Source organism: Eucalyptus grandis, chromosome 11, assembly GCF_016545825.1.
Source record: "Eucalyptus grandis isolate ANBG69807.140 chromosome 11, ASM1654582v1, whole genome shotgun sequence".
NCBI classification, from domain to species: domain Eukaryota; kingdom Viridiplantae; phylum Streptophyta; class Magnoliopsida; order Myrtales; family Myrtaceae; genus Eucalyptus; species Eucalyptus grandis.
The window spans coordinates 38,225,349-38,369,527 of NC_052622.1; the positions used below are offsets into that span (position 1 = coordinate 38,225,349).

General features: G+C 38.5%; 6 protein-coding genes, 1 long non-coding RNA gene and 2 pseudogenes across 21 annotated transcripts in view; 2 read left to right on the forward strand and 7 right to left on the reverse strand.

Moving 5' to 3' along the window:
- Positions 1–3,158: 3,158 nt before the first annotated feature.
- On the reverse strand, positions 3,159–12,626 carry LOC120289928 (annotated as a pseudogene).
- A 1,226-nt stretch (positions 12,627–13,852) lies between these two features.
- On the reverse strand, positions 13,853–15,217 carry LOC120289929 (annotated as a pseudogene).
- An 11,174-nt stretch (positions 15,218–26,391) lies between these two features.
- LOC120289407 lies at positions 26,392–29,867 on the reverse strand. The gene is made up of 3 exons (XR_005547371.1): positions 29,667–29,867; positions 28,271–28,797; positions 26,392–26,856 (listed from the first exon to the last, which is right to left on the reverse strand). It is a non-coding gene; the product is annotated as an uncharacterized LOC120289407 (long non-coding RNA).
- Positions 29,868–40,233: 10,366 nt separating this feature from the next.
- On the forward strand, positions 40,234–44,824 carry LOC120289997 (argininosuccinate lyase, chloroplastic-like). 2 transcript variants are annotated; one of them, XM_039305550.1, is made up of 6 exons: positions 40,234–40,694; positions 41,492–41,872; positions 42,195–42,343; positions 42,921–43,212; positions 43,644–43,808; positions 44,210–44,824. In XM_039305550.1, the coding sequence occupies exons 1-6, from the start codon at positions 40,335–40,337 to the stop codon at positions 44,462–44,464; spliced, it is 1,602 nt and encodes a 533-aa protein (XP_039161484.1). In that variant the 5' UTR covers positions 40,234–40,334; the 3' UTR covers positions 44,465–44,824. The 2 variants fall into 2 exon arrangements, with proteins under 2 accessions (XP_039161484.1, XP_039161485.1); XM_039305551.1 differs by lacking the exon at positions 43,644–43,808.
- Positions 44,825–55,995: 11,171 nt separating this feature from the next.
- LOC104449185 (kinesin-like protein KIN-4C) lies at positions 55,996–62,757 on the reverse strand. The gene is made up of 12 exons (XM_010063249.3): positions 62,498–62,757; positions 61,638–61,751; positions 61,418–61,534; positions 61,255–61,335; positions 60,633–60,704; positions 60,466–60,559; positions 60,351–60,382; positions 59,648–59,721; positions 57,725–57,787; positions 57,439–57,580; positions 56,670–57,257; positions 55,996–56,491 (listed from the first exon to the last, which is right to left on the reverse strand). The coding sequence occupies exons 1-12, from the start codon at positions 62,681–62,683 to the stop codon at positions 56,429–56,431; spliced, it is 1,626 nt and encodes a 541-aa protein (XP_010061551.2). The 5' UTR covers positions 62,684–62,757; the 3' UTR covers positions 55,996–56,428.
- Positions 62,758–73,112: 10,355 nt separating this feature from the next.
- On the forward strand, positions 73,113–80,208 carry LOC104449184 (mechanosensitive ion channel protein 3, chloroplastic). Its single transcript, XM_010063247.3, is given in 15 exon segments — positions 73,113–73,417; positions 74,204–74,416; positions 74,506–74,565; positions 74,881–75,038; positions 75,532–75,655; positions 75,749–75,846; positions 75,942–76,055; positions 76,340–76,400; positions 76,655–76,804; positions 76,927–77,037; positions 77,162–77,329; positions 77,417–77,530; positions 78,149–78,205; positions 79,177–79,678; positions 79,681–80,208. Coding segments are annotated over 14 exon segments (2,109 nt in total). The 5' UTR covers positions 73,113–73,417; positions 74,204–74,335; the 3' UTR covers positions 79,992–80,208.
- A 1,319-nt stretch (positions 80,209–81,527) lies between these two features.
- On the reverse strand, positions 81,528–87,252 carry LOC104449182 (O-fucosyltransferase 31). The gene is made up of 10 exons (XM_010063243.3): positions 86,840–87,252; positions 86,310–86,372; positions 86,119–86,200; positions 85,899–85,969; positions 85,656–85,744; positions 85,364–85,567; positions 83,690–83,960; positions 82,502–82,729; positions 82,161–82,358; positions 81,528–81,957 (listed from the first exon to the last, which is right to left on the reverse strand). Exons 1-10 carry the CDS (start codon positions 86,975–86,977, stop codon positions 81,748–81,750), a joined length of 1,554 nt encoding a protein of 517 aa, XP_010061545.2. The 5' UTR covers positions 86,978–87,252; the 3' UTR covers positions 81,528–81,747.
- Positions 87,253–99,132: 11,880 nt separating this feature from the next.
- LOC104449180 (probable ubiquitin-like-specific protease 2B) lies at positions 99,133–114,969 on the reverse strand. Of its 6 annotated transcripts, none has more exons than XM_010063239.3 (16): positions 114,577–114,968; positions 113,296–113,516; positions 113,131–113,218; positions 112,972–113,021; positions 111,450–111,647; positions 111,297–111,366; positions 110,852–110,960; positions 109,033–109,089; positions 108,024–108,155; positions 107,518–107,718; positions 107,376–107,431; positions 107,140–107,233; positions 104,391–104,481; positions 102,474–102,593; positions 101,200–101,610; positions 99,133–100,193 (listed from the first exon to the last, which is right to left on the reverse strand). In XM_010063239.3, the coding sequence occupies exons 1-16, from the start codon at positions 114,719–114,721 to the stop codon at positions 99,477–99,479; spliced, it is 2,760 nt and encodes a 919-aa protein (XP_010061541.2). In that variant the 5' UTR covers positions 114,722–114,968; the 3' UTR covers positions 99,133–99,476. The 6 variants fall into 6 exon arrangements, with proteins under 6 accessions (XP_010061541.2, XP_010061542.2, XP_010061539.2 ...); XM_010063240.3 differs by having other exon boundaries at positions 113,416–113,630; XM_010063237.3 differs by having other exon boundaries at positions 113,296–113,630.
- A 27,764-nt stretch (positions 114,970–142,733) lies between these two features.
- The window catches only part of LOC104449179 (MADS-box protein SVP), a 4,761-nt gene continuing 3,315 nt past the window's right edge, over positions 142,734–144,179 (reverse strand). For 4 of the 9 annotated variants that reach the window (XM_018876310.2, XM_039304295.1, XM_039304297.1 and 1 more), the window contains exons 6-9: positions 144,160–144,179; positions 143,895–143,936; positions 143,608–143,767; positions 142,734–143,100 (exon numbers count right to left, since the gene is read on the reverse strand). The exon at positions 144,160–144,179 is cut by the window's right edge. In XM_018876310.2, the coding sequence (XP_018731855.1) occupies positions 143,609–143,767; positions 143,895–143,936; positions 144,160–144,179 (221 nt within the window). In that variant the 3' untranslated portion in view covers positions 142,734–143,100; position 143,608. Of the gene's footprint in view, positions 143,101–143,260; positions 143,388–143,607; positions 143,768–143,894; positions 143,937–144,159 lie in introns of those variants that run through there. The other 5 variants (XM_039304300.1, XM_039304299.1, XM_039304302.1 and 2 more) reach the window with 3 other exon arrangements.

Sequence of the window (144,179 nt, forward strand, 5' to 3'; positions counted from 1 at the left end):
GAACCCCATAGGAGTGGGCCTAGAATAGGGCCATTTTGGAGAAGCTTGATAAAGAAACTAGGCTACCCCAGCCTTTTTGATCATCTACATGTGGTAATGAAAAGAAATAGTCCAGGACTAGGAGGGACCTTTTGATATATATATATATATATATGTTTGCTTGTGTATAGGGATTGCTTACAATTCGCTTTTGCATGTGCTTAATCAAAGATAAAAGATTTTTCAGAATTTAATGTGTCCGGGACGTTGATGTTAACCCGCCCGAGTCATGCAACCAAGTCTTTTAATTTTTTTCAGAAGTGGGCACTGTACTAACAAAATAGCCATTTTACTATCCTCAAATATAGGACCCAGAAGAGATTACCGAGTGCTTTAAAATTTTACAATTGGACCCATCAAGTATTAGTATATTACCAGGTACGTTAAAATTTTACAAGGGGACCCTGTCAATTGATTACTAACTTATCAACAAAATAATATATGAGCTTAGTTAAATCTACTATCTATTAATAAATACCAAAAATTGTAAAAAAAAATTACATATTACCGATGGAAAGATTTATTTTAGCGCCCTACATCTAGTAGCAAATAGCCAGGCACTCTAAAATTTTACAAGTGGGCAAGTAAAGTAGGTATCAACCGAGCTCGCTTTCGAAGTAACGGCTCTATCATTGTGGATCTAGTATAAATAAATAACGTCTAGTAGATAACTACGGAGTGGTTAAAATTTTACAGGAGGGTAACTTGCTACACAACGAGTTTAGGCTCGTGAGTTATTAATTTCCCCAGTAAGATTTCGCTTGCAATGTCAAAAAAATGAATAGGTCAATAACTTACTATTGAATTAGACGTTAGTTTGACCAAAAAAAAAAAAAAATAGACGTTAGTAATTTCCTTGCTTCGTTATTTCCCTTGAAGCAAGCATTCATTTGCAGATTACTTATTTCACTTGTAAAAAGACCCTATAAGTGGGTTATTAAATGGGTTGAAAGTAGGTCCGTTACAAATCCACAGTCAACCCATTTGTTTCCGGCTTCCATATTTAAAATTCATTTTGACCTATGTTTTGAATTTAAGGTGGCTCATATATAATCAACTTCACTATATTTGGATTAAAATATGGGATTGTCACCCATTTTATCAGTCTTACTTGTAAGTCACTAACTTCGATGGTGAGATTTTTATTTTCCAGATGGTAATTTGCTATGCAGCTTGACAACTTATTACTGAATTGGCTGTTGCTAAATTCCTTACTTGGTCAGTAGTTTTGCTACCCCCAAAAGTGAGCCTACACTAGTACATGATAAGTAACTTATTTCTGTGGCATGTTACTAGTTACAATTGCAAGATTCTATATTATATGGGACATTTTTTAAACAGCTTGATAACTTGCTGTCGAAGTTGGCGTTCATATGTTATTCGAACCGTGGGTAATTTGCTACAGCTTAAACGAGCCTACTTTGGTGAGTTACTTAAGTCAATATTGAGTTATTAATTTATAGTTTATTTCAAACGGTTAGTTCCCACTTTGTTGGTGACTCGCTAACTTGTAATTGGGCCTACAATTACATCGATAAGTTATTAATTTCACCAGTAAGATTTTTGTTTTAAGTAGTAAAATTTATACTTAAGTAGATAACTTACATTAATATTCGTATGCTTCTCCCAGTGATTTACAGCATTAAAAGTGGATTATATTGATAAATCGAAAATATTAACGATAACTTACTATTTTCATTTTAAAGTTTACGTTTTCAGTGGTATATTTCTTGAGAAGTCGATGACTTACTATGGATTTGACGTGTCGGGACATGATTCGGTTTTTCAGTTCCCTGTTGTACGTGCTGTTTTTTCTCTTAGGAAGCAAACCATGAAGTCGACTCCAGTCCGAGAGAACTACTTCCTTCATAGGCATCGTCGTCTTTGTTGTCCTAAGAAACTGCTCATGGTGTTGGACTCCGCAGAAAGCATGTCAAAATTGACCAAAATCACAACCGACATTTTCATCATGATCGTGCTTTTGGTAGCTTTCATTGAAAGACATTCCTCTCATATGTATGGCCACTTAGAAAGGAACGAGTGTTGGATAGATTGCACCACAAGTCACACTCTCACCATTCTGATCAAAAAAAAGTTCATCGTTTTGCAGTTTAACCCACCAAAACTGCTCTCGATCCGGATCTCGAAATCGACCGTCGAGGCGTCGAAATGGAAAAACTCGACATTCCAATCTAAACGTGAAGTCAAACGTCTCATATTTCACGTCAATAACTTTTCCTAACATCAATTTATCCTCAAATTCCTTCACCTAGCTAAACAGATTCGACAGAGGTAAGAAATCTCAAATGGGCAGTAAATGATCGTCTCTTTTTAAATGTTCGATACAGTAAGTTCTAAGACACCACCATACCCTAACTAAATAATCAGGTCAATAGATAGCAAAAATAGAACGGCCAAAATGTGTACGACTCTCAACATGCCTATCATCTAAAAACTGGATCAAGATCCTGCATCAAGGTCTGCACCTGCAAAACAAAGAAAGGAGCAAAACATGTTTCAGTGGTCAAGAGCTTCACAGAGGCAAGAAGGACTCCTGTGCAGTCTGACTTCTTAACTTGACGAGGAAGTTCTATGCGAAGCTCAGTCGAATGGACCATGGAATGCCTTCGCTTTTTGAATGAAATGACAATGCAAATGCAGGATATGTCCAGGACTTTTGTATGGCAAGGATGAAATTATTCTTTCTGTTTAGTTGAGAAAGATATTGTTGATGACATCGATTCCAGGACTAATGATTCTAAAAATAGGAACATGGCAATTTGATTGCTAATGAGATATCCCCTGTACAATACATTATACAGAGATGAACACAAATAGTGATTTGCAGTCTGAAGATAGATGACTGCTTTCACGTTAGAAGCTCCGACATTGATCCTAGCATACCATAACTAAATAATGGATGTTCAAAAACTACAGCATAGCGACTGATTGCAAATGCTGAGCATGAAATGCCGGATCTCAGCTCTACAATATCCAATCTCTCTCCTATTTACGTTGGTTGGGGCTCATTAGTGTAATTCTAGCGTGCGAGCGTTGATGCAGTGAAATAAACCAATGTTTGCTTGCAAGCAGGGGAAACAGAAGTTCACCTTGCATCATCAGCCGAAGATGTGTCCGACATCCTTTCTTTTGACTCTTTTGCTTTTGATAAACTGCTGATTTCGATGACACTTCCAAAGCACTTGTAATTCTGACTCGGTTTTGCCGTCAAAAGAGCAGCTTAATTGTAGCCAGCACAAGACGAAGAGAGTTTGAGCAGAACAGCATCTTTCCTGAAATCAGATCGCCGCACTTTTTAATCAACCAGCATATTGACATCTAATCATCACTCTCAAGAGGTAACGATTCGAAAGCGATGAAGATGTTGAACTTATACTACTGGAAAAAGGAACAAGATAAACAAAAAGATAGAGGGCCGATCTTACCCGGAGTCGCTAAAGTTACTCAAAAATGGGGGCAAAAGCAATCTAAACTTCTTTCAAACTATCTACTTTTAACAATCAGCAGATAAGACATCACTCACAGTAACATGTCTGATGAGTAAATGTGATAACGACACAACATGACCATGAGCATGTCTAACGCGAAATTGAATCAGAGTTCAGAACTTTACTACCATAAAACCAGCAACAGGATAGATAATGTGGCTGCATTATAAACATCGGCATTCAAAAGCCAAAATGAATCATCATTCAAAAACCAGGAACATGTCAAACTCACCACGCCCGAAGAAACGGACAAGTAACCAGTGGAAGAGCTCGTGCTCGTGGAAGCTGGTGTTGTTGCGGCCAGCGGTGGGGATCCAGATTTCGAGGGAATCGTCCCATTCCCACCGGCATCGCTGCATCCGTTCAGGACGATTGCACATGCTGGCGTATATGCTGGCGTCCTATCGGGCTTGAACAACCCGTAATTCCTCTCCGACGTCGGCCCGGGCTTCATGTTCTCATTGAACAGGGCAAACACGTAGACGTTCAAATCTCCATTCGGCCTCATCGGCGTCCCCTTCTTCTGCGCCATGATCTTCATCAGATTCCCATTATACTTCCTGGCATTCTCCGGGGTGGCGCCACCCTCATCCGCATCGCCTCGCGACGGCCACCCGGTCTCCGAGATGTGCAGCGTCAGGTTCCGAAACCCCAGCGAGGCCAGGGCCGAGTGAACCGCGTCAATCTGAGCGAACAGCATGTTGTCGTAATGCAGCCCCGTGGAGGGATCGACTCGCCGGGGTTCGACTCGAAGAGCACGAAATCGAGCAGGACCTGCCGGGGTTCGCCTTGTAGGCGAAGAACGGGTAGGCGTTGATCAGGAACGGCGAGCCCACCTTGGCCTGGAACTTCAGGATCTCCGTCAGGGGTGCGGCGAGGTCTTGCCGTGGAACGCCCCGGCGGACGGCGGGTACGAGGTCTCGAGGACGGCGAGCGAGTGGGGGTCGTGACTGTGACCTGGTCGTCGAGGCCGAGCTTGGCGAGCGCGCCCTGGAGGCCCTGCATCGCCGGGAGGACGTCCGCGTCAGGGACGTGTCGTTGAGGGTCAGCACCTCGTTGCCGACGGTGATGCAGGTGATCTTCGTGGAGGGAGGTAAGGCTGGATGTTGGACTTGAGCCAGGCGAGGGCCTGGGCCGGGTCCCCATCCGGGCCAGGTACTCGTTCCCGAGGCCGACGGTGAACTCGACGCCGGTGCCGGCGAAGGCGCGGAGGACGCCGGGTCGGCATCGTAGAGCTTGAGGCGGGTGGCGCCGACGGACTTGACAAGGGGACGACGTCGTCCGGCGACGGGAGGTTGTTGGCGATCTGGCCGTAGTTGATACCGATGGAGGACGACGCCGTCGCAAGGCGGGCCCTGCGGCGGAGAACGGACAGAGAAAAGAAGGAAGAAAATTCGTGACGGAACAACGAAAAAAACGGAAGCTTTACCGAGAAAATGTCTCATTTTCCTGCTGAACTTTTTAAAGTAACCGCATTTTAACAAAGATGGTATTCTCGGGAGCTCATTGGGTACCTGAAAGGAGAATCAGAAGCAAGAAGCAGCGGAGGAACCGGTCCGACGCCATGACGGGGACCTGCGCCGGAGAAATGCAATGTCGGACGGAGGAGCGGCGAGGGATAGCGGAAAGCAGTCGAGCTAACGATCTATAAATGAAGCTGCAAAAGATGGCGGGTAGTCGAGCATTGTGCCTTTTGGCTGCGTACCATGTGAGGTTAGTTATTGATTGGTTTGAATCAGGTGACGGAAGAGTTAAAAATGGACACCTGTCCAATCCGTTGAGAAGTTAACCTCTGAGTGGATTGCGGACCTTCGAATCAGCACTAATGATTAGAATAATCAAATATTAAATTACGCATCCATTTAAAAATTTAAATTTTTTTAATAGTTAACAATAATCTCACAGAATTTAACATGATATCAAAACCTAGATTCCGATTTCGAATCTTTCTAGATCCCATTTACCTCTCTAATTAAATATATCAATGCATTCATCTAATAACTTAAACTAATAGAATAATAAATGATGAGGAGCAGTGATAACTCCATTTTCCTTATGAACAGTGTGATCTTATGGAAAAACCTTGTAAGGGGCCTCTGGCGCACTAATCTTCTTTTTCTCTCACCATTTCTCTAATGCAAAAGAAATCAGATTCTTTGAGAGCAAAAAAAAAAAAAACTCAACCGTGCTTTGAAGATTATAATAAGAGAGTGTTTTGATCCGCGCTTCTGATTTTTTTTAACCCTTTTGCGTTTTCACTTTCTAACTTTCAATAGCACGAGTATTCAAAACTTTTAGTGCCCGACCTGGCATTTGCATCGGTTCGATACTATGCACTTGTGATAACGCACGGACATCCTTTTGTTTCATCGGGTGTGAGAATCATTTCAAGGGGGATGGATGCTGCTTAACGAGGCGAGGCAATCATGATTTGATTTTGAGACTCGGCCCTTCAAGAAAACGAATAGGTTCCTTGACTTAATTTCTTTCAGCGGTGAAAAACATGGCGCTTTTTGACGTTGGTTTTTTGTTCTTTGCGTTCCTTTTCAAGGTGGAGGTGGCCCCAAAACGTGGTTGTTTTTCTTTGCGACTCCGTCACATGGTAGCCGTTCCCAATGAGATGGCGGGTAGGCGGTGGGGTTGTATGCTTGAGTAGAGGGGGGCTTTAAGGTAGGTGAGCATTGGTCTAGATCAACTCCTGATCGACCTGGGAATCGCCCAACTCTCGTCGATCCCGATCTATTCAAGGGATTGGGTCGGCCCCCGATTCGTTTCTGACACCTAAATTTTGCCAATCTCGTTTATTCATTTATCGTATTAAAAATTAGCGATTAATTTTAACCCATAAAAAAATATTAGTTAATTAATTAATTGCATAGCATATAGATTTAGGTGCATTTGCATTTTTTGCATTTATTGGACCGGCGGATGTGTTTGAATTAGTGGTTCTAAGCTTTAAATTGGTGAGGTGAGAGCCCACGTGTCGGCAAATGGCCCGCACTCTTTTTTTTTTTTATAATAAAAAAATCTCGTGAAAATAGAAATTTGAAATTTTTCCAGGATATGATGAATTTTTGGATAAGCGAGATGTGAAAAGCAAATATTGCGTTTGAAAAAGAATCTTGTGGATATAAATTTGGAAAATTAAAACTCTATCCTCGTCTATAAATAGGTTGTTTGCAGAGGTTGGGGGAGGCCACATATGGGAGAACACCCGGCCACACAAAGAAGAGAGCGATATACGTGAGGGGTAGCCCGGGGAGAAAGATGGCGAGAGCTCAAAAAGATGGCGAGAGCCCTTCATATCCGAAGATGGTGATACAAATGGTGACATTGGTGGCCGTTCTCGTGAGTGTGGTTTGCCGATCTCAGTCGACACCCACTCACCGTCAAGTTCAACTAATTGAAGCTTTTCCCGGCCATAATACGAAGGAAAAGCCAAAAGGAGGCTACGGATTTCAAGTCAAGAGAAAGAAAGGCAACCGAGCCTTTCTTCGTGCTTGACCCGCAATCAAGTCCGAGAATCCTCATCCGCATCTCCGAGAGCTCATCCCCATCGCGCAACTTGGCGAGCTTACCCTGGTTCCTGGCCCCACTCTAGATCCGACAGCCGATTCAATCATCACGGAGCGGTCCATCTAGCGACGCGGCCCCCACGCCTTATGGGTCGCTGAGCTCAAGGCCTATAGCACTATTACAAAGAGTGAAACTTTCTCAATTTCCTTGCAATATCAATTTTGCTCTTGACAATTACAAGTTATCTCATAAAGTTTGATGTTTTCTTTTGGGCCAGCCAATGAGCTTTCACGACAGTGGTCATGTTTATACAATGTTGTACCATCTGCGTGCGCATTTTTGGTGAAAAATACAGCAGCTTCTCGGTAGCCTCGCTTAGTTATCGTGAGGTCCAAGAATGCAAACAACTTCCGCACCTCGTCTTTATTACAAATTGTGGTGGTCCAGCCTCTGCTCGACGACGGGCAACGGCAAAATTGTCAGGCCTCAACGTGTTCCACCGCCGACTCGCAATTTAGATTTTGGCAAGTTTTGTTTCTTTTGTTTCCCACGGCAGCTACGTAATCTCACAATCAGTCCGCACATCCCCGGCTATCTACAAACCTGCAATTGAGATATCGTTGGCAACGCACGTCTTGGACGGCCAAGGGAGGATATGATGAGGTCTCAAGAGATTGAGTGGAGCTTGAGACTTGGTCAAACAAAGACACCAAATTGCGAGTGAAAGAATAGTGGGCGCACAATGTGAACTTGCAAAAGGTGAAGCTTGATAGCAAAGTGAAAAGAAGCTGAAGTTCTCAAACAATTTAAATACTTAACTTGTGGAACACGTCCGACGACACGAGCAAACAGTGCATGCTACCGATGTTGGCCTTCCTCACCGTGATTTCCGTGACCCATCATCCATCAAATTTGGAGATGTCACTCCGCGTGACATCGTGAATTAGGTAAGACTCTTCGATCAATTTGATTTTCATATATCTTGCCGCTTAATTGCAATATCGCAATCTTTCTTTGAATGTTTGATCGATATTGCCATATCCAAAAGATCTCTTGATCCCTCATGAAATAGAATTTTTCCTAATTTCGCAACGTGCGTATGATTGATAGTCCACCGCTTGTCAAATACGACTTCCAATCGCACCGCCAATAACTCCGATCTCACAGCTCGAGATACAGTGTAATTTATTTGAAATTGGCCAATCCGATCTCATGCGAGATACGATTCATCAATTTATTTCCAAAATGGGTAATATATTGCCTAATTTGTTGCCGTGTTGTTCTTGATGTCTTATTTTGATTTATCAGTAAAAAGAAAGGAAAAATCCAAAAAAATCTAAGTTAGATTAGGTTCGTTTTTTAGGGTTATCTTGCATGTTTAGAATAGGAAATTTATTTATTTCGAATTTTTGAAAAATGAAAAATCTAAAGAAATGCATTAGTTTAGGATGTTAGTTTTTCTTTTAATTTAAGTTGCATGTGGCAATTTTTAATTTCGAAATAAAAAAAAAAAAACACAACAAAAAATCATCATGCATATGTCATGTAGAATTAGGGCATCCTTTGCACTGTTCATTGCATATTAGGATAAAATTGCATGTTTCATTTTAAGTTTAAATTAATTTTTTTTAGATAAAGCGCATCTTACTAATATTTTGGTTTAAATTAAGGTTTAGCCTGACCTAATCCTTAATATAAGTTGGATATAATCTTTAATCTAGCTAGATAATTTTTACATTTTTTTCTAATTTCGAATTTCATGAAAAATACAAAAAAATGTCTTAGGATAAATTAGTTTCAATCTCAGATAGATTGCATGTTTTTTTAAGGAAAATAAAAAATGCGTCATGTATGTCATAGAATTAGATTCATGATATCATTTAGTGAATGTTGCTAGGTCATTTAATTTGGAAATTACCTGTCATTAGAACTAGGTCATTTAGTTATATTGCATTGCATAAAGCATGATTCTCATTAATTAAGTGAAAACAAAAAAAAAACAAAAAAGTGCGTGTTAATTCAAATCATATCTAAGGACTATTGATGTGAATATGATCTAACAATGCAGATACTTTCACGTATGAGGTAAGTCTTGCAATTTATTCATTTGCTTTCTTGAGTGTTAAATTGATGGATTGCGCTTAATTCAGTTACTTGCCAAAAATTTCAAAATAAAAGAGAAAGGTACCAAAAGGGCGCTAGAAAATCTAGCATAAAAGTCCCCGTACTCCAAATCTCTAGGTCAGGAAGTAAAAGTAAATCTCCAGTTACTTTACTTTGGGTTTCTAATCGACTCCACCAAAAATAGATTAGTGGCGACTCCTAATTGAAAATCAATTGCATGTTAGCTAACTTAAACCTAAATCGCGACTGGTATGGGCTTGGGAGAGCCCGAGTTAAGTCTACTAACAATCCATTAGTCAAATCCCAGATGGTTCACACCTGAAATTCCTGGGTCGCGACAACCGAGATTCCAGACCAAAGATGTACGCATCGGGTAGCGTACTTCGCCCTTTGTCTCAGAGTTTATAGTCGATCCAACTGACCAACTCGACTTTTTATTATATATCTAATATATCTAATATATTATTTATAATTTTTTTATACAATGTTTGACTTCACATAGATTAAACGGCTCCTGCCCAGAGTCCAAGTAATTTTACACTGTTCTTTAGTCCTCGACCTGGCATTTGCATCGGTTCGATATTATGCACTTGTGATAACGCAAGTATATCCTTTCGTTTCATTGGGTGCGAGAATCATTTCAAGAGGGGATGGATGCTGCTTTTAACGAGGAAATCAAGATTTGAATTTTAGACTCGGCCCCCTTCAAGGAGTCGAATAGGTTCTTTGACTTTATTTTCTTTCGGCGGTGAAAAATATGGCGCGTTTGACGTTGGTTTTTTGTTCTTTGCGCCTTTTCAAGGTGGAGGGTGGGCCCAAAGGTGGTTCATTTTCAAGGCTTGCCACGGTATGAGACCACGAGGTTCAAATCTGCTAGGAATCAACGTGAAATCAGCCCCAGCAATGATCATATGGGCAAGAGGCACCGTCGCAACCTAATCTTGAGTGAACCCATACCCATTTTTCAAGACTAAACCTAAATTTAACTCGCTCTCCCAAACCCATATCAATTTACGATTTAAAGCTTTAAATTTTTATATATAAATGATTTTAATTGAAGTCAGCCACTAATCTATTTTGGTGGAAATACCGAAATCCAAAGAAGAGATTTACTTTACTACGTGAACCGAGAGAATTGGTAACTTGATTACATTGCATTCTACAAAGTCTTCAGACATTTCTTCTTTATTTCGAAAAAATGTTTTCATGAACTTGAATTAATTTTTAATTTACTTCCTAACATGTGAGGTAATCATGTGGTGCACAAACCACCAATTTAAAAGCAATAAATAAATTATGGGACTTACCTAATAGTAAGAAAATTATTTGCAATGTTATATCGGAAATTCACATCAACAATTCTATATATAATTTCTAATTAACACGCAATCACTTAATTTTTATTTTCACTTGTTTAATGGGAATCATGTTTTATGCATTTTCACTTGTTTAATGAGAATCATGATTTATGCAACGCATATTACTAATCTAACATGAACGACATGACATAACAATATGACCTAAACTACATAACACAAGTATAGTATTTTTTTGTGTTTTCTTAATAAGCATGCAATCTATCCTAGAGAAAGAAATTAATTTATTCTTAAGACAATGGTTTTTTTTTGGTATTTTACATAAAATTGGAAAATTGAAAAATAGCCAAAATTGTCTATCTAGATTAAGATATTATCCAACTTATATTAGGAATTAGATTAGGCCAAACTCTAATTTAAACTAGAATGTTATCTTAACTAAGTAATCCATAACCTAAAATGCAATATATCTAGGAAAAAATAATCTAAACTTATTATTAATTTAAAAATTAGATAGAATTAAATTAAACATGCAATTTTATCCTAATATGGAATGACTAGATAACGTGCAAATAATGCCATAATTCTAGGTTTTTTTCCTTTATAAAATTCGAAATTAAAATTGTCCAATAATTAAATGTGTAATATAAATTAATGAAAAGAAAATCTAACATCCTAAATTAATGGTTTTTGGTACTTTTTATTTAAAAAATTCAAACGAATAAATTTTAACCTTAAACATGCAAACTACCCTAAAATAAGCAATATTCTAACATGAACATAATCTAACTCAAATATATTATTTTGGATTTTTCTTTTACGAAGATAAAATCGATTCAAACAATACAACAACAAATTAGGCAAAGATATTATTGATATCTATCAAATACATTGATGAATCGTATTTGCGCATGAGATTGATTGGTCAATTTTAACAAAACGCGAATCACATTCGAGCGTAGATCAAATTACATTTTTCCGTAAGTGCATTGGAGTCATATTTCGGCGTGAAATCAAACTAATAATCGTACGCGCGTTATTAAATTATAACATTTCCCAATTTATAAGGCTCTTCGAGATTACACATATGTTAGCATATCGGAAATTTCAATCATGTGTATCGATGAATATTTCAAATAAGAAAACGGAATTTCGAAAATCAAAATAGATGTTCTTTCACCTAATTCAAATATTGCCAATTCGATCCTCAACGGCTACTTGCGCCTTGGTGGTGGTGCTACGAGCGAGCTCACGGGATGGCTACTCGCTAGGGCTTCGTGCATCCTCTTGATTTACTTACTGCCTCATGATTCATTGTGTCTCATTTTATCACAACTCTTTCTAGCGTGACTACTCTTTAGTATCTGTGAAGTGAATCTTGGTAGTACGTTTACTTGTTTGAATGAAACGTGGTGGTTGTTGGATAAATCCTAGAACTATTATGCTCACCAAAAAAATGTAATTTGTTAGCAGTGTATCTAGACTTCTCTGCCTGTGCCACAATTTTGAGCTGCCTGGCTTTGACTTTTCTACACCAAGTTCTGTAGTTGGTTTTGTTTGTATAAATCTGCAGATTAAACATGTTTTTTTTCCTTTTTTCCTTTAAGCAGGAGCAACACCAAATGGTACCCTTTGGTAACTCTACACAACTCCAAGTGCTGCTGCTGAATCTCCTTTCCCTGGGAACATTGCTGGGCTGGCCCACCATCAAACTCAGCAAATTTCACAGCAAGATCTTCTTCAGTGCAATCTTTAAGTATTGCACCAAAGTCTAGGTTCCCCCGAAAAAAGCATCGCCAAAAGCTGATATGAGTCCCGATTCTATGGGAATAAAAGCTGCAGCAGTTGCTGCAGGGGCTCGCATTGCAACCCTTCAGATGCTGCTTCGCTTCTGAAGGCTGCCCAGGCAAAAAATGCTGTACACATAATTCCTTCCGGTTCTTTAATTAAACCTCTTCTATTCCTGGTGGCAGTGCCACCCAATCCAGGCCCCCATCCTGGTGTAAACTTTAGAAGTACTGGGCCTCGCTGTTACATCCAGCCATGCAGGCTCTGCTGCTGAGAAAGAATCGATTTCTGCAACCGCCAGCATTCCATCTGCTCCTGCTAAAGAACCAGCCATCTCCTTACAGAAGAGTAATATTTCAGTGTGGCCACTGAGCCTCCATTGAATCAAGAGGCCAAAAATGATGAGAAGATGGTTGATTCTGTACCGAACAATGTGATGAAGGAGCCGACCAAAGAAGATGGAACTTGCTTTAGACGATGCTGCAAAGCAGGTTACTGAAGATGACAAGGTTCTGGTAAAACCAGAAGTAGAGCAAGGAAATGAAACACCAGTTGAGAAGTCTAATGTGGCACCGGAATGCACCAGTGGCTGTAAGTGATCAAAGTGCTGTGGTGAGCACCCGGCTGAGGGTGGAAATGACAATCGTGACAAGAACTGTGAGAACGGAAGTTTGCAGGTCGACGCGGCAGGCGTGGTATCTATAGAACATAGCAAAGAAGTAGACGGCACAAGCTAGTTTGGATGGATTTAGATGATCTAGTAGATTAGAGATTGTTATGCAGGTTGAAACAAAAAAAAATTTACATGACCTTTGCTTCCAACTTATTATTTTTGAACTTCCAGCATTTGGTGCTCGCTGAGCTTTGTAATATTTCTCAGAATATAGCAAATGAAAAAGCAAATGATAGTTGTCCATCGGTGTTGTTTTGTCTGTCTGTCTTTTAGTCTATTTTTTCTATCTGAATAGATGGACCTATAATCTGTAAGCGAAGCGGTGCTCTGGACGCTTACCGTATGAGGTTGACATATAGTTTCAGGCCGCTCTTTGTATCATTTTATCGTTGAAAGATCATGTATATCAGTGGGCTTCATTTCTTCAAAAAACAGAACTAATCCACCGATTTTCCATACATATCAGACTTTAGTAAGTTCTCCGTGGAGATACCTCAGACCGCATATGCATGCCTCGTTTTTATTTTTTCATTTTTTTTTTAATTCCCTGGTTATGCGTGTATGTTTCTTAAATTTGTGCATGATTCATCCGGAAAATAAGGCCACAGAATTACTGGCCTCTAATCTCTTGTCAACTCGACAGGAAAAAAGCAGAAGCTGCCGGTTTGATTCCCGGAAATTGTGCTTTCTAGTGAAGAAAACGCATGAACACTTAGGTTCATGCAATGACGTCCGCAAGATATCAGCAACTTGCATCAGCGGAAATATAACTGCGGTCCATTCATTCTGCACAATATTCTATGCTATCACAACCCAACATTAAGAATTCGAAAACAGATCATGTACATGTACAATTCAAACAAGTATGAAGGCTCGAGGAATCAAAGCTAAGTAGGCAATGCACCGCCTCCGAGGTCGCTGTCCTTCTGCATCGCAGGACTCACGCATGCAAAGATCGATGGCTGCTTCTGCTTCTTCAGCTTGACCCCGAACAAGAAGGACCTCAAGGGTATTCTTGACCTGGGGGGGTGATGGCTTTTTGATGCCGAAATTCCGAGATACTCATCTAGTCTTGCGATGGTTGTCTCAATCTCGGCCTTCAGCTTTACCCGGTCCAGACCGGCATTCAGTTCGTCGGCACCCTGTTGTTCTCTTTTGCTTCATGTTCAGGACCTCGCTCCTGGAACTTCGCAGCTTGATACTCACCAGAGAGGGATTCTAGCAGCAGACCCCGGGTCAGAAACTCGTTATCTCGTCCTGTAACCGGCACAAGGCAGAAAATCGACTCTCCAATTCATCCTTCAATAGCGCATTTTGCTCCAACCACAACTTGAGTTCGGTCTGTATCTCTCAAGTGTCTGTATATCGGACGAGCTTCAGACTTCAAAGATTGGTGCTTAAAGCTTGAATCTTGTTTCTTGTCATCGAACAACTTTGATAACTCAACTTGTAGATCACGGAAACTTGTTTGGAAAGTCTGGCACTGATGGATCGACGTGCTGAATCTCAACCAGAATTCAATGTTTTTCCTCTAGGAGCTCGTCAATCTCCACTGGAACTCTCTTCCATGGTAGTAACAGCTGGAGCTCTACTTACTCTGGTGTCTACCTCTAGTAGAAGGACTTCTTCATGAAGCCTTGAAATTATGTTGAAGCAGCAGTTTGTAGAGCGGCTGTTTTTTCTTCGCAGCGATGATGGACTCAATTCTTGAGAGCTAGATCCGACCGATGCTCTCTTTGGGGATTTTCTTGATTCGTAGCCTTATCTTCTGATGCAGCAACGCCTTCAGCACCATCCGGCTTCCCATTCGGCGTGCCTAATTTTTTGCGAAGAGCCATGATCTCCTCGTCCTTTGAAGCATTCTCATTTCGTAATTCCCTGATCTGCATCGCCAATTCAAAGAGGCCATCCCTGTTATCCTTCTCCACGTCGCTTAGCTTCTTCCTCACGTCCTTGTAACTCCTGAGAACCGAAGTGTACTCCCTAGTAAAAATTTCTCTGTCCTCTACGCCAGTCAAGAACATCTGCCTCCAGTCGGGATGATCTTCGCTGTCATCCTGTGAGTCCTGAGTCTCGGTAAACAGATCATGGTTCTCTTCCTTCGTGCTGCACCGATTCTTGGGGTCTCTCAGACATAACATCAAACTCGCTAGCAGGGCCAGATCCCACATACATCTCTTCCTCCGCAGCTTTGATGGGATCATCGAAAGTAGGAACACTGTCCTTATTCTCCTCTCGCTTTGCCTCCGCATCTCTTTTTGTCGTCAGAGACGTGCTGCACTTCATTCTCTTCAATCTCCTTTTCCTTGTTTAGCGTTCGTACCAGCGGTTTTCGTTTCATGGAATAATGTTCCGCCGTTCTCATCCTCCTCATCCAGCTTCACATTCTGCAACTTCTCTGAGAGATGGTCGAGGTTCGAGTTGGCTTCTGTAAATGAGAGATGAGGTTCTGGTTTTGGTCCTTGACATTCTGCTTCAGGGTCTTGATCCGGTGCATTTCCTTCTCCAGCTCTTTGCCTGCTGTTCATGTTGTCCGAACTTTTCCATCAGAGTTTCCTTTTCATTTCGAGGGTCCGATGTGCGTGTGCAGGCCATCCGTCTCCAATTTCAATCTACTTACAAGAGGTCTGGGAAGAAACCGCGGTTTCCAAATTGATAACCTTGTCGACCAGTTCATCAACTCTCTGCTAATTCCGACATGGTGAGTGCCGCTTTCGGAATCAGAATTGAGAACTTCCTCCGTCTTCTGACCATCCCAGCTCGACTCATCGTCTTGTTGGACCGAACTCCTTGATTTTGGACTGGTAATGACCGAATTTTCTTCCTCTACATTGTCCTTAGTGGTTCTCTCTTCAGAAAGAAATTCGCCTTTTGAGAGATTTGAGCTTGTACTTTCTTGATTCTTTCCTGTTCCTCTTTCGCCTCTTCGGCTGATTGTTCCTGTTGCTCCTGCATTCTGGACAAGGCCTTCTTGCAAGACTTCAAAGCTATCGTGGTCATTAGAGTCCGAGCCTCGTTGTCCTCGATGATGGTACTGATTCCAAATTCATCCTGCAGGCTGCATACTGTGCCTTGCATTTCCATTACCTGGTTTTCTATTTCCCAGTATCTCTCGCGCCCACGCTCAAACGAGCTCTTCACGAACTCCTTCTCGGTCTGCAGTGCTAAAATTCCTTTCTGAAGCTTGTCGATCTCCCCTAGAGCCTCGTCTTTGGTCAAACCGGAAGCGGGAGTGACGGAAGTCTTGACGCCGCTCAAGTTCTTCTTCAGCTTTGTTTTCCTCGAGCTCAACATTGACGGGCTGCTGAACTCTTTCGCAGGGAGCTTCGGCACTCTAGGAATGCGCCGTTTTGCAGCGTCAGGAAGATCTCTGCCGGACGGCTTCTCAGAGAAGCTGCCGCGAAGCTTTGCTCGTCATCGTCGTCAAATTGACTTCATCGGGAAAAGCCGTGGCTATTTTGCGGTTGGCGCCTTGAAGCTCTCTGGATAAGAGGTCATATCTCTCGGCTAGAGCTCGGTATGCCCGGTAGGTATCTTCCACTAAGCCCTTGAGCTCCGGCCTCTTCTGTAGTACATTTCGGGCTTCAAGAAAAAGAGTCGCCATCGCCATCAATAATCTTCAGCGTGCTCTGACCTTGTCTTCAATATCTGCAGTTGAACCTCTGCATATCAGTGCTTTTGGATTTTCTCACACAGATACATCGACTCAATCATGTCGCGACCGTAAGATTCACAACTACGACGCCCGTTAGGTTGGCTCTTTTGGTTCATTCGATACTAAACTTCTGTATACCTCATCGTACTGCATCCTGTAAACTCTGTTCATGATGTACTTCAACTCTTTTTTTTTTTTTTGGGGGGTGGTAAATCTAACATATATGTATGCAGAAAATATCACAACATCAAAAGTAACTAAGAAAGTCATGAGTTTTTTTCGTCTGCAGAAATGTTGAATTAGTTTTTGAAATGGCATTTTCTACAAACGCGCACATCATGCAGGTAAGAAGGCTAGGATTACATAAAATGTCTGCAGGTTTCATGCCGATTTCAATTTGAGACTGGTTTAGGTTTTATGAACCTCAATCGTGGTTTCTGTCGTCGATCTTATGTTATTTGAGATATAAGAGATCTCTTGCCCCGTCTATGAAGATCGTCCATGGACTGATCAAAAGATTCAAAACCTGTGGTAGGAATAAATAAAAATCTTTATTCCACCTAGCAAAATCGCGAACTTCATCTATTCGAATCCTATCGTAACACTAATGATCCCCGCTCTCTCATTCCGCATCTGGAAACCCGGAACTGCAAAATAGGCCTCGGCTCCATCCTAGAAATCAATCATTTGAATTATACTCCCTCCTCTCTAAACCACCACATTCATTCACTATTGTTTCAGGTCCAACATTTTTCTTCCACATAAACCAAAAGATCTACAAAACTATGATTGCCACAAAGCACGAGTTTCTAAAAAGATAAACAAAATGATGGAGGAATTGGATTGGAAGCACCACCTTGGAGGCTCTGCTCAAGCCATTTTGATTGCTTGGTCCTGATGTGGCTTGCCCACCACCATGAATATGCATTACTTGCTGCTCTCTGCAACATCCTCTCCCTCTACTCTCCTCTATCAAGGCATAAAATTTGGGAAACGATCAAGCAAAGCAAGATTGAAGTGCAAAGTTTAAGCCATTACAGAGAAGCCAGGAAGATGACGGACAGAGACAGGTCTCATGCAAGGGAGAGAGGACAATGGAATGAAACCTTCGTCCCATCCAACGTTGCCTAAACATGGAGCGGAGGATCCGCATTACTTGTCAAATCCTTTGACATCCTCTAATTATTATTTATTTATTTATATACCCAAAAGGGTCAAAAGGCCAAAAAAGAAAAGGTCAAGAAAAAAAAATGCCCACGAAGCAATGCTGAGATCTGTCATTTTTGGACAGAGGATGAAGGAAACAGTAAGACAGAAAAAGAAAATGCGTGACGTTCTTAATTTAGACATTTGCTCGCCCAAACACATCTGGAGTTTTTTACCTTGATGTCTATCCTTGTCAACTCTAGAATTTTTATTGCAAAAAAAAAAAGAAGATTTTTTATCGAGAATAATGTTGAAGAAGTAGATCCCGAGCATCTGAATTGGTTTATTTATTTTAACGAAATTATACTCGTGTACACTATCCAAATCGATTAGAGAGTATTGTGTATATGTTACTTTCAAATAATTCGTTTTAATGGAAAGAATATCTTGACCCACATCATGACCAGCACGACACATATGATACTGGTCCTCTGCTCTGAGATCTGGTTTTAGCGAAAATTGGTGATCACGTTGTCAAAAGAACTTGGTATTTATATGGATTAATGTCGTGACATTTTGGAAGTAGAGAAATCAGTTCTTGTTGGTGAAATGGGAAAAAAAAAAAAAAAAGGAGGAAAAAGAGAGGTCTTGTCCTGAGTTGTCAGTGACAAGCTTGCATAAGCGCCAGCTTTCCATTCTATATTAGACTTGCCGGAAACAGAATTTAGAATTTTCGATTAACTTGGCAAAATATTCCATGGCTATAATTGGACTAGAGATCAACAACAACATATACTGAAAATGGATATTCTGATGCTTGCTCTTAATCTAATTAGCATGCTATAGATAGATTTCACAGTTCTAGAATAACTTAACAAAAAAAATTCTACATTCACGCATGAATAGACTGCCACCATTTACTAAAAGTATCTTTGATATGACATTTTCGAGTTTGAGATATATATTCAATTCATACCATTTCTATTACTTTGAAACCAAATGAATTGCTTGATTATTATTGGTTTCACTAATACCAGCTATGGTAAAGAGGAAGATATGACATGTGACAAATAAAAACAAAGACAACCATAAAAACTGTTCAGAAGGAGTTATGGTTATTTTTTATTTATTTAATTCCTCCAACGGTTATCTTAGAATTCATATATGTTCAGACATAACTTCTTAATCCTTGAAAGATTGTGTCTGTTTGGATATAACTTATTGTTTTTACTATAAATTACTGAACGTGTCTGTTCAATAAAGATCTTCTTCTTTCTTTTTTCATTTTCTTTCTAAAGAATATATAATATTCTCATTTGAGACTTTATTGTATTTTGGAGGAAATTTGCTAGTGACCATTAACACATTATGAGATAAATAAATTCTTAAAAAATGATATCACACCTCAAAATCTTACTTGATTACTCTAATGATCCAATTTCATTGTTTTACCCAATTTAATGCAATATTTTTCCAACAATCTTAAGGATTTAATTTGCAACGATGGAGTCGTCTTCTTCCAATGCCTTCATCTTTCATCTTTGACATCAGTTACAAAGGCTTCCTTCCACGACAATGGGCGCCCAAACCGAGACCAAGAGTACATGAAAATCAAGGAATCGCAACCTGAAGTGCCAAGCCTAATTTGATTTTTACTCGAGAAACGTCATGGCCTACTTGCCTGTCTCCGGGGTGCCAAGATGCTCACGCGCTGAAAAAAACGCTTATTAAATAATCATGGAGTTCCGAGAGGCCACATTCTTATCCAGCATCAGATCACACCAGCAACGACATGCACTAGTCAGCGACGATCTCCACAGTGAATAGCCACGACGCTTCGCCATACTCACGCCATTGCTACTAGAGGGCACGACCAAACAATAAATCAAGCGTACAGTTTGGCATTGCCTGAGACAGGGTGAGATGAGGAGAGCACGAGATCTCCATTCCGTCGTCTCTGTCTCCATCTTCCTGATCCGGGTGTCATTGGTCGATTCATTCGAAGAAGGAGAAGGAGAAGGAGAAAGAAATGGAGATGGTGGTGATCTGCCAGTACGTTGTGGGGACCTTCCTCGCATCTCTCTGGTGGGCCTCGTCCTCCCACAGTCCTGCACCGGAGGAATGGTGATCTGAGAGCGAAGGTCCCGAGGGAGGACGAAGGTTACGTCACTACCCGTGACGCGTCACCGTGTGATAATTGCGAACGGCGATTGCTTGTCGGAGAATGACTTCGATGCTACCAATGTAATCATATCAGCATCAGAGTTGCCGATTGCGCTCTTGTGCACACCCTCACCAAGGTGTGTGATTTCATTGTTTGAAATTTGGGAAGAATATGATCATATTGACTGTGATAATATTCTCGATTATTTGCTTCATTCTATTTTTTATTTCGTTGGTCTGGAGTTGGACCTTTGCCAAGTTGAATTGGACTGAGTCGCTCACCATTGTTGAATGTTTCTAATCCCACCGATATCGTCGAGTTTGATGTGGTCGATTAAATAAAATTCAGATTGGTTGTGGGCCAAGCAAGCAAATGGCCACCAAAGCTTCCTCCAATGCAGGTTCTTGTTTCTAACCGAATTGAAGTTCATAGTGTTTCATGCAATGATTAGCCAGTGGTGACACCCTGGGTATGTTTCTTTTATTGAAACATTCGTCTGCATGTGTTTATGTTCTTGCTTCTCTATAGCAAGATCTTTGTTGTGGATGGAATTTATGTATGTATAGGGAATGAATCAATTGATCAGAGTAAATTGAAGGGTCTATCTCCCATATATCATTTGCACCATGGGATTTTTATTTCTGCATATAACAATTTCTAACCTTTATTAGCAAAGGAAAATCGATACTTTAAAATGCAGAACTTTGCTATTGTGTGAGTGAACGGTACATTTGGTCTTGATTCATTTCGTGCTTGAGTATATTTTAAGCCATGCATTCAAGCACAAAATTAATTGGAATTGGCCCAATTGCTTGATGTCCCACATTGATATGTACATGAATGTGTATGTCATTATGGGCTTGTGCAAGCACATAAACAATGGCATGAAAAAAAAAAGAGGAAGAAGAAGTAAGCCGAATAAGCATCTATTTGTGGTTTCTTTCGAGCCATGATTAATGATGATATGCTTATTTTTTGAACCAATATGACTAGAGTCATTGAGACTAAAAAGTATTTAACTTTCATTTTTAAAATGAGAGATTTGGATGAAGTGGATACTATCTTGAGTATTAAAGTTAAAACACAAGTAAGTTATTTTTGAGCCAAAGTGATTACATGGAGAAAATGTTAAATAAATTTTAAATATCTTGGTTTCAAATAAATGAGTAATTCATTTGATTTCAATGTCAAAATTTAATTATAATACTAGTAGAGTAATAGCACAACTTGAATATGTGAGTGCTATAGGGTTTTTAAAGTATGCGATGCATTTTACTAGACCCAATATTACTTATTCCATGAATAATTTGAGTAGATATATTAGTTATCCAAGTGTAGAACATTGGGTTATCTTAAGAAGACTACAAATTTGGAATTGTTTTATAATAATTATTCAGTTGTATTAGAAGGATACACCGATGCTAGTTGGATTATAAGTGTGGGTGGGTGGATTTTCATATTATGTGAATGCGTTGTTTCTTGGACGAGTAAGGAACAAATGTATATAATTCACTCAACTATGAAATTTGAATCGTTGCATTAATAGCAACTGGGAAGAGGCTAAATGGATTTGGAATTTATTGTTGGATATCAAATTATGGTCTAGTCTTATGCCTCATTTTTCTTTCCATTGCGATAGACCATTTAGCAAGATCTGATAGTAGCACCTATAATGGTAAATCTAGACATATTAATCTAAGACTTGAATATGTAAGACAATTGAATAAAGATAATATCATAACAATTGTTTACGCGAGATCAAGTAATAATCTAACCAATCCCTTGACAAAAGCTTTACCATGAGACATGATAATAATGACATCACAAGAAATAGGACTGAAACCCTTTAATTAAAGTCATCAGTAATGGTAACTCGGCATTTTTCTATAACATCACTAGTTACAAGGTTTAAAGATCTAATAGTAGCAGCTATAATGGTAAATCTAGACATATTAGTCTAAGACTTGAATATGTGAGACAATTGAATAAAGATAATATCGTAACAATTGTCTACCCGAGATCAAATAATAATCTAACCAATCCTTTGACAAAAGCTTTACCAGGAGACATGATAATACTGACCTCACAAGAAATAGGGCTGAAACCCTTTAATTAAAGTCATCAGTAATGGTAACTCGACATTTTTCTATAACATCACTAGTTACAAGGTTTAATGAGTAAGAACAATTTACCGAATGTTGATACTAACGCTAGCCCTAATATGAAAAATCACTATCATTTGTTACGTTTTATAGGTTGAATTGAATTCTTAATGAATTATAATATAAATTTGTAATGTGTTAATAGTAACATAAACGCATGGTAGATACTTCACTTATATGAGCTTAGAAGTGGTGTCGCTTCTTACGAAAGTTAATGTTGCTTTCTAGAGAGCTTATGAAATAGGATCAAGCATAAGACCATAATAGTGCGGAGTAATATATAATTTCGTTAAAATAAGATGTTAGGATATGTGTGGTATGTCCGATTCTATTATTTAAAAGTACAAGTTTAAAGCCGAGCTATTTGTCATTTTGATAGAGTTTTGAGATACTTACACTAAGTAAATGTTTAACTCGAAAAAGATCTTTATGTATGTATATTAATCTCATGGAAATTTTGGCCGTATATATATATATATATATATATATATATATATATATATATATATTTTTTTTTTTTTTTTTACATTTTATTTTTGTATCTTTGTTTTTACAAACAAAAGTAGGAGATTGTTGGTAGTTTGTTTTTAAAACAAATTAAGATGTGTCTTATTTCACATTGAAGAAAATGTGAGTGCACACGTGTAAGAGTTTTGGCACTAACCAACGATTATTATTTTTATTTATTGAAATATAATTTATTTTATAAAAAATTAACCATCCTTTGAAATAGTGTGACCGTTTAGAATGAGTTATGGTTATTTTTTATTTATTTAATTCCAACTTTTGTTATTTCTTTCAACGGTTATCTTAGAGTTCGTACTTATTCATACATAACTTCTTAATTCTTGGAAAGTTGTGTCTGTTTGGATATAAATTCTTTTTTTGCTATAAATGACTAAACATGTTTGTTCAATACTAGAGAGATCCTGGAAAAATAATTGTTTTTACTTATTCAGATCTTCTTTCTTTCTTTTTCCATTTTCTTTCGAAAGAATATACAACAATTGTTTCCAATTGTTTCCTAGGGAGATCCTGGAGAAATACTAGAATTATTATCTAGTATTATTATCTAATATTCTTATTTGAGACTTTATTATATTGTGGAGGAAATTTGCTGGTGACTATTAGCAATATTGCGAGGCAAATAAATCCTTAAAAAGTAATATCATACTTCAAAGTACGATTTGATTGCTCTAAAGATTCGACTTTATTATTCTACTCAATTTAAAGCCATATTTTCCCAACATTGCCTATTGAGTGACGCTCGTTCATTGTTTATTTCATGCGAAACTGGAGTCCTTGATCTATCCCGCTATGTTCCTTCGTCCATTCTCCCCCGTTGCCGTTATTCACCACCACCTTCCGTTGCCTTGTACGCGGCGGTCCACCGAGCCACCACCAACTACTCTCTCCCCCGCCCCCTCCTCAGTGTCACGGAAGGTGGAGCAAGTCATCCACGTAGTCGCCGGCGACCGCTGAATGATGAATCCCTTGAATTTGAGGTCGTCGATGTTGTGGACGGCTTGCAAGACCTAGATCCCAGGATAGAGCAGAGGGAGATGGAGGTCTTGGCGATCTCGGTGGCGAGAGGGGTGGTGGCGGCTTCGAAGCCGCAGCTGCAGAGCATGAGTTATAATCGTGTGTACAAATCCATATTTATTTCCACAATTCAGCAATTAAAACTAAAACCCCGTACTAAATTATAAAACAAAACAAACATATGTAAAACAATATTTTAATCAGGACGTGGGGTGGAGGTCAGCGTATACATACGTACGTACATGTATATATCGCTTTAATTTGACACTATAGAAGAAAATCAACACCACATAATCTATTGAGGTGGGGAAAATTTTCCAATCAGCTATAAATCTATTATAAAGATGTCAATTTACTAGTAAACTTCTTTCAATTTTGTTAATTTAATCTTAAAATTTCGTGCGAAATTCCATTGTAATCTTTCTGACCAATTATTATTGGAAATCGCTAAAAAAGCACCACGTCACACATAGTATGGTGCCGATAACCTGGATTATCGCATCAATGATTTCTGGTAAAAATTAATCGAAAAGACTACATTAAAATATCACACTAAGATTTAGAATTAAATGAATAAAATTGAAAAGTTTACTATTGAAGTGACATCTATGAAATAAATTTAGAACTGATTAAATGATTTTTGGGGCCGTGTCAACCAAATTTGTCCTCGGTTCATTTTCATCACCCCTTCCAAATAGCTAAAGAACTCGAGCCTATTTGGAGTGTGGAATTCACATGTAGACTAGGGCCCATCACACTGCTAACTATGCAAAAAGTCGAAAGTGGGCTTTTCATGTAACTAAGAAAGAGGAGCATCTGCTGTTGCAGGCAGAGTAAGGACCGCCGGGCATGGTTTGGAGAATGGACTTATATTTAGGACGTGACTGATAATTATTTTATTATAAAAATTAATTTATATTTCAAAATAGAATTTTCTATTATTTCCTAGATGAGTTTTTGAGAAAAATACGGGTTTGATAATGATACAAAACTTTTTCTCTCGAATAGTGGTGACGGATTAAGTGGCGGCTGAAGGGCAGTGGTGGGCGATGACTGGCAAGATGCTTCGATGTGGACGGCAATCGGTGGCGGCAAATGGTGGGCGACTACAGGTGGGCGGGCGACTTCTCATTTCTATTCTAAAATAGAGAAATATATAAAAATTTTGCTTCTCATTTTTGTTCTAAACCTATTTTTGAACTAAAAATTTGTTCCGGAAATAGCAAAATGAAATTACATTACCAAACAAATTGTTGTTCCAAACATATTCCTGAGATCAGAAAAATAGTTATTGCAAAAAGTAGAACAGTTATCATATGTGCCTTAATGGTCAAAAAAATCTCACTAGCGGCATGGATCATCGGATGAGGCAAGAGCCACTAAGGGTGGATGTGCGGCGAGGCTTGCTGCGTGCTCGGAGCGTGCAAGTATGTCTGGACGGGACATTAGCTCTTTCGGCAGGGGGCTAATGTGGATTACAAAGGCGGCACTCCAAGCAAATAAGACGAAAGCGCGAGTGCACTAAGGTTAGCTTTCTTTTCCTTTTATGTTGGTGGTAGTGGAGTTCAAGTTGTGATGGTGGATTCATTGAAGCTGCTTTTTGGGAGAAGTGGCCAGGAGGAGAAATGGTGGTGGAATCGTGAATGGACTTCGTATGGATGTCCATCATTATTGACATCATTATTGACTATCAATGCATTGATCTTCATGGCAAAAAATAAAATAAAAATAATAAGCGAATCCTCTTATATAAAAACTCTTATCATTGTTTCGACATTTTATAAGTTATATCGAGCAAAACTGTTGCTTTTTATTTATTGTCATATCACTCCCTGACATTCGAAATTTAATTAAACAATAAAGCACCCAAAGACTGGTTGTCATCAAACTTCATTACCAAGCATCATGGAAATTTTCTATACGTCCTTCTGAAACGGCGCACGATTTTGCACGCAAAGATCCGAGCAGTGACGAAACCTACCGATTTCCACGAAGCTGATCCGGAATGCGATTGAAACTGACCGGGTTCTTCCTCCCCGAGGGGAGATCTAGCTCTAGGAGGCAAGGAAAATTCAAAATTGACTTAGGTAGGTAGACAAGTCGAACGAGAAGCTCGGTTTCCAGGAAACTGATGACCCGTCGACTCGGTAAAGACGCCGGGCGGGCGGGCGGGGACGGGTCTTCGTCAATGCGTATCCTTCAAGCCTCTTGCCCTCGCCCACCATATTTCTCTTTCCTTCTTTATTGCCTTTTCTCTCTCTCGAACCTTTTTGACTCGGTAAACGGACGCACTTTTTAAGTCGTGGGAAGAAAGCAAGAACACGCAACGGAGAAGAAGGGTGACTAGATTCATTATCCGAACCGACTTCTGATGAGCACCTCGACTCGCTCCGAGATTCACGTCGGTGGTCGCTGTCTGAACCGGTTTCGCGGGAGGCAAGCCTCACGCGCACATGTATCTATAGTTTTTTAACATTATACAACCACCGACGAGAAGATTTGACCATTTGAAACCCATAAAACACCTTACCTTTCCAGTCTTATGATCCAAGTTTAGATTTTGTGCCCGTGCGGTATTGCCCCGACAGCTGATCATACCCCGAAAGCTGATCGGGTCAAATGGGTGAGTCCTCAATCAACAATCCCTCATGCAAGAAAATGCCATCGACATGCGTTGGATGATAACGGAGCGCAACGCAGAGACTGAAAGGGGGAAGGGGGTGGGTGGGGAGAGGGAGAGAGAGAGAGAGAGAGAGAGAGTACTAATAACAAGATATTCACATTATTTACATACTATTCACAACAGGGGAAGAAGCAAGCATTAGGCCTCTTCTTACGACGATATGTACACCAAAGAATTTCAAGCGCCCCCACACCCACATACTTGCACACCACCTCCCTCTTATCCTTCTCATTCACCTTCCTAGCCCCACTACCATAGAAACACAATAGCAATTTCAAGTACTGATACTGCTTATTATATGCAGCAATGAGTTTGCTCTGCGTAAGTCGACTTCTTAGTAGTAGTAGTAGTCATAGAACAGAACGGTATCTTTTATTGTCTATATCTCCTTCCATGTGCTGATCATTGTAATCTGACGATCGTGGTTCACCTGGATTTTGTACCAGCAGCACATGGGGATCAAAGTCACTTGGAACTTCTTGATGAGTATCAACTGCTTTGGAGGGTAACCAGCCACTGTTCCATATACTTCTCGCTCTCTGATGAAGAAGAAGAAGATGTGGAATAAGAAGAATTATCAACTCAGCATCATTAAAAAAGATGTTTAAGGACTCTGAATAAAAGATGCCAGAGGAAGGTGTTGTTTGTGGTACTCTACTGTGGTAGACATTTTCTATACCGAATTAGTGGTCAAATTACAGTATTTCAAACAAACTAATTAGCAAATCATAATGTTTGGCTAGAAGTATCTTTAAACAGAATGGTTGAAATGGTCAGAGGGATGGCTTAAGGATTTGCATAAAGAATTGTTCAATGAGGTAAGGATTGGAAATCATGACACAACTATTGGAAACAACATTAAAGAAACTATCTCTCACACACATATTCTTGCAGTAGAACAACAAACCTAATGACGTGGGCATGAAGACGACTATATCAGCAGAAAAAAAAAGGATGAAATGAAACTAAACGGCATTACTGCAGGACATTGTAAACCAACAGACATCTGAAATGTGGATAGTGATGTGGCAGCGTCTCTCACCTTGCAGAATTTTTAGAAAATGTATAGAAAGTACAGTTGCCAGAAAAAAATTCAGACAATCTAGATTTTAATTCAGTTAATCATTGACAATTAGCTTAAAAGCAATACTCAGTCACTCCACAGAGAAGTACCCATCTCTAAGTATTTAAGGATCTACATCATAAGTTGTTCTACTGATACTGAAAACAGCTCTATCTGAAACTTTTAAATCCAAAAACAGAATATAGCAGTTTGCCAGTTCCATTTCTCCCAAAATGAGTACACTTTCTACCTTTGTCAGGCAAGCCTTTGCTAATAACAAGATAACCCTGTAAAATGGTTGAAGGACCAGCATGACATACCAAGCAGAATAATTCAGAGAACTCTGAGACTACCATAGTAGTGGCCATATCAGAGCAAGTATAGCGAGAGTCGATTTCAAAATTCCTTCAGAAGGTGAGATTATTACTGCTTTGGAGGAACTCCTGATATACAGTTCTTCTCGAGAATTATGTTTAAAAAAGAAAAGAAAGAAAGGAAAACCAATGTTCTACAACACACCTGTCCCAACCATCACCACAACAAACATATGAATGATATCAAACAGCTTCTCTAGAGACAGCTCCCAGGAAATTAGAATCACATCTGACTTAATTACTTTTGGCAGGACTGAAACTCATCAACCAGACTAGATACACTTAACTCGACAAGTTATTTCAAAACTAGAAGTTCTATCTTGGTCTAACGAATAGCTATCAACACTTGTGAAAAAACTTGAGATTCGACAGAAAAGAGACCCAAAAGAATATTATGAATGGCAAGATTTCACGGTTAGTGCAGGACAACCATCACAACAATAAGGAGCATTTCATCTGTTTATCTGCCGAGTTGACTGTTCTTAAAAAGAAAATGTGGAGCTGGAGAGAACATACCAACAGGATAAATCTCAGTAATGTGCGCAACAGCACCCACAATCTTGCTATCTGAATCCTCTATCAGATAGTCAGGCACCTTCCCATAGCACGGAACCAACACAGCGAAACTGTTATCAGAGTCATCGTCACTCTGGAATCCAGGCCCATGAGGCTCAAGCCATCCAATTGACCATTCTAAGTCATCAGATTCAGAGCCTGAAATGCAACCCCATCAGGAGGCACCAGAACAATATCATACTCTCTGTCAATCTTTTCGTTCCTCCCGACTGCGCCATTTTCTCTTGACATTTCTTGATGAGGAGACGGCACTGCTCTTTGCCAAAGGAAATTTAAGATTATCAGATTCCATGCCGCATCAGACACGGAATTCCCAGAAGACCCATTTGGTCTCCCTGGCTCCTTGTGCTTCCCACTCGGCAACCACCACGAGATTGGTGAATGCCAAAGCCATCTATTGAAAAAAGATTTGCTCTACAAACAATTGTTATGGACTCCGAGCCCAGCAAATAGTCAGTATTCCTCACCTGCCGCAGGAATCAAATTGTCAGAACAGATGACAGAGAAAATCAAACAAGCAACTTTGAAACCTCGAAAATAAAGGTTCTATCCTAATATTCAAAAGGGAATTTTTGCCATCGATAATTGCACTTCCTTTCTGTTCAATCCCCAAAATAACCAAACAATCATATCCTTAGAATCTTGCACGAATCTTCAGCGAACATGCCACGTTCTCTTCATGATCGACAAATCTAAACAGGAACAGGAAGAAGAAAAGAGGACCCAAGATCTCATGATCCTTCCGCTAGAAGCAAAAGCAATCAATCACAGGGGACAATAATTCCAGCACACGATGCAATGCAGTTCTACTGTAAAAACAGCGAAGTTAGACGCTAAAACGAAGCAGAAGACCACAACATCATCAACTACAGAAAACTAATCCAGCCGGCAAGCCCACATATTCCCCGAATGTCTTCCTTTTCATCTTCACAAGCCCCGGGGCCAAGCTAAATATAGCAAATCTCAAAAAAGCAACCCCAAAATTAATAATAAGTTCTCCAGCTACTGCTCCAACAAGCTAGCGCAAACCATGACGCGCACGTCTCCTCTTAAACCAACTTCACGGAAAAAAATCCGCCATTTAAAGCCATCCACGCAACGTTTAATTCAGGTCGAATTACCCAGAAAGAAAAAATCAAAACTTTCGTCTTTCTTCTCCACTTTTCAGCTCAAAAACACGGCTCGAGACGACCCTTTTGGGTCATCGACCGGGGTGGACGCTCGAACTTCGAATCTCGAGCGAAGATTCAAACCCAGAATCGGCATGAAGAACAAAAGAAAGGGAAAAAGAAGAAAACCGAAACGTCATCGAAAGCAACTTTCGCAGCGGAGTTACCTCGAGGCGGACAAAAAGAAGGGGGTTGATAATTATTGCATCATCTGCAAAATCGAAGCGATGAACGAATTCAATCTCTCTGTCTCTCTCTCTCTCTCTCTGGATCAGCAGAGAGGAGGAGCAATCGTCTTGGGATGGAGGTTGAAGAAGGGGCAGCCGAAACGGATTTTTAATTTTTTCCCCTTTGCCTTTTTCTTCTCTAGCCGTGCACCTTATTTATGCATTTCATAATTCACACACAGATATTATCATTATTATTTAACAGGGGAAGCAAAAAAGGGTATTTTAATTCCAGCTCTGTAAGTTTCTATTGCCTGAGGTCGGGCACACCGAGAAGAATAAGATCACGCCACCCTCTCGCTCTCAGTGCTTTTAAACAATAATAATTTGTAATTTTCAACAAAATAAATGATCGGGCAAATATCAATAAAAAACCCAAATCAACACCCTCCCTAACTTTTCGTTATTGAGTTAAACGACATATAATAATAATCAACGAGTTTTACTCTCCTTCAATAATTAATTTGTGATTTTTCATAATATTAATTCAATTTTATTATTTATATAATAGCTTTGGATTTTTTATAGTCACAAATTTATCAATTTAAAGTTTTTAATGGTCAGAAAATTAATTTATAGTAAATTTATTATATATGTATTAATTTACGATTTTTCGTGATATTAATCCATTTTTTATTTGAAATGAGCGATTTTAAAGTTGTAATTATCAACAAAGCCCAATTTCCTAATTTCTTGTGGCCGACGGGCGGGGGGCACTTTGGGGTTTTCTGCGCACCGGCTTGGGTTTTTGGTCCAATAGCTAGCTGGCGTGGGGGTGGCGCGCGGGGCGGATACGGTGGGGTCGCGCGCAAGGGAGCGGAGGCCCTCCGGTGCCACGTCAGACCCGTGGAGGCTTGGGGAGGTGACGTGGGGGACCGGGTCCATCCATTTGCGTGCGTCGACGGCTCAAGTCAGTCCAAAGCCAAACCCGCCCATGTGCTGCACAAGCAGCACAAGGGAAGGAGCTTCGCTGGACACGAGAGAAAGAAAGAACACGAAACATAGTGGAAGAAGTCCGAACATCGGACCACGTGACAGACCGCACTCACGTGTGGAGATAAGAATTGGCGAGGAATAATTCACTTGTGATTCCATTAATTTTTACGGGAATTATGAGCACAATCATGATGATACCTGGTCGGCGGGGAACTGCTAGTTCACCTACTCACTAGGAAAATTTCGCCTATTGATTTTAGGGAAAAAGTCATCAAAAACTATAAAGTGATGACTATAGAGTTTATCACTTTGATAAATTTATTTTAAATTATTTTTTATAATACGAAAAACTCTAAATTTATACCCGTTGAACATATTTATTCCAAATTCTTTTTTTTTATAAAATCGAAAATCCCAAACTTTTACTCGTGTGATGCATTTATCCCTAAAATCTTTTAACACGTAAAACCCCGACATTTTTCTATGACGCCATATTTTTAAAGTAAATATATTACACGCTATAAGTTTGGGGTAAATGAGTCACATAAATACAAGTTTGTGATTTTTGATATTATAGAAAAAGATTTTGAAGTAAAATTTTCAAAATAGATATAGTTTAGATGTGACTTTTGCCCTTGATTTTACTTTTAGACCCTTGGGAATTTGCTACGTTACTTAGGTTTTCCTTTCGAGCAAGAATTTCATTTAAATTCGATATGGATTGTCAAATTTAATGTGACCCATGCGTGATCCACCATATTTAATGTCCAGATTTAGCTTAGTATATATACGGGACTCATATTTATCCTTTTTCTATGTATTTAAAGAAAAATAATAATTGCTCATTTTATAAGAGGTGAATTACGACTAGATGTTACTTGGAGATTTTATTTCATTTTAAGATTGACTCAATTGTCTCGCAATTCTACGGGACAAAGGTTTCAATGATAGATGTCTTCACACACATGCTAATTGAAATGAATGTATGATTAGCATAATGTCGTCATCCTAGTGACACTGTTGGGACACATTTGTTGTACCAATTGGTTCAACATTCCTAAAGTCTAGAGAATTTGAGGGTAGTGTTTACTTTAAATTGATAACTAAATAACAATGTGCTACATAAGATGATTGGCAATAATTGGAACATCACTTTGACAATTTTCGGCAAAGATTGAGCGAAATGATGATTTTAAAATTTCATGCAAAGATTTATGACCTAATTAATAAAATTTGAAATTTCAAAGCTGAATTAGTATTCTTATAATAGATTTAGAATTGAATTGGCAATTTTTTCTCAATTTCATGCGGTTGAAGATATAAAAATAGATTTATAAAAATATTCTAAAAAAAAAAAAATTAGATAGATAAATCTGCTGTGACTGAATAGATGGTCCATCTTTTAGATCTAGAAAATTGGACGGCTTTTTGGACAGCCAGACAATACCAAATTCTCACTATCCTCGATAAATGAGATGAGCTTATCCTCTAGTATTATGATGTCAAGGTGTCAACACCCTAATTTGTCATTCCTCTCTTTCTCTTTCTCTTGCTTATCCTCCTTTTCATTTAATTTCATCTCTTTTGTAAAAAATATAAAATAAAATATCGGCAACATCTATATGGGAAAAAAGAAGAAGAAGAAGCTTGTATCGTCACTACTCTCGCATTATTTAATGCTGAGTGTCAAACAAATAGGGGTCGTCCACTTTTGCTTCCTTCACTTTTCTTCCCCCTTTTCTCTCTCTCTCTTCTTTTTTGGGGCAAAGTTCCACGCGGAACGCAGGTAAGTTTTGTACATACTCATTATTGCAATGAGGTCATGCCTTCCCCATCATAGATTAATCTCATTTGCCCAGGCCGGCGACTACCGGAGCCATTGATGAAGTCGATAATAGATACCCAAAGTTTAAACAATCGTGAATAGGCATTTCTAATCAATTGCTCTTTCAACATTAATGGAGTGTTCTTCAATTATTAGATAATCAGAATCGCGAGAAGGTTTGACTTAGATGACTTATTTATATGTCTATTCAAATCTTTACGGATAACGTCTTCCTCAAAACAGTTATTTTTAAATTGGGCGGTCATCATAGTTATCACATAATTTAATGTGAACAATAAAACATTAACCAATTAATGTGGACAATATTAAATTGAATGTGAGATCATATTAATAATATTATAACGTACGTGACTCGCATTTATGCTTTTTCTATGTGTTTAAAAGAGAGGGAGTCATTGCTCATTTTACAAGAGGTGATTAACGACTAGATGTTGGTTGGAGATTGCATTCATTTTAAAACCAACTCAAATTAAAATACTCTCTCCTGAGATTCTTTAGCACAAAAGGGTTCAATGATATATATTTTCATACACATGTAGATTCAAATGAATGTATGATTAGCAAGGTGTAGTCATCATATGACATCATTGGGAACGTATGTTGGACCAACTAGCTCAACATTCCTAAAGTCAGGGTGTCGAGAATTTGAGCATGGTATATATCTTAAATTAATCACTAAATAACGGTGTGTCTCGTAAGACAACCGATGATGATTGGACTATCACGTTAATGATTTTCGGCAAAAATTGATCGGAATGACTATATTAAAATTTCACTCAAAGGTCTATGACTCAATTGATAAAATTTGAAGTTTATGACTAAATTAACATTCTTACAATACACTCGTGATTAAATGAGAAAAATAGATTATAAAACAATATTCTAAAAAAAAAATAGATTCATGAGTCAATTCCACGAGGTTGAAAACATTAAAATAAATTATAAAACGATATTCTAAAAAAAGTAGTTTAGATAGATAATTTGCTGTGATTGAAAAGATCTAGAAAACAAGAACAGTCAAACAATACCAAATCCTCACATTCCTCAATAACTGAACCAGGCTATCCTCTAGTATCATTATGATGTCAATGTGTCAACATAATTTGTCATTCCTCTCTCTTTTTCTTTTCTTTTCTTTTGTTTCTCCCACCTTTTTCATTTCATTTCTTTCTTTTTTTTTAAAAACAAAATATCGGCACCATCCGTATGCGAAAAATGAAATAAAAATCATGAAGCATCACTCCTCTCGCATAATCTAATGCTAAGTATCAGACAAATAGGGGTCGTCCCCTTTTGCTTCCTTTTCCTTCCTCGTCCCTCTTTCACACTTTTCTTCCCTCTTTTTTTGCAAAGTTCCCACGCGGAGCGCAGGCAAAAGAAAAAGGTCTTGGTTTCGCACATACTCATTATTATAATAAGGTCATGCCTTCCCATCATACATCAATCTCAATTGCAAAAGCCGGCAATTACCCGAGCGCCCCCCTCCTCCACCACTACAATATTTTATCTCCCGACACGTCCCGATCCCGAATCCCGACCCCAAAATCACCAGCCCAGAGCGGCGCGCAAATACGCTTTCTCGTGACAGCCCGCGATGCTCTTGTCCCCTTCGAACTCCTGGGGGCCAATTTGATTAGTGGGGTTGAGCAGTGAAGTCGCAATCCCGGTTCTTTGCTTCAGCCTCTTTTTCTGCTTCTCAAGTTGCGCATTGAACATGAAAGGTAGGCAACAAAAGAGCACCGCAGAGAAGGACAAGACGAGAGAGGGAGTGCTTGTGTCGAGGGGCCTGGCCTGGCAGCAATGATTGGTGGCGATCCAGTGGTCAGCTTCTCTTGAAGTATTTGGTGGCTAGTTTTGGCCTCACGGCTCATCCACGTCCACTTGATAAGGACAACAAAAAGGGTTATGACTGACGAAGCATCTCCTTGAGTCTCATCTGCTCACACACAAGGATTGGCCCACCCATTTCCTTCATGGGTTCTCTGTCTCTCTCTCTAGTTTGTTTGTCCAATCATACATCACAATGATGATGATGATGCTTGCTATAATGTCAACCAATGGGCGAATGGAGTTAACCTCATGATTATCCCGGGATGTGATGATTGAAAACTATTTCTCGCTTTGCATATGTGAGCATCTTTCTTTTTTGGAAAACTTTGTGTACTCTGATAGATTAGAATACCTAAAGATACTAACCGCCAAACGGCCCACTGATTTGTTTCTAAACAAAGGTTGGATCCTCGTTTACGGGATCGGAGATCTTCATGGGTTTATTCCCAGTTTAAATAGAAACTCATTAGTGTACCCAAAGAAAAAAAATACTGATGCCGTTTCGTTTCAATGGACGCAAGTCCCTAAATGAGTACATATGGACTAGGACTCCTCTTTGATGGCATTGTGCCAATCGGAGTCATATGGCCAAAGAAGGCACAAAAGTGATCCTCATCATGTGCCCCGTGGACTTGTTAGTCCGATAAGACTGGAAAACGAATACCGAATGCTCAAGTACAAGATTTTAAGTATAGATTATTTCAAGTTCTATAGTAAAATACTTACATTTTTACGTAAATGTTTATACTTGCACTTTGAAGAAATACTTCTATATCCCACACTCGCTTAACTGAGGGAAATTTTGAATGAAATGAGTTGTACATGTATAAAATCACATGCCATGCTATGCCAGGTAAAATTCAACTTCTAACTTAATTTATATATTTTCATTGGTCAATTGCTAGTGTAACATGTTAATTGTCATTTACATATGAGAAATAATTATAAAATATCATTTTCAGATGAACAAATGGGTGATTTCTCCTTACAAAAAAAAAAAGAGGGTGATTTCTCATCAGATGGGATAGAGAAGTGGTAAAATTCATTCGTTAGACTTGATAGTTTTTCTAAAATTTTGTAATTTAAATTGTCCTAGTTCTTGTTCATGATTGACACCGTTCACTTCAATGAAAATGACGATTTAATTTTTGAATGTATTGCTAAACCGAGGTTTGGAATGCCAAATTAGATAAGGAGACTCGTATGGTAATAGATGAAAATTGAATAACAAATGCAATGGATCCCTTGCCATGCATCGAACTCTTGATATTCTTGGTGGATTTTAACAATACATTTGCAATTACAATCATGAAAATATTTACAAGCGAACTTAATCACTTTTGATTGTAAAAAATAAATTAAAAACAGATTATTTAGCACAACTTTTTGGCAACCCTTCAAAAATGGATGCCGTGAAAACTGATCACAACGGAGATTAGAAAACTTACGGCGAATCTCCCTTTCTCTCCCTCCATTTCTCTCTTATCGTTGTTGGAATTAATCACAAATGACATGAAATGGAGAAATTTCAGAAATCGGAAATTATATTCCTTTCTTTTCTGAAGCTTTACATGTATACAAAGCCATATATATATAATTCAAGGAAATACAATGTAGGAAATAATATTCTGCAGATTTAGTTTTCAACCCTAGAGATTGATTGAATCAATCAATCAATTGAAAATTTACTCAATCATCTAAGAAAGGGAAACAAACATATATCCAACACTTCAAGCTAGCGGCTTGTATATGTCAAAGACGAGTAGCTTGTTTAGTAGATATGTGTTATCTTTGACAAGTTGTTTTGATAAAAATATCTATAGGTTGTTCAATGGTTTCAATTCCTCTTGTTGTCCCTATTCCTTCTTGGATTTTATCTCGAAAGAAATGATAACTGACCTCTATATACTTTGCTTTTGCATAGAAGATTGTGTTCACCACAAGTTTGAGTGCAACATCATTGTCGTAGAACAACATGGTTGGGCCATCAACTCGTATGCAAATGTTTGAAAGTAAACCCTGTATCTAGAATATTTCATAGATGGTCTTCGCCATAACTTGATATTCATATTCGACTTATGAAATGGACTGTTTCTTTATTTTTCATGAAATCAATGACTTTCCAAATTTATTGCAAAAACCAATAATGGATCTTCAAGTCATTAGACAAATAGCATAGTACACGTCACAATAGGCTATCATCTTCATGTTGTAATCTCGAGATAAAAGTATTCTAAATCTTGGATATTCCTTCAAGTACTTCACAACTTTCATTCAAGTGGGACTGCTTTGGACTATGCATAAATTTGATTGAGAATCTACACTGCATAGCATATATCATGTCTAGTCATGGTAAGGTAAATGAATTTTTCGACAAGTTGTTGGTAGCTTGATGGATTTTTAAGCAATGGGTCTTCACCAGATGTTGATGATGATAATAAACCTGTGTCATATTTAAGTGTTGTCGCCTGGCGTTTGCTCAAACACAATAACAATAGGCTTACATCCTAACATACCTACTTGTGATATGATTTTGAAAACAATTTTCCGTTGACTAAGGCAGATTCCTTTGTCTAACCGGGTAATCTCAGTACTAAGGAAATACTTAAGAGGTCCCAAATCTTTAATTTGGACGGTAGAGTACATGTATAATTTAACTGAACAATCTCAATACCATCGAAATACTTAGAAGGTCCCAAAGGGCACATATATAAGTATATTATCAACATATATCAATAAATAAAATTGATAATGTACCCTTTGACCATGTGAATAGGGAATAGTTATATATGGAATACTGAAATTGTGCATCTTTGAGTGCAGTGGTATACTTGGCGTATAAATGTTGGGAAACTTTTTTTAGTTCATATAGGGACTTACGAAGATGACATACTCGAGACTTCCCCAGTCTACGTAAACTCTATGGAAGATCCATATAGATTTTTTCGTCCACATCATTGTGAATAAAGGCCATTGTGGACATCCATTTAGTGTAAGGGCCAATTGTGAAAGGCCGCAATGGATAAAAAGGAACGAAGAGTCATCTCCTTTGCCACTAGGGAAAGAGTCTTATGATAATCAAAATATCCGTATTGTGTGAAGCATGTAATTACTAATTGAGCCTTGTAGCACTCAACAAAACCATTTGCCTGTACTTTATATTGTACACCCATTTGCAACCAATTGATTTTCGATGTGGACGTAGCAATACAATATTCCAAGTAGGATTTTTCAGGAGGGCATTTTAATTCAGCTTCCATAGCTTGTTGTTAATGTGGATCATAAGCTTCTTTATCATAGGAAGAGGATTCCTTTTCCTCAGATATGCAGCTAAAATACATGTACTTTGGTGATAGCCGACTAAATGAAATATAAGAAGAAACGGGATAATGAGTACTTGGAGAATCCAAATTAGGGCATAAATGGTCTTTGGTCCACGTGGGAGCATGAATATTGCGATGGGTTCACTAAAGCCACGAGCATCACACTTTCACCCACTCAGGCTAACTCAGAGGTTGCAAGGCGTTGATTTTCCTCTTGAATGACAAGTCGATATTCTTAGCCAAGTGGCGAAACGGGCTCAAGGCAAGGATTTATGATCAGAAATATGAGTAACTATTATTCAGAATTAGAAAGAACTATGTCACATTTTCTCGTTCCTTGATGGTCCAAAACTGCTTGAAAGTGCTTTTGGGTCCTCGCCCACCTTAAGCTCGTTCCATAGAGCTAAGAGTCGGTTGAAGCAAGTAATAACTGAAATGTTCCTTTGCTTCAACTCTAACAAGGCCTAGGTGAGTGAAAACTTTTTCACTCGATCCAATTCATCGTATATTTCACAGATGTTTTCCCACATCATTTTTGAATCATCAGTTGGTGGGATTTTGGCCACGACCTCAGGAGCAACGCAGTTCCCAATCCATGTGCGTATAAGTTAGTTGCATTTGTGCCAATGTCGTTGGAGCTGGCCGTTGGTTGGGACTGTTCTCATCTCTCGTCACAAGTGCTTGCCGGAAATCCCTAGACTTGGTTGAGTAGTCGTTTGGCCCGACAAGCTGTTAATTGATGAGCCGCGATTACGAGCTGTTAGCTATTTATGTGAAGAGAGAATCGCTAGGCTCTAGGTGGCCGTTGATGGTCGAAATTGGGTACGACAGATACCCGAATTGGAGGGGCAAGTAGGGATTTGTCCTAAACCCCGCCGCAACTGATTCAGGTATCTAACCTGAAAATAACCAACCCGACCCACCATTTTGGTTAGTCCCGAAAACGAAAGGCCCGCCTCCATTGGGTTGGGCTCCAAGGGAGCAGCCATATCTCCTTCGGATATGCCCTGTTGACTCGATTCTTGGGCTGAAAGTTGGGTCGGTCCGATTGTCCATTGGATTGGTTGGCCCTATACATAAACTCATGGACTAGTGGCCATTGGGTCGGGTTGAATTGCCCTTGATGAATTGTTGGGCCAAAGCCCGTTGCTCATGAGCTGGATCAGTTTGATCCAACACTTGAATCTAAGGCGGGTGAGAAACTTCTTTCACGACGGGCGTACCTAGATCATGGTTCTCCAGAGGTTAAATTTTGGTTTTTTTTTTTTTTTTGCATGGTATCAGTGAGAGAGAAGGTTGGTACGGTCTATTAATTCCTACATAGAATGAACCTTGTTTTGCAGGTTATTATGTTTTTGCAACAACTTGGTTAGAAGACTGACCGGAGGCAAGCGGGAAGATGTCGCACAGCTGGGCCAGAAAAAGAAGGCTTTCATACCATGACATGAAATGGAGAAATTTGGGAATTTGGAATTGTATTCCTTTCTGAAGCTTTATATGTACACAAATTCATATATATATATAGACACACATATGAAAAAAAAAAAAAAAAACAATGTGGGAAATAATATACAAAACGATTTTTTTATCCTGCTAAGTTTTCAATGCTAGAGATTGAATAATTCAATCAACCAATCCAAGATTTACTCAATCGATTTAAGAAAAGGAAACAAACCATATCATCAACAACAAGCTTTTCAAATTGTCATTAAAATAACTTCATATATATATATATATATATATATATTATGTTAATGCCAATGCACTGAGTACAAATAAGACAACAAAAATGGTGCATCGAAAATGACAATTTTTCCTATTCATGTGTTTAACAAAATAGTCAAAAGTTTTCCAACCAAAAGTCCAAAAGTCTAGAAAAATGCTCTAGCACTAAAATTTATTACAAACTTTGAATATTATAGAATATGGGTAAAGAGAAATCACAAACTAGATTAATCGATGCGCCTACTCAATTCCAATTCTTGTAGCCAAAATAAGTCGAATTCCACTAGGCCAAAGTACAAATGTCAACTCGTTACTGGTGCAACTCTTGCTACCACGTAGAACTTGACTTCCTTATCCTCCTTATAAACTAAGTGGCTATCACCACGGGCTAAATCTTCAATTAAGGAACTCCAACAATATTTAAATCTATAGGCGGAAGTATTCATCAACAAACCCAATTGTTTTGCTGAACCAAGTATATTCTGTTCTAACACTTCTTCCTTCATAAATTTTCCAAACTTAAGGAAATTGGGTTCATATGCTTGCAATATCACAACTAATCGTTATATGGTCAAATATTGTACACGGGATTCTTGTAGAGAAGATAGGGCCAAGGGTTCGATGTGTATTCTAAAATGTCCTGAGGCCAGGAAAATATTGTACATTGTTCAATAGAATTCCTGTAATTAACGCGGGTAGCTAGTAGACAAGGAAATACAAATAAAAAAACTTTGCTATTAGATTAAAGTCGTATTTTATGGGAAAATTAAGGTAATCATCATGCGCCCCGTCTCATAAATAATATAAAATCCAGGCTTTTCTCTCCATGTCTTTCTCTACAGTCTTGTAGCGGGAAGACAAGAGATGCACTGTAGCTACGCCTAAAACCCCGAAAATCCATCGACTCCCGAAAACCCCTCTCGTTCGGTCGAGATTCGAGCTCTTCTTATGGAGTCGACCGCCGCCGCTGCTCGCGCCTTTCCGCCCTTCTTCGCCGAATCCGCGCGCTCCTCCTCGCAGAGCCGCATCCCGTCGCGTCCCAAGCTGAGCCGGTCGCCGCTGCTCTCGTCTCTCTCGAGGAAGATCGGGCTCCGCGCGCCCCCGACCGCCGTCGCCATGAGCGGCGCCGCCGCCGCGGCGGCGGACGAGAACCCTAGCTCCAAGGAGGCGAAGCTGTGGGGGGGCCGGTTCGAGGAGAGCGTGACGGAGACGGTCGAGAGGTTCACTGAGTCCATCTCGTTCGACAAGGAGCTGTACAGGCAGGACATCAGGGGAAGCAAGGCGCATGCGTCTATGCTGGCCAAACAGGTGATCGTTCTCGTGATGACGGTTTTTTTCGCTCTGTTGTTCTCGTTGGCGGGCTGGGTTTCGGTGTAGGAAGGTTTGGGTTGAATGTTTTTGGTAGAGAGTGATTTTGTCGAAGGAGATGAGAGTGTCGCGGGGGGCGGAGGCGAATGTGTTTTTGTGTTGGAGTTGTCTGCTGACTGCAATTTGATGATGACGCGAAATGAACACGGATAGAGGAGTTTCTGGTCATGCGTGTGCTTCAGAGTTGCAAGCAAGCAGATGGAGAAAGCAGACTTTTTTTCAGAAGACGGTTTGCAACCCATATTGACATTTTGTTTTGCAAATGGCATTTTGATTATTCACGAGACTTATACACAATCACACTCCAGCTTTTTTTTTTTTTTTGGTATTGTCAAATACTGGTAGTGCTCTGTGTCTTTCTTATAATCTTTCAAATGGTTTAATTAGTTTATAAACTTCTTTTCAAAAAAATGCAATCACCTCCTTTCAATGGAGGTAGTTAAAATTACCTATCTTTCACTTAAGAATTCCCCACGTGTAGGACCTAAGTGCATTCTTAAGATACAGTTTAGGACTTAAGCGAACCTATTGAATGGTTTAGGACCCTTTATGTAATTTTCCCGACGCAAAAGTGAAAACACGCAATGCTTGGCAAATGTGAAAGCATGAAAGAATAATTATCCAGTGGCAATTATCGTGTTCGTACGATTTCTCTAAAAGATAAAGCCATGCTCAATGATGGGTCGAGTAAGGCCAAACGCGTTTGGTGCGTAGTTCTTATGTCAGTGTTCTTGCAGGGACTGATGGATGACAGTGACAGAGATAAAATCTTGGAAGGACTGAGTGAGATTGAGAGACTGATTGAAAATGGAGAGTTTAAGTGGAGGGCTGATAGAGAAGATGTGCACATGAACATTGAAGCAGCACTAACTGATATGATTGGCGAGCCAGCGAAGAAGCTCCATACAGCTCGAAGCCGGAATGATCAAGTTCAGACCGATTTTCGTCTGTGGTGTCGTGATGCTATTGATAGGATCATTCCATATATTGCACATCTTCAGGTGGCTTTGGTGACCTTAGCTTTAAAGAACGAGGGTTTAATTGTTCCGGGATACACACATATGCAGAGGGCCCAACCAGTTTTGTTGCAACATCACCTCTTAGCATATGTTGAGCAGGTAGTCATACTCTATGCAATTGACAAGTCTATCTTAGGCTGACATGCTTTGGTTAAATTCTAAACATATGCCATATAGTTATGTTTTTATTCCTCTCTTGTATAGAAACAGGTCCCTTAGAGTGGCATTATTGGTTATAGTACTGAAGCCCTGTACTTCCTAAATATGCCATGATTTATGTGATGTTATAAGGTGTTTAACCATGCGCTGTATGGTAAATGTTGCCTCTTCATTTGTCAGAACACCAGTATCTATTTCTGCTCTTTAAAGCTAGTTTATTGGGTCGCTATAAAAATTAACCTTACACTGGTTTGTCTTGTAGCTTGAGCGTGATATTGGTCGTTTAGTAGACTGCAGAGCCAGGCTCAACTTCTGCCCTCTTGGGGCATGTGCTTTGGCTGGAACTGGCCTTCCAATTGACAGATTTATGACTGCTGACAAGCTAGGGTTCTCAGCTCCTATGCGTAATAGGTATGATTCAATCATGTATGCAGAGTCAGATGCTCTAGCAATGTGCTTTCTGATGGGAGATAAACCATTTTTTTGGTGCAAATAATGTGGACTTGGTTATTTTGGTTGCACTGTATCGTATTATGTACATATCTTCTCATTGGCCTTGAAATTGTTGTGCAAGATGTCTTCTTATTAAGTGAATCGGTCAGTCATGCATCTGGTGTTGATTGGTACAAGTTTCAGGGTCCTTCTTTCACATGAAAATGTATGAAAAAGTGACATACAATTAATACTTAACTTTGCCCAGACAACTTCTTGAAACAAGAAGGTTTATATGCTCTTTATCTCGTTTGAACTGACATTTTGGTGCCTGTTTGTTTTGTCAAATCTTCTGGATGTCCATGATCATCTTCTCATGAGACACTTTAGCAGTTAGACCATCAAGAGGAGAGGATCGCTGTTTCTCTTGTGCTTTTATACTGTTAGGATGAAGTACATTTTTAATCCTGTTGTACATCTGTTTTTCATATCTAGCTCTTCATTTCCCAACAAGTGGCTCTGGGGAGAGATTGTTGATGCTTAATGTTTTAACCAGTATTGATGCAGTGTCGGACAGAGATTTTGTTATGGAGTTTTTGTCAGCCAATTCTATAATAGCTGTGCATCTTTCACGGCTTGGTGAAGAGTGGGTTTTGTGGGCATCAGAGGAGTTCGGCTTTATTACACCAAGCGACTCTGTTTCCACTGGAAGTAGCATAATGCCTCAAAAGAAAAATCCTGATCCAATGGAACTTGTCCGTGGGAAGTCAGCCAGAGTCATAGGAGACCTTGTTACCCTCCTGACCTTGTGTAAGGGCCTTCCTCCATCTTACAATCGTGATCTGCAGGTAGATTACATTTGCTAATTTCAATTTATTGATGATTTTCTATGCCTGTCCCTGGCATTAGCACTTGAAGAAAACATTCCTGGCCTGTTGAAAATTTTTGTGCTACATCCAGGAAGATGTCAAGAGGCTCTTCATAGTTTACAGATGGATACTAAGTTTGATCTTAAAACTATTAAATGCTGCTGTGATTGTGATGTGTTCATTGATAGAATAGTGCTTGAGGGGTCTACATATCAATTTATAGCTGGAAGATTGGAAAGACTTAAAGCATATTCTCTTGGAGAATCATGAAGTATAAAATAGACAATTTGTAGTAGGAGATTGGTTATCTAGGTTGACAAAGCTCCAACTAGCTTCTATATGCTGAAGAACATTATCCTCTTTTATCCTTTCTCTCCATTCTGATCCTGTTATTTTCTTTAATGAGACAGGAGGACAAGGAACCTGTATTTGATAGTGTAAAGACAATTGTGGGAATGCTTGAAGTCTCAGCAGAGTTCGCTCATAATATTACCTATAATAAGGAGCGTATATACAGGGCTTTGCCGGCTGGCCACCTTGATGCCACAACACTTGCTGATTACCTCGTAAAAAAAGTAATAAGTATTGCATGATGTCTCACTGCCTTTCCTTTCATTTTTTCTTTCTTTTAGTTCTGACCACGTGGTTATAGACAGCACAGATAGTTATCCGGTGTCACTGACTCAAAACTTGGGCAGTGTTCTGAATTCGCTTTGCTGTTTGGACTCTTTGTTCTTTATGCCAAAGAAGTGAAAAGCATCTCTTGCATCTATTTGGTGTGCTTGGACTCTTTGTGTTTTTTGCTGTTTAGCTTTCTTGCTTGTAAACTGGTATCTATCTTGCTTTACTTATACCCAAGAAAATGTGATTTACAAACTTTATGGGACTTTCGGCCTATTTTACAATAGATTTCATGTGGCGGAGTTATCATCTGTTGTATCTTGGCATGTGTCTGAATTTTGATATTTTTTTCCAGGGCGTCCCTTTCCGAACCTCTCATGATATTGTTGGAAGATCAGTAGCATTTTGTGTCTCACAGAACTGCCAGCTTAAGGATCTCAGTCTGGATGAACTACGGAGCATCAGCCCAGTGTTTGATAAGGACGTGTATGAGTACCTTGGCGTTGAGAATGCGGTCAAGAACTTTTGTTCGTATGGATCGACGGGATTGGAATGTGTTGCAAGTCAGGTGGACTACTGGGTTAGGAAGCTCAATATTGAAAGAATTTGATCAGCCCGGTGTTTGATAAGGACGTGTACGAGTACCTCGGCATCGAGAATGCGGTCAAGAACTTTTGTTCGCATGGATAGAAGGGATCTGAGTGCGTTGCAAGTCAGATGGACTAGTGGGTTAGGAAGCTCAATATTGAAAGAATCTGATCCGAACTAATTCGATGAAGGCCTATCCCCAACCATGGAGGGGCATATTTTGGACAGAAGACATGCAATTTGTTGAAAAATTAATTCGTATTCTGGGAAGGTTTTTTAGCCAGCTAGATAGAACTCTTAGCATTGATTACTTGTACCTGTGGATAATCACAAGGATGTTCCATCTTGAATTGATTTTAAATCTATTTCCTTAACATGTGAAGCGATCATGCGGGTGCACAAACCACCAATTTAATACCCACGTAAAACAATAAATAAATTGCAGGACTTACCTCGTAGCAACGAGTTGTTAATTTAGAATTCACATCAGCAGTTTTAAATATGATTTTTAATTAACGCGCAATTTCCTTCTTCTTTTTTTCACTTATTTAATGAAAATCATGCAATATGCAATGCATGCCACTAATTTAACATGAAATGATATGACATTACAACATGACTTAGCTATATGACCTAAGCAATATGACATAACTAAGCATGTAGTCTATCCTAAGTATGAGATGGATTTATTCTAAATAATTTTTTTTGTATTTTCTATGAGATTCGAAATTAAAGAAATGCAACATTTAAATATGCAATATAAATTAATCTAATGACTGACAATTTCTAATTAAATGGACCTAACAAAAATCACTAAATGACGTGCACATGGTTTTTATTCTAAATAAGCATGCAATTTATTCTAATATGCAATGACATGCAAAGAATGCCATAATTCTAATTTTTTTCTTTTTATTATGAAATTCGAAATTAAACTGCCAAATAATTAAACATGCAATTCAAATTAAAAAAAAAAAAAAAAAACTAACATCCTAAATGAATGCATTTTTTTTGGATTTTTCATTTTTTCAAAAATTCGAAATAAATAAATTTCTTATTCTACACATGCAAGATAACCTAAAGTGATGAATATTCTAAGACGAACCTAATCTAACTCAGTTTTTTTTGGATTTTTCCTTTCTTTTACGGGAGGAATCAAAATAAGACATCAAGAATAACACGGTAACAAATAGAAGCAAGATATCATCCATGTCCATTTTGGAAATAAATTGACGAATCGTATCTCGTGCATGAAATCGGATTGGCCAATTTCAAATAAAATCGCAAATCGTATCTCGAGCGTGAGATTGGATTGGCGATTTTTTCGTGCGATTGCGAGTCATATTTCGAGCGTGAAATCGGACTGTCAATCATACGCACGTTATGAAATTAGGAAAATTTCATGAAATTAGGAAAATTTCCTAATCCATGAGGGATCAAGAGATCTTTTGAATATGGAAATATCGATCAAACATTCAAAAAAAGATTGCGATATTACGAATTAGGCGGCGAGATATATGAAAATCAAATTGATCGAGAGTCTTACCTAATTCACGATGTCACACGGGTGACGTCTCCAAATTCGGATGGATGATGGGTCATGGAAATCACGGCGGGTGCCTGAAGTTCCAGGAGATGGGCCTGGCTCACGAAGGCTCTCTTGGGCTTCAAACTGACATGGTCCTTTTGACCGGGTTCACGTGTCCCCTGATCCAAGTAACCTGCACGCACGCAAATTCCACATTGCAAGCAGTGGAAAAGAAATCTTCAAATTTAAAGCCAGACCTTTCCCGAGAATCCTTCGGTTTGTTGCCGTAATTATGTGAATTTTGAGGCTCGCCAGGAAGCTGCTGAGGTTGCTGGTTGCGGTGAGCGACTGTCACCGGACGAAGGAGCGACTACTCTGGTGCGTTAGTGAAGGTGCTTCACTGGAATTGTAGGTTTAACGATGAGGGTTCGGTAGTGCAGCTCACAGTGGCCGGTTGGAGCAAGACGGCGTTCAAGGTGACAACGAGGAAGATCAGCACCGTTGGGGATAACCTGCAGAATCCTTTGTTCGGTGGTCAAAAAGCAAAGACAATGATCATGAATTTCAGAACATGAACAGCCTCTTTCGTCTTTTTTCTATTGTTTTCTTCTTCGTGTCTTTTCTTTGCTGCTCCCCCTCAAGTTCTTTTTTTTTTTCTCTCTCTCTTTTTGGGTCAAAAGCTCCCTGCGGATGATGACAAATCCTCTCTTCCTCTCACACTCTCTAGTTACTTTGCTCTCTCGATGGCCGTATATGTATTCTGTGAAGCCCCCAAAACTTCGTGGTTATTGATCACGGCTTGACAGGAAGTGAACGCTGTTGCTCTATCATCGGGGAGGATCACTGGAAGGCTGGTCGTTGTCAGTGCATGCAACGGACGATCGGCAGCAAGGTCGGTGTCAAGGTGTGGCCACGAACTCAGCAAAGTCACGGCCGTGAAGAGCTTTTGGCGGAGCTCCCTCTCCTCTCTTGATTCTCAACGTGTTTTCTCTCGATTTGCTTCGAGATTTCTGATTTGCGTTCTCCTCTTTTTTTGTGGCCGTATGTGTCGATTGTGTGGCCTCCTATAACTGCGAATATGCGTCTCTTTTTATGAGCGAGAAAATTAGGTTTCAAGGAAGGGACGCAATCTTCTATTTTCCGTAGGTGAGTCTTCACAATATCCTCTGCCTTAATTTCTTTTCTTTAATGAATATTATCCCTTTATTTCTTTCCTTCTTTCGTTCAACCATGTGAACGTATATTTTATTCATTGCAAGCTGTACTTGACCGAATATATTACACCCCGGATGTTGCTCTTTGGTGATTGAATTTTCAAGATTATGATATTGCTCTTTATATTTCCTAACTTGAAATTCCGCATGTGCAAAGCATATGTCAACTTTCGATCTCGTTAAAGAAATGACGGGCTTATATGAGCAACGAGTTCAGCCAAATTTTCATCAACGTGGGCTTAGTCCAACTCACTAAATTAAAGCTTAGAACCACCAATTCGAATCTGTTACCGGTCCAAAAAATAAATGCAAAACATGTAAATTAAAAATAATTGCACCTACATCTACATGCTATGTAATTAATATTTTTTTTTTCAGGGATAAAATTAATCCTTAATTTTCTATGCAATAAATAAATGGTCAGATCGCCAAAATTTAGGTGTCAACAATTGGGCTTCTCAATCTCCTCCTGGGGGGTGAGATCCAGTCGAGCTTTGTCAGTCCTCGCCAATAGTAGACAGCTATAACACTGGATGCTGCTGCCCCCTTAGCCTTCAGAGTCAGGCTTTCCAGGGATATCAGGCTGTTCTGTGATTCAATTTCGCTACTTTGGGACCTCAATTTCGCCTTTTCCTTCTCTGGTTATGTTTTGAAGTAAATGTTCTCATCTGCACAGATACGAGGTCTGTTAAGGTCAGAAAAAATTACTCATAGCCGACAAAAATAGCAGACTAGGAGGTGCCTTGCTGTAAATATGGGTGACTAAGAGGTAAGTAGGAAAATGAAAGAACCGAGGGTTCAAGGCTTCAAGCTCATTTAGCTCTATGAGTTGGTATGGGAAATATTGGAGTACGATACTGGTGTGTTGGCAATATAATATAGAGGCATCTTCCTCCGATATTATCATTTATCTCGGAAGGCTCCATGACAGTTCTAATCAGAGGTGCGGTTGCATCTCTAGAATAAAAAAATGTTGCTCCCTTCTCTGTTTCAGCACTGCCTGAACATTTCGAATTTCCTTCGGCCACTTCTCTTGAGATAATTTCATCTGGCTTGACTGCGAGTTAGTCCCCGAAGTGTCGTCACATCGTTAGAATCAAGGACCTTCTCTGCTTCCGCACTGCCTGAACATTTCAAGATTCCATTTCCTTTGGCCGCTTGTGTTGGGATGGTTTCATCTAACTTGACCACAAGTGAGCACCCGTTGGTGCATTTGGTGTGCGAACAACCTCATGATGTCCTGCAGCAGCTCCCAGCCACTCGGCACTGAAATTTCATCGTCTTGCACAAAGATTTCTTACTGCAAGAGCAGCATACGGCTGGCGCATTCTCCCCCTCGGCAGCAACATTCTCACAAGTTTCTGCTTAATGTGTATTCGTTCACTGCTGCTTCCTACTGATAGGGAAGATTGACTCAAGTCCCACTAATAATCCAACGACACAAATTGTGAATTAATTTCAAGAAGTCAGTTTGAACTTAACGTTCATAAGAAATTGGAAACTGAGGTGGACAAAAGGGTTTCAATCACTGCCCTATAGCCCCAGGAAGTGGACTAGGCTGTTGGCTAGCAGGCAGGAATCTGCTTGTACAATTATGGTCAAGGAATACATTTAGTCTAGGCATCTATTGAAAGAAGTAATGCATAATTGGTGTGGCCGGCAAGTTAAACTTCGAATCTCTACTGCCTGCACGCTGTCTAAACCACTCTAAGGGTGCGTTTGGTAATTTGCCTAATAATAACTGATTTTATTCTTTTGTTCTTGTGAGTATATTTGGAGTAGAAATTCGTTTAGTAAATTTTTTCATCTCAAGAACATAAAACTGTTTTTTTTGTTCTCGGGCTTAGATTTGGAATAAAATTAAGAAATAGAAAAAAGTTACTTTTTTATTTCCAAGAATAATTCTAGAATTAAACCCAAACCTATTTTTCTTTTTTCTTTTCCTCTTTTCTCCTTCTCTCTTATTCTCTCATCTTCTTCCCCCACCTGATCACCGATCATTGCTAACCATCGTCACCGTCGGCTATTGGCTAGGTGAATCTCCAACGAGCCTTGCCTGGTTCAATGAGCTCGCCAGAGATTCACCTGGCCACTGCAAGCCTTGGTCTCGTAGATCTGGGCGAGGCTCATCGGATCGGGCAAGGCCAAGGCCAAGGCTCATGGTGGCTAGGTGAGCCTCCAACGAGCTTGCTGGACCTCACCCAACTAGTCGTCAACCACAAAGATGAAGGAAGAAGAAGAGAAAAGGAGGGGAGAGAGAGAGAGAGAGAGAGAGAGAGAGAGAGGAAATATAACAAAAGTATTAACAAATTAAAAAAAGAAAAAAAAAATTATGAGTTCTACCAAACGCATTTTTATTCCGAGAATAAAAATTTTAGGCAATTACTAAATGCCCTCAAATGTTTAGAAATTATTTTCAAAAACAAAATAAAAAAAAAATCATTTATGAATCAAAATTTTTTTGGGATAGAATGGTTATTAAATGCACCTTAACTTACTAAATAATAACTGATTCTATTCTTTTATTCTCGAAAATAGATTTGAAACAAAAATTCGTTTGGTAATTTTTTTGTTCTCGGAAATAGATTTAGAATAGAATTATGAAGAAAAAAATTGCTTCTTTGTTTTTGGGTATAATTTCAAGATTAAGTCCAAATCTATTTTTCTTTTTCTCTTTTCTTTTCTTCTTTTCTCATTCTCTCTTCTTTTTCCCCCCAACTGATCACTAGCGGTGGTGGCCGGTGACCGGCTAGGTAAGGTCTAGTGAGCTTGTCAAAGGCTTACTTGGCCACTGCAAGCCTCGGCCTCACAAATCTAGGTGAGGTGAGGCCGAGCCTCGCCAATGGCTAGGCAAGCCTCACCAAGCCACCGGTGAGCCTAGACCTTGCCTAGGCGGTGCGAGGTGGCCTCGCCAAGCCAAGGCGAGGCCGAGGCTCGCCTAGCCATTGGCGAGGCTCGGCCTCACCCAAATCTATGAGACCAAGGCACACCATGGCCAAGCGAGTTTCGGCGAGTTTGCCGAACCTCACCTTGCCGATCATCAACGGTGGCCGAGGTGACTGGCCATTAAAAGGGAGGAAGAGGAAGAGAAAAGAGAAAAATAATAAAAAAATATAATAGAATTATTAAAAAATTAAAAGAAACAAAAAATTTAAGAGAATAAAAACTTTGAGTAATTACCAAACGCTTTCAAATGCTCCAAAATTGTTCTAAAAACAGAATAAAAAATAATTATTTTTAAGTGGAAATTGTTCTAAAAAAATAAAATGATTATTGAATGCACTCTAAATGGTTGGCCTTTATCTTTACGCTTGTATAATCTTATATTTGGTATTTAGCTTCATTACAGCACTGTACATCGAAGTGGCAGTCTAACCAATTGAACGGCAAACCGTCAACTTGAGATTTTAATACACCGATCTAATTCTGATAAACAATTGCCCAGAACCATATCCCATGTATCTCTTACCGTCTTCGAACCCGTTTCTCGAATAAACGGAAGACGAGGCATAGATTTGACGGGACTAACAAACTAAGTGACTAACACCCACCACTTTTAATAGCATTATTCCACCAATAATTGGGGATACTTTGCATGATTGTGGATTACATCATTTCCGTGGTTGTCCTTGCATCTAGAGTATATTTCATAGGTGACTTACATTTCACAAATGAAAATTTTTGCTACATCTAACTTTTTAATATAAAACCTAAACATGTGAACACGTTGCTGAAAAATCGCAGAAGCGACAACATATTTTAGCACTAGTTTAGTTATCAAGATTTTGAGCAAGCTGCCAATAACTTCAAGTGGAGTTATAGATGTGAGCGATGGTGTTTATTTGCTATGTATCGACATTGCCTAACCACAATTGTGGGCAGAGAAAATTGAACAATTTCACAAATTATCTGGACGAATACACATATATAATAGAAAACATAGTTAGGAGCATAAAATCCCATTGAAGTCACATATAAAAGCAATTCAAGGTATTCTTATTTAATTATTACAACCATTACGAAGCTATCTGTCTGCCAAAATAAGAGTCAAATTTATTCTAGGGCTACAACAGAAGGCATCATCGCATCATTGGGTCTGTATTAGCTTACCGAATTATGCTAGTCATGCTGCGAGATGGAGTGATGTGCATGTGGAGTTTCAAGTCCATCCCGCAAAAGGTACAAATTGGGCCATGCCTTTGTAATGATCAAACTTTCAGCCAATGTAATTTGATCTAGGATCTCAAAAAACATGGAACGGCAAAAAAGAAACAGAAAGAAAATGCAAGAAGACACGAATAAGGCAACAACGCTGATATATGAACGTTGGCAAATTCCCAGGTGGGAGGTAACAAACATGATAAAGCAGTTTTTGACACTATCTGTGACATTTGGAATTTTCTGTATTCTATAGCAATATATATAAAATATAAAATTGGGTAGTTTGCACTTTTGGATGACTCTTGAGAAATCTCAGGTGAATCATTAATTTTGTAACACACAAAAAGCGCGAAGGATGATTTTCCAAGATAGTAGTCGTATGAACTATGACACTTTAAGATTACATTGATAGATATCAACATGTAAGTTGATGGTGTATATAAATGATAATTGATTTATCGACATATTAATTGTAGAAAGGGATTGATATGCTTCGAATTACATATTTAAAGATATTCAATTTTTAAAATTTATTGAGTTAAGATTTTTCCGACCATTTGTTATCTTTCACTAATAACTATAGTGTGTTTAGAATATTTCTCTAATTCAAAGCTTGGAATGGACACTAATTTCCTTGTTTACATACTAATTAATTATATAATTTGGTAACTTAATAGATATCTATTTTAGAAACCTCATAGTTGAGCCACTTGTCTCTCTTTAATTTGTATCATCTCTCTCTTCATTTTCTACCGATAGTTTTAACCCGCATGTTCTTAGTGACATGGAACATAGTCTAGCAATGATATCATGTATTACATCACATATTTCAACCTTAACTCATTAATGTTCTTGATAACTCAATCAATTTAGTTGGTCAAGAAGCTCTCGCTCAAAATACTCCATTTTACTGCTCTTATTAGGCCACTTGTAATGCCAATTGTACCTTTTAGATTGAAGCACCATTCCTCTCTTTACACATGATTTTAACACAAGGTCAATTATTATTTTAACCTTGATTAATTTGATCGAGCAAACCAAATGTGGCCATGTGTGATGGTTTGATCACACTTTACTTAATTCTTGCCACGTGTCGTTTTAGCTCAAGGTTGATCTTCTAAGATTCATCCCCTTGGCCACATCATTGGAAAAAACTATATGATCGTGCCACTTGTGATTTTCTAACTTGAAATGCACTGCTATTTCTTTTAACTTGGGTTAGTTGTTCTTATTTCTATTGGCCTATAAATAGATCTCAATATGTCTTCAAGCTTCAAAAAGAATTTCAACTTATTCTTACAAAGAAAAAGAGATCTCCCATCATTTTTCTCTTCTAGTTTCACTTTTCAATCTATCAAATAAAAAGCCAAGATCCATTATTGTATTATCAAAGCTTCAAAATTTTATCTTTCAAGAGTTTACAAAGTGAACTTGTGGCATTAATTTCTTTTATCAAGCTAATTTTATTAAAAGATTGAGAGTTGTTAATCTTTCTTTTTGTTTATTTTGCCTTGAAGGTGGTCAAGGTATTGAATTGTCAAAGTTTTTATTCGAGCTAAGTGAAAACTTTAGGGGCTAAATTAGATTGATCTAATTAGATTTCTTGACTTGGTTGATTCATGTTTGTTAATTTTGGTTTCAGTTGAATGTAATGGTAAGTTTGAGTAAGTCTCAGTAGTGGTGCGTTGAGCCATCGTATGACCTGACTTGTGTTGATGAGTTTTTACCTTCTTTAAGATGTATTTGATTGATTTCCTTGAGTGATGGTAGCATGTTGTTTATGAAAACAACAAGACTAGACTTGAAAGTGTTACTTTTGTACCTACCTCTGACCATACTCAACTTATATTCATCAGCCGATATTTATACTCACCTTATATTCACCCACTGCTACTTATACTCACTTGACCTACTAATATTCACCAACTACAACTTATACTCATCTAATACTCACCTACTGCCTAAGTAATACTAATATTGACACGCGACACGCAACATGACATGCCCATACGTTGTCTCTAAAAAAATAGAGAATTCTGACACGTTGGGACACATTGTATATTGAATATATATTTTTATATATACATAATAAATTATCATTTTTATAGTTATTTCAATCAAATTGATTTAATTCAAATTCAAAATAAATAAATAATAAAAATGCCTAGAATGAATTTACACTAAAAACATTAATCCATCATTTATTAATATAATTCATTATTTTAATTTGACAAATTCAACTCCATTCTAATAATCCATAAAATTTCAAGAATAAAACAAACAATTCACATTCTGCACTCGTGTGTTAGATGTGTCGGAAGAGAAAAGAAAAAAGAAACTTAGGGGGGTGAAGCGTGGATCACAAAAAGTGAGAATTAGGAGAGAAGAGAAGAGTAGGTTTTCTTCTTCCCCTATTTATTCTTTTTATTGTTATTTTTTATTTTTCACACATATATTTTGACCTATTATTTATTTAAAAAAATTAAAATTAATTTCGCTTGTCAGAATCATGTGTCGGAAATTCGCATATCGAAATTCTAACTCAAGTGTTGAAAGTATCGAGAAAGTTGATTAGATGTTAGATTTTTTAACATATGTTGACCGAGTGTTGGAAAATGTCCGAGAGTATCGAAAACGTTGAACTTGTATTGGAGTTCGTCATGACACAAAAACTCCCGATGAGTATCGATGCTTCTTAACCTACTGTTGCTTGTATTGACTTATTGGATATAAGCAGTTATTACTCAATTCACTTGTTGAGTATAACCACATACTACTTATAGCTAAGTATAATAACATACTGCTCATATTCCACCAATATTTTTAACCCGCAATAGTTTTCGTGTGGTAGATTATCATATCATTTGTCATATCTTGGAATGTGTCTGAATTTTGATACATTTTCTAAGGCATCTCTTTCCGAACTTCTCACGACATTGTCAAGAGATCAGTAGCTTTTTGTCTCGAGGAATTGCCAGTTTCAAGATCTCAGTCTGGATGAATGACATGGCATCAACCCAGTGTTTGATAAGGATGCGTATGAGTTCCTCGGCGTTGAGAATGCAATCAAGAATTTGTACTCATATGGATCGACAGGATCGGCAACTGTTACAAGTCAAATGGATTTCTGGGTTATGAAGCTTAATATCGAAAGAATCTTATCCAAACTAATTCAGTGATGGTGTAAATCAACTTCCATCGATAAAGCAGTTTTGGAGTGGGCAAATCGAGGGTCGGGAGGGTGATGAATCATTTTGATACCTCAACCTCGATGTAAGAAAGGGCGAGGATGTTTTGAGGAGTCAATGTGCTAAATTAAAGAGGTCCATCATTTAAGTGAGGGGCATAAGTGAGGTATTTAGATAAATTAAGCCCGTGTCGGGAATTGTTTTTCCTAGGATTAAGAGTAGAATGGAGTAGGTTGTCAAAAGACGCCGTCGCAAGTAGATGGACCCGGTGTCTTTATCATGCATTCGCTAGACTTCACATCCATTGAACAAATTCGTTGTCTTTTAAACAATTTCAGTATCAACGGTCTCAATAACTAATTGCAATTCTTACTAAGATTCCATTTTATTTCGCGAAAAATAAATAATTTTAAAATTATTTTCTTGAAAATAATTGCTTGTATAATTAAAACAATTAATTAATAAAAAATATTTTGGTATCGACAATAATTTATGTTTAAACATTTTCGTAGACGATGGAATTTTTTTTCTTCCGTTCATTTTCATAAGTGATAAGTGATTATTTTAAGAGAAAAGATTTTTAAGTAATTCATTTCCTATAAAACAACCGCACCATAAAAGAAAAAAATTATAAACATTGTCACTTTATCAAGTGTCTGTTCTCAAATTGAAAGGATGTCTCATTAATGCAGTTGTATAGTTAAATGTGTGTGTCCATTTAGGCCGACCTGAAATGTTGTTGACTATGTTAACAATTGCACTTCCTGACTATTTGAGTGGGCAATTCACAACCACACATGCAATCACAATAAAAAATTACAGCACACGTACTTCAATTTAGCCGGAATCAACATGCTTTGATGCATTTTAATATGTTATTTTGAAGAAATAATTCATATGCCAATACCAAGTGAAATTAACATAACCTTTTTTTTTTTGTGGGGGGGGGTGTTCGGTAAATTAACATTGCTTCACTAACAAAGCATAATGAGATGAGCTGTCGACATAAACCACCAATACAAACTTGTCTATTTATGTCAGTTTTCACTTTGCCCCAAAATTTAAAATAGCATCTATGTTCCGAAAAATTACATGTGAATTTACATGTTGATATAAGACTAGTGCTAAATATTCAGCCCTTGCAAGCCCCTTGCACTACTTCCATCTACTGAGGAGAAAGGCCTCCGGTTGCAATGCTGATCTCGGTTGTAATGCAACAGACTCTCACAAGCAAGAGAAAAGCTGAAGCATCCATCTGCATCGTTTATATACTGGCTTCTACCATTGAAAAAAAGAAGGGCAATAGATAGAACTCCTAGCATTCATCCAAAGACAAATTTTCTTATTTTAGGAATTCTTTTTAGGCAGGTAGATAGAACTCCTAGCATTCATTACTTGTGGATAATACAAGGATGAGGTGTAGTCCTATTCTGTAAGACAGCCAAGGATGATATAGTTCCCATACCAGTAACTTCAATCTCACATTCAAAAACCAGATATAAGTAAAGCACAAAGTCTGGTCCTTTCACTTTTCATTCGATCTTCTATTGATTAAACAACAAAGAATGTGGCATCAGAACCTCTGATGTCATATCAAACCTTCTCATCAACTTCAAAAAGACATCTTCTGTGGTATCTTCAATTGTAGTTAATCCAAACAATGATCTATTGTAAGGTTGCTCACAAAAAAATAACAAACCGCCGGGATAAAACTGAGTCGGAGCTTATATGAGTTGGTGGGCCTTCACATTCTCTTCCTTGGAGAATGGGGTCCAGTTGAGTTTTGTCAGTCGTAGCCAGTAGCAGATAGCTATACCACTGGATGTTGCTGCCTGCTTATAGTCTTCAGAGTCCAGCTTTCCAGGGACTTCAGGCTGTTCCGCGATTCAATTTTGCTACTTGGGGACCTCAGTTCGCCTTTTCCTTCTCTGGTTATGTTTTGCCGTAAATGATTTCATCTGCAACGATTCGAGATCTGTTAAGCCCAGGAAAATTACTCTTACCCTAACAAAAATAGCAGACAAGGTCTTTGCTCTAAATATCGGTGACTACATGGTAAGTAGGAAAATGAAAAAACCGAGGGTTCAAGCTCATTTAGCTTATAAAGTTGTTATGGGAAAAAATGGAATACGATACCAGTGTGTTGGCAATATCATATAGAGGCATCTTCTTGAGGCCGCAGTTTTCATTTATCTCGGCAGGCTGTGTGACAGGTGCAATTAGAGATGCGGTTGCATCTCTAGAATCAAGAATGTTGCTCTTCTCTGCTTCAGCACCACCTGAACTTTTTGAATTTCCTTCAGCCGCTTCTGTTGGCATAGTTTCATCCAGCTTGACTGCAACTGAGTCCCTGTTCATGCTCTGAAGTGTCGTCATGTCATTATCATCAAGGACCTTCTCTGCTTCTGCACTGCCTGAACATTTTGAGTTTCCATTTCCTTTCACTGCTTGTGTTGGGATGGTTTCATCCAACTTGACCACAAGTGAGCTCCTGTTGGTGCATTTGATATGCGAACAACCACATGATGTCCCGCAGCTGCCCCCAGCCACTCGGCACTGACATTTCATCGTCTTGCACAAAGATTTCTTACTGCAAGAGCAGCATATGGCTGAAGCATTTTCCCCCTTGGCAGCAACATTGTCACAAGTTTCCACTATATGTGTACTTGTATTTGATTGTTCACTGCTACTCCCTATTGATACGGAAGATTGACTCAAGTCCCCCTAATAATCCAACCACACAAATTATGAATTATTTTCACCTTGCACAATGTAATAAAATTTCGTCAAGGAAAAACACTGTTGCTTCAAATTTCCCAGCAGAGCTATCAATCTCCATGATGTCTATCTATGGTTTCCTGACGATCTAATGGACACTGAAGTAAAGTTGGATAGCTATACTAACCTGCAACTCTTCCAGAGGTGGGAATCTTGCTTTCGGCATTTCTAGTTTGTGAAGCATATGACTCAGTTGGACTACATCTTCTTTTAAGTCTTTCAGCTCTGGATCTTCTCTACACTCAAGTTCTTTGTTCTCCAACAAGAGCCTTCAAAAAGTGTAAAAGAACAATGAGAAATGTCAGCAGGAAGCATTGAGGTTTAATTGCAACACTCATACCCAAATCAGTCCCAAGGCCATCACACAAATGAATCATTCCCAATGCCAAAAATAAAGCAAAAAATTTGCTCACTTGAGGTTCTCTTGCTTTAGTGACTCAGTTTCTTCCTTGATCTTCAAAATCTCATCCGCCATCCTAGCAACAAAGGAGGCAAGAGGGAACAATTTTAATGTTAATCAAAAAAGAAAAATGAGTACCGAAACAATTTCATAAAAATCCAACAAAATGTGAGAATATCCACTGATCCCCCGTGTAGAGAATCTCGGGCATTATGTTTAGAGATGTAAGCTTGAATGAAGATTCTAAAGAAACCACAGGATAAACGAGTTCCCTAAATGTTCACAGGACCAGACTAGTTCCTTCTACAAGTTGAACCAAAAACTGAGCCTTGTTCTCATCCGCTTCCCCCTCCAAACCAGTTCACTGTCAACAATTTGGTCAGACAGAACTGGGTGAAAACCAGGCTTCACCCAGTTCCACGAGATCAATTCAGTGAGCCAGTCAAGTATTCAGTTTGAACCTAACTTCCATAAAAAATTGTAAACCATGGTAGACAGGAGGGTTTCAATTACTGCCCTCCAGGAAATGGAATATAGGCTGTTGGCCAGAAAGCGAGGATCAACTTGGACAATTATTTTCAAGGAATACATTTAGTCTAGGCATCTATCGAGAAAAATGCATAATCGGCATGGCCAGCAAGTTAAACTTTGAATCTCCACTGTCAGCACACACTCTAAACCACTTTAAATGATTGACTTTTATCTCTATGCTTGTATAATCTTATATTTTGTATTTAGCTTCATTACAGCAGTACACATCAAAGTGGCAGTCTAACCAATTGAACGGCAAATCGTCAACTTGAGATATTAATACACCACTCTAATTCTGAAAAAACTGCCTAGAACCATATCTTGTGTATCACTTATTGTATTCAAACCCGTTTCTCAAATACATAAAAGATGAGGTATGGATATGACATGACTAACAAACTAAGTGAATAATACTCACCACTTTTAAGAGCATTATTCCACCAATACTTGGGGATACCTTGCATGATTATGAATTACATCATTTCTATGGTTAACCTTGCCTCTAGATTACATTTCATACGTGACTTCTGTTCTACAAACGAAAATCTCTGCTACATCTAACTTTTAACTATAAAAATTAAGCAGGTGAACATGTTGCAGAATAACTGTAGAAGTTACAACATAGAGCACTGGCTTATTTATCAAGATTTTGAGGAAGCTGACAATAACTTCTGGAATAAATAGATGTGAGCAATGGTGTGTATTTGCTATGTGTTGAAGTTGCTTAACCATAATTGTGGGCAGAACAAATTGAACAATTTCACAAGTTATCCAAAACGAATCCACAATATATTAGGGAAAACATTAAGTACATAAAATCCCATTGAAATCAAATTAAAAAGCAATTCAAGGTATTCTTATTAACTATTACAGCCATTATGAAGTTATTTGTTGCTAAAATAGGAGTCAATTTTTCTCTAGAGCTGCAACAGATAATACATCATCGCATCATTGTGTCTGTCATAGCTTATTGAATTATGCAAGTCATGCTGCAGTGATGCACATATGGAGTTTCAAGTCCATACCACAAAAGGTACAAATTTAGCTACACCTTGCAATGATCAAAACTTAATGTAAACTATTCTGGGATCTCAGCAACATGGAGTAGGAAAAAAGAAACAGAAAGAAAAGGCAAGAAGAAATGTAAAAGGCAACAATGCTGAGAGTAGTTGAAAACAGATACGCAAATGTTGGCAAATCCCTTGGTGCTGCATACCATTCAATTAGAGGTAATAAACATGATAACGCAGTTTTTGACACTATTCTCTTTCAGAAATCCCTAAATACCTAGATTTGAATACACAATAAAATAACAAGCCAATTTCAACAAGAACCAGACGTTAAAAAGAATTTAAGTTCTATGGCAGGAATTTCTATGACCAGGGAAAAGAAATAATGGACTTACATCTCTAATTGATGTTCATATTCAGCACATATCTCATTTATATGTGACGTGACTTCAAGCTCTTGCTCAATAGCCTGCAGCAGTGCCATCAATTAAAAGTAGAATAAGAGCTTCAAAGCTGACCATCCTAAATATCATTAACATTTACATGGTTAATAAGTCCAATATATTATTTGTTCATCTAGCCTGGAAATCATAGTTATGAGTGGAAATTCTGGAGCAAGAATACTTTGTGATTGCATGCAAGGGCTCCACTTTCCTGAGTGACAGCTCTTATTCACTTGTGCATTGGAGTTTCCTTCGATGTGAAACCATGGCTTACAGAACACTCCTAACCTTGGTCCAAAAGAAAAAGAAAACTCCATACCAGAATGCATAATGTGGATGAAAGTTCTGTGAATAAATTGTGAAGAGGTTTTACTCCATTGTATTGCAAGCACTACATGGGGAGGAAAACAGTTTTGAAGAATCTTTGCAATTAAAACATGGCTCAAGACTTAGAAAGTAGAAACCAACACACTTGGGTAGAAGGTGGTTGCTAAGAAGGTCAACTAGCATCTCATATATTCCACTGGAGGTATGCTTAAAGTATCAATCTGGTCAGAGCGGATAGGCAAGTTGTCAAATCAGAAACCATCACATAGATGGAGGTATTTTCCATTTAATTCCCCGCCTTGATCTGTTTTCCATTGCTTTAGCATACCTGAATCCCAGAAGTATTTCCTTTCCTTGATCCTACATGAGATGTTTTATATAACAAAAGGGTCAGGTACAGCATTGTACTCATTGAAAGAGTATGGAGCAATCAAATCACTTACCAGCTTTCATGTGCAATAAAGCCTTTCGAGATTCAACTAGTTGTCTTAGGCGATTCGTTGCCACAGAAGATTCTTTTGCCTTTCGTTGCAAAACCTGACACAAAATCCTCGATGGTGAAAAGAATTGTTCCAGTAGTGTAACATATATGTCATGAACATAATCTTACCATCTTTTGCCTCTGGTTTAATGCCAATAGTTTATGCATCTCGTAGTCATTTCTCCTTCCCTCTTTCTTAAGCTAAAAGAAAATAGATCAGCATGTGAGAATCTATTGCACTATGAAAGGTATATTGAGTAACATATAGAGAACTGCTATTATTAGCTCATGCTGCCGAACACGCCTCTTCAGACAAACAGTTTCTTATTTGAGCAACAAATTCACGAGAAAAAAATCCTGAATTTGCAAGCAGGCAAGTTGTAGTGATTGATGACAAGAAAATGAACTTACGAAGCATCTAACCATTTGTATTGACATCAGAAGAAAAGTGAAGGCTGCTTAAGGAGATTCCAAGCATCAAGTAACATTAAATTTAGCTTTCTCCCAACCAAGAGCTAAGGACCTTTGTACCCTTACATTATCTAATGAATACGTTGACAGATATTTAACTAGGTATGAAAGAGATTCCATGGAACCAACTACAATGTGTCAATCAGATTCTTAATCTGATGGTCAAGTATGACCTGACGATTTACTTAGACATATCATGTGTCCCTATGTCTGAAAAATTAAACAGATACAATTCTGATGAGTAAGACATGAAAAAGGTAATGACAATTAGTTTATGCACCTGAAGGATTTCTTTTTCCAATGAAGCCTTGCACAACCTGGACTGCATGGATTCCAGTTTCATTTTGCATTGGAGTTGAACCTATAGAGTATATAGTGAAGCATGAAGTTATGTAAAGGCGAAATCAAAGAGCACAACTTAGTTGCACAACCCACAAAAGTACCTTTTGAGCTTTCAACTTTTGAATCTCGTCCTGCAAATGCTTTGTGCTCTCTTCACTTTTTCTTCTATGCGTCGAAAGTTGGGATTGGACATCTTGCTTCTTCTTCAACTGCTTAACCTAAATCCACCACCGCATAACATAATTAAGCCAGGTGCTTTTTTTATCATTTGATATTTTCATGTTCTGTCAGATAAGCAAATCTAATAGATGAAAATATGACCTGCTCTTCAAGCGCATTTAACTTTTGAAGATAGCCTTCCTTCATCTTGCGCATGCTGTCATTAGGAGTGACAGATGCATTGCTTAGTTTGCTTCTCAGTTCCTCGATCTCTTTCTGCCACAACACAAGAAAAAGGAGTTTGTAATGTCTTATGAAGGACCACATGCAAAAGTTTGGTCAGAAACACCCAAAAGCTTAAACTTATAGGTAGAGACTGCATGAACATAAGCCCATTGAAATCCCATAGAAAAGCAATGCAAGATTCTTTAACAAAATTCATGATTCTCCTGGAAACAAGTGTAGAGGCAAATGGCATTCAATATCCTGGAAACAAATTCTGTGTTCTTTTGGTCGCCGAAAAAAGTAAGTCTCTCCAATGGCAATCAAAAGAGGATTTTCCCAACGGGAGACAAAATTACGCAACCACAGCTAGGTGTGGACCACAATATTTAGAACACAAACTGCGTTGCAGACCCGTTGAGACAAGGATGCGTGAGAGAAACGTCTATCGGGGTCAACAAAAGCAAAATCTCACATGCGCAGGCACAAAAAAGAGGATTGGACTCGGATTCATTCAAAGCCCTGTCCTCGATTTCAGCAACTGAAGATACTCGGCGTAATCGATCCCGTCACAAGGACATTCACAAACAATTTCTCAATCCTTAAGGCGATCTTCCAGCAATGGATGTAGATCCACACAATCAACGACCGCGCCCTCGGAAACTCGATGCCGAAGACAGTTCAAGCAAACACCCTATCAGCTGAAAACGATTTCACTCGCTCAAAGCACTCGACAACGATTAACGAGACGCATCCAACGCCGGCATTTCCACAGGAAACAGATCGACGGATGGGCGAACCTGGTGAGCTCTGTTCTGCATCTCCAAATCGCGAACTCGCTTCTCGTTGTCCGGCTGCTGCTGCTGCGGCGGCTCGTCGGCGGCGACCGGAGGAGGAGGCGTCGCGGTCGCCGACCGCGGCGAGGACGAGGACGAGCTGTGCTCGGCGGGGCTCGCCAGCTTCGGACGCCGATTCCCTCTCGCCATCTCGCTCTCTCTCTCAACGGTAAGAAGGATTTGAAAATGGAGGAAGTGAAGAAGGGCTTTTTGTAGGAGGAGGATGATGCATTGATGATGGCCTCTTTCGGTTTGAGCTTTTGTCTTCTCTTTTCCCTCCTCTCGATTCGCGTTTGAATTTCGATGGCCGTCGGGCTTCTTTGACACGCGCGTGCGCACCTCCACACGTGCGAACCCCTCTTGAGATATTTTTCTTCTAGACGGTTTTTTGGGCGATTCGGGCCTTGGGATAAATTGCCATTTACGAGGAGGAGAAAAATAAGAGGAGATGGAAAGAAACATCTCCACGTTAAATGATAATATAAATAGGAAAAAAAATAATTTACGAGATCTAAATAAGGCTCGGGCTTTTTCCAAACCATTATTTTTTTTACTACAAACATCATTTCCATTTTGAAATGACTGTCTTTATTCGCTGCACTTTATTCTCCCCACGTCTTCGCTTGGGCATGCTTTTGGAACTTGAAATTATTCAATTACAATTTTACCCGGGCAACAGGTGTTGAAAACGTGGTGCTCACTCTTGATTTAGGATTATTTATTAATTATTTTCTTCTTTTTATTCGGTTTCTTCCTTTTATGGCATTTTTTCGTTTGGGGTAGAGTCGGTATCCATGTTTTCCAAAAGAAATAATTTATTTGGCAGATAATTAACTAATTATTGTTTTAACGTGTTGTATATTCTAATGAATGCATTTGGCTTAACTATAAATTTAATATGCATCATTACTTAAACTACATTTATTTTAAATTCTTAACTTTCACTTTATTCGATAAATCTATCATTCCATTTTTTTCATCAAATCAGTACATGACTTTTTATAGGGTAAAAACGACTAATAATTTAAAACTTTTACTCATGCTACAAATTTATTTCAAACTTTTACTCATGTAATACAATTACCTTAAACTTTTTTTGACACCCAAAATCATAAACTTATACTCATGTTACACATTCACCCCATTTTATTATGGCACCAAGCATGTAAACTTGCCCATGCGTGATGTATTTTACCCTTTGTCGAGATTCTTTTTCCTTTTTCTTTTCTTCTTTCCTCCTTAGTCTTCACCGCTGCCCAAACCATCATTCTTAGCGTCGCCAAACCAAGGAAGAAAATGAAGGAGAAAGGAAAAAGAAAGCGAGAAAAAATGCATACAACCACATCCGCATTATTTGCTTTTTGTTTTACATGTACTTGGGTTAATTTCAGAAAGGAGAAAGCCACAAAATATACCTCAAACTATGCTTATTGTGGCATTTGTGGCATATTTATCCTAAACTTTTTCTTACAAAAAAAAAAAAACTCAAGTTTGTATTTGTATGACACATTTACCCTATTGTCAAATTACCTTCAATGAGCAACATTAAAAGAAAATACCTACACGGATGATGAAAGGCAAATTGTGTTAAAGTAGCACCCATGCGGCTGGTGTTGTTTTTTGAAACTTTGACAGGTTTGGACTTGTTTTTAACTTCACAATGGAAAATTTAAGATAAATATATCATGATAGGTATAGTTTAGAATTTTTTATGTTACAAAAGAAAGTTCAATATAAATCTGTCACAATGAACATAAGATTTTTTGTGGCTTTTTTCGTGTTAAAATAATGATTGCACTAGTATAGAATGAAAAAAAAAATTACCACTCATTGATACAATAAAAGTTGTCTATTTGCTAAATATAATTTTTTTTGGAAACAACTACAAGCGATAGAAGAAGAAGAAGAAGAGGAGGAGAAGAATAAATAATTCTAAATCAAGGGCGGACCCATATAGAGTAGTCTTTGTTGTGTGTAGAATTAATTAAAAAATTTCAAGTCCAAGAGCATAATAAAGTGAGCAAGGGATGACGTGGTCAATTTAAGGCAGTAAGGAGGTCTCTACAGTTAAAAAAAAATGACATGGAAGAAGAGCAAACCAATAGATAAGGGAAAAGAACGAAAAATGTTTTAAACCTATTCATTAATGCCAATTTAATTCTAAACCTTTCAATTGGCTTAATTTAGTCATAAACTTTTTCACATTGATACAAATTCAGTCTATTTGGCTAATTTAGGTTGAAAAATTGGTAATGTGAACGACGAGGATCCTACATGTTATCACTGGCACTAAGGTGGACATTTTAAAATAATTTTTTACTAATTTTCAATTTTTAAAATTATTTTTTTCCTTTCTTTGGACTGTGACTAATACTGACCATTGTCAGCGATCGGCCACAAGTATGGGCCAGGGAGGGCGTCATGGCCCTCGTCGGCCACAAGCGAGGGCCAATAAGGGCATTGGCGAGGGCTAAACCCTCACGACCTAAGCGAGGGTAGCCCTTGCCAGATCTAGCAAGGGCACGACCCTCGCGGCCTAAGCAAGGGTGACCCTCGCCAGATCTAACAAGGGCTCGACACTCATTGGATTGGCGAGGGTTGCCCTTGCGACCTCTAGTGACGGTCGATGAGGGTGACCCTCGCCTAAGCGGCGAAGGGTAATACCTTGCCCAGTTCGACAAGGGTTGCCCTCACCAGATCTGACGAGGGTGACTCTCGCCCATGGCTAGCGAGGACCATGATGCCCTTACCGGCCCCCATCTATGGTTGGTCGTCGGCAATGGCCAATACTGGCCACAATCCAAAAATGGAGAAAAAGGAAAAATAAGAAAAAAGGAATTTTTTTTTAAGTTTAAAAATTAGTAAAAAAATCATTTAAAAATATTCACATCAACGCCGGCAATGCCATATAGGATCGCTGGCGTCTATGTCACTTATTTTCGGCTTAAATTGCAGGATAAACTGAATTGGTATTAATGTAAAAATGTTTAAAACTAAATTGGTTCAATTGAAAAATTTATGACCGAATTGGTACAAATGTAATAAGTTTAGGAATTTTTTTGGTACTTTTTCCAATAGATAAATATAGATACCTACAGAGGCCCTTGAAAGTCGAAACGAATTGGGGTGAGATGAAATGAAGTAATTTTTGCATCAGTTACGTGACATTTGAACTAATCCATCAATCCTATCATTAAATCCCATTCTTAGCCGTTAGGGTTATTCTTAGCTCAAAACCTTATCCGAACTAATAAAAATGAATCATTTTTTATCGAATCTACTCCCAGGAACAGAATCGTTACCAAACGCGCCCTTAAAGTGATCCATTTGCCAAAATGTTCACATGTTGTATTTATGTCCTCAAAGCATATCGATATACTTACATTATTTCAAATTTTATGTTCTACCTTGATAATCACGATATATTAATTCATAAATAGTACCTAAAAAATTAAGGAAAATTCCAAATAAGAGTATGAAATGCCCTCATTTTCTTAAATAAGGATTAAAAGTTGACATTGTTTTGAATAAAGGTTTGAAATGACCATGTTAGTCTCAAAGAAGGGCTTGAAGTGGTTATGACCATTTCAGATAAGGGCCTACCTCGCTGGCAAAAAATTTGCAACAATCAAGAATATTTTCGTCCAAGTACAATTTAAATTACATTAGATTAACAAATTTCATTTAAAAAAAGAGAGAGTAAGAATACAAGTGGCCGCCACCCCGTCGCTAGTGGGGCAACGGGGATGGCCAGTGAGGGTCGCCCGCTCGTCCTTGTGCAGCGCCCCCAAACTAGGGTGGCGAGGTCCGCGAGGTGTTGTGTGGGGGTAGATGACCCTTACCTTGATTCGGGAGAGAGTCCAACCCTCAAACTTTCCACTTTTGAAAAGATTAAATTGTAGTGCCCATTCCCTGCATTAGAAGAATTTACAGATGCTCAACGTCAATTCCATCATATGCCTAAGGTCCTAAACCCTACACATGTTGATGATCATGGGAGACAAAAAAAAAGTCACGGCTGCTAAGGCTGTTTTGAATTGGCAGTCAAAAAATGCTTTGGCCCAGAATAATGTTCTTAAGATAATTGATCAAATGGCTTTGGTCACAAATAAATTGCTTGAGACATTTTGAAAGAAACTCCAGCAGATGGAATCCGGTAGTTATGTTTCTCATAATTATTTGGAAGACCAAACAGCTGAAATGGAAAAATTGAGGAGATAGATAAGCTCCCGCAATTTGTCCCTCCTTCGGATCTATTTTCCTAGCCCTAGCAAATGATTCCAATGGAAGGGGGCCCTTCCAAGGCCACATTAATTGCCTCAATTATTGAAGAAGCTCCAAAGACGAATTAAAGAGATATTGTTACGCTTCAAAACCATATTAGGGCCATGGAAAGAAAGATTAGTAAAGAAAAGAAACTACTTCATGAACCTTTTCATGAGCCTCCCTCTGCTCATATAGTCTCAAATGCAGTTCAGGTTTTTTTGCGAGATCAAAGCAAACAAGAGATACCAACTATTGTTGCATTTGACTCTACAAGCAAAATATGTCTGAATCAGCCTCAAATAAAATTCCTTTTCCTCTGAAAATACTTCACCCTCTGAGCCACAAACAGTAGTATCTCGCTTACCTACTATCTTTGTGGTCGACCCTATGAAGTAGAAATGGAATTAAATCCATTTGAGCCAAAAGTGGTACACCTTCATGACCCAAACCCAAATCATATGTCTTTGACCTCAAAATACTACTTCACACTCGATGATATCCCATATTCCAAATGGCTAGAAAGATTATAAGAGTTTGACGCTTGGCTCAACAGTAAAGCATTTTCTGTTGAAAGTTAGTACGATATACTGATTGAGTTTGTGAGTAGATTTACTAGAAGCTTAACAAATTGGTGGAAAATTGTTTCCGATCAAGATCAAATGACAATTCTACTTCAAAAAATTTTCATTATGTGATCCAAATTATCCACCAATTCTTTATTGGTAAACCAGAAGATCTACTAGAAAATTTGCCTATAATATGAGCATGGGAAAACAAAAATAGAATTTGTGACATGTAAAGGTGTGCATGATCCGGGTGAGCGGTTCCCGATCTAGAACCGGGAACTGCCCGCTAAGAACCGGTTCCGAAAAATGAGAACCAAGAACCACCCACTAGTTGTATGGATCCACACTCGGGAATCGAATCGCCGGTCCGATTTGATTCCCGAGTGGATCCATAGAATTGGTCTAACCTCTGCGCCTTCCCCTTTTCGCCCTCCCCACATCTGCTTATTTTGGCTCTCCTGACCATGGTAGATTTGTTCTCCTCAAGTATTAGTGCCGCGGTGTCGGTTGTGACCATGGCGCTGCTTCCGTCCCAGCCACCACCACTATCTTCGCCACTGCCTCCGCCGTCTCTCACTCCTCTCTCGAGACCAACAATGAGGAGGACAATGGGGACGATGATCTATTCTTAGAGCTAGAGTTCACCCTTGTCCCTGCAAATGAGGACAATGGGGAGAAGCCTGAGGAGGGGGAGGAGGAAGAGGGAGGTAGAAGCGGGATGAGCCCAACAACAAAGAGAACGATAGTGATAGTGAAAGCGGAGGTGGCAATGAGGATAGCGACAACGTGGAGAGAGAGTTCAAGTTCAAGGGGGAAAAGAGAATCGACTGACTATTTCGCTAAGTTCAAATTAGGACTCAAAGGGAAATGAGTAGATCCGGAGGTAAATTGGAGAGGAAGAGGAAGTTGGGGGAGAATTTGAATTAAGAGAGACGAGATGGAGTAGGAAAGTAGTGAATTGAGATAAGATGGTGATTGGAGCCCTAAATTTTAGATTTGTTAATTTTGATTTTTTTAATTAAAAATTAGTATATTATTATAATATAATCAGTCCGGTCCGGGTGAGCGGATTCGCCCATGGAACTGGGAACCGAATCAGTACCCACCGGTTCTCATAAATTGGAACCGAACTGATTCCTTTAAGAATCACCGGTTCCAGGCAGTTTCAATCCTGTTTCAGACGGTTCGGGTGGGTCTCGATTCTTTTGCACACCTCTAGTGACATGTATGCTATCTCACATGCATGACGGAAGGGATTGTCTATTATTTGCCAAATTCCTCTTCATTTGTTGACTCATATCATGAGAAATTTTAGGAGTTTCTACATTATGGCAAGTGCAGAGCATACTACTAAGATTGATCAAATGATCCCTAGTTTTAAAGAATCATACCAAACAAAAACGAAGATTGGGATTCATAGCAAACCATACAATATTATTTTTTGGAAGGAAGTGTTTTGCCCCTTAGTGTTTACAAGCACCGCCTCATACAGCATAAAACAAACACTAAACACAATTTTACAGACTCTTTATGGCCAACAATGACCAATTATTTGACCCTTATATTAACAGACGAAGAACTTGCTTCTAACAAACATTTTTCACTTTTGCAATGTTAAATAATACATGAACAATGCCAAATAATGTCAAATAGTGCCAAATAATACTTTTAGGCCAAGTTTTTCTATTCTTCATGTTGCTTCAAATTCCTTTTCCTTATGGCTTTAAATTCTTCAGACTTCTTTTTCTTTAATGCTTCAGACTTCATAATTGTCCAAGCCATCTCTATCCTTTTGCCTTCTGTATTCTATGATGAGTCTTTCAACTTTGAGAGCTTGGATAGTTGAAAGTTTGGTGTCAATTGCCTTGAGGACATTGTTTTAGACCAAAACATTTTATGACTACCAATTCAAAATAGCCTCCGAAGCCATAACTTCCTTATCAATATCTATAGAATTCAAGACCTTAGGCATACGACAGAACCAATGCTGAGCATCTGTAAATTCTTCTGATGCTAGGAATGAGGCACTAGAATTAGATCTTTCCAAAGGTGAGAAGTCTGAAGATTGAAACATACAAACAGATGGAAGGATATGAGGTGGTTCTTGCTTTGGGAAACATTGGAGCTAGGGTGTTTTGGGTACTTCTAGAGGAAAAGAGTTCTCCTTAATCAATTTGTAGATGGGTTTGTAGAAAGGTGAAACAATTGGCTTTTAGAGTGAAGGTTTCTTTTTGGGTGGTTACTAAAGAGGTGGAAGAGGTTTACATGGTTAAGGGACTATTGGAGGAGGGTGTGATCGAGATGGTTCGTACGAGACCATGGATTGATAATTTTCTCCATATTCACCAACAAATACGATGATGAAGTCTCCATCAAGGTAACTTTGGTAAAGTTTATCTTTTGACATTTTCTTTCTCCTAGATGGTCTATCATCCTCTTCTTCATCTAGAGGGAACATTGATAATCAAGATCCCACAAACAATGTCTTGTCCGGAGATCTTTGTAATAATGAATGGGTCATCCCTGTTGGTCAAAAGACTCAATCATAGGCTTTGGATCTGCATGGCCATCATCAACTGGAACATCAGTTGTACGATGTTGCATCATAAAAATAATAGGAAAGATAGAAAAAGTGGTTTCTTCCTTTTCCTTACTAAATTTAATAACAACTGTTCCATCTTTTTTTGGTAGTGATTGAATACTAGGAAAGAATTATATGATGATGAGTTTGCTTCGAACTTTTATAGCAAAGGTATACCCAGAAGGAAAGTTAAAATATCGAGTATATGAAATCTGGTATTTTTGGAAGTATCTTTGTATCAGGACTAGAAACATTGGCTCTAATGTCAATGAGGACAATAACAGAAATAGGCTTATCATATTTGGATAGATATATTTTAATAGGGAAATATAAGAGAATAGAATGAGTGTATGCATAAAGATCTTGGATTGTAGGAGGTTCAGAGAAGACTGATTCCATATCATCGTCCTAGAGTGACACTTTAGTCTATGTTTTCATTTTCTGAATCAAGTGAGAATTTCTACCCCTAGCTTTTGGAAAATTCTTTGCAAAATGTCATTTCTTGTTGTAGATATAACACTTCTCAGATTTTCTATCCTTTCCAGAAGAAATCCTTCCGGTGCATTTTTTTCCGCAAAAATCACCATTTATGCCTTCTCCTTATATGGCCTAAAGAGAATCTTATGAAGTGTCTTTCGCTTCTTACATCGACCACTCCAAGAAGGATCATTGCAATAATCTTTCTTTGAACATTCGATTCTTAACTCAGGCTTTTGACAAGCCCGATCAAGTTCGTTTTTGCTCTTAAGATAACTCCTAAAAGTCTTCATTCAAATGCAAAGATCATCAAGAGCCCAATGTATTTCTTGCTGGAGTTCTCCAAGATGAACATTAGCAACAATCTTTTGCTTATTCTAAATGAAATTTTCCACAATTTGTCTAATTTCTTTTGGAATGGAGGTCAAGAATACTTGTTTCAAATTTGGATAAGCTCTAAAAGCATAAAATAATTTAAGCATTTCTTAAAAATGCTTATTCATATGCTTTTTTCTTAAGAAGTAGCATTTTCTTTAAAAAAATTATCTTCTTTTAAGCACAAGAAGAACTTCTAATTTACCAATAAAGAATTAGTGGATAATCTGGATCACATAATAAAAATCTATCTAAAGTAGAAATGTTATTTGATCCTGATCAAAAATAGTTCTCCACCAAGTTTTTAGGCTTCTAGTAAATCTACTCATGAACTCGGTCAATATATTGTACTAACTTTTAACCAAAACTGCTTTAGTGTTGAGTCAAGCATAAAACTCTTGTAATCTTTTTGGCCATTTGCAATATGGGATATCATCAAATGTGAAGTAGTATTTTGAGGTCATAGACCTCTATTCTAGGTTTGGGTCACAAAGGTGTACTATTTCTGGCTCAAATGGATTTGATTCCATTTTTGCTTCAAGGAGGTCGGCCATAAAGATAGCAGGTAAGCGGGATATTGGTGCTTGTGGCTTAGAGGTTGAAGTATTTTAAGAGGAAAATGAATCTAATTTTGAGGCCGATTTAGAGATATTTTGCTTGGTGGAGTTGAATATAGCAATAGTTGGTATCTCTTGTTTGCTTTGATCTGGCAAATAAATCTCAAGTGGATTTGAGACCATATGAGTAGAGGGAGGCTCTTGAAAGAGTTCAGGAGCCGGTTTCTTTTTTTAACTAATTTTTCTTTGCCTTTCCATTGCTATGATATGGTTTCGAAGCATAACAATATTTCTTTGATCCAACTTTGGAGCTTCTTCAATAATTGAGTCAATTGATGTAGTCTTGAAAGGGCCCACTTCCATTGGAATCGTTTGCCAAGGTTGGGAAAGTGGATTTGAAGGAAGGACATATTTTCCATCTTGCAGCTTAATCTGTCTCATCCATTTTTCCATTTCAACCATTTGGTCTTCCAAATAATGATGAGAAACATAACTACTAGATTGCCTCACATAGGCGTCAACGACTCTGTCGACCATTGCCAATGGGGCGGCGGCCATAGGCGGGAAGGCTATAGCCTTTGTAGTTGGTGAGTTTTCCTTTGTTTTTTTAATGGAAAAAAAAAAAAAAAAAAGAAAAACTGAAAAATTTGTAAAATTTAAAAAGACAAAATTGTCATTCACAACTGGTAAGTTTAGTCCCTTATTGTAGACTGCTATGGCCAATTCGGGCCGTCAATTGAAATAATATTAACTTCAAATTCTTATTTGAAAAAATAAGGGCACCCCATTTTTTTTTTTTTGAAAAAAAGAGAACATTTTAGGTTTTTATTTGAAATTTTCTAAAAATTGAATTGGTAAGCTTAATTCGTTGTGAAGGGAAGAAAATGAGAGGCGTGTCCGAAAAGTTTGAGAAAATTCAAATGTTTTGTGAAAAGAATTTTCCCTGCCTACTTCCACATTTTCCTCTTCTTTCGGTCTTCCGAACAAAGCATAAAAGTCTAGTCAAACTTATATATGGCAAATTATCGGGAAAAAAAAAAAAGAGAGTGCTTTCGATCAACATAAAAGTCTAGTCAAACTTATTCATTTGGTTAAATTATTTACTTTTCCCAATTATTCATTTACTTTTTTTGGTTAAAAATGGCACTTCGAATCTCAATATGGATGTTAGTTCAAAAAAAGAAAAAAAATCTCAATATGGATGAAGAATGAAGTTCGGCTTGTGGGGGCGGCTCATCTCAGCTTTAGCTGAAAAGACAATCCGAAAAGATAATAATTTATTATTTGACCCTATAAGTCTTTGCCTCGCGTGCCGTCGCTTTTGAGAAGCGGAAACTAGACAAGCGAAAATACCCAGAAATAAACCAAAAAAAAAAAAAAAGACACAAAAATGGCAAAACCGCAAATATTCCGCAAGAGAAATTTCAGACGAGAACCCCAACACGGAAGCGCGTCTATCCGCCACGTAAACCACGTTGCAAATTCCGAAACTCCGCGGGCCCCACCTCCCCGGCTACATCCGGAAATTCCCGATCTCATTGGGCCACGTCGGCTCCCGGGGTGAGAAATACGCACCCTGTGCACGTTAGCGGGAGAAACGCTACAGGGCGCCTCCCCTCTGGCTCTATCTCCCTCGCCACAAATTCTGGGCTGTTAGCTTTCATTTGAAGAAACCGATCCGTCGACGAACCCGAGAGAGAGATTTTTCTAAATCCGATTCGCACGCCTCGCTCGCGACTTCGCCAAGATAAACGCCCGATCCCCTCTGGCGCGTTCGGTCCGATTTTCCCGGGAAAGTTCCTGTTGATTTTCCGGCAAAAATAGTGCCCTTCGGTGTCTCTGTCTTTTACCTCGTCGCGATTTCTTTGTTCGGCGGATTGGACGTGCTTTTCCCGAGCAATCTCCTCCGGCTTTTCCGAGGGACGATCGTAGCCGTGGTTTCGCGCGGGTAGAGGTCGGATTGCCCGAGCAGGTGCGTCGAGGAAGCGGGCGGCGATTGATTGTCGGTGCGCGTTTTGGGAACGAGGTCGCATTTTCGAAACCCTAGTGTTTCGGCTGCAGAGTGAGCCCCGCGCTTTCGATTGCGTACTGTTGCGAGACAACAGTGTCCTAAAACTGCGGAGACGGTCGAAATTAGAACTCTGGAACAGTTTTTATTTTTCGAAGTTGTTGACTGATTATAGGCTGGAATTGCTGGCAAGTAAGTAGTGCAGAGCTTGGGATTAGACTGTTTCGAACTATGCCGACTATGTGTGTAAGGTCTTAGGGTGCCGAGGCATTATGCGATATGTGTGCGATGGCAGTCACCAGAAATCGCAGTTGATGTGCGAAAGTCTTTTACCTGTATGCTCTCTTTGCAGTAATGGTTTAGTATGAGTTCTTTGGATGCATGGTAGCTCATGTTAGGATCGAACCTTAGGTTTTGTAAGACGTGGCCAATGCTGTTTGAAGGAGACTTAAAAGGTTTTGAATTCTAATATTCCATGGCATCCACGCTTTAATCTATTGTCAGGTGTCCACATCTATTTTGTTTGGTGCTTTTAGATTCTTCTGCTAATGATGGAAGAGTGTGCTTCTGTCGATTATCATAATAGTAGTCTTTAGTTTCTTCTAGTAACCCTCGTAATTTAATGGGTTATAGCTTCATCGTGATTGTCACGTACAGCCAGATTGAGAATGTATTCTATGCATTATAGTCAGGATGATGCTTTCTTATAGATTTAGATGCACGAATTTGAGACCTTTACTAATTGCTTAGTGCAAAACCCTGAATGCAAATCAAACACTGAACATGGCTTATTTTGGTATAAATTTAACTCCTTCCCCATAATTTTCTTACTTTTTGCAGGCGATATATTTGTTTTGGCAGTTTGAAATTTGGAGTGCTGATTCCTTACGAGGGCATTTTTTTGTGGTTTGAACTTATCTGAACTGAATCTGCGTCATCTATCATCTTCCTGCTGGCTTCTTCACTTCTCCTATGATGGCCCATTCTAGTTCCATGCAGTTGTCCCGTGAACTAGGGATTTTCCTTGATCCAAAATGCTGTTACCAAAACAATGTAAGAGAGCGTCAGGCTACAGCTATTTGAATTATTTTTGCTTTCTTTGTCACTGCTAATTTCATTCTTCTTTCTGCCCATTACTCAAGAGTGTTCTGAAAAAAGGCCGGCTACTGTCCGTGGGCAACAATCTCTCATCGCATTCTTTGGTATGGATATGCAGGGTTTGATACTTGTAATCTGAAAATAAATCTTTGCCTTTCATTTATGTCGTCATTAATATTCTTTCTGTTACTTATTCTGAACTCTAAAAATAAATGATTTTCTGTCCATTGTAGCTGCGCATGTCCATGCATTCTTTTCTTTGTTTTTCATTTTCCTTTCCAGATATGAAGCCTGCTTTGGCAGTTATTTTAGGATATTCTGGTGCTTGCATATCTATTTTGTATCTCCATGTATGATGTAGGTTCGAGAATTTGTTGAATGATATTTCAATAGACTGAAATTTTACATGGCATTTACAGTGGCAAGATGCATGGCGTCTTCGTCTTTTAGGCAAGGGACATGGGCCAGTCCGTCCCATATCTTCTAGACATAAAATTTTCTTCTGCCGGTCTTTTCTTGTGCCTGGCGGCGGAAAAGAAGTCCCAGTTGTAAAATCTGTTGCTCTAGTCTTGAGAAGGTATTCTTCTTTCTTCTCCAATTCACTACCTGCTAGATTGATGGCTTACTCCAGGAGGTTTAGAGAACAAAGCAAGAGAACAATAGCTTTGTCAATTCGATTAGGGTGGCCATTTCAGTTAAGCACTAAATCGAATCCCCTAATTGTGTCGGACATTTCTTTTCCTTGCTTGTACTTGTCTAGATGTGACCCAAGCGGGCCCAAGTGCCTAAATAGCATATTTACCACCTCATATGGCTCCTCGAGGGCCATCAATAAATCTAAAGACCTATTATTTGTCTTGATATCATTTGCAATGTTCTCTGTTTAAAGAAAAGCCTAATTGATAATTCAGTTGTTTCTAATTGAGTGAGGAAAACTTATTTCTCCATAAATGTTTCTAATTTTTTTTTTAATTTCTTTTAGCTGGAACAAAGTGGTGCTAATCGAATATGTTACTTCTTCAGAGTTCCTGATAATATGTAACGATTTGATTTTAATGTGCTACGCGCAGGTCATTTGACTCTTTGGGTGGAAGCCCTTTGGTATTTAAGCTGGTCCCAGCAGTTGGTGTCATTGCATTTGCTGCATGGGGTCTTGGTCCACTCATGCGTTTTGTTAGGGTTGTCTTTCTTCATGTAAACACAATTTATTCTCCTATAAGTATTTCCTTTTCTGACAGATCTATTCATTAAATAATATGCTTTAACATTTATTTCGAATTTATGCAGAAAAATGACAACAGTTGGAAGAAGAGCAGTACACACTATATTATGACATCATATTTCCAACCTTTGATAGTATGGACTGGAGTGACACTACTTTGCAGGTGCGTACATTATTTTATGAGTCTAGGTAAGTGTTGGCATCTGTTCTATTCCCAGCAAGTCTAATTGTACTAAACTGGAATTGGTTATGTTACAGAGCATTGGATCCAGTAGTTTTACCGACTGAAGCTAGTCAAGCTGTTAAGCAACGGCTTCTTATTTTTGTTCGATCATTGTCGACTGTACTGGCTTTTGCATTTTGTTTATCAAGGTGAGTTTGATCTTTACAAATTGGTCTTGGAATCAAGTAAATATCAACCTGTCTTCAATTAGTCAGGTGACTTCCGATGAGAACTTAAAAAAGTGAGAAGATTATTTGAGAGTCTGTCCGTGATTCAGAATTACAATGTTGACCTTTGTTAGCCCTTCCTTTGTGGTAGTACAAAATACTTCTGTTGTGTTCCTATGTCTGATTATACTGAAACTTTTCAAGGTTTCCTTATTTTAAGTGTAACCATTGCAATTAAGTATTTGGTATGGATGTCCCCTTTTCAGCATCGTTCAGCAAGCACAGAAGTACTATATGGAAGCAAATGATGCCTGCGATACAAGAAATGTATGATTTCTTTTGCTTTCAAGTCTCACTCATGAGTGTCCATTAACATTGATAGTAATGGCTATGCATCTGCGCATGTAAGTGCTATCTGTATCGGTTTCAGAGTATAGGAAGGGTGTAAAAATGTTTTACTTGTTAGCTGCAACATTGCGTTCGTCTGGCGTTGGAGCATTATCACAGGATGATACAGTTGTCTTGGAAGCTTCCTGGTAAAAAGGAAATCCCTCTTTGATGATTTTCTTCTTGTGTGGCAGATGGGTTTCAATTTTGCTGGAAAAGCTATTTACAGTGCAGTGTGGGTTGCTGCAATATCATTATTTATGGAGCTACTTGGATTCTCCACACAGAGGTGGCTGACGGCTGGGGGTCTTGGTACAGTTCTTCTCACCCTTGCTGGTCGTGAGGTGAGCAACTGTTTTTCAATACATATGATGTTGAGGAATAGGGATTTCATTATCTCTCTGTGACATCAGCTTTAGCCATTAATTATTTGTGTAATGACTTCTATTTTTATTTATGCATCCAGATATTTACGAATTTTCTTTCGAGTATTATGATTCATGCTACACGACCATTCATTGTGAACGAATGGATTCAAACCAAGATTGAAGGCTATGAAGTCTCTGGTACTGTTGAGGTATGAGCTTTGATTTTCTTATCCTAATCCAGTTAAAGAAATCATCCCTTGGGACTAATGTACAAGTATATTAGGTTTTCTTATTTTAACTTCTAATCATTTTGCTAAATTTGGAAAACACCAGCATGTTGGTTGGTGGTCTCCAACCATAATTAGAGGTGATGATCGTGAAGCAGTGCACATTCCAAACCACAAGTTCACTGTAAGTGTTGTCAGGAATCTTAGCCAGAAGACTCATTGGCGCATCAAGACACACCTTGCTGTTAGTCACCTGGATGTCCATAAGATAAATGTGAGAAAATCATGATTCACCCACTGATGTCGAGTTTTTTTTTAAGGCTTTCAGTTTTTTGACTTGTCCATATTTTCGTTTGTACAGAATATTGTCGCTGATATGCGCAAAGTGTTGGCGAAGAACCCTCAAGTGGAGCAGCAGAAGTTGCACCGAAGAGTATTTCTGGAAAATATCAATCCAGAAAATCAGGCTTTAATGGTAATTCTATTGTAAATCATTAATCTGACTTTTTGGTCATGAAACATGCTGTGGTACTTTGCCAAAAAGAATTACATGCTAGATATTTGTTGAGAGTTTGATTGGCATTTTCTTTAGTTCGAAGTACCTTTTTTTCATTCTTTGAGGTCATTTTTTTCACATTAATCTGATGAATATGATGTAAACTTTCAGATGTTATAAAAACTATGTAGCCCATGTTCCTTATATTGTTTTGATTTTGCTCCTAATAGTGCATGAGGACTTGGATGTGGAAATATTTAAGGAAAATGACATTCTTCTCTTCCTAAATGCACCTTTTCTTTGATATTTTCTTTCCTATAGTCTTGGAGGGATGGATCACTACCTTATCTTCTTTTGATTTTACTCTCAATAGTGAATAAAGACTTGGATATGATATATTCAATGTAATAAGTATAATTATTCTTCTCTTTGTTAATGCAACCTCTTGTACTATATTTATCTTCCATAATCAAAGGACTGGCAAAAAAAAAAAAAAGGTCTTGGCATGATGGATCGCCGTTCTTTATTATATTATCTTGGCATGATTATTCTTGTATATATTGTTTAACCTTTTATCTGAATTATCTGGGCCTGCAGATATTGATATCTTGCTTTGTGAAAACATCACATTTTGAAGAGTACCTATGTGTCAAGGTAAATATACACCTATATGCCTATGCCATTATGACTTTTGACAACATTTGTCATGACACTGCTGTTCTTTTTGTTGTTTTATATAGATGTTCGATAATCATCATGTCTTTATTCTTTTCCAGTACTTGTTTTACTCAGGGAAATGTACATTTGTTGCTTATTCACATTTATGTGTAGCATACACTAGATTATCGTGAAATAGGTTCATCAATATGAGTCTTGGAGGGCTTTTTAATGGTCAGCCTTTTCCATTTGGAATAAAGAAAGTAGTAACAATCCTGTTGAACTTTCTACGTTTGCAATATGTTGTGCAAGTTGGAATAAAGAAAATGGTAACTATCCTGTTGAACTTTCTACGTGCGCCAATGATTGGAACTTATAAAAGTTGTGCAGTCCATGCAATCTAAAGGCTCCTTAATTCTGCCAGCCACTTTCTTGTAGCATGACCTATATCCCTACATTTCCTGGGCTGCAATGGTTTAAGTTGCAAAAAACTGTACCAGTGTGGCTTTTGACTTTTGATTGGCTTTTATTCCAAATTATTCATGACAGAAGTGTCCAACTGTACCTCCTTGAGGTTGTAATATTTGTAACCATAGCAGTTGCAGTTTTTTCTCTTCTGTTTGGTTTTTTAGCCTATATCGCGATGAGTTTCTGTAGGGTTAGGATTCTCACAACCAAGTTTTTTTCTTCTTTTTGAGTCTGAGGGAACATTATGCAATATTTATTGTTGGCCAAAGACAAAGGACCATTGTTTATTTAAGTTAAATTCTTGAACATAGCATATTGGCTACTTGTATGCAATATGCATTAAAGAAAATTGGTTATAAATGCCTCTGAGGGTTACCTCTGCGTTCATATCTCAGTGAGCTGAAGATGTTCGTCATTGAATGTTGAGTGTATGTTATTTATGTTATCAATTCTTGTAATGGAAACTCTACTCAACATGTTGCAACCTTGCAATGAAACAGGAAGCTATACTCTTGGATCTTCTTAGGGTTATCAGTCATCATCGTGCACGACTCGCTACCCCCATCCGCACAGTTCAGAAAATATACAGCGAAGCTGACCTAGAAAATGTGCCTTTTGCTGATGCGATCTTCACTCGTTCCAGAGCAGCAGCAAATCGTCCCTTCCTTTTGATTGAACCTTCTGATAAAATCAATGGTGATGACAAAAATAAGGCCTCAACCAAGGGGACCCATGCCAGTGAAGATAAAGATACCAAGGCTGAAATGAACTCAACTTCTGACTTGATAGAAGATTCAAAGGTTGGATCCACATCAACAGTTGACTCGAGAAAAGATGATAAAGTCAATGGACCAGCAACCCCAAACTCTGGCGCCAAGCTTTCAGCAACATCGACTTCTGACCCTCAAAGCCAGGTAAATACAGAAGTGCAGCAACCACAGAAGGAGAAAACTTTAGAAACCTCGAAGGATGTATTGAAAACGAATGCAAAGGATGTGAATCCAACAGGGAACCTTCAGAGGATTCTGCAGTTCCAACAGAAATTGGACGTGGAAAGGTAGATCCTACTCCCAAACCACTGAAGGAGGATGGAGAAAGGCCCATCGCATCAACATCAATGGCGAGGCCTCCCTTGGAAGAGAATATTGTTCTGGGAGTCGCCCTGGAGGGATCGAAACGGACACTGCCTATTGAAGAAGAAACAACGCCATCTGCTCCTTCTGAGACGAAGGAATTGGCTGCCCAAAGGAATGGTGCTGGGCTGCCTGCAGGTGGGAAGGAGAAGAAAGATGGCCATGTATCATCTAGTTCCTAGCACCAACCGAATGTTCGTTGACACTAAAGAGGAAATTGGTTAGTGCTGATTTTTCACATGATGCTGTTGATTGATTGGAATGGTGCAAAGAAGTGCATGCAGCTGTGTTTTTTGAAGGCTGCATATGCTGATACACTTCCAATTTAAATTAACTGCTTGTAAATAATCAATTGAATGAAGAATCTGTGCTCTGATCTAGCACATCTGAACTTGACCATGTGTGACATGCCAATTCGCAGTTTCAAGTGGATATATATTCCCATAGGAGGTAGGATAAAGTAGGTCGCGTAGTTCCATGGGCTGACGTACATAGGTTGACGTGTTTTCACTGAAATCCAATCGCAACTGGACATGCAATGATGATATGGAAAAATATGAAGAAAATAAAGATCTAGCTGGAATTTCTGTCTTCGCCAGCTCCTCCATTCACAGCCCCTAACGGCCACCGGCATATCCTCAATCCTGTCACCGACGAACTCAGGTGAGCTCTCCATACACAGCCCACGCTCAGGGCGTCCCTGTCAGATTCGTTCAGACTTCCAGATTGGTGCGAGTGATGACGGAGAGGCTTAGATGACGCCAATGACACAGCGTTGGCTGCGAGCGCTTAGATTTGCAGATCCGTACTGGGCTAGTCGTTGCGCTGGAATCCTCCTCTCTGCTCGGCTACGCCCATCGTATTACCGCAGCAATCGGCTTAGACAACAGAGAAGATGAATTCAGATTTCCTGTGTCTGCCTCCCGGGCATCCTCCGCTTCTTTTGTATGGCCTGCTCGTGATGTCTGCTTGGAGAATAGAAAAAGAGGGAGATCTGTTCCTTTTGCTCTGTCCAGTGAGGACCTCGCACGAGATGTATAGGCTGCAAAGGGGAATAATCCGGTCTATGCCTTGCCTATGCTTGCCTTGCCCATGCCATTCGCAGAAGCAGCAGCATGGCTCTGGATCTAGCAAAGGACGAGCCTGGCCGTGATCCACGTGCTTGTGGGCAGCGTGGTTGCAAACCCGCAGCGATGACATAGGAACTGGCTCAGCCATGGCCGCTGGCGGAGTCATCAGCGCTTGCGGAAATCTGGAAATCCGAGGTCCATGGCCGCTGACAGAGTAATGGGAAGGGAGTAGGAGAGAGAACAAAAAAAGAAACAACGAGTTATATTTTTTATTTTTTATTTATTTCCACATCACCGACCGGCAGCAAGTTGTTATTGACATTCAACCAATAAATGCATACCAAGTAAGCTTATTCTTTCCTTATTTGGAAGAGCGGCTATGATGTTCATCTGACGCCATTTTCTGTTCCACGAAGCGAGTTAGTCGGGAGCTAATACATACATTAGGATTTTCCTGTCCATCTGTGGCCCAGGAAGAGAATTATTGGAAGAGTAAGTCAAAACAGGACCAATGTCGTTGCACGCCCTCCGTGCCATGTCCATTTAGTCTTTCAACACGTCCCCGATTGTATGCGCGAACCTCTCAAGCCTCAATGTGAACTGCTTTTTTATGTGTGTGTGTGTGAGAGAGAGAGAGAGGCAAGCCCATTACTTGTGAGAATCATTTTAAACAAAACCCACGGCAACAAGTATAAGCTCAAAGGACAAACCAGGAAAGGGAAAGAGATCGACATTAAAATTCCGTGCGGCATAGGCTAAAGAGCTACTTAAAGATGCTACGGAGCAGATGCGTTTAACTATCACACGATGCAGCATGCTCTTTAATTAGAGATGCCAGGAGCTACGTAAGAATCTCTACTTCGATCCTCTAAGCTTGGCACATACAATCGGGAGCGGGATATGTATATATGGACTGCTTCTCCTTTCTCAATCGAATATGACCCTGTCTTTTTATATGTCCCTCTATGACAGCATGCTGGAAGTCTGACCATTCCATGCTTTTATTGAGAAAGAGCTGCCCCAGAAGCGCCATGTTTGGCCTTATAGTCTTCAAGTTCAAAAACGCTCGATGTCCTAGCTGATGATGCCAATCAAAAGTAACCGCTTAAATAACTGATTTTGTACTGAAAGAAAGTTAAAAGGGCACTAGAGCTTGTTGAAGAAAATTTGCCCGAGGTCCTATTGCAGCAAATTCTAGACTTCTTATCAGGATTCTGTCGATATAAGTTGAATAAACTGCAGGTACTCAAGGAGACAAGACATGGGTTGTCAGGTTCTTACCACAGCATTGTGCATATTTCCTGGAGAAGCAGAGATGAAGACATCGCTCTGCATGCTTACATAATAATCAACTGCAGCCAGTAAAGAAGCCTTGCCTTTGACCTTGGCTCGTTCTTCTGCAGAGGTGAGACTTTTCTTGTCTTCCATTAGTGGAAACAGTTTGCGTAAAGTTGAGATCCTTGATTCTCCTCCATACACCTGAAAATTTATCGCTAGCTAGCATCTCAACTCCAAAACAGACAAGTTTTCGTCGTAATAATGCCCATAGAACTCTATCAATTCTTGGCTTAAAATGGTTTAATAAGCACCAACGTGCCTTGTAGATAATGACCAAAAGTTACCTTATGAGAAGCAAGATAAAGTCGTGTACTGTTGCTGAAACCTAAAGCTGCAAGCAGCAACCCAATCTGTTCGGGTGTCAAAGGACAACGACCCTGACCCCTTAGTTCTTCATTGGTAAATTGGGAATTCACCACCCTTCCCTGCCATATTACCTGACGGTACTTGGCAAGGGCCATTCTTTCAGCTTTACCCCCACCAAAATCGCATGCTGAATGAGCTGCCATGTCCTGCAAATGAAATCATGAATTCAAACCAAGCCAAAGGCACGGCCTTCAATCAGAATAGTTAAAAGTGAACCAAAGGAAGAACTGATCTGGCATCTAAGCGACAGTTCAATTGATCAGATCACCGGGTCATTTTTTGTAGACATCACATACTCTCACTTCTTTCTACATGTTAACATACACTAAAAGGGGGTTCCACGTGTTGAGAAGATAACTTGTGAAAAGACATTACTATCACATGTTACGTTTGTATTCTCCAATAATTCATTTAATTTTGTGATTTGGTTTCTCTTTATGTATTTTCAATTTCCAAAATTCCCATTCATTCAAATTCTTAATCATTTAAAGCACAATTATTTCGAAATTGTGGTAAACTTTGGTAATAGGATGCAGCTAAAGTAATGGGGAGTCGCATCTCCTTATTTGTGCTGCATGTCACTATTTTTATAGGTCATACTCTTCTCCCCCATTTTTCATACGAGGTTGCGATGCCATAGGCAACCTCAGATCAAGGCCCCCCAGGCGTGGCGGTGACTCATCCTTGAGACACAGAGACAATCCTGGAAAATGGAATGATGGAGATGAATCTGGGTTTAGTGGCTTTGAGGTGGCGGCAGAGGGGACAGGGTGACTAGCCAAAGACTATGGCGCTGGAGGGGGCAGGATGACTAGCCAGAGAACATGGCAGCAGTTGGCAGGGCCGTGGTGGCTGAGAAGGACGCAGGGTTTGTGCTTTGTTGATTAGTGTTTAGATGTGTGTAGATGTGAGATCACAGGGAGGGCATTTTTGGAAATTGAAATTACAACATGGTAAAAAAATGCATGCATTTGCTTAGTTAAGGTAGCAAAGTTCTTAATTTGAAAGGAGAGATATTTTTTTGGTCATTGGGTAAAAAATCAGACATGCTTCTGGTATTTTCCCAAAAAGAAAAAAAAAAAAAAAAATCACGCTCAGTATCATACCTTATCAAAACGCAGATGTAACACAACAAACTTTCCTGATCCCTGATTTCTCATCTGCTCTCTTCCATCTTTCACAAATAAGTTCCCCATTGCTTGACTTTCTGTAACAGGGTAACGAAGGTGACTTACAAGGGTCTCACCCAATTCTCTGACATGAGGAACAAAAGCTAGTGCTTCAAAGTTGACTTTACATCGCAAGCGCTGGATGTTTGGTGGGAGATTGTTAAAGGTTAAACGGTGAGAGAATGGGGAAATAGCAGCAATTCCAAATCTGCACCAATAAAAACTGTCTCATGTTGCTATTCTTTTGTCTAATATATTTCCAATGACTGATTATTCAGCATGGATGCAAAAGTTCCAGCTATCTTTAAATGGCAAGGAAAAACTCAAATTTTTTAACTAAAAATGATGGTCACCCACAGGCAGCATTATCAATTTGGGTTTGCAGCAAGGAGCATGAGTTGTCCACTTCAGTCACAAATAAAATTGGTTGAAAAGGGCAGCTTGTTCCACAAAGCTCCCCTTATGTGCAGGGTTCCCCTGGAAAGGGTAGGACCACATCGGGTCTAAGGTATGCAACCTTACCTTGCAATTTTTGCAAGAGGCTGTTTCCACAACTAGAACCCATGACCTCCAGGTCACACGGTGACCACTTAACTGTTGCACCAAGGATCCCTTTCTCACACAAGAATGGGTATTCCAAAAAGATTAGTAGTTGCTATTCAGTTGCAGTCAAGTAACCCGGATGTGATCTGGTGTGGACTAGTTACAGAGAAAATTAACTTAGGAGATTCCACATATGGAAGTGCTGGAACTTGCTGCCCTTTAATGGCAAGATCTGAGATTTGGTGAATTGATTTCACTTGAAGCATTTCAATCTAGGTTCCCATCTATTCTTTTCAAATCAGCAAAACTGTTTTCTGGTCTTCCATGGTACTTCCTCTGTACACCTCATCATGTTTCTCACTTTCCTTGCTCCGTTTATTGTTGCATTAATATTTTCTCTTTCCCTCTGTAAATGGCTATTTTCCAAATGCAGTAGATCCTAAAGAAATCCAACTACCCCATGAATTTAATTGAGATATGAGAGCTCAAATTTCTTCACATTCAATGGATGTTTATGGAGCTTCCAACTTTAATGCAAGTTAAGCCAACAAGAAGCACAGAATTCCCTGCAAAAGGTTTTCTGAGCTTTTTTTTTTGAGTTGATGTTCCAACATACGAAGGTACAATGCAATGAACTGTACATTCTGCAGGCATTACCTAATGTCCAACAGTATAATGCCAAACTAAGTTCCAAAATTTCCTTTTACCTAATTTGATCTTATCATTTAGTAATATCGCCTTATGGATCCAATAAATGCCTCCCAAGTTAAAAACTCACGTTCTTCTACAGTGATCAAATTATCTAAATATATTAAACATGAGGATGGCATTAGCAAGAATATTATTGTAGGTGACTGCCATCAGCAAAGTAAAGAACTACATGCTCCAGTTGAATGATTACAAAACAAGAAGCAATCAGGAAGAAGGGATTTCAATGACAAGCAGCAGAACCTGAGCATTCTTAAGATTATAGAATCATTTAAGTGTTTTATCAATGAATAAATGCATTATAAGAGAGGATAAAACGTTGAGACATCCATTCCAATCCAGAAAATCTGACACGCTGACCTTTGCAGAATAGGCAATACATTTTCCAGATACCAGTTTGCTGAAGCATGAACAGGTGCCATCTTAATTCTGGTATCTCGAATCCCTGTAGCATAATATTCCCTTGTGCTCCAGGAATATTCACTAGGAAGCTCTTTCACTATAGAAATGTCACCTTCTAATGCACTGATGAAGTGATCCACATCAAATATGTCTGAAAATGAACTTCAGAAATGAAACACAAATCAATTATCCCTCCATTCATATGCAAGACCAGAGGAAATAGTTCAGGCCAGATTAGATCAGCAGGTACCTTGCATCTTGCCACACAGGATTAACTTCAAGATGTGGAATCACCAGCGTGGCATTCAAGATTTTGGCAACGGCAACTGCATCACAGATCTTTAAGGCGGAACAAAAGAGTAAGGGGCAAACAATGTCATTGATGAGGTGAAATCAGCGTCATACAAGAATAGAACAACACCGATCACACATGCATATCCTTGCTGCTAATTTTACAAAAAGCACACGCATCAAACAACACAAAAGAACCTACCCCCATCCTCTGCTGGTTCAAGCCTCCATCAAGGAAAACCTGGATGTAGCCCATAGATTTCCCAGGCAGCGCTGTCCAGAATATTATATCAGAAGGACATCCTCTCATATTTAAAACCAACCAAGAATAACTTATGTAATAAAGGAAGCATACAAGGTAAAATTAGAAAAGAACACAATGCTAGACAAAGGACTCTGGAGCTGTGGCTTCTAGCACTCACGCATATCATCTGCAGACCGAATACAGGGCTTCCATCCTTGATCAGGCAACGGAGACCATAGATCCAACTGTTGTCTGAAGGGCTAAAATAGGAAAACAAAAAAAAAAAAAAAAAAAAGGAAAAGAAAGATCAAATGACAGACCAATATTATTTCCCTTTCAATAATTATGTCAAGAATGTCACTAACTCACAATTTGCCGCTGTATGGCAGCCTTTAGCAGAGGCAAATGTCTGGGTTTTGGAGCATTCCATTCCTGCATGCAACAGTTCCTTTAATTACTGCATATATACACATAGCACTTCCAAAAAGTTGGGTTAGCAGAATTTTTTTTAAAAACAAACATAAAATTCATATGTGCAACGCTTAAAAACGGATAATTAAGACATTAACTATGAAAACTAGCGTAGATAAATCTAAAAAGACTTCCTTCTCGTACTACCACCGATCCGATGTACTTCCCCAGAGACGCATACGAAAACTACACGGCATGTTCCCCGCACGTTCAATAGCAATTAGCAGAGAACAGTCCGTGACTTGGTAATCACTGTTCGCTTCCAGAACTTATGTATGAAAGATCACTGACGATCACTGGACCGGTGAGGCACCGACTTGAAAACCAACAGAATGATCCTCGAAAACGCAAGTCCTCATCAAATCACGCCAAGCGACGGCCAGAAACCCTAGCGAGAGGGACGTCACGGAAAAGCAAGAGAAACCTACGGAGAACATGGAAGGCGAAGCGCGCCCCAGCGGCTTGAACAGGTTCGGGAAGAAGACCGGAAGCAGGACCGCAACGAGTCCAGCAAGCGCCATCTTCTGGGACTGATTCAGGTGGCCCTGACTCTGGCCGAGCCTCATGATGAACCCGCCGCCGTCCCAAACCGCGAGGGAAAGTTCTCCGGCGGGGCGGGAAGCTCCTCGGACCGTTGCGGCAAGGGGAGGGTTTTCTGGAGATCCCTAAGATCGAGGAAGAGAATGTCGCTCCGAAAGCGTCGGCGGCGATCTTTAGAGTTTCATGAGAGAGAGAGAGAGAGAGAGAGAAGGAAGAGAGGTGTGCTAATGGCGGTTTTGCTGTCGCCGGCGCCGATGAACACGGGGGCAAACGAAAGATCAGAGGAGGAAGAAGATGACACGCGGCCCGCACGTGCTATGAGGAATATATAATATATTTTCCTTTTCTTTATACCATAATTCTTACCTGGAATATATATACTGGAAATCTTAAAATTTATTATAAATAGATAATTGAGTTTATATTAATAAAATAAAAATCTAACAATTAATAAAAGAAAAACCACAAACTTGCCAAGCTCTCGCCTTGGCGAGGGCTTATTGGCTGCCCTTGGTGAGGGCTTATTGGCCCACACGTGAGGAGGGCACAATTTTCGACTTAAATCTGAATGAGGGTCGTTAACTGTCAATGATGAGATGTTAATATTATTTTTAGATCTTTTTTCATTTTCAAATCTATTAAAGATTCATAAGATACCAAATAGTGCAATTAATGACTAGGCTCATATTATCATCAAATTCAATTTCATAACAAAGCTAGGCTCATATTAGTGAAAATCGAATTGGTTTGATGCGGGAACCAATTGAATTGAGCATGATCAATTTGATTTTAAGTTTTTAAGGACAATCAACTAAAAATGATTGGTTCCCAGCATCTAAATTGGATTGTTGTTTCAAGACGGTTTGCAAATTGGATGGATTTTGAACCGATTTTGAAGGCACTTTTGGAAAGGAGGAAGAAGTACTTTTACACCGTCAAATATGAACCTTGACTTTCAATAGTATTGTGAAAGGGAAAAGTAAATTGTATTATTAAGTAAAGTTCAATATATCCATTAGTAATCAACAACAAAATAAGCCTTAAAAGTCCTAAACACTACTTTACCCATTCTACTTCGAACACTCCTCATTAAGCTAAGTAGAAATATTAGTCATGCCCAGCTTATAACAAATATGTTCTAATTCACATGTATATTGAGCCATGGCCCTATAGCTTGACTCGATACTAAAGTGAGCAATAACATTGTTTCCTTCTCTTCTAAGATACTAGATTTCCTCCAATCAAGATACAATAGTCGGTGGTTGATCTCTTATCTTCTAGAGATCTTGCCCAATCAGTATTAGAGAATCATTCAACTTTGCTATGACCATGGAGCCTTCTTGAAGCACCTCAATATTCAAATGACTGCAACCTAGTGAGATGTGCAAGGGAAAGACAAAAACTAGCTTACGACATCAATTGAAAAGTAATATCTGGTTGAGTAATGGTGATACAATTCAACTTACCTACCAATCTTATAAATCTCCCAAGATTATCAATAATCTCTCCTCCCTCTATTACTAGTTAAACCTCTTGTTCCATGGGTAAATCAAGAGACTTTGATCTCAATATACATATCTTAGTGAGCAAATCCAGGACATATTTTTGCTATGATAGAACAATGCCTTCCTATGACCGTGCCACATCAATTCTAGGAAATACTTCAACTTTCCTAAGTTCTTAGTTTGAAATTATTGCTGAACATAGATCTTTAGCTATACCAATAAAGTCATTTCCCGTTATGATAATATCATTAACATACATAATCAAGAACAATTTGCATCCCCTTGACTATTTATAAAAGAGAGTGAATCTCCACATCTAGACAATCCAAAAAAAAGTACAGCCTTAGAAAATCTTCCTAATCACACTCGTGAGGATTGCTTCAAGCCATACAAAGGCTTTTTTAATTTGCAAACTAGTTCGCTAGACTCATCCTGAGTAACAAAGCTCTAAGGTTGCTTCATGTAAACTTCTTAATGAAGGGTACTGTGCAAGAAAGCATTCTTGACATTAAGTTAAAATAGTAGTCATTTATATGAGGAAGCAAGAGAGATTATAATATGAACAAAAGTAAATTTGGCACTAGGAGAAAAATTGTTCATATAGTTAACCCCAAACACCTAAGCATATCCTTTTGAGTCAAGTCTTGGAGAACCGTTAGGATTAACTTTCATAACATACATCCATTGATAACTAATGGTAGTTTTGCCCGAAAGAAAAGGTACCAAGTCTAAGGTTCAATGAACCAGTTGTCTTCTAACTAGAGCTTTCCAATGCCTTAGTAATAGAGTTGGGGACAAGAAATTGTTCAACGATAAATAAAAAGGATCATAAATAAAGAGACATGGAAGAATATGAGATAAAATTTGCAGTATATTATTATGTACAAACATGTGTACCTTTGCAATGAATACAAGGGGGATCAAGATCAGATATAAGAAGAGGGTTGGCTAATAACAGATCTGAAAAGGAAGATGACATAGTGGTGACAAGAGGAAGTGGGGGAGCAATAGCTACTCGAGAACGTTGAGTATAAACCTCAAGAAAATGTGATTTCTATGTAAATATTGATGAATTAGCTCGAGTAGTTGACCGAATGGTGGTCATATATAAGTCTTCATTCAATTCAAATATAGTAATTGGAACATAATGATAAGGAGTGGATTTCAAAAAATGAAATATCAACAATTATAAAAATCTTCTTAGTAGTGGAGAATAACAACAATATCCATTTTGAGCACGGGAATAACTTAAAAACACACACTTGATGGTCTTGGGATCAACTATTGATATTCCACATCAATAATCACGAATAAAATAGGCATAACCAAAAATATGGGGTGGTAAGACAAACGGTAACTCATTTGGAAACAAATAGAATATGGCATACCATCTTGCAAAACAAAAGTAGGCATCCAATTAATAAGATAGCATGCAATCAACATTAAACCAAAAGGTTTTGGGGACCTTCATCTCAAACAATATAGATCTAGTAACTTCCAATAAATGTTTATTCTTCCTTTTAGTAACACCATTTTTATTTTTATTTTTGTGGTGTATCAGAATAGGAAGATTCATGGATCATCTTATGTTGAGTCATATAATTAGAAAAAGTTGCAAAAAAGCACTTGTTAGCATTATCAAAACTCAAAAAACTTTAACATGCACACTAAACTAAGTATGGGTTTTTATAAATGCATGAAATATAGAAAACAATTCTAAACAATTTTTCATTCAATATAACTAAGTGACTTTGGAGTAGCCATCAACAAAAGCAACAAAAAATCTGAAGCCCAAATTGAAAACCACATGACTCGGATCCTAAATATCTTAATGAAGTGACAAAAGAGGAGACGTCGCTTGTTTAATGACTTGAGGTATGTTAGAAGTAAGAAGGGTAAGTAGAAGTAAGAAGGGTAAATGGGTTTTTACCACTTTTGGGTTTATTTTGATGTGTGTGTGTGTGTGTGTATTAAACTTTATTGAATAATACGATATACGTTTCCCTCACATGGTATTAGAGCCTAGGGCTTAATCCTAGACGATGGAGCAGCCACTTGCCACCGTCAACTCGCCGGAATAGTTGGCTGTTGCCGCCGCTCACTGTCGAACGCCCCCGCCACTCGAGCGCCCCTCTCCCTTTCTCTCGCTTCTTCGCGTGACTCACGCGGCTTGCTCACGCTCGTGCGACTTGATGGGTCTCTGTTCTTTGGTTATTGACTCACTAGATTTGTAGAGGATCAACAACACTGCCAAGGACCGAATCCTGCCCACGATTCTACGGAGGGAAGGGGCGACAGTAGTAGCCGAGGAACACTGGGAAGCAAGCAACACTATTTTTTATGGGAGAAGATGATTTTGTGGGTTAGAACTTTTATTTTTTAAGTTGTTGAGAAAAAGATCTCACTGTTTTGACTGATTAATTTATTTGAGACTTGTGATGAAGCAAAAAAAGTTGCTGCTTGGGTACATTGGTGATCTAAAAGTTGTGTGGTAGCTTATGCTATTTCGTATGGATGTGGTAATATTGAGTTATTAAATTATTGGGGTTGAGTTGTTTGACGGAAGCTAAGGTCAGAGTTTGCTTATTATTATTTGGAAAATGGGTGATCACTCGAAGAGTACAATTGAAGTAGATCCTAAGAAGAATAATACTGTGATGACTGAGGTGATTTCTTCTTCATCTAATCGAATTACTGATAAGTAGCTCGCAGATAGTGCTAACTTCCACCCATGGAAGAAAATCGTGAAGCTTACTTTGACAAGCAGGAATCAACATAGACACTTAACTTAGTTTAAGCCTAGAGATGATGTAACTTGGGATGGTGTTGATGCACATATTCTTGACCAAATGCTGAATTCTATGGAGAGTAATGTAGTTGACATGGTAACTCATATTGATACAGTCAGAGAACCATGGGAGTATTTGAATGTGTTGTATTCTGGCCAAGATAATTTGTCACGGATTTATGAGCTATCGCAGGAGTTTATTAATTTGAAAGGAAGGGACGCTCTATTACTCAGTGCTTTGTAGACTTTAAGAGATTGTATGAGGAGTTGAATGCTGTTCTCCCTATTTCAGCTTATGTTCAACAAATGCAACGTCAGAGGGAACAATTGGCTGTAATAGGATTCTTAGGAAGTCTTGGTTCTGAACATAAAACTGTTAGGTCTCAGATTCTTGGAGGAGAGAATATAACGTCACTCACAAATACGTTTGCTCAAGTTCTTCGAGTATCTCGTGAGTCTTCTCAAGATACTACATCAATGGTGGGGAGTTCAGCTCTTGTGTCCTAGACTCGAACTGGTAGTGGTAATAGGAGTGATGGGGGAAACCGTAGTGGATATAATGGGCGTGGTGTTTGAGGAGGAGGCCGAGGCATAAGAATAGGGAGAGACCAAGGTCATTAGCATCCTTATGGACAATTCCACATAGCTACTGATAATTCGGGGACTACACGAGTTTGTCATTACTGTGGCAAACTTGGTCATATTCAAAAATTCTGTTACAAGCTACATGGGAGACCAGGGCAGCAGCACCAGTTCGCTAATACGACGTCTAATATTGACTTTACTCCACAGTCATCTGAAGACAATGTAGTGGTTATGTCTAGTGAGGAATATGCTCGGTACAAACAATCTCAAATCTCACAGCCTATTTCTTCCACTGCTACTTTGGCATAGACAGGTAATGCTACTACATGCCTTTTGGCTACTTCTCGTTCTTGGATCATTGATTTAGGGGCTTCTGATCACCTGTCAGGTCTTTCAGGTATATTTTCCTCTCTTTCTCCGTCTTCATCCATAGTTACTCTAGCCAATGGATCACCTACACATGTTAAGGGAATTGGCACAGTTAACCAAACTCCTTCATTGCCGTTGTCCTCAGTCCTTTATCTTCCACAATTTCCATTTAACCTCATGTTTGTTAGTAAGTTAACCAAAAACTTTCAGTGTTCAGTAACATTTTATCCTGATTCTTGCATTTTCCGGGATCTGGCTACGAAGAAGTTAATTGGTAGAGGACGTGAGAAAGGTGGGCTATATGTACTTGAAGATGCTTCTTCAATTGCTTGCTCAAGTGTTGCGTCCCCACATCAAATCCATTGTCGTCTTGGTCATCCTTCTCTACGTAGTCTTGAAAAATTGGATTCTAGTTTTCAATCTCTTTCTAGTCTAGAGTGCGAGTCATGCCAACTTGGCAAATTACATCACGTTAGTTACACACCTCGAGTTATTAAACGAGCAGCATCTCCTTTTTTATTAGTTCATTAAGATATTTTGGGTCCATGTCATGTGGTTGCTAATTCGAGTTTCAGATATTTTGTTACTTTTGTCGAAGACTATTCCATAATTACTTGATCATATTTAATGAAAGATTGTTTAGAATTATTTTCTATTTTTCGTGCATTTATATTTGAAATTTATACTCAATTTGGCATGCATGTTAAAGTTTTGCATTCTGATAATTCTAAGGAGTACTTTTCCACATCTTTTTCTGATTTTATGACTCAACATGGTATGATTCATGAAATCTTCCTGTCCTAATACTCTACAACAGAATGGTGTTGTTGAAAAGAAGAATAGACATTTATTGGAAGTTACTAGATCCATGTTATTTGAGATGAAGGTTCCCAAAACCTTTTGGTCTGATGCTATTCTAACTGCATGTTATCTCATTAATCACATGTCTTCTTCTATTTTGCAAGGTGGTATTCCTTGTTCCACTTTGTTTCCTAATGAACCACTGTTTGTCTTACCACCCCGTATCTTTGGTTGTGTCTATTTTTTTTTCGAGATCATCGACCTAGAGTATCAAAACTTGATCCCAATGCAATCAAGTGTATGTTTATGGGTTATTCTCACACTTAAAAGGGATATCGCTGTTATTCTCCATTACTGCGAAAATATTTTATAACACCTGATGTTTCATTTTTTGAATCCACTCATCATAATGTTCTAATTGATGTGTCTGAATTGGATGAAGACTTGTATGTGACCACCATTCGGTCTACTATTCCAGTTGTATCATTGGTATCTACTGAGAAACATTTTAGACCTAACCAATTTGATCTAACCAATTAGATGAATTACTCCTAAAGGCTTACTTTGAACAAGTAAAAGTTATGTCTTGGTTCGAGTGGGGATAGCATTTCTCTTCTGCATGTCCATACATCCTCTCCGGGTTATACTTGACGTTCTTGTGTCACTACTGCTCCCCCTGCTCCTCCCATCACTACTACGTCATCTTCTACTCCAGATCCACCATTAGCTGACCTTCCTCTTGTATCTGATCTTGATCTTCCTATTGCTCATCGCAAAGTTACACGTATTTGTACTCAACATTCTATTGCAAATTTTATTTTACACTCTTCTGTATCTCCTACGTTTCGAGCTTTTTTAACTACTGTTGAACAATATCCTGTTCCCAAGTCTGTCACTGAGGCATTACAAAGTTCTGACTGGAGGACAATAATAGAAGAAGAATCAAAGGCTCACGAGATTAATCAAACTTGGGACTTAGTACCACTTCCTCCAGGCAAAACTACTATTGGTTGTCGATGGGTATATGCTGTAAAAGTCAACTCCAATGGTTCTCTTGCTCGTTTAAAAGTAAGACTTGTTGCCAATGGGTATGCACAGGTATATGGGGTTGACTATCTAGACATATTTTCTCTTGTTGCCAAACTTACCTCTGTTCGTATTTTGATATCTCTTGTTGCATAATATAACTGGCCTTTATTTTAGCTTGATGTCAAGAATGCTTTCTTGCATGGCTCTCTTCATGAAGAAGTTTATATGGAGCAACCTCCGGGGTTTGTTGCTCAGGGGGAGTCTAGATTAGTTTGCAAATTAAAAAAGTCTTTATATGGTTTGAAAAAATCTCCATGGGCATGGGGTTGTACTGTCTTTTGGACTATCAAGATGTGGAAATGATCATTCTTTCTTTTATAAACAATCAGGGGGAGACAAACTATTCTTGATTGTGTATGTTGATGATATTATTATCACGGGAGATGACTTTGTTGGTATAGCTGAGTTAAAAACATATCTTTAGCAACAGTTTTAAACTAAGGACTTAGAAAAATTGAAATATTTCCTAGGAATTGAAGTGATGCAATCACAGAAAGGTATTGTTTTGTCATAGCGAAATATGTCTTGGATTTTCTCACTGAGACAGGTATGTTGAGATCAAAGCCTCTTGATTCACTCATGGAACAAGGGGTTAAATTAGTTGCTGATGGAGGAGAAATTCTTAATAATGCCGAGAGATATAGAAGATTGGTAGGTAAGCTAAATTATCTTACAGTTACTCGACCAGACATTGCTTTTCCTATTAGTGTAATAAGCTAGTTTTTGTCTTCCCCTCGTACATCTCATTGAGATGCAGTTATTCGAATATTGAGGTATTTGAAGAAAGCTCCGGATAAATGAATTGTCTATCAAAACCATAGTCATATTAGGGTTGAATGTTTTTATGATGCTGATTGGGCTGGGTCTCCACATGATAGAAGATCAACTACTAGGTATTGTACCTTAGTCAGACAAAATCGGGTATCATGGAAAAGTAAGAAATAACGTGTTATTGCCTGCTCTAGTGCTGAGTCAGAATATAGAGCCATGGCACAAGTGACATGTGAATTAGTGTGGATTTGACAGTTATTGACTGAGTTAAGCTTTAAAGATTTAGTACCCATGACTCTATGGTGCGATAATAAAGCTACAGTGTATATAGCTTCCAACCCCATGTTTCATGAGAGAACAAAGTACATTGAAGTTGATTGTTATTTTATTCGAGAGAAGTTGCAAAGTAGAGTAGTTCTTCCCGGTCATATTCAAACCAGCGAACAACTTGCAGACATCTTCGCTAAATCATTGGGTAATTAGATGATAGAACATATTTGTAACAGGCTGGGCATGATTAATATTTATGCTCCAGCTTGAGGGGGAGTGTTAGAAGTAAGAAGGATAATTAGAAGTAAGAAGGGTAAATGGGTCTTTACCACTTTTAGGGTTTATTTTGATGTATATATATTAAACTGCGATATACATTTCCCTCACAAGGTAGGTAACTAGTACGATGTAATTTGCCAAATTGACACAACTCACACTTTAAACTAGAAATGGACCAATGGTGCGCTTGGTTTAGTATTTTGAAAGCCCACTGAAAAAATGCAAAATAATTTAGTCTAAAAGACTTTAGACAAATACAAAGGTTGTTTGGTAAATTATGCTTTGAGAAGTAACTTTAAGAGAAATGTTGTTTGGTAGAAAACACATTTGAAAAGTCTTTTGGATGATTAATATTAGTTTTTTTAATTTTATTTGTTTAAAATTGAAAAAAAAAATATATGCAACTTTTTAAATATAAATTTTAACAATAAAACTAAAAAAATCAAATACATACATACATACATACATACATATATATATATATATATATATATATATATATATATTAAAAAGAATACACCCTTCCTCGGAATTTTGACAATATAAAATTTGACAATAATGCTAAAAAAAACAAATATATATAATTTTTTTTTTAAAAGAAGACCAAATTCTTCGTCGAAATTTTTTAATTTTTATTTGTTTAAAATTGAAAAAATAATGTATGCAAATTTTTTAAATATAAATTTGAAAATAATGCTAAGAAAATCAAATACATATATCTATTTTTTTTATAAAAAAAAATACCAAACCCTTCATCACAATTTTTTAATTTTTATTTTTAAAATTAAAAAAAATTAATGTATGCAACTTTTTAAATATAAAATTTGACAATAATGCTAAAAAAATCAAATATATAAATATTTTTAAAAACCAAAATATATTTAATTTTTTTAGCATTTATATATATTTGATTTTTTTAACATTATTTTTTTCATTTAAAAATAATAACAAGGGCAAAATTAGAAATTTGAAAAATGAGTGAGGATAGTTTTAAAAGAAAAATAAATAAATTTCAGCATTTGGCCAAATGCTTTGAAAGCTCAAAACTAGTTCCTACTAGTATCGGATTTTCAGTATTCCCAATGCTGGTTTTCACTTGAAAGTTATTTCAAAATGATTGACAAATGGTCTAGCATTTCCTCAAGGGGCTTTAGAGGCTGAAAGTCTCTTGGGAATGTTGAACCAAACGAATCTTAAAAACTAGAATCTAACTTTTGAAAACTATGTAGAGAAGAATGACCAATACAACGATGGATCGAATGTAAATGCAACACTAGGGCATGCAATGAAAGGAGTGTCTTCAAGCACATACAGCCCTCTACCTTACATCCTCTACTAATCATCCTCTTCTTGGCTAGATCCTAGAAAATACAAGAATTAGAGTAGAATATTACTGAACACTGAAAGTTTTTGGTTAATTTACTAATAAATATGAGGTTAAACAGAAATTGTGGAAGATAAAGTATTAAGAACAATGGCAATAAAGGAGTTGGATGAACTGTGCCAACCCCCTTAGCATGTGCAGATGATCCATTGGCTAGGTTAATCATGGATGAAGATGGAGTAAGACATGAAAATACATTTGAAAGATCTTCAATGTCATCAAAAGCTCCTAAATCAATGATCAAAGGGTGAGAAGCAGCTAAAAAGCATGCAATAGCATTACCTCTCTATACCACAGTAGCATTGGAAGAAGCAAGTTCTGAAATCTAAAACTAGTTGTACCAAGCAAATTCCTCATCAAACATAACACTTCTTTTTTTGCAGAAGACTTGGAGAAAAGTCAATACCATATACAATATTTGTAAATTATAGTTGCTGCCATGGTCTCACACGTGACTTGTATCAAAATTTCTGAATATGACTAGGTTTGCTATAGTAATGGCAAGTCCATGTGGCCCCTTAGCTATCATAGACATGTGGGATAATCGGTAAAGATGCTATTGTCATTGGCCTTTCCTTGTTCTTGTGTCTTACCCTTCCGCTTGGCCACCACGTCCACTATATCCTCCATGGTTTCCTCTATTACTCCTACTACCACTACTAATTCGAGATTAGGACACCAAAGCTGAACTATCTACTACAAATGTGATGTTTTGAGAAGACTCATGAGATATCCAAAAAACTCAAGCAAATGTATCTGTGAGTGCTGCAATAATCTATTCTCCAAGAATCTAAGACCTAATAGTTTCAAATTCAGGACGAAGACCTCTCGGGAATTCCATTACAACCCATTGTTCTCTTTGAAGTTGTATTTGTTGAATATTGGCCGAAATGGGGAGAACAACATTCTACTTCTTATACATCCTCTTAAAATCAGCAAAATACTGCGTAATAGAACATCCCTCCCAATCGCTCATAAATCCATGACAAGTTATTTTGGTCAGAGTATAATACATTCAAATACTCCTACAATTCTCTAAATGTGTCAATATGAGTTACTAGATCAACTATATTGCTCTCCATGTAGTTTAGCATCTAACCAAGGATATGTGCGTCAATAACATCCCAAGTTACATCATCTCTAGGTTTAGGCTTAGTCCAATGTCTAATTCCTACCTATCAAACTAAGCTTCACAAATTTTTTGTATCGATGACCCTTAAGCTTCTTATCGGTTATTCAATTAGATGAAGATGAAATCACCTTAAATATCACATTAATCACCTTAGTCATCACATTATTACTGTTTTCAGGATTACCCTAAGTTTTACTCTTCGAAGAATCACCCATTCTCTTAAAAAAATAAGGAAATTCTCACAATATTGTTCTTCAGCAACTCAATCTCAACAATTCAATATTCAACACAATAAAAAATAAATCACCACATAATAGAGTCTCCACAATGCAGAAACAGCACCAATCAAGAGACCATAACTAGATTGATCGAACACACACAAGCTAAAGGCTGAAAAAAAAAAAAATCCGCACCTATCCAACGGATCAGATAGATCTATGAGGGCATGGGAACTTCCAATATCTGGTCGAAGCAAGTTTATCATATCAGTTCACGATTGCAGGAGCAGGACAGTCATTAAGCCACAAGAGGACCTCCAATTCCAGTAATGGTGAGGGCACACAACTCGCGCAACAAAGTCAAGCGAAGAGAAGCACGCGACTCGCACAAGAGGACACGAGAGAGAAACAGGCTAGCAAAGTCAAGCCGTGGCAGCAAGCTTTTTTGGCGAGTGGTCAACGGCGGTGAGTGATCGACAACTGCGGGTGGTTGCCCTGTCCATTAGGGTTAAGAACCTCGCTTTGCTACCATGCGACAGGGAAAAGTAAATTGTATTATTTAGTAAAATTTAATAAATACATTATTATTCAGCAACAAAATAAGCCCTAAAGATTCCAAAGCCTACTTTACCCTTAATACATCTAACAAGAAACAACTAGCCACGCAACTAGTTCATTGTGGTGCGTCTTGATAACGTAATGATAGAACTATATTTTAGAATGGACCGAATCTTGGATAGAACCAAACAACCAATCTGGACCCGACAGTTCCACAATCGGCCGGTCCATTCCCGATTCCAATCTTCGGAAGTCACAAAGATTGATTTCCAGAGACTGAAACGAGTCCACCTAGAACCAATCACCCCCATCTCAAACAGGCTACCAGCAAATCCATCTTCCTTCTGCAGAAATCACTAGAACTAACAAATCATGGAGTCAAGTTGAAGCCCTTAAATTCCTTTCTTCTTGTTCCAAATAATATAGAAAATCTAAGAGTAAACGGAAAAATCAATGCATATCACATTAGCTTTTCCATACAAAGTGGCAATCATTTTTGTTTTCTGTTCAGGAACCGAGCCCGTGTCTGAGCTTTTCTTAAGAAAAAGCAGGAGGGAGGGAACCATAACCAGCTTTGTACAGCAAGTACAAAAAAATGCATCATCAGCATTTCGGTTTTGTCATTCTTGGACTAAAGCACAATTGACCTATTGAGCCATCGGAATATTCACAGCATGGCAAATCAGCACTTTCCTAGCGACATTCTAAACAGAAAAATGTTTGAAGAGTAACACGTGAGGGACACATCCGTTCCCCAATTTCTTCATTCTCTCGTTTCACAAATGAAGATCCTCGGAGATGTCTCCACTGAGTTCCCCGCCTTCAGATGGAGGTGTGAGCCGCAGCCTCTTAGCATTTGGCTGCCCATCTACGTTTTCCACCTGCCTGCTTTGGGTCTTTGCCACATCATCAGAAGCTATCATGTTATCCACTATATTGGTATCTTGAGGATACCGGTCGAGCTCAGCTTCGCTTTCCCCATGCAACATGGCATTGGTTGTCCCAGAATTGTGATGCAATGACATGACTAAGTTGTCCTGCAAAGAGAAATTCACACGCTCGTTGCCATTATCATTCATTGTGTCAAGGTTCTGAGAATCCACAATTACATCCTCTGGAACGTCCCCAGAAGAGCCAAGGCCATCTGCACAAAGCTCCAATTTTTCCATGGGAAGAGATTGCAGATCTTCTGCTTTGAGTTCTTGACTCAGACTTGCATCATTTTTGGCCAGATTGTTATCATTGCTTTCAAGAATATCCATGTCCTGTGTATCATCTAAAGTGTACATGGATCTCTCTGCGTCATCATGACATCCGTGCTCTCCTTGTGCAGATATTCCTGGTCTCCATAAGTTCTCAGTTCTGACACCCTCAGATGAACAAGAAACCCCGGCGGCTTCATGTGAGACTCTGTTAATCTCTCCAAAATCTGACTCTCCTGAAGGTGCATAAGGCGCATAAGCAAATTGGGTACTGATTTCTGCATCTGCTGGCTGGAAATAACAAAAGCACAGAAGTCAGTAACTATCAGTTAAAACAAGAATAGAGATATACAGGTGTCCATCCGCCTTTCCATAACAAGGTAATAGAGAAGAAAGCAGATTGGTAGCGTCACCATAGATGAGAATGGAGTAGAGAGATAGAAGCAGATTGGTAGCGTCACCACAGATGAGAATGGAGTAGAGAGATAGACTTTGTCACATGTATAGCTAGGGGTAACTGACTACGACTGCAAACTACTTTGAGTTTGGCAAGATGATTGTCAATCTTGAGTAGCTTGAATTTTGATTACTCAACCCCTGGCTCAAGACTACTTGACTCAAGCAGCTTTCCAAGCCTATTTGAGCAGTTAAATTTTTGTATGCAGTACATAAATGTCGTGTTGCTCTTCAACTCATTGTCCAATATTCGTGTAATCAACCCATTTTAGTGAATTAGGGAATAATTTGTCAGTGTTGTTGTATTATATTTCCAGAGCATTAACGGGAGCTTAAACTAGATTTCTATCATCAGAATTGAACTGAATCAAGCTCAACAAATTTTATCAAGTTAATCTAGATCTTGAAAAGAAAAAGCTCAACCAAGCTGAAGTCAAGTGATGGAGTCGATTGAGACTTGAATAATAGAGTTCCAACATCAATTGTCTCAACCCGACTTGGCTAGATTACATATAAAGTTATAATAAGGGAATTTTTAGATCTTCTGCAATAGAATGAGGAGGATTGTCAATTTCCACAAAAAAATTCCAGCAACCATAGTAATTTATGGGGAACTTCTATAGTCATGAATGCTGTCTAAGCTGATACCTAGAATGCTGCTGAAACAGGTTTGATATTACCAGTTCCCCAGTAAGAGAGCTGGCTATCATTTCGATGACCTTTCCAAAGCAATCTATAAAGCATTTAGCCATCTACTCTTCAAAAGATTTTTGAAAGCAGTATACTTTAATAAGAATCTCAAACCTGAAAAGAGATTCTAATTGTAAGGGGAGTTTATTACCTCTACTGCTGATAGAGAACCATTAAGATAATATGCTGGCTGGTCAAAAGAAAGACACCTTCCAAGAAATGAACCAGGAGCAGCTCCTGGTTCAAAAAGCTCCCTCAGGACCAGGCCTGACTCATTAAGGCATTGAGAATTCCTCATTGAAGGATCAGATAACAAACTGATTTCAATACCCTTGTCAACTTGGGCAACCGAATCGCAAGCTGCCACAGGACTATGTTTCTCTGTAAAGTCTACACATTTGTTTCCATTCCTAGCATCTAGAATTCTAGAGGACTGATTTTCTTCAGCACAATCCGCTGAAGAAGCATTATGGGGCCGAAAATCAAGGAGTTCATAAATCAATTTTTGAATAACTGTACGCTTGAGAGAACCCTCAACTGGTAGAAACCAATCTTTGCTTAGCTGAAAAAATTGAAGAGCCGGGATCAGTTAATCAACTAAAAGAAAATCGAAAAAAACAAGGTTCATGCCAAAAGCAGAGAAAACCAATGAATGTTTTTCATAGAGCAGAGACAAAGAAAACATTTCCCACTTAAGAATACTCAGCAAAATAGATGAGCTAGTGCTGATATTCTCTCTCAAATGTATCACTTAAGCTTTGCCTAATTCCACACCATGTCTCATATATCGTCAGGCTATTATCTATCACATCCAGAAACACATCATTCCATCTTGTTATAGATGCCAGTATCGCCAAATAGAGCAGCAGATCCTTCTATCCAAGAACCAAAAATAACTTTCAAGATTCCGAAAAATTATAGAAAATAATCTAAAACTAGATACTTCAAAAAGTGTCAGTCCAATGACTGCAATATCAAGCACCAAACCATAAACAAACAAGTTGCAGATTCAATCAAACTTTTGTTCCTGATAGCCACACAAAATCCAAAAAGAATGAATAGCCACAGAAGATGCAAACAAGCTATTTAGTGTGGCAAAATCCAAAGAAATGGACAATGCTTCAATGGTTACATTAAAAATAAGCAGAAACTTCAGATACAGAGATCAAATTAGAGAAGAAACAAGAGCAGTTCAAGAACTGGACCAACACAGAATAAGGACCCAGCAAAAGTAGTCCAAACAAGCATCACAATCCCAGAACATCACACCTGACTCATTTCTCAGAGGAGTTGCAACAATTTTATCATCAGAAAATCATCCTTTAACCAGATTTTTACCAATTCACTTCTAAGGCAAAACCAAGAGGCAGACAGTCTAAAACTGGATGATAACATTTCAGACAGCAAAACTGATTAGGTACTTACAAATCGGGAAAATTTGGATATTTTGAACAGATTGAAAGTGCGAGGTGCTTCTTCCAAGAAACACTCCAGGTAATGGAGTAAAAACAGACCGCAATCAAATGAATTTTCCTGCTGCGGCAGCTGAGAACAATAAAAGAACAAAGGTTAAATCTTTTCAGGAAAAATATCACAATTGTGCATGCCACATACACCCACACACAGAGTAATGTCTCAGATACATCGAGGTTGTTCCAGTGGTAGGCAAGGACGAAGGGCACACTAAGAATTTAACACAACTTGGCTGGTTGGATGACACAAGGCCAATCCCTTGTCCCCAAGTTCTTGATTAAGACACAAAGTTGATTCGTGAAAAGAATGTCCACTCATAAATTATCTAACATCTTTAGCTATCAACTAAACTCTCTAGAGTAGTAGAATACTTGCTCCCATCTACAATGCAAGTTTTAGAATGGCAAAACTCTGTTACCTAATTTAGCTTGGTAAACCTCAGATAATCAAGGCTACTAGAACTATCATATGCTTTTAAAACAATTATGTGATGTAATTGGATTATGTTACAGGCTAGATACCAGAATTGGAGGCAACTAAAGATTTTTCTCTCTAACTTAGCTAATGTCATGATAAAAGATGTCCAAAAAGTAGGTAGATGAAATCTGCAGCTATAATCAAATTCATTCCCTCCCTTCAGTATTATAACACAATTACAAGGATGATTACAGAAAAATCTGTGTGTGATCTATGGAATTGAATACAGTTATGAATCTTACTCCCAACCTAATATCTTTCCACTGGATATCACAACGGGAAGTCAGACAGCACGTCAGTAGTACTTTTTGAATCCTTGCCAAATATATCAATCAACTATAAGAAGATACACTAAATCCCTGATGAAAATGCAGGAGTTATTTCAGGGGTCAAGGACCATCAGATGATATGTAAAACAGCCGTACATCAGCACAATATTTGATAGCTTATTCCAATGGCATAGTTAAATACTATCCCATCGGCGCCCAAGGTGAGATCAGTTTCATCTGCAGCCACACAGATATATGTGAAATTTCCAAAAGCCTTCATTACATCTACCAGATAATTTTAAATAAAGATAATCACTATCTTATAGAATGGTTCGCCATAAGGGAAAACCTGCATCTTGTACAATCTACAACTACATTCCCCTGTTCAATTGCTGCCATGATAAATTCTTGGCCCAGTCAAGTCAAGTTGGAATTTCAGCAGCAATACTTGCAGTTCTATTGACCTGAATTAAAATGAAATAATTTCCCAATTTACCAAGAGCATGCAAGCACACCTCTAGCATTAAATCTGCCAACCTGTCTTTTATAGGATGAGTTAGCCCATGAAGAGACCACCAATGATCTACACAACACACCCCCCCTTCAAAAAAAAAAAAAAAAAAAAAAAAAAAATTGAGGACCTCCCTATGTTGGGAAGAGAAGACATGTCCATCCCCTCTCGCAAAATCATCAATTTTCCAAAACCTCTTGGAGTGGAGCCGATAGCAACAACTTCCATATGATGACCTCTTTCACAGTTTCAAAGGCTGAGGTCAGAGGAAGGGGGGATGCCCACATTTTGTGAATTTCTCATTATCAATGTTACTGAATTATCACTTGCATTCATATCTCAAACATGAGGCAAACATAGAGCTAAAAGATATTCTTGTCACCTCAAGGTTCAAACCTGTCGGGAATATGCTGTTCACAAACAGGTTTTCCATTAATCAAAGAATTTGCATGACAATCACAACATGATTCTGCATATCAGTGCATGCACAAGACGTGTCATAGAAAGATTTGCTTTCTTTCATACCATCTACATTGTGACAGCATCTATAGCAATTCTTCTTCAAAAAGTCAACACTGACAAGACATTGCACGTAGAGCAAACAATTCATACCTCAAGTGCGACAAATCGCAAATTGGTGAATTTAGAGGATATGTCTTCTGATGTCTTGTTTCCCCTTTCTTTCCATTCTTCCCATAAATAACTGTTGCACCAAATAAAAAAAAAGTCAATGCAATTGATTCCAAAGTGCAGTCCAACAATGGATAAATGAAGAAAAGGTTTGATAATGTTACAAAACAAAGATGATTATTACAAGAGCAAACCCATGAAACTTTTGCTTTTCCTTCTTTTTTACTATATTAGTCAGACACAAGTAAAAATGACCTCAGATGTAAACTTCACAATTGACATCCCCTTAGTGATATCTTAATTCTAGACATATGGCCAGTGCTATGCACAGGGAAAAAAGAAAATTTCCAATTCAATAGTGCATAATATTATATATCATAAAAAGGTAGCTAAATTGAATTATCAATATTCATAGTTTAAATCACCAAAATTTTCATTTTTTTCTCAGATAGCAGGATAATTTTTTACAATATGCATATTTCAAAATACTCAAGCACCCAAAAAAAAAAAAAAATTCAAAGTCCCCTGTTTCCATGTGTATGAGATACTCTACTGGTACATATCAGTCAGATTTAATAACCTTACCTATCGTACAATCATAAAAAGATCGACTTGGTTTTGCATTGCAATGTTGTCTGTTAGTTTATATCATCAAAGATTAATGACTAAAACTAATATGACTTCATGTTTTTATTACTTAATTACTGGTTTTTTAAATTTGGATAACATTTGTTTGTTACATAGTAGAAAAGTTCAAAATAATTATAAGAACCTTGAGAAGGAAAAGTGGGTGATCTCATTAGTCAGAAAAAGTTTTATTTTTCCGTCGAAGCTATTATTTTTCAGATTTTGGGGGAAGTAGAAAAGGGGAAAAATTTAATGTCGAGAGATGATTAATTTGATTAACATTTGTTTGTTAAGTAGTAGAAAATTTTAAAATAATTATAAGAACCTTGAGGAGGAAAAGTGGGTGATCTCATTAGTCAGAAAAAGTTTTATTTTTCTGTCCAAGCTAGCATTTTTCAGATCTTGGGATAACTAAAAAAGGGGAAAATATTTAATGTCGAGAGATGTGTCATCAGTGGAGAGGTTCAGGTGTCACCAGTTGAGAGATTCCCATGTCGCCTCTTCATTAACGTCTTTAAGAAGCACCAAAATACATATATATCATTAGATACCTCTTACACTATCGAATTAGAACATGTCATTTAGCCATAATAACAAAACCTCTTCATCAAAAAATAAAAGAAAACAACCAAATGTGGAGTCATCATCTGAAGAAAATATGAAAGAGATGTCCAGTCAAAGCTAAAGCCTAAATAACCACCCTAGGCCTTTTCTTACTAGCCAAGAAAGCTACATCAGACTGTCTTGTGCTATTGGCACCGCTTACTAACAATATTCCCACTTTTCCACAAAGTTAAGACCCTGGCATGATGCTGCTTTGCTCTTTTCAACCTTGTCCTCGCCAAGCCACATATCCTAACAGGAATATAACCAAAAGGTCATTCACATGACTACAGGTGCGTTTGCAAAAGGCTCTCCCAAAGCCCCTTGGGCATCCAAAGGCCTTTGGGCCAAATAGAGGATGTTTGGCAAATTTTTTTTGAACCCCATTTCCCAAATGCAAGCCTTCAAAAGGCTAAAAGCCCAAGGCAGCTTAGGAGGTGCCTTGGGCTTCTGCCTTCTCGGCATGCTGAGCTAGCATGTTAGTTAAAAAAGTTCTTCCGATTTTATCCTCGCTAATTTTTCATTTTTCCGGTTTTGTCCTCGATGACAGTTCATCTTCTTCTTCTCCATTGAACAGGACCAGCATGGCTTCGAGTGGTTGCCGGCAAAGGGCAGGCAGTCAGGTGACCCCCGGCGAGGGTAGCGCAACCTCCGGCAACCCAAATTTAGGTCGCACGACCTCTGGCGACCCAGATTTGGGTTGCGGCAAGGTCGCACGACCTCTGCGAACCAGATCTGGTCACCTGGGTCGCTGGAGGTCGTGTGACCTCTGCAAACCAGATCTGGTTGCCTGGGTCATGGCAAGGTTGCGCAACATCTCACGGAGATCGTGGCCGCCTGGTTGGCCCTCACCGGGGTCGCCCAACCCCAGGCGGCCCTCGCTGGTGGTCTCTGGGGGCCACCTAAGGTCTTACAACCTCATATGTAGGCCGCTGGCGACAGATTTCAATTGCCAGCGGCCACCTGCCCTCTCTGGCCAACTTTTTTATTGTTCTTTTGATGATTTTTTTTCTTTTTTTTTAATCACAAAAGCCCTTTGTAAATATAATTTCTCCAAACACTATTTTGCTCAAAGGTACTTCACAATGGATTTTCATATTACAATTTAACAAACACAATTTGCATTTTGGAAAACCCCTTTAACTTAAAATCCTTTGCATTTTCCTAAAGGCTTTCCCCAACCAATCAAACGCACCCTATATACCTTCGATCCATCAACAGAGTCTCCTCCTCCGTTGACACAAAACTAACCCCCTCCCAAATACATTCACTTCATCACCATCTAAAGCTACAATTCAGTGTTGTCAATTCGAGTGCTGATGCTTCACAATGGTTTTAGCTGTACCTCTTAACACCAAAGATGGAGATTCTTTTTATCCCCCCCTAAGAAAAGTAAAATAAAGTTTCAAATTTTCACTCATTGGATGGCCCCCACCATCCATAGTTTAAATCCAATCACCTCTCGTAAGGGTAAAAGTGGTTTACAAATATCTTATCATACCTTTGGACAAGATTCTTCAGACCATCGTGACTTCCTTTTATAGAATCCATGTGCAGTATACAAGGTACTTTGGGGGACTGTCTCGAGTCTTCATCTGGAAAGTTCGCAAAATACCAAATGAAGAAATAACAAAGAGCACATTATGCAGCTGAATCAACACAACTATCTCAATTTTGCAACTCAAGGACCACAGAGATGAAAAAATACCAGGAAGAAAGCCAAGAACCAAAACATACCTCTAAAACTGGCCGCCTCACCAGGGTGACATATGACAATCAAGCTCCAGTGAAGACTGTTACAAGGACATATATACTGTCAATATAAGCGAAGCTGCATCAACAAACTTAAAGCGCAACATCTGATTGGTTTGCATCTTACTTGAAGTTTACAGGAATGAAAATGTAATCCTTATCAAAAAGATTAAGTTTCCTTGTCCATTTACGAACACGTAGGAAAGCAGCCCTGCCATCAGAGGCACTGGATGGATCTTTATCTAGATCAGCAAGCTTCCGGAAGAAGAAACTGTTAAAAAAATGGTATCTGTGTTTTTCATCTGGTTGAATCTGATTCTTCAAGTACCTACAATGTGGACGAAGATTGTAGATAAGGCAAATGACAAAGTAAAAGCAGTGACCTGTGTCGGTCAATTCTCAAAGAAAAAGCTAAGATAAACCTCCTAGTGAAAACTCTCAAACAAAATAGCTAAGACAGACCTTCCAGTTTGAAGAATGTTGTCAAGTCTAAAGGAGTAAACCTCTATCAATAAACTCCACTTGATCAGAATATATGTCATTCACAAATTAGACCAATCCCCAAGCAGGTATTTGTTGGGAATCAAGGTAGCAATATTTCTGAGAATTCAGACAGTTACAATAAAAGCTTACTTGATATAAAAGTCTATTATTGTATCATTGATGAATGTTTCTGGTTGTAGCAGATCCACGTCTCTTTTACTGATGGAGACTGCATCTGCCTCCCCTTTTGGATAGATAAATTCTTCAAAAGGCTCATCGAAACTGTGAAATCAACATGTCCGATCATGTGATAAAGGAAAGGGTAACCATGTCAATAACGCATAATTCCAATGAAGTACTCCAAATGTGACAAAGAAAAAGCATCCAAAATTAAGTATCGGTTGTGAGAAAGGATGATGTCTAAGCCAATTGTCTCCATTGTGGCATTTTGTTTTTTTATAAATCAAAGTAAATGAAATTGTATCAAAAAGATGAAATGTGCAATCTAACTTTAAGGGAACTTAAACATGTGATCCCAATGGTCCCATCTATTCATGCTCACTTGTTCTGAGTGCTCACATCTCTGGTAAGAGACCGTAACAAAGACTTCAATTCATCATGGGGGAAACTTTATTCAAAGTCGGATTGAAATTTGCAATAAACTAAAATTCGGATAATTTCCACCAAAGCCGAATAAAAGAGTACAACACAGAAGCAACTCAAGATTTAGAACCACAAACAGTCTTTTGACCACCTGGATGAAAACTTACACCCCACACATTCACTAGAAAAATATAGCACAACGCAATTAAAAAATGATCCGATATTTTTTTTCAATGACAAGGAAACCCACCTTATATGGGTAAATCCCAGACTCATGCCCCATTAACCTTATGGCCTGTAAGATGGGACTCAGGGCCCCAATGAATTGCCCAAACATATAATAATTTGCACTTAGTGAAGTGGTGAATTAAACCTGTGTCATGAGCTGAATGCACATGTACGTTTCATACTGCATTGCAGGTAAACAATAAAAATGGAAGTGGATAGCACCAAAAAGCATTAAACACCTTACAAGTCACAACAATTTATCAAGACATAAAGAACTTACATTTCCAAGGAAGGTAAAAGCATGGGTAAATATGTTAATGTAACTCACTTGGGAAAGTAGTGCCTTTCTCCACTTAAATCCCCTTGACCCAGCAGCCCATCCGTACTATAGAAGAGGAAAATGTAATTCGATTCAATAAATAAAACAAGACAAGGCCATTAACTCAATGCACATTGTCTTTGCATTTACCAATTACATACAATAAACTCAATGCACTATAAAAAGCAATAACACATGATTTACTTCATCCTGCTAACTAGCAACTATAGAGAAACTAATTGCATTCAAAACTAAATATGAAACAACAAACAATGCATCTACTTTCATTGCAATTCCAAATAAATATGATCCTAGTCGGAAGAGAAGCATGTTAATTACAAGAATCTCTACATGCGACCCTTGCAAGGAAAAGGGATAAACACCTGGCAAAACTCTCAAGTATTGTTTGGTCAGCAATAAAATCAATAAAAAAGGAGTGAGATCTTTATTTGCCTCTTGATGGTGTTTGGTCACCAGAAATAAAGGGGAATGGCTACCCCAACTTGAATTGAAAAGTGGTCTCCAACTGTGCTTTCATTAACATGGGAGGAGATGAAAAAAGAGAGAAAATGAATGGGACAAAAAGGACACAAACAGTAACTTCATAGATGGAACTCTAGTTACACCTTGAATTTGGCAACTCTGTAAGGACACTTGAAGCGGTAGGTATACTTATTTTTGTTTATTAGTTTGCTAAGAGCATGCCTAAATTAACTTTTACTTTTCTAATTTTGCTCAATCGGATCTTGCGATGTGTGCACAATTGACTTTTTCTAACCTGAAACACTTGAAACTTTCAAAACATATAAAATTTCGCATGTAGATTCACCATTAAATTTTTGATAATTTTGGAATTTGTGAATTAACATTGGCAGGAAAGAAAAACAACTGCGTTTTACTTATATCTGAATGGAAACAAACAAACCTATTAATGGTGGTTATGATCCCAATATATAAACCATAAAAGAGTCACGTTTCCATTCAAAGAAGTTACCAAACATGATAACTCAAATAAATTATTATTTAGATTCCAATTATTTATTCCCGTTGTCATGCTTCCTTTAGCCAAACGAGACCTCAAATCTAATGAAAGGGGCAACTTAGTTCCATATAATATATAAACCTGTGATTGTAAGTCACATAAATAAATGACGTTACAAGCCATATATAAAGATATTCAGCTGTTTTTAGTCAAACATCGATACTGATTTCTACTAGGCTGAACACAATAACTGTCGCCTACTTGATCAAATTTATGCTAAATGAACCTTGAAATAGACTATGGCTACTTTGCATATGCATGCATTCAAAGTTCAAATTTCCAAAAGCCTAAGAAGCATTATATGCATGACAAAGCAGCCACATTCTAAGCTAATATAAGGTAAACGTAGTCAGATTCCCTTTAGATACTCTTGATAATTAAATTTCATCATCAAACAACCAAAAACAAAGTACAAAGGGGCTAATGTCAGTAGATGAGCACTAAGTCCCGTAAAAGACCATGACCTCCAAAAAACATTACCCACAAATTAAAGCGTCATATATCCTAAAGGACCAAGACTAGGGTCCACTGCACGAACCCGCATATACATTGCTCAGCACAACCTAAGGTGAAAGCAAATTTTGAGGAGAGGACACTCACCACAACAGCATTTATATCATGCAACTTTAAAATCAATTAAGCATTTAAATCAGTAATGTACAGAGAGATTACCAACCATTTAAAGAAAAATTGTGTCTGCATAAATAAGCAACATCGATCCATTCATAACAAAAAAAATCCTAAAGAGCTAGATGGGCATGAAGACCTTGCTATAGTTTTACATACCCAGTGACAATCTCCCATATAGCTGAGTATTTCACATTTGAAGTCACAATCATTTCCTGCTTCACCGACCAGTTTGGGTCAACAATTGCAAACTTCAACTCCTCAATGCCTGGAAAGGAGTTAATTCAGGCCAAACAACGCCAGAAGTGGAAAAAGCAAGCAACAGATCAACAGAAAACATAGCAATAACCTTGTGAAATTAGGAAAATACTTAGAAAATTTGAATGACTCCGATTGTAAGATGATACAAACAAATAAACGCATATTTCGTTCCACCCAAGAAGCTTAGGATAATACCAGTTAAAAACCAACAAGCCAATCACATAAATTTTCTTCCCCAGTATTTCCACCTTTGTTCAATCAAAATGCATAAGTCCTTAGTGTTCCAATGCAATACAGTTTTAAGAAGCATTAGACAGTGCATAAGATTTTCTATTCCACTCACCTGAAGAATCGTGAGCTTTATCAAATGAATCCTTGGAGATCATACGGAGCTTAACAAATACTATTTGAACCTGTTTAAATTCCACCACGTTAGCCCAATAGAGTGTAGATTCGCAATTTAAACATATCTCTGATGAGGATCTAGAATACTTACCTTCTGTAACCACTGACACGAAATACTAATGAGATCATCAACTTCCAATTCAAGTGACAAGTCTTTCTCTTTCTCACAAGTAGTTGAACAATCAATTCGGATACAATTTGAGGAGAATGTTAGCAAGGGACCCACGTAATAGTTAGCCTGATATATGAGATATTCAGAGCGAACAACAACTGCCAGATTTGCACCATCCTGCAAAATGCACAAACATTCAAATTACAAATATTATTTGAGAAAAGACACAAAAAATTAGGATAACATCTTGTGCTCCAAAATCACACAATATACTTCTCATTCGGCATATCCCTTAGTCCATCTCTAACCAACATGTACAATGCTGTTGCTCTTAAGTGGATCTAATCTTTCTAACATAGCCATCAGGCTGAATGTGCCATCGGAATATTTAATAGGAACAGCTAAGTAATGCAAAATCTGCTAGGGTCCAATAGATGACACATCTTCAACCATCTGTTATAAGGTTATTCACTCCAAACAATGGCAACATGAAACCTCTTTTGAGCGTAGCTCTGTTGCACAACTACCTATAAACTACATTTCATCCATAACTAATCCAAAGAAGTTATAGGACCAGTAGTTCAAGCTATTTTCTATAATTCCAATTTCTCCCCTCTTTTTGTAAACAATTTCTTGTAACCAAGCTCTTTTTTTGGTTTGTTCAGCTCCTTTTTCCAATGTGTTTCCACCTCCTTGGTGCTTGGTAGTTGTTGAATGATTAATTTTTTTTGCTAAAGAATAATGTAGCACTATAAACTTTATGTTAGTGTCTTCAAGTGGTTGGCTTGGTCATATCACCCATTTGCTCAAGAACATCTAAAGAACCATCTAGAAAACACTTTTCAAAAGAACCATCTAGAAAACACTCCTAGAAATTTCATCACCATTTTCCCTTCAGCTAACAAACGATGGACTTTAGATACATCTTCAGGCAAAGCCACAGGGGAGTAAGTCCAGCAAATGAGGAAAATTAGTTGCAGTGGTTTGAGATATGTTGAAGCTTTCCAATTTTTACATGTACATGTTCTTAATTACATAAGCTTTCCCACTCACATTGCAAAATAGAGTTAGCCAATGGATACCATACGAAATGTATTCTCAATCCCATTCCAATTGTAGAAAATGGTAATAAACCTTCTATAACTCTTTTCCTAGAAGAACCAAACAACAGTTATCTACTGAATATTTCCCTCAAACAACTATTCTCTTTCCACTTAAAATGAGAACGGAAAGTGGAGAATTCTCCATAACCATAAAGACCATAGGGGAGTCAAATATAAGTAAAAAGAAGGAGCGCATAAAACTACTGGAGCTTTGAAACTAATAAAGCAAATTAATGGGAGAATGAGATGTTAAAAGTTAACAAAGACAGAGAAAAGACGATAAGTACTTTCTGTGCTCATGGTTCTAGATCTCATTCATTTAGCAAATGCATGACCAGTATTTCTACATATCTCATCAAAATGACTGCAGTAAATAATTAAAAAGATGTAGGATATACCACTTCCATGTGATTGGCATAATAATTCGCACGGTGACCATCTAAAGAAACTGAAATTTCAAAGCAAGTCATGATTAGAACACCACATTTGAAGAGAGCATCTAAAAGGTAAATCTTGGGCTAAAGAAGGCCCATAGATATATAACATGAGCCACTAACCATCATCCTCACAATCTGAAGCAAAACTAGATGATGCATGCTCATCCATGTTTTCACCATCGTCAGAATTCAGCTCAACCGACCCATCCTGCAAAAAGTTAAACTATAATTAAACTTCTATATCAGTATCATAGCATAATATATAGATAATTTAACTTGAAGTACATTGGATGGAGCCTCTGATATGTCACAATTTGACTGACTTTTTCCAGGTGAAGAAGCACCCGGGCTTGAGGTTATCATTTCCCTTACAGGAAATGAACTCCTAAATTCCTGCTTCTCTACCTCGAAATAAGCATGCTGTCCTTGGCCCAAAGAATCAAGCTCCAAAGCAGATTTTGGTCCATCATCAGATTTTTTAGTGGCACCGTCCTCATCATCTGTGCCTGAAGCATTGTTTGAATTGGAATGTTCATTGCTCTGATCACCATTGAGGGAATCAACATCAACGCAGAGCACATTATCACTTTCATTTCTAGGAGCATCTGATCCAGGGGCAACTACAGTCAAATTAGAAGAGTCAGAAAAGTAATGTAAAAGGCTGAGTATTTGAGAAAAACCAAGCCCGAGAACTATTTATAGAAGAATAGAACTACCTTAAGCACAAGAAAACTAGCAAATTGAGGGCATAGACCAGCAAAATTTTCCAAGTATATAAAGAAAGCCCACAATATCTACTTATGTTTAACTTGGTGTGCAATTGAAATCCTCCTTGCATCATTGCTAAAAATCGAGGCAATGGCTATAAGGTTTGCTAACATCATTAGTCCAAAACCCTGCCAGAATGCATTAAGGAATAACAATGTGGTACTGAAATGCACTTATAAGAGGCCTGTAAACAGGACTGCATGATTTCTGTGGCATGGGTAGAATTTTTTTGCCTATAGTCTGATGTCCGCCCTTTTTATGGTGAGCAATTCACCAGATTTTTTAAAGATTAGCTGTCCTAATAATCTCTATCTACTTTGTGACCCATATTTACCGTTCCTTTTCGATAACCATTCATGTCGATATATCACATTCCCCCATTTACAAGGAAGGGACTGTAAGTAGCACGAACCCCTTCCACCATAAATAAATGATACCGAATGCATCCGCGAAAAAAAAAAAAAAAAAATCATCTTTCGAAGACCAAATTCACCCCTGGTTTGCCAAATCAGAAATAACAAATTCCAGCAGATTCACCCTCGATGGGACAATCGTTTTCTATGCAACACTCGACCGTTCCATACTCAGATTCAAAAACCCAGAGGCAAACAAAGTTCCCGCTGAAAAAGGAAATTTCCCGACGCACATCTCAGCAACTAAAACGGCAGCGCAGCCATCCACGCAGTCGCGACGAAAGGACATGAAGCGCCTAACTCGCGAACGATCGCGTTACACGGCCCATAGTCTATTGAAAAAAGAAAAAAGAAAATAAGTAAAAGAAAAAGCTGGCAAATGTACCACATTCAAGGAACTTATACTTCAAAATCGAGCGATCGTCCGCCCTAGGGCTCTTGAATTTCCCTAGATACTTGCCAGAGGCCAGCTCGGGGAGCTCGTCCTCCTCCTTGAAATCGAACACCTCGAGGCCCCGCGCGCTCTTCATCGACGCGATCGCATCCACCGGCGGCCGAGCGAGGACGAGGAGGAGGGGGTCGGCGTCCGCTCTCGGCGGCGGCGGCGGCGGCGGCGGCGGCGGCGACGGCGACGACTCCTTCGGGGGGGGGTAAGCGATTCGGGTGCTCGGGATTCCCGTGCCCTAATTCTGCGCGCTTTCTTGGCAAGAGAGGATTTGGCGAAGGCGTGCGTGTTAGGGGGTGTGTGTGTGTGTACTCGGCGAAGTCAAAAGGACTTCGTTAAAACGCGTGCTGGATGGGATATATATATATATATATATATATGCTGGATGGGATATATATAAGGCGTAAATGCAGCATCGTTGGTAATTAGTTTTCTTTTATTACTAAATTGATGACGATTTCTCCTCGAGAGAGAAAACAGGTGAAGTTCAATTTGCACACTGACCGTCGCCAAAAAGAATTAGACACTTCACTACGTTTTTTTTTTTGGTAAAGAGTAAGAATACTACACTACATTTTCTTAGAAGGAAAAAACCATCAAAAACTCCAAATTATCGTCACTATGACATGACCAAAAGTCCTGAATTCATACTTGTGTGACATATTCCATCAAGATTCTGTCGATGAGCACCGGTAAAGAAATAATGTTGACATGGCGCTCAAATAACTTAAGTGAAATGAAAAATAATATTTTCTTGATTGAAAAATCATCTGAAAGAGCCTTGACGAAGGATAAATGTGTTATATATCTACAATACAAATCGAGGGTTTTTATGTCATAAGAAAAAAAAAATCTAAAGTAAATGTATCACAATCAGTATAATTTGAAATTTTTTGTGACTTTTTCCCTTTCTTATGTCATAGTTCTTTGTTGTCTTGATCGACTTTCATGCATTTAAACAAGTCCATCACTTCATATGATCTCAAGGGCGTTTCCCCTTATATCGACTTGATGCATTCGGGATTTTACTTTTACAATGTGTTCGATAAGAGTTTGATTCAATACCATAAGTAGAGGAATCATCTCCCTTTTTGGTAGATATTAGACTTTAACTTTAATAACACTGACCTTCTACTTAATTACTGCAGTCCAATCTCATTTATTTATTTTCATGATATTAAGCAAATGAACTAGATTCCGCTTTGGGGTGGTTAGAGAGCAAGAGCGAGGATGCTGAAAACGATCAGGAGTTTGGACGGAAGAATGGAGATGGAGGGAGAAGAAAGAAAAGGATCGGAAGGGATTAATATGGCCAATTTTATATCGCTCTTTTTTTTTCTTTTCTTTTTTTTCAGCAGACTTACGAGGATAGTCTAATTTCCTTAAAAAAAAACACTAATTTAAGTGAGATTTAGATTCTGGCCCATTTTTTTTTCCATCTCTGAAATTATACAAACTTTAGATCATGTCCCAATTCTAATCTAAAATTTTTTGTCTCATAAAAAATACAAACTTTAAGTTAGCCTCAATTCTGGTTTAAACTTTTTGTCATCTCATTAAAAATTGATCAAGTTGATTGATATTGAAATCTAGTCGTTGTCAAGTTTTTGTCCAATGATGTCATTAAAGATTCGATGTTTACTTGGCGGAAACTTGACAAGGACCGGATTTGGGAACCAATTGAAAGTTAGTATTTTTTTATCAAACAAAGAAAAGTTCGGGCCCAAGCCAAAGTTGATATTTTTTTAAAAGATAAAAAAGATCTGGGGTGGAACTGGACCCGTGATAAAATAGGTGGTCTTTTATAAGAAAAATGGAAGGTTCAGACCAAAATTGAAAGTTGGGTTAAAGTTGATGCTTTCTTTAAGGGATGGGCCTCGCATCGATTGGGACAATGGCAATATTAAGTCAGGTAGGTTATTCGGCTTAAATGAGAACACATTGGACGATAGAACACTTCTCACTTTGGAGGAATGGATTTTGGGTTTCATCTTCGTAAACCCAATTATGGACTTTAAATTGGGGGCCAAATTGCTCCATGTCGTCTTCTTCCTCGAGCATTGTATCGAGCTCTCGATCACAATTGCGGTCAATGAACAAAGGGAATGACACCATACGTCGCCGCTGCCGACCTATTTCGCCATCGACAAGGACTACTTGGGATTGTCTTCAATCAACGGTGGCGTTGTGATCCAGTATCGGAAAGATATGTGTTTTAGGATACGTTCATAGCAAAATCCCATTTGAACTGCGGGACAAAAACCCATTTGCAGGATGGTGAGGGCTGTCAATTCTTTACATGGCATGATGAAGAGTTTCCTTGCGGACCCGAGCATGTCCTTAAAAGGCTCACGGAGGAAACAGGCGGGAGGACCGCTCAGGGGTGAGATTCTGCGCTATTCTCTTATTCCCTCTTTATCGGAAAAATAAAGATAGATATGGAATTAGGGGGCCTCACGGTGATGAAAATAGACACCACGTCAGTCAACGGTGGCGTTGTAATCCAGTGTCAGAAGATATATGCTTTAGTATACGTTCAACGTAGCAAAATCCCATTTGAACTGCGGTACAAAAACCCATTTGCAGGATGGTGGGGGCTGTCGATTCTTTACACGGCATGATGAAGAGTTCCCTTGACCTGCTGTTGACGGGATGGATCAACAAGTTAGTTGAACGTGTTGGAGAAGTAAGAGAAGCTGAAGGACGAATTGAGAAGCGCTTGTACGCGGAGCAGAGCCCTCGCAAAGGAGAACGCGAGAGTAATGAGGCGAGTTAACGGGGTGACAAGTGCTGATGCGGTCACTGAAGATGAAAAAACTCAAGTTGAGACGAATCTAGCACGGTCGATGGTTCCTTGGCCGCGGATTAACCCGTGCAGCGCCTGATGAGTGGAATTTGCCAGGCCAGCCTTTCTTCTATAGTTGTTCTAGTGAACAATATGGCAAATAACTCTTTTATACGAAATCGTAGCACGTCCAGCTTCGCTCGGTCATCTAGTCCATCAAGTGAAATAGCAGATCTTTTTAGACTCAACAACTACTTTCAACCTAGATCTTTTTAGACTCAACAACTACTTTCAACCTACCATTGTCACGTCATGAAGGCGGCATCAGCTCCCGACCAGTTTATTTATGAAAGGCCAACCCCGCTTTCAGATTCCTAAGTAATATAGTCCTTCTATCCTAGAATTCCTAACACCAACCGTCTTAATTGTGTCCGTTCGTCTCCTCTACTTCCTCACTCTTCACTCAATAACCAAGCACCATTCACAAATGATTCACGAACTATGACACTTGAATGCAGCAATGAATGTCAATCTCGTGGCTGAAAACGAGAACTTGAAGAAGAGATGTTGTATTTATGTATGTTAATGGATCAACCAAAGTGAGCAAAAAAAAGATACGTAGCTTCTTGTATCTCATTAATCTGAGTTCATGCATCTCTTGAGTTCGTGTATCTACTTAATTTATAGTCCATATATCTCATGAATTTTTGTATCCATTTAATTCATTATCTTCTAGATTCTTGTATCTATTGAATTCATCGTTCATGTACCGCTTTTATACATGAATTCTAAAATTTTATAAATAGAGTTCAAAAAATCTTCATTCCAAGAAAAAAGGAAGAACTTCACATCCCTTCTCGTCAAGTTTCTCTAAATGTGTCAGTTTCAAGAAACGTTCAACAAAGTCTTATTCGTATGGTGCTTCGAGGTATTGTATCTTAAGAGGTAAAGTTCATGAAACTGCTTAGTACCGTCAGGAACTAATTGTCTTAAGGAAATTTGATTAGCGGTATCTAATCTCCAACTTTTATTTATTTTGTTATCACTTTCTCCAATTAAGTTTTTGATTACAACAAACAATATTACCAAGTCCTCCCCCAATACGCATTCTTTTTCTACTCTCTTAACTTTCAACAAGAGACATTCGAAATCGGTGCCTTTTGGTAGTCTTCCCCTCGACCTGTCTTTTAATCTGAGCTTGCATTTTACATCAGCGGTCTATACCAGTGACCCCAGGAAGTGAATATCTATTCTACGTCAATCGCTGTAGCAACCGAGAACATGCAATGATTGCTCTCGACTTATCAAAACACATTTGCAAGAACGTACTGCCCAAGGAGACTTGCCATTGCATATCTCTGTTGCAAGAACATACATGCATCTAAGTGAGACCCTCGAAGGGTTCTTCTGTAAAATCCAGCATTAAACCCCATGTCAACCCCAAGCCATACTTAAAAACAGAAACTGCGAATGCAACCAACATCCCATTTCCCTCTATTGCTCAGTTGATTTGGACAATCTTCTCTCGAAGCATTGGTGAGAATCTGGTCTCCTTGACTGATGTTTTCAACACACTCCTGGGTTGAGGACACGTGTGCTGCATCAGGTGTTTTATCCCATCTTTTCTCTGAGTCTTGGTGAAGTTCTGACGCTCGTAACGGGAGCTGGCTGAACTTGTCAAATGCTCCACTATATTCGATTTCTGACTCCTCATCGTTTCAATCGCATCACTTGGTCTCTACATTGATGCTTGCACATTACCAATGAGAACCAAATAGAAAAGCTCAACACTCGCTCGTAAATCCGGCTGTTGGGGTGGAGACTCTTCTTGATTGGCAGATGGGAGGTGGACAGTCTAGCCACTTGCTTCTTTAGAATGGAAGCGATTCTTTAACTTGCCAAGCCAGGCTACACTGAACAAGAAATGGTTGGAATTATGGTAAGCTAAACTGATCTGCATAAAAGTCCAAACTAATATCAGCTGAACCTGCAAATTTAATGGATCTGCATGAAGTGGGGGTCATATTGCCCTGTTCAAACAAGACGAAAACTCCATCACAATTGACTTACTTTTGGACTTCAGGAAATGGAATCAAAAGATAAATCTCAGATTTCGAGAATGGATCGAGCAGATGAACAATTTCCAAACTAGTTCAAGAATTCAACCCTAGAATAGCAAGTGCACACTGGTAGTTGAGAGGAATCCAGATCAAGAGGGGATCATGATATTTGAAAAGACTACTTTCCCATTAAGGAATCCCCCTAGATGTGGCTTCTGCAAAAGGATTCTCTGTATAACTCGAGACTTCCCGAGTAGATTGAGTATCAAGAAGTTGAGATTTGATGGACAAATCAATTGAAGAACAAATTTCCATGGACCAAGAGGTAGAAAACCCGGCAGTTGGGCATGCAAAATTCTGGTTTTATGAGATTTTGGTGCCCAAACAAATACTAAACAACGGGGGAAAAGTATCTGTATTTCTATCTCACACATGGATAGCCAATTAATACATACTTTAGACTAACTTGGGGTCTGAGGCTGAAACAGAAGAGACCTTAAACCATTAAAATCATCATAAAAGCAATATAAAAATATCAGAATAAACGGGTTTGATAATAAAAGGAAATTTCACTTTAAACATCATGGTGAACAAATATATAAATATCGGAACTAGGAATGGTTGAGAAAGTGCGGAGAATACGCTTCCCTATATTTTAACCGATCTTCCCTATTTTCATCTATATTTCATCACAAAATACATCTGAATAAGATGTGTAGTAATACTAGGAAACCAAAAAGGATGTGTAGTAATGTGTTGTAACTCCTCATGATCAATTTTAATAAATCCATTTAGTAAATTTGCCTCCTCACTCGCCGGAATCTATCTAATCACAATCATGTGGAGTCAAAAAAGAAAAAGTTGTTGAGATTGATGGATTTTGTAAAATTCGTCAATATCGGGATACTACTTAGGGCGCGAATGAGAATCATTTTGTTCCAAAAATCAATTTTTACTAGAAATTGATTCTTATATTTCTATTCACCAAATGAGTTTCTGAGCAAAAATACACATTTGATAACCTTATAAAAATTTTGTTCCCGAAATAAAAATTCATTTAATAACAACACAAAATTTCTCCATTTCAAGTGACAGTGGGAGACGGCCAGCAAGTGGGGGGGTTGGCAGTGAGCGACCGATGGGCATTTGGCAACTAGCAATTGGGGACTCGGAGGCGAAGTTCGACGGCCGACGTTCAACAATGGGCATCGGCAATTGGAGATCAACGTTCAACGATGGGCGTCAAGCATCCAGCTTTGGCGAACGGTAGTCGACAATCGACAATTGACGGCCGATAGCGGGCGTCCAGCATCCCACACGGTAGGTGCGCAGCAAGGGATGTCAAGAGTGAATAATGAAAAGAGTTTTTATTTCTTACTTTTATTCCAAAAATAGAAAAACTAAAAATTTTAACTTTTGATTTTTGTTTCAAATCTATTTGCAAAATATAAATCTATTTCATAAATAGAAAAATGAAATTGCATTATCAAACGAACTCTTGTTCCAAACCCGTTCGAATAATGGACAAATAGAGAAATAGAAAAATTAAATAATTATCATGCATACCCTTAGAAAAACATCCTTGTTTTTGTTTTAGAATGGCAAAGAGATGTCCAAATGCATAATTTTTTTTTAAAGGGTGTGCATTGAAAATTCCAAAACTTTCATAAAAGTGTAATTGAGTTCTAAAATTTACTAAAAGGGCAATCAAGTTTAAAATTTGTCAAATTGGTTAAATTGATCCTTTATTGAATCCATCTAATTTGGCAAACGAAAAATGCTGAAGTGGTTTTTTTTATTCTCTATCCGACATGACGTTTTCATGGCTAGAATGACGTCATCTTAGTCTAAATTTGATTTTTAGTATAAATTTCATTTAAATTCAATTTAAAAAATAAGCTAATTTTTTGGAAAAAAAGGGGAGAAACCAGATTTGGGTAATGGCGGTGAGGACCAACATCGAGGACCTAACTTTAAAAAAAAAATTACCTCATTTTCTAAATTTAATTAAAATAAGATTCATACTAAAAATCAAATTTGGACCAAAACGATGTCGTTTTAACCTTATGTGTCATGATTAGCCATATCATTGCCACTTATAAGAGAGAAAATGTTATTAAAAAAAAAGCCACATTAGTATTTTTTGTTTGTTAGCTAAGTTAAAAAGACTCAATTGTACTCATTTGACAAGTTTTAAGACTTGATTGCACTTTTTATTAATTTAAAGACTTAATTATACTTTTGTGACAAGTTTTAAGACTTCTAATACACTTATACACATTAGTATATATATATGTTTTATGTATTGTTTTTATCAGCAAAGTGAGTGAACCTTGCCGATTCTGTTTCCACTAAAATTTGCTCATAATAAGCAAGGGTTTTGTTTGTATTGTGGGGTTTGAAAAGCCAATTTTTTGGAAATATGTTTTTTGCAAATTTTATTGGATCTTCATCGAAGAATCCGTCTTCCACAGTCAATATTTTTTGGAAAGATGTTTTGGGGAAAAATTTTGACCTTTGAGAAGGAGGGGTTGCCTGAGGCCTAATAACCACCTCACTCGAAATTCTTTTGTATTCCGCTTGTTTTTGTGTAGCAAGCGGGGAAGGATTTTTACTTACCTCTATGGCCTTTGGATGGCTCTTTCTTTACATTTTGTAAAGACTGGGCAAGTAGCAATATTGTTTCTTTTGGTAGTATGTTGGCTAACTGATTAAAGGCTAGCATGGGTTCAGATGATATGGGTTATGTTGTCAAAGGTGTTTGTTGTAAGAATGTCTGGTTGTTTTCTGCCATTTGGAGCCATGTCTTGACGGATGTTAAGTCTTTTGGCTTTGGTGGTGTATTGGAGGGTTCGGCAGTGGCTTTGCCTTTGCCTTTATCTTTGTCTCTTTTGTGGTTTTGTTATGAAGTTGAAGGTGATTTTTCTGTTTAGAGCATGGGTTTCAATACCTTCGTTAGTAACCGTAAAAGGTTGTATTAGTTGTATGAAAGGAGTTCCAAGAATTACTTGTTGCCTCATATTTTTAACTAAAAGAAAAGAGGTTTTATAAGACATTTGGTCTTTTATTATTAGAGCTTCGGGTAACTTGTATTGTATATTCGGTTTGTCTCCCGAGGCTGATTTTAAGGATTCGGATGTTTTATCAAAGTATCTTGTTGGAACAAGGCCTTCCTTGATACAATTGAGGTCAGCCCCCGTATCAAAGAGTGCCGTTATTTCAATAATATACTCATTATTGATTTTTATTTTAATATTTATTATCCATTTCCTAGATGTGATTTCTGTTAACAACATAAGAAAATTTGGATCGAAGTATTTGGGGTACTAGTGATTTCATTTTGGTCATCAATATTTGTTTTTCCTTTTATGACAAGAGACTTTATATCAGAAATTTCTTGTTTCATTTTCGATTGGGTTTCTTTTAAGGCTTGTATTTCCAATTTTTGTTGTTTTATTTAGTTTTGAAGGTCATTAATATTTATGGGTCATTTCAAACATTTATCTACTTTCATAAAAATAATAATACAAAATGGTCTTGTAGTTTCTCCCACTAAAATTGCACTCTTCAAAACCAAGATTAGATTCTTAGGTCATTACATTCATTTAAATACTATAACCCCCATTGAAAGATCAATCTCTTTTACCGATAAATTCCCTGATGAAATCAAAGACAAAATTCAATTACAAAGGTTTTTGGGTAGTCTCAATTATATTTTAGATTTCTTTCCAAATATAAATATCCTTTGTAAACCTTTACACCAAAGGTTACGAAAGAATCCTCCACCCTGGACCTCTGTCCATACGGACATTGTCAAACAAATCAAAATGCATGTAAAAGATATACCATGCTTACACCTTGCTGACCCTTCCACTTTCAAAATAGTTGAAACAGATGCCTCGGGAATTAGGATATGGTGGTATTCTCAAACAAGTCAATAACAACAAAGAACAAGTTGTTCAGTTCATTTCAAAACATTGGAATTCCACTCAACAAAATTATTCGACAATTAAAAAAGAAATACTTGCTATAGTTTTATCTATATCAAAATTCCAAGGAGATTTATTAAATCAAAAATTTCTCTTGAGGATTGATTGCAAATCAGCCAAAGACGTTTTACAAAAAGACGTTTTAAACATTGCATCAAAACAAATTTTTGCCCGATGGCAAGCCATACTTTCAGTAAAAACATCCTTTATTCCACTATATCCATCAGTAAAGTCATACACCTCTCACAATGGGGAGCCTCACCCCATACACCCAGAAAATTCCAAACCAGACTTACCCAAAGCCTGCCATACTCCTCCTCATATACATACTGGGACTACCAACAATCTTGGTGGAACGTCTTTTTCAGACAGAATACAAATTTCCAACACTCTTGGTTATTATTCTTCAAAGACAATTTCCCAAGACAAAGCTTACCAAACTGGTTTGACTCCTAGTGGGATCTCTTTGGTCCTTTAGACATAATATTACATCCCATAGTCAAACAAGGATATAAGGTTTTCAGTGAACAATTCATACCAACACCTCATGATATAAGGTTCCCATGCCTTCTGCATTTCTTCATAATATTCAGAATCTCTTAGGTAACAGCATGGGAATTTGAATACAATACATCCAATAAACCAGGTGTACCAGTACTTGTCCGAAAATACAAAACAAAATGGTGGGATGGATTCAGATTTTTTGATCAAGGATCCGAAGCTGCGGTTAAAACATGGCTAAAAAGCCAGAAAACCCAAATAATCGCATCCCCATCAATACATCGTTCTTACAGGAAAAATCCATGGCAAGTGCAGCACTTGCAGCAGTCCAAAACAGAGAAGATTACCGCAACATCCTCGGGACAATGCTCTCGAAGCGTAAGAATCACAATGTGGATCTTCCAAATCTCAAGACAGTCAAGACGGATCCTTCCAGTCACATCACAGTGGAAACACTAATGAAGACGACTGTTACGGGATCAATCTGGACAGAGATTAAACTCAAAGACATCACATGCCAACACTATTACGAGCGGCGCAAAGGCTATACACCGTACCGTAATAGACATACACTGTTCATACACTGTTCACTATTCACTTTACACTTTGTTCACTCGCATCGTTCACTTTACACTTTGTTCAAAGTGTAGCAATTTCACTGTAGCACCCACTATAAATACACCCTCTCAACATAGAAGAAGGGGCTCGAAATTTTCCAGATTTCTCTCTTCTTCTTCTCTCTCTCTCTCACTTGTAACCCATCACCCTCTCCATCTCCATCCTCATCTCTTCCATCTCCAAGCTCTCTTACCTTGTATCCCCGGTTTCAAAGTAAGTTAGTTTTCACATACATAGTTTTATACGGGGTTACCAACTTACATGATAGTTGGTTAACCATTTCTTGTAATACACATCAATACTCCCTGGAGTGCGGATTACCGCCCTAGTGGATGACTTGATGCTTTAAGTTTCTGCATCTTTCAATACATGTAATTTCAGCTTTTCAACTTTATTTAATACAAGTTCAGACCACCTTAATGGTTGGTTTTTGTTTATGCATATTCTTACTTTATATCTTATATATTGCTTTCGGTCTTTACATTATTTTTAATTCTCGCGATTTTATTTAAGTCATTTACTTTCCTGTTCTAATACATCATTCTCCTTTCTGATACATCCCTCTACTTTCATATAGATCTGTTAATCTCTATACTTCATTTTTCTCTCATATAGTACTCCGATCCTAACCCCTTTATGGTATCAGAGCTAGTAGGAAAGTATAGATAATCTTTGTAAAAAGCATACTCTCAGATCGAGAGCCATTCGTTGGCATCCTTCTTGTTTCTACAGAGTGGTCCAGGCCGTAAGTCCCTGAGTGGCTGTTAGACCGTTGGTTTAGCTCAGTAACGGTTCGAAGAAGGAATAGTTCCGATCTTAAATATGAGTTTACATAGAAGATCTACATCTTCCTCTAGTTCTCTATCACAAATGGACTCGAGATCCAAGTCCTATACATAGAGAAGAAGTAAGGATAGAAGATTTCAACAAATCTATAGAAAATTGGGAAATTCCTAAAATACAGCTAAAGGAAATATACAAGCAATCAAAGCTGAAGTTTTTCAAAAAATCAGACTATGTCATAACTACTGAAGAAAGAGATGTTCCTCTTTCTAATTCTTATGAAAAAATACATCTTTTGAACAAAGAGTCTATTCTAAAACATAAACAAAAATACAACTATATTCATATAGGACTAGTCCAAGTAGGAGTCAAACCTCTTACTAAATAAGGCCTTAATACTTCCATTCTCTTAGTCTTACGTGATTCACGTCTTTTAAACTATGATGAATCTATTCTTGGTACTGTAGAGACAAGTCTCTGCAAAGGACCAATACATTTTGATTGTTATCCCAATTTCTCTATTTCCCTCAAAGATAAGAACATCCTTAAAGCTCTAACACTCCAAATCAAAACCCATTACAAAGCCATGTCCTCCGCTTTTGGAGAAAATGCTTTCAAACATAGTCCAAGAGGAGAAACACTCCTTCTCCAAACTGATATTTCTAGAGCAAATACTACAATTCCTAGGTCCATTAATTGGAACCAAGTTACTTTACCAGAACAATGGGAATTAGAAAACCAAATTCCCCAACAAGTTGTTCGAATACAGATCCTACTAATGTCATCCAACATCCGAAGGAAGAGTGACCATTAGATTTCCTAGAAGATCATTCGATTCAAGATCTAGTCCTTCCTTTCATAACTCCTACACAAGGTCCGTAGATCTTAATCCCAATCTTCCTCCTATAATCACCATTCCTCCGAGTACTCATAGAAACACTCCTCCTCCTAGTATGCATAGGGACACTCCCACACATGATACAACACTTTTACCCCCTTCCACTAGTAGAAGTAATCATGAGACACCTCCTGAACGGAAATTAGTGGTTTAGATAATAGATCAGGGATTTCCAGGCCTGTTTATCAACAAAATCAGCTTGAACCAGTCCTAGAAAATACAGATTCTCCTCACCATTCTCCTACTTATTCGCAAATGATAGATGCCGAGCTTAATGTTTTAGAAAAACATTTTGAGCCTAACAAAGCTTTTCTTAATAAAGAATTTAACTCGAAAACAACAAACAAATCAAAGAATGGTTCTTCAAAACCTTTTTTGATAAAGCAAAAGACATCAAACAAAAATATTACGACTACATATATGAATATGAAGTCCATATATTTTTCTTTGATTGGCTAGAAGAACAATTCCTTGAGCCAAAAGAAATATTTATTTTAGATCATCATTATAAGTGGAAACTTGATAATGGTGAAACCATAGAATCCAATCATCCACCCCTTAGGAGAATAAAAATACAGCATGGAGATAGCGAGGTTACAGCTACTCCCTTTAGACTTCCAGACAAAGGAGACTCTCTCTACACCCACAAAGTTATTGAACAAAACAATTTTACTAATCAACATTTAGTAACCATAGGAAAACAGTTGAATAGGATAGAATCCACATTTCGAGAATCCTACCCACTTATTACACCACAAGTTGACACACTCAAAAAACCCATTTTTAAAGCCTTTGAATTTCCAAAAATCTTAGCCCGAGTTTGCCAAAGCTATAGAACAAAAGAAAAACTCTTAGGAAAATCAAAGCTAGAACCCGATCCTATACTAGACACTCCTAAATTCCAGAATCTTATCATTAGAGACACTCCGCACCAACCCACCATTAATACTCGACCAAACCCTCGATAATCTCGATAATGAGTCGGAGTCAATGAGATTAACGAGACTCAATTGGAGACAACCCCAAAAGCTTTATTATAGTAGAGCTACCCCACCAGACATTGCCCAAGAAGAATCATCGCAAAAAATACAAAATAAATACTCTCCTGACGCTATCTATGAATGGAACATTGATGGTGTTGCAGAAACCAATATTATGAACATTCTTAATAACATGGTCATGCTTGCTAATGCTTACAAAACACAGCAAGATGTTTCGACCATGCTTGTTGCTAATCTTTTAGTAGCCGGATTTCTTGGACAACTAAAAGGTTGGTGGGATAACTACCGACGAGATGAACAAAAGACACAAATTTTAACTGCTTATAAGGTAGATGATTTTGGTCAACGCATGGATGATGATCAAGGACATCTCATCCAAGATGCGGTCAATACCTTATCTATTCTATTTCACAACACTTTGTAGGAGATCCTTTACACATTAGGGATAGAAACCAAGATCTCCTTTCCAATATGCGTTGCAAATCCTTAGGAAGATTTAAAGAATACAAAGAGCTTTTCTTTCAAAGGGTTCTTATTAGACCCGACCGCAATCAACCCTTTTGGAAAGAAAATTCTTAGCCGGTTTACCTCAGATTATAGGTGACCAAGTTAGAGATAAAATTAGAGAAGATTATAGCGGTCAAATTCCTTATGATCTCCTTTCTTATGGAGAAATAGTCTCTTATGTTTATAAACAAGGAACCCAAATGTGTAATACAATCAAATTACAAAGACAACTCAAGGAAGAACAATCCCTCACCAATAGAAGTCTAGGAGATTTTTGTGCTCAATACGACCCCTCTTATAATGAAAAAACAAAATCAAAATGTAAGGGAACTTGTCCTCCCGAGAAAGAAACAAAGAAACATCACAAAAAACCTCCATTTCGTAGAAACAAACAAAGACAAGAGAATAACCAAAATAGACCTCAATCTGATAGAAAATTTTTTAAAGACATTAAATGCTATTCTTGTGGTAGAAAAGGTCATATTTCAAAATTGTAGGATTAACAAAAAATTGAATGAACTTTCTTTAGATGACAATACTCTTAATCAGTTAAATAACATCTTCATAGAAAATGATGATACTTCTTCTGATGAACTTCTTGAGGAAGAAAGTCTTCAGATTAATGAGATAGAATCCTCTTCTGATTCCGAATACGAAGATGCTTCACCAGGAAAACCCATTCCTGAAGTAGACGTCTTAACAAAAGAAGAAGAATTCCTTCTCAAAGACGGCCGACAAAATACTTGACCCCGAAGCCAAAAAGAATACTTAGATAGACTACACTCTTCTATGAATATTACTTCCAAGCCTAATACTTCTTACAATCTTAGAGACATTCTAAATAGAAACAAAAAACCCCAATCTAGACCCATAAATATTAATGACCTTCAAAACGAAATAAAACAACAAAAATTGGAAATACAAGCCTTAAAAGAAACCCAATCGAAATGAAACAAGAAATTTCTGATATAAAGTCTCTTGTCATAAAAGGAAAAACAAATATTGATGACCAAAATGAAATCACTAGTACCCCAAATACTTCTGATCCAGCCTTTCTTATGTTGTTAACAGAAATCACATCTAGGAAATGGATAATAAATATTAAAATAAAAATCAATAATGAGTATATTATTGAAACAACGGCACTCTTTGATACAAGGGCTGACCTCAATTGTATCAAGGAAGGCCTTGTTTTTTTTTTTTTTTTGGTAAAGGTAAGAATATATTGATAGCTTAGGACAAAAGAACAAAGAAACGGCACCAAAAGCTTACACTCTAGATGCAAGAGCACAAGAGTGGAAGGGAGCCGCGTAAAAGCCATAAAAGGCAAAAGCACTAACTATAACAAACTCGCCCAGCCAAAAACTTGGCCACGTAACCACCAAGGACGCCTGTGGAAGTGAAGGGGAAGAGCGCAAGGCGAGGACACGTAGAACTACCCATCCACCAGCTTCAACCATAAACCTCCAAGGACGGCCGTGAAGCAATTGTGCAAGGCAGGAACACAAAGGCCGAAGCGGCGAGACGGGGATCAAAAGGAAGCAAAACGGAAGAACAAAAGAACTGGGAGTCTTACACAAAGATGGCTGGGTCGAATCCCCAACCTCTCGAAGGCGCCGATTCCTTGGAGTATCGGGCACATCTCTATAAGTAAGGGTCTTTTCCTTAACCATCCTAATCAAACAGTTCTTGAAAGTGGGAATATCCAACGAATCCCCTCGGAAAATCATGGCATTTCTTTTCTTCCAAATAAGATAGCACAGAGCACCAAACGAATACCGAGAGAGACTATGAAAGAAGTCCTTACCAGCAAGGAACCTCCGGGCCCAATCAAGGTTTTCTTCCCGGTGCCATTTCTCCACGGTAAATTGCATCCGGTAGCCGTAAGTAAACTAAAGTTGCTGGAAAATTGCAGCCAAAGTACAAGTGGTCAATTGAGTCCGCCGAGAATTGCAAAAGGTGCACACCGAATAGTCAATTCTTCCATGAGAGAGCAAAAAGCCTGGGTAGGCAAACGTCTCTTAGTGGTGAGCCATAAAAGAAACTGAAACCGAGGGGCTAAGTCCTTGTCCCACACAAAGGAGGTCCACGGAACTCTTGCTTTAGAAATTCTAATAAAATTCCAAGCTGAGGCCACTGAGAAAGAACCCGAAGCATGTTGATGCCACACAAAGCGATCATTACTAGCCGAGAGAGATGGAAAAGAAAACCCAAGATCCTCCAGACACCGTTTGCAAGACCCGCCAGTGTGCGAATAGAGAAACGCCACAATCGCCTTAGTAGGAATGTCGAAATCGAGACAAAGTGCTCGGGAACTTTGTAGATGGAGAGGGCCTTTGGGCAACCAATTATCAAACCACAAGGAAATAGAGTGGCCATTACCGATCTCCCACCCAAAGGACTGCCCGAACGGGCCCTTTAATTGAAGAATTTTTTCCAGCTCCAAGCACACATTGAAGGCTTTGGGCAACCCGAGAAGTTATGCTTTTTAAGAAGTTGGAGTGAATCCGGCGGCACCACAACGATTCCTTATCGATGAACAAAATCCAAATATATTTCAGCATTGAGGCTTTGTTGCAATCCTTAATAGATCGAATACCCAGCCCCCCTTCCTCCCTAGGCAAACAAATATCCGCCCAAGCAACTTTCACACCTCCCGTGGCCAAAGAAGTACCTTTCCACAGAAATCTACGTAGAATATTCTCAATCCCCAGGATTACCGAAGCCGGCAAAGTGAAAACACTAGTCCAATACGATTGAATTGCATGAAGCACTGACCTTATAAGCTGGAGCCTCCCCGCAAAGGAGAGAAATCGTGAGACCGGGAGCGAACCCGCGAGGTGATGCGGTCAATTAGCTGAACACAATCTCCCTTGCTCAACCTTTTAGAAATGATCGGCACTCCAAGGTACCGAACCGGGAGTTTTCCTTCCTGGAATCCGAAGGCCAGGAGGATTCTGCTACGTAGAGAAGGATCACCTCCCGAAAGGAAAATGTCGCTCTTTTCTTTGTTAGGAAGAAGTCCACTCCAAGAAGAGAAAATGTCGAGACTTCTTTTCGGGATCGTAGCCGACTTCCAATCCGCTTGACAAAAAGAAAGACATCGTCTACAAAAACAGATGCGTGAGTTTGGAAGATTTACATCTCGTAAGTATTTGAACTCCTTGGCCGAGGACCTTCGGTTCAAAATGCCCGAGAAGATCTCCATGATTAAAGTAAACAGATACGGTGACATTGGGTCACCCTGCCTAAGACCTCTGCCTCCCGGGAAGAAGCCATGAAGCTCCCCATTAATAGAGATAGAGAACCTGGGTGTACGAACACAAGCCATAATCCGAGTGATGATCCACTGAGGAAACCGAAAAGCTGTAAGTGTGAGCTCTAGGAAATCCCAATCAATGGTATCATATGCCTTACGGAAATCCACCTTTACCGCACATCTTGGAAGATATGGGTCAAGGTGAAAACCTGCAAACAACTCTTGGGCCAATAAGTTATTATCCCTAATTCTTCTTCCTTTAACGAATGCATTCTGGGTAGGACTGATAAGATCCTGAAGTACAGGTGCTATTCGATTGGCCAATATTTTAGTTATAAGCTTGTAGACAGTATTGCAGCATGCAATTGGTCTAAAGTCCTTCACTTCACAAGCATTCGGCACCTTAGGGATAAGGGCTAGGATAGTCGCATTGACTTCCTTTAGAAGAAAACCTGAGGAGAAGAAATCTTGCACCGCCTCAGTAACTAAGGATCCCACAATATTCCAGTTATTCTTGAAGAATTCTACTGTAAAACCATCCGGACCGGGGCCTTTCCTTTGGCTAGCGAGAACAAAGTATTCTTAATTTCCAAATCAGACACCGGTGAGGCTAGAGAACATACCTGGCCCTCCGTCAGTGGCCTCGGAATAAGAGAAGTCAACTCTTGAAGATCTGGTTTAGCCAAATTGACCCGACGGGCAAGGAGATCCGTAAAGAAGGAAAGGAAAACTTTAGGCACCAAAACAGGATCCGAAACAACCACACCTGCAGAGTCCTTAACCGAGAGAATTCGGTTGTTGAGGCATCTAGCTTTGACATAGTTGTGAAAGAATGTTGTATTACGCTCACCTTCCTTCAACCATCTAATTCTGGATTTTTGTTTGTAAAATGATTCTTCTTGACGACGAAGGTCAATAAACGCACTCCGCTGACCTCTTTCAAGTTCAGCAAGCGGGATATTTTCAAGATCCGACTGAAGGAGCATCTGAGTAGAACGCAAGTTTTCCCTCGCTTGAAGGGTTCTCTGTGAGATATCCGAGAAGGCTTCCATATTAAGATCCTTTAAGCGGGCTTTCACCACCTTTAGCTTAGAAACAAGTCTAAACATCGGAACACCCCAAACCTGACTATTCCATGCATGAGAGATTGTAGACCGGAAATCCGGATGATCAACCAAGAAATCAAAAAACTTAAAAGGCTTTCTCTTTGGCTGCGGATCAACAACCCTAACAACCATAGGGGTGTGATCTGAAATTCCGGTGGTTGAGAAAGGACGCCTCCGAATAAGAAAAGTCCATCCTCCACTTAGAGTTCACAAGAACTCTGTCGATCTTTCGCATCTTTCTGGCTTCTCCCACCGAGGTTGACCATGTGAATCTGAGGCCTGAGTACCTGAGATCTTCAAGTTCCGTTTGATCCAGACAAAGCTTGAAGTCATCAAAACAGGGGATCCAAGCATTAGAGCCACCAAAGCGGTCAGAAGGATCTTTGATTGCATGAAAGTCACCCGAAACTAACCAAGCAGTATCTTGAAAGAGCTCATCACAAAAGATAAGATCATCCCAAAGAGGCCTCCGACGCACAAAGGTGTGCTCACCATAAATAGCAGTAAACGCAACAAGAAAAGTTGGACGAACTCATATTTAAACGACCATGGATGGCTTGGTCATTAAGGGATATCACATCAAAATCAACGGAAGTAGGGTTCCATCCAATCCAGATTCTACCTCTAGGAGCATAGTCATAATTAGCAATCCAACGCCATCCTCTTAGAATAGAGGATGAAATAGAATCAAAAAGCTGCTCCGGGACTTTCGTCTCAAAAAGGCCAATAAGGCTCAACTTATTTACAGCAACAAGCTTCCTAACCTCGGCCCTTCGCACGGGGTCCATGATTCCTCTCACATTCCGTAATCCAAACAACATCAAAAAGGGATGAGAGAACCTACTTCCGCTTGTGGGCTTTGCGACTTGACTTAGTCGCCTTTGAAGTCTCCGGTTGTAACAAGTCGGGGGATCGGGCGAATCGAATAGCCGCTGCTCTGGATGGATCCCTCCGCAAGAGCCGAGGGAGCTTTAACAGACTTGACCGCAGCTGCATCTTCTCCAGGGGAGAAATCGCAAATCTCATCTTCTTGAGTGGGAGAAGGAGCAGCAGTGGAATGATCAACATCACCTGCAGCTCGTGAGGAACGGCCGGTGCCATCCTTGCCCACAGCTTTCGAGGGTCGATTGGGGTATTTCTTTGCCTGCACGACTCGAAGGCCTAGGTTCCTTCGGATTTAGGAGTTGCCCCCCATCACCCGGCGGGGACAACTCAAATGAGGCCGCATCTACTGAGAACTGTTGCTTCTTCTTCTTCGGTTTTACCTGATTCCAGCCGGCCTCTCCAGGGTCAGAGACAGGAGGTAACACAGAATCAGGATCAGCCTGTAGACTATCAGCTTTATGAGATTCCAAGACACCAGGAGTCACCCCCAAAGCTGAGATTCGAGGGTCCACTGCCTCCTGTTGCACAAGCTCTGCAACCAGGGTTGTTTCCTTTACAGGCACTATACTGCCCTCCACAGAGAAGTCATGTGCAGCAACCGCTAAAGACCTCGGGTCCTCATTGATCTGCTGTGAACTTCCCTCTACACGAGAACGAAGCTGCGCCTCAACAACAGGATGAGCTGCCGCAGCAGCAGAATCCTTGGCTTTTGGAAAATTTTTCCCTGCACAATTATGCCCGAAGACACCACAAATAGCGCAAGCCGAAGGTTTCCATTCAAACTCAACTCCTATCTCACATTTTTCACCATTGTAAGTTGTCTCTATCACCTCTTCAAAGGTCTGGTTTGCTGCAATTTCAACACAAACTCGAGCGAAAGAGAGGCTCTTAAGTTGTTCAGTTCGCTGATCAACATAAACAGGTTTACCAACCGCACTTGCAACCTTTCAAGGAAGGCCTTGTTCCAACAAGATACTTTGATAAAACATCTGAATCCTTAAAATCAGCCTCAGGAGACAAATTGAATATACAATACAAGTTACCCGAAGCTCTAATAATAAAAGACCAAATGTCTTATAAAACCTCTTTTCTTTTAGTTAAAAATATGAGGCAACAAGTAATTCTTGGAACTCCTTTCATACAACTAATACAACATTTTACAGTTACTAACGAAGGTATTGAAACCCATGCTCTAAACAGAAAAATCACCTTCAACTTCATAACAAAACCACAAAAGAGAAGCCTAAATATTTTACAAGAACATTCTATTTCAGAAATAAATTGCCTCATAAAAGACAAAGAAAATCAACTCGAATTCTTAAAAGAAGATTTAGAATTCAAAAGAATAGAAGAAAATCTTATAAAACCAAACATCATAGAGAAAATAGCTTCTCTACAAAAACACATAGAAAAAACTATATGTTCTACTCTACCCAATGCCTTTTGGGAAAGAAAAAAGCATATCGTTGATTTACCTTATGAACATGACTTTTCTGAAAACAAAATACCTACCAAAGCTCGCCCAACACAAATGAACCAAGAAGTTTTGAAATTCGTCAGCGAAATACAATATCTCTTAGATAAAAAAACTCATAAGAAAAAGCCAATCACCTTGGAGTTGTTCGCTTTTTATGTCAATAAAAATGCTGAACTTGAAAGAGGAGTTCCCAGATTAGTCATTAATTATAAACCTCTTAATACAGCCCTTAGGTGGATAAGATATCCTATACCCAATAAAAAGATTTGTTAAACAGACTTTGTAGATCAAAAATATTTTCAAAATTTGACATGAAGTCGGGATTCGGCAAATACAGATCGTGATAAGGATAAATACAAGACAGCCTTTACAAAGTCCCTTTTGGCTAATATGAATGGAATGTTATGCCATTCGGCCTCAAAAATGCCCCTTCGTAATTCCAAAGAATTATGAATGAGATTTTCAACCCGTATTCAGAATACATCATAGTTTATATAGATGATGTTCTAGTATTTTCTTCCAATATAGAACAACATTTCAAACATTTATCTACTTTCATAAAAATAATAATACAAAATGGTCTTGTAGTTTCTCCCACTAAAATTGCACTCTTCAAAACCAAGATTAGATTCTTAGGTCATTACATTCATTTAAATACTATAACCCCCATTGAAAGATCAATCTCTTTTACCAATAAATTCCCTCATGAAATCAAAGACAAAACTCAATTACAAAGGTTTTTGGGTAGTCTCAATTATATTTTAAATTTCTTTCCAAATATAAATATCATTTGTAAACCTTTACACCAAAGGTTACGAAAGGATCCTCCACCCTGGACCTCTGTCCATACAGACATTGTCAAACAAATCAAAATGCATGTAAAAGATATACCATGCTTACACCTTGCTGACCCTTCCACTTTCAAAATAGTTGAAACAGATGCCTCGGGAATTAGGATATGGTGGTATTCTCAAACAAGTCAATAACAACAAAGAACAAGTTGTTCAGTTCATTTCAAAACATTGGAATTCCACTCAACAAAATTATTCGACAATCAAAAAAGAAATACTTGCTATAGTTTTATCTATATCAAAATTCCAATGAGATTTATTAAATCAAAAATTTCTCTTGAGGATTGATTGCAAATCAGCCAAAGACGTTTTACAAAAAGACGTTTTAAACATTGCATCAAAACAAATTTTTGCCCGATGGCAAGCCATACTTTCAGTATTCGATTTTGACATTGAATTTATAAATGGTTCTTCAAATTCATTACCTGATTTTCTCACAAGAGAATTTTTACAGGGATACAATCATGCCAAGACCCAAAAAGACAAAGATAAAGGCAAAGGCAAAGCCACCGCCGAACCCTCCAATACACCACCAAAGCCAAAAGGCTTAACATCCGTCAAGACATGGCTCCAAATGGCAGAAAACAACCAGACATTCTTACAACAAACACTTTTGACAAAGAACCCATATCATCCGAACCCATGCTAGCCTTTAATCGTTAGCCAACATACTACCAAAAGAAACAATATTGCTACTTGCCCAGTCTTTACAAAATGTAAAGAAAGAGCCATCCAGTGCCATAGAGGTAAGTAAAAATCCTTCCCCGCTTGCTACACAAAAACAAGCGGAATACAAAAGAATTTCGAGTGAGGTGGTTATTAGGCCTCAGGCAACCCCTCCTTCTCAAAGGTCAAAATTTTTCCAAAAACATCTTTCCAAAAAATATTGATGTGGAAGACGGATTCTTCGATGAAGATCCAATAAAATTTGCAAAAAACATATTTCCAAAAAATTAGCTTTTCAAACCCCACAATACAAACAAAACCCTTGCTTATTATGAGCAAATTTTAGTGGAAACAGAATCGGCAAGGTTCACTCACTTTGCTGATAAAAACAATACGAAAACATCCTTTATTCCACTATATCCATCAAGAAAGTCATACACCCTCACAATGGGGAGCCTCACCCCATACACCCAGAAAATTCCAAACCAGACTTACCCAAAGCCCGCCATACTCCTCCTCATATACATACCGGACTACCAACAATCTTGGTGGAACGTCTTTTCGAGACAGAATACAAATTTCCAACACTCCTGGTTATTATTCTTCAAAGACAATTTCCCAAGACAAAGCTTACCAAACTGGTTTGACTCCTAGTGGGATCTCTTTGGTCCTTTAGACATAATATTACATCCCATAGTCAAACAAGGATACAAGGTTTTCAGTGAACAATTCATACCAACACCTCATGATATAAGGTTCCCATGCCTTCTGCATTTCTTCATAATATTCAGAATCTCTTGGGTAACAAAGCATGGGAATTTGAATACAATACATCCAATAAACCCGGTGTACCAAGACTTGTCCAAAAATACAAAACAAAATGGTGGGATGGATTCAGATTTTTTTATCAAGGATCCCGGCTGCGGTTAAAACATGGCTAAAAAGCCAGAAAACCCAAATAATCGCATCCCCATCAATACATCGTTCTTACAGGAAAAATCCATGGCAAGTGCAGCACTTGCAGCAGTCCAAAACAGAGAAGATTACTGCAACATCCTCAGGACAATGCTCTCAAAAGCAGAAGAATCACAATGTGGATCTTCCAAATCTCAAGACAGTCAAGACGGATCCTCCCAGTCACATCACAGTGGAAACACTAATGAAGACGACTGTTACGGGATCAATCTGGACAGAGATTAAACTCAAAGACATCACATGCCAACACTATTACGAGCGGCGCAAAGGCTATACACCGTACCGTAATAGACATACACTGTTTATACACTGTTCACTATTCACTTTATATTGTTCACTCGCATCGTTCACTTTACACCTGTTGTTCAAAGACCGTAGCAATTTCACTGTAGCACCCACTATAAATACACCCTCTCAACATAGAAGAAGGGGCTCGAAATTTTCCAGATTTCTCTCTTCTTCTTCTCTCTCTCTCACTTGTAACCCATCACCCTCTCCATCTCCATCCTCATCTCTTCCATCTCCAAGCTCTCTTACCTTGTATCCCCTGGTTTCAAAGTAAGTTAGTTTTCACATACATAGTTTTATACAAGGTTACCAACTTACATGATAGTTGGTTAACCATTTCTTGTAATACACATCAATACTCCCTGGAGTGCGGATTACCGCCCTAGTGGATGACTTGATGCTTTAAGTTTCTGCATCTTTCAATACATGTAATTTCAGCTTTTCAACTTTATTTAATACAAGTTCAGACCACCTTAATGGTTGGTTTTTGTTTATGTATACTCTTACTTTATATCTTATATATTGCTTTCGGTCTTTACATTATTTTTAATTCTCGCGATTTTATTTAAGTCATTTACTTTCCTGTTCTAATACATCATTCTCCTTTCTGATACATCCCTCTACTTTCATATAGATCTGTTAATCTCTATACTTCCTTTTTCTCTCATATAGTACTCCGATCCTAACCCCTTTATGATATATATATATATATATATATATATATATATATATATATATTTTTAAATGGATCTATTCAACTTGTGAAGAAAATTTTCTTCTTTTCCATAGTTCCCCCGTTTAATCTCAAGTTTTAAAATCATAAGAAGATACTAATTTCCTTTTGCATATAATTCCATTATTTTCTATTATTACATGCAGACGACATCTTCACTCAATCTTCCAATTTCCTTTAGTTTCTTTTTTCTTGTCATTATCAATCCTTTCATCTCCCAGCCACTAATATTAATTAAAAAGATCATGAGCTTTATGACAATAGAGAAATAAGTCACTTTTCTGGGGTAATTATATTTTTACTTCAAGTCTAGTACAAGTTTTTCTTTGTTTTTGGTTTGTTGTAATCCTCCGCCATCAAGGTGGTGTAAATTGAAGAATGATGGGTCTCTAAACACAACCTAGGACTTATATATACAAGGACATTATTTAGAATCGAATGGGGTGAACATAGAAATGAGACCATGAGCTTTTAGGACAACTAAGAAATAAGTCACCTTTCCACGTAATTATATTTTCCTTCAAGTCCGGTACAAGTTTTTCTTCGCAATCCAGTACAAGTTTTTCGTTCTTTTTGGTTAGTTGTAATCCTCCACCATCAAGGTGGAGTAAATTGACTAATGATGGGTCTCTAAACACAACTAGGACTTATAGATACAAGGGGATTATTTAGAACCGAACGGGGTGAATAGATTGGTGGTTTAACCTCCTTTGTCGCGTGCTTGTATAAAATTGATATAAAACGTTAAACAAGCCAACATAACCAATTTTTTTTTTAATTAATGGAAAATAAATTATTGATAAAAGTACAAAATACGAAAAATTGTATATGTAAAAAGAGGAAATATTTTAAGATCTGCACTTTGTTTAAGAACATTCTTGTCAGATAAAAAAACTAGAATCTTAACATCGAAACTTATGAGAGATTAACTACTAGTTCAATTAATAATTCATGGATACAATATTTAAATAAAAAGTAAGTGAAGATGTTTAAGGAAGAAAAAATGATTGAGATCCAATAAAAATCGGGGGTTCTTTTTACTTTACATAATGGTCTAAATCGATGGGCATCATAGTAATAACAGATTTTAGTGGAGATAATGTCCAAAAAAATTAAATTTAGTGTACAACAACCAATTTAGTTTTAAAATTTTTAATTTGGTCAATTCCTAAATCTTTTGAAAAAATTGTCAATATAATCCTTCCAAGCAATTTTGGCCTGAAATAGATAACAAGGATGACAATCATTTAGGTAAGGTGAACAATTCCAAATTCCATATATGTTCCATTTGGACCTTACCGTTGAAACATGTTCCTCATTTTTTGGAACATGGAACATGGAAATTACCTCATCACTAGTTCTAGAGTTAGTTCCATGGTCTACTCAAGTTTCACTTATATTATTGATTGAATAATTATAATAAATCATCATCTTTAAAGAGCCACCACTTGTTATTACAATCCATTGACCACAACATATAGAGGTAAGGACGCCTGGAGTGCCAAAACTTGGTACGGAGGGACACTTAAGTGCCAAAACTTTGAAAATGTACACTTAAGTGCCAAAACTGAAGTAAAATAGATCACTTAAGTGCCACTTCGGCAATTTTCTGGCAAGATTGGTGCAAAACGGCGTCGTTTTGCATGTTGATGTAGCAAGAAAATGCAAAAACGCCGTTGTTTTTGCTCGACATGTAAATAATTAGTATAAAAATTAATTAATTTAAATTTAAAACTAAATTTATTTAAAATATTCTAAAACATTAAAAAACTTTTTAAAAAAGGTGGCCGAAGGGGGCGGGCGAGGGCCGAGCCCCCTTGCTGCGCAGCCGAAAGGGCCGGCGACGAAGGGGGGAGGGTCGGCCGAGGTTGCCAACCCCCGGCTTACCGGTGACGAGGGCTCGCAAGCCCTCGCCATCTCCCCGCCGTCGTTGGGAAGGGCCGGTGATGGTGGGGGAGCATCGGCGGGGTCGTCGGGCCTGGCCGGGGTCGTCGATGCCGATCGACTAGCGACAAGGGCTGCGAGCCCTCATCGAATCTAGGTGAGGGCCGCAACCTCGCCCTAGATCCGGGCGAGGGCTCGCGGCCCTCGCCGCCTCCCCGCCGTTGCTAGGAAGGGCCGACGATAGTGGGGGAGCATCGGTAGGGGTCGTTAGGCCTGGCGGCCGGCGACACCGGCCAACCGGCGGCAAGGGCCCGTGAGCCTTCACCGAATCTAGGTGAGGGTCGCAACCTCGCCCTAGATCCGGGCTAGGGCTCGCGGGCCCTCGCCGCCTCCCCACCATCATCGTGAAGGGCGATGACGGTGGGGGAGCATCGGCGAGGTCGCTGGGCCTTAGCCAGGGGTCGGGGACATCGGCTGATCGGCGGCGAGGGCCCACGAGCACTCACCCAGATCTGGGGCACTCCATGATCCGGCGAGCGCTCACGAGCCCTTGCTGCCGGTTGGCCGAGGCCGGTGACCTCGGCTGACCCTCCCCCTCCGTCGTCGGCCCTTCCCAATAGCGGCGAGGGCTCAGCCCTTAGCCACCTCCTTCGGCCACCCTTTTTTTTATTTTCTAAAATATTTTAAATAAAATTTAGTTTTAAATTTAATTTAATTAATTTTTATATTAATTATTTACATATAAAAGCAAAAACGACGTCATTTTTGCTTTTTTTCGCCACATTAGCGTGCAAAATGACGTCGCTTTGAACCAATCTCGTCGGAAAATTACCACGTCAGCAATTTGGCCGGATTTTGGCCAGAGTGGCATTTAAGTGATCAATTTTACTCCAATTTTGACACTTAATGTACATTTTCAAAGTTTTGACACTTAAGTGTTCCTCCGTGCCAAGTTTTGGTACTTGGGCTGCCACAACGTATATGTAGACATATGAAGAATATGAAACATTAACAAAAATAAAAGTATCAGTCGTAAATTAGAAGTTTAGACTAGATGTTCTACATTATACACTTATCATCAAACACTATGGAATACCACATGATCATATGAACATACAAACAAAAAAAAAAAATACAAAAACTTATTCCAAGCTCCACCGACCTAGAACGTGGAACTTACTCATCGAAATAAGTTTCATAATTTTTGGAATCTAAAACCTATCATGCATACTTTGGAATTAGGAATTGGATGGGTTCTCACTAGTCTAATTCTTCAGTTATTTGGTTTCAGGTTCTACCCTAGAATCATACTTGCCCCTAGTCTCGAGCGGCACAATTGGTGCTAATATTGACCTTTTGCAATTTTTTTATAAAAAAAAAATTCTGAATTTTTTTTTTCTTTTTTGTTTCACTATTCATCTCATTGAAAAGGTTGGCGAGGCCTTGAGGACGGCTAGCAATACTTGCTGGCCATAGGTGAGGCATATGGAACCCTTGTCAGCCACACTAGAGTTGTGTGAAGGCTGTTGCGGCCCTTGCTCATGGCCAGTGATTGATCAACTGCCAATCATGTATATTCCCTCATCTTTAAGGAAATACAAACACAAAAAAGATTTAAAAAAAAGATAATATTTAGGAAATTTAAAAAATTATAAAAATCATATACGTCAATGTCAATTGTGTCACATAGGTGGCTAAGGTTGATTAGATCGCCACATTAGTGATTTTTGACCAAAATTGGCCGTAAGGACTAATTAGCAAATTATCAAATAGCTTATGATTAAATTGGTCAAATTAAAAAATTTAGGACTAAATAGGTAGTTGAATTTTATTGGTTTAGGATTTTTTGGAAATTTTTATTGATTTTTGTATGCAGTGGTCTATACTGAATTTCTAACCCATGGAGAAAATTTTCATATTAGCTTAATTAAACATTGAAGTCCCAAATACTGATGTGAACAATAGCAATCAACCATGGTATAAAAAATTGACTAAATTCACAAGAGTAATAAGACCACCTTAAGAGTGTGTTTGAGAGACTCTCGTCTTTTACATTTTAACTTGGAAACATTTACGATTTTGGCGTTTACTTAACATCTAATTTGTGGCAGTGCGATGTTTTGAATTCATAAAGGTTGAATAGGCGAAGTCTCCAGAAAAAAAATTAAAAGTAAAAAGAAACATAAGGGGGAAGGAAGAGCTGTGGTAAAGGAGAGATGACTCGAATTCTCTAGGACTCTATTTAGAAGCATTTATTAGAGGAAAGAGGAGAAAAAGTTTTAAATTTCCCTTTCTTTTCTCCTCGTCAAAAATAATTCTATGCTTGGGAGAGAACAAGGGGGAAGGGAAAATCTGATAAATGTGAAATTTCACAATTTTTTTAGAATAATAAGGTTTTCCACTCAATTTCCATACTCCACACTTTTTCCCCCTTTCCCAGTAGAGCGTATAATACACAAAGCTTTTCACATTCACCCCTCATTTTCCTCCCCCTTCCCTCTTTCCAAGACAAAGCATAACCATTCTGATGTGGCTAACAACGTAGCACCCTGGTAATCCCTTATATTTGCAACCCTAGCATTTTCAAGCATTTAGAACCCTGGTTCTTAGAATACAATCTAACTTAGGCACGGACTGATTTTCAAAGAGACTAATTATTCAAAATCAATTCTAGAATACTTCGATATTTTCCTCCAATCATGCCTGATAGATTACAATATGGTCATCACTCATGTGATATTCATAACCTGTATCGTACTAATTAGGAGTAAAGGAAAACGTTACTCATTTCAAAACTTGATTGAGGGGTAGTATTTTGTGGGCATGGATAGTATTAACATTAATATATTTCGTTAGCATCACTTATAGATAAATGTCAAGCAGTCAACCATACATTCTTAAATAAAGATAATTTTTCGCTCCTAGTAGACCTTAACAATTAACATAGATTGTACAAATGTTGTCTAGGGCAACCAAGTAAGAAAATGCAAAGACAGGCTGAATCATCACGACAATTGGTTTTATATAAGAAGTTGAATCTTCAACTAGCTATATGCACTAATAAGCATTTTAGGGGATTGAATCACGAGCTTCAATCCTTTATTAATATCATTGAAATAATGGGCTTCCCTCCTTTATTGTTTTATTGCAGAAGATGCACCAGTTAGCTGTCTGATACTTCAGCTTCAGACAAGAAACCTGCAAGATGATAATATAGGCAGAGAAATTAGTGCTGCAAAGAGCAAAGTGACTTGGCTAATGCAAAAAAGAGAAAGGTCCCGGAATTTATGGTGATATTGAGTTGAATCACGGACAAGAGGCCAGTGGTAAATCCTTCCAGGGCAGTCTAGCTACCTACCATACTATCATTCACACGCTTTGATTCTCCATGCGAAGCAAAGGTTCTTTTCCAGGATCATGCACGAATTATTCGTTTTGGGGATCATGCATGAATTCTCTGACAATGCTATGTCAACACTGGAAACCTAAATGAAAAGTTATCCAATGTTAATAGTCCGACACATAAACTCACCGACAATACTGGCAGGTGATAACAACATCTAAAAGACTCCAAGAGGCTGGGGCTAAAAATTGTTAAGTTTCCCAGATGTATCGATTTAAATACCGGAAGAAATACAAAAATAAAGCCCATCAAGATATATTATGCAGTATTTTGTAGTAAATCAGCTCTATTTGTTTGCTCACCCTAACTCGAGGGATGAAAGCGATCATCATCCAGAGGAGCAACGCTACTGCTGCCTACGGCAACGTTGTTAACCAACTCCAACAACACGCCTTCGACCTCTAGAACCACATTATTGTCCTCTGAGTTCACGATCACTGACTTCCCTCGATGTAAAATCATCTTCATCATCATATGCAATTTATTGAAATAAGATAAACACCTTTTGACACTGATAATTCTTTTGAAGAAAAGAAGAATGCATGGGGATAAATTAGCAACAAGATCGTTTATCGAGAAGTAATCTTACTTTCTGTTTCAGCTGTTTGTTCTCTTTTATCAACTGTGCTTCCTGCAATTTCAGAAAGTAACAGCCTTCAAATCAACGGATAGAGTCTTCGTATCAGATGGTTGCATTCAACAAATCTAAATCTGCTCAACCTGTGCAACTTGAATATGCACTTTGACATAATGCAATGTTCGCAGCATGGGAAATTATCATTTGGAGGGTTGACCTAACCATGTAATGTTTATAATGAAAGATGCACACAAGGGGCCGCTTAGTGTACTCGAACCTTTCCCTGCAGTTCGTTGA

Excerpts from the sequence above, each read along its gene's own strand:
- LOC120289997 (XM_039305550.1), top strand. The coding sequence starts at position 40,335 with ATGGAGTCGACCGCCGCCGCTGCTCGCGCCTTTCCGCCCTTCTTCGCC. Across the intron at positions 41,873-42,194 it reads TCTTAGCATATGTTGAGCAG|CTTGAGCGTGATATTGGTCG; the intron begins GTAGTCATACTC and ends TTTGTCTTGTAG. Across the intron at positions 43,213-43,643 it reads CTTACAATCGTGATCTGCAG|GAGGACAAGGAACCTGTATT; the intron begins GTAGATTACATT and ends TTAATGAGACAG.
- LOC104449180 (XM_010063237.3), bottom strand. The coding sequence starts at position 114,721 with ATGAAGAGCGCGCGGGGCCTCGAGGTGTTCGATTTCAAGGAGGAGGAC. Across the intron at positions 111,648-112,971 it reads ATGCCAATCACATGGAAGTG|GATGGTGCAAATCTGGCAGT; the intron begins GTATATCCTACA and ends TGCATTTTGCAG. Across the intron at positions 111,367-111,449 it reads CGTGTCAGTGGTTACAGAAG|GTTCAAATAGTATTTGTTAA; the intron begins GTAAGTATTCTA and ends GAATTTAAACAG.
- LOC104449182 (XM_010063243.3), bottom strand. The coding sequence starts at position 86,977 with ATGAGGCTCGGCCAGAGTCAGGGCCACCTGAATCAGTCCCAGAAGATG. Across the intron at positions 85,568-85,655 it reads CCTGTGTGGCAAGATGCAAG|TTCATTTTCAGACATATTTG; the intron begins GTACCTGCTGAT and ends TCATTTCTGAAG. Across the intron at positions 82,359-82,501 it reads TTTATCTTGCTTCTCATAAG|GTGTATGGAGGAGAATCAAG; the intron begins GTAACTTTTGGT and ends ATAAATTTTCAG.
- LOC104449185 (XM_010063249.3), bottom strand. The coding sequence starts at position 62,683 with ATGGCGAGAGGGAATCGGCGTCCGAAGCTGGCGAGCCCCGCCGAGCAC. Across the intron at positions 57,258-57,438 it reads CACCTCTGGAAGAGTTGCAG|GGGGACTTGAGTCAATCTTC; the intron begins GTTAGTATAGCT and ends TTGGATTATTAG. Across the intron at positions 56,492-56,669 it reads ATGATATTGCCAACACACTG|ATGAAATCATTTACGGCAAA; the intron begins GTATCGTATTCC and ends GAATCGTTGCAG.